Genomic DNA, 131,366 nt, shown 5'->3' on the forward strand with positions numbered 1-131,366 from the left:
AAGATTGGACCACTGTTGATCACGAAGAAGATCAACGACAATGCGTACACTGTCGCACTCCCGGCTGATTGCAACACTTCGCCGACTTTTAACGTGTCGGATATTTGGCCGTATGTTCCTCCGGATGACGGCCTTCTCCAGTTCAGCTCGTCGGAGTCGAGCTCTTCTGAAACCGGGGAGGACTGATGCAACGGATTGCAAGGGAGCACCTGCGGTTCAGCTTATCTCCACTCCTAACGGCCTGATACGTTCCCTGACCTTATTTGCTTATTTAGTTAAATAGTACAGCACTACTTTTCCTACTGTTCTCCAATATATTAAAATCATCATCCCCTCCCCGTGGACGTAGACATCTTCGCCGAACCACGTAAATCACCATCTTCTATATGATTATTTTTTTGTGATTTCTTATTTTTTTTATTTCCATTGTGATTGTTTGCACAACACCACCTCCCTCCCTACAGCCTCCGTGGGCTATTTAGCTGCAGTCCACCGTCAAGTTCAATAAGCCCAACAATATTTCTGTTGTCTTACCGCCAAACTGCTGCCTGTCAATTACTTCAGCCGCCAGCAATAGTAGCAAGGCGTTTCTGCTGCAATCCAGCAACCAAACAGGTGTCATCCAGTGTTTCTGTCGCTGGCAACAACTCCATCGCCGTCCCTGCAATCTTGCAATCATCGGAAACAACATTAGCAAGAATTGAATCATCCTTTCAGCTGATTAGAAGAACTATCCAGCTCACTTCTTTGGGTTAGTAGTGGACTTTCTTGGTTCTTTTCTTGCCCTCACATATTCCGGTGTCAATATGTTTGTCATTCAACAAAGAGAGGGATTATATACATGATTGTTGACCAATATTTGTGAGCGTTTTGGATAGAATTAATAAAGATTTTTACTAAATGCAATTGATTATATGATAAAATAGTAATAAAATTAATAGGTATGTCCTAAATATGCTCCCACATGACGTGGCTTCCATCAAAGTCACCAATATTTAATCAAAGAACTTAAAATAGTGACTTTAAAAGAGGCTTTGTGATGATGTTTGCAAGTAAATTATGGTTGGAGACAAGCGAAATTATGAGGTAGTCATCAACAATTTTTAGCTAGCAAAGTGGTAATCAGTTCAGATAAGCTTCATTTTGAAATGGAGCACTGGGTTGGCATAAACATAAATCGCTCTTAGGTTATCACATAGAAAATAGAGAGATTTTGGGAGGTTTACGAAAAATTCAAATTAGAGATTGACCAACTAGCATACTTTAGCTGTGGCTGAGGTCACCACATGATATTCAGCTTTTGTTGGAGATCGAGCAACAGTATGTTGCTTTTTGGAATACCCGGTGATGGGGATTGGATCCAAAAAAAATGATATATGAAGAAATTGAAATGAAATAATCCTAATTGTGAGTCCCATCAGCATCAAAATATGCTCTAATAGGAGCGATGGAGACCAATGAAGTAATGAACCATGTGGGTTGGTATTCTTTAAATGGAATAATAATATTTTAGCAACTCTCCAATACATCTGGGTGGGATGACATGAATTAGGCGAGCTTGTTAATTGTATGGGCAGTGTCTAGGCGTGTAAGCAATAGATATTGTAGGCTATTAATAAGGTTGCCAAATAGTGTGGAATTAGTAGCGGTTGTGTCATCAAGGAGTTGGAGGGTGGAAGATTGGCTTAGAGGTGTAGCAGCATCTTTGATGTCGTCCATGTGAAATCACTTGAGAATGTAACGAGCATATGCATATTGTGTGAGGAAGATGTCATGAGCAATAGGTAGTGTTTCGACTCTGCGAAAAGAGTGAATGTTGTCAAGACCTTTGATAGAGAACCTATGCCGATAGCAATAATTGCATGGAAGACAACTGATGAGGAATCATATGTAATTAGTAGGTCGTCGATGTAAACCAAGAGATAGATAACCATTGATGCATTAGAATAAATAAAATAATGAGGGATCTAAGGTAGTGTGTTATGATAGGAGGGGGTTGGCCGGAATCAAGAAGAAAGTCAAGGAGAGGGTTCGACTAGCCTTATGGGGCCTAGGAGAACTGTCATGCATTATGAAAGGAGGAGAAATAAAGGGAAGCTGTTTAGGAAGGTTGATGAGGACATCAGAAGATCAACGGTTATGATTTAGAGTTTATTTTATTTTATTTTTATTTATTTTATGTCTTATGTACTAGTTATTAATGTTTTTCCCATTTTACCCTTACGAGCGATCAAGTGGTGTTGTAGCCTGAAGGGCATTTTAGCCTTTGCTATTTTCTTTTCATGAGGCCTATTTATAGGCTAGCTTTCTTGTATTGAGGATGATAAATTATTGAATGAAAAAATTTGTGCTTGTTTGATCTCTTAGTGAGTTCATGAGAGGAGAAGCCCAAGGAGGGTGATTTGCAATACCCGTCAATCTTTGGAAGAGTCCAAGGTTCGCGGTTCTTATAATTTCTTTGTGAGTTCGTTAGTTTACTTTTATCTTATTTGTATTTTCTCTTTCATCTACTTTCTCCCCCTCTCCCTCCACCACCCCTTCCTCCCCGCCGCCGGTTGTTTAATTTCCTCCACCAGAGCTCCCCTCCTTTCTCCCCACCCGAAGGCCCATCACCACCTCCCCTCCTTGTGTCAACATCATCACCAAACCACATCTCCACCCGCAGGCCCAAGGCCCCTCCCCTCCACCAGATCCAATTTTCCCCCTTTCCCCTACATGCCACCGGTCCACTCCACAATCCCCATCATTGTGATGATTTCCACCCATCATAAGTGCTTTCCTAAATTAAGCCAAGCAAAGAGGGAAAGGATTCGAAATATTTGAAATTCAAATTTCAAATTTCAAATACTTTACTTGGAATTCCAAGTTAGGAAAGTGAATAAGTCTCAATCTAATTTGAATTACAAATAGATTGGATATGATAATTCATTTCCTAATTTACATAGCTTATTTTGAGAAGCTATTAAATCCCTCCACAAAATCCCCTTCCCTCTCTTAATGCCGCCGGCCCCATGATAGGCTTTCCCCCATTAAATGCTCCTTTAATCCCTCAATCCTAATTGAAATTTGAATTTAATTTCAAACATTTTCCCTCCAAATCTACTTAAGCTGAAATTAATTTCCGTTTTTCAATTCCCCCTCCTCTCTCTCTTGGCCAGACCCATGCCCCTCCTCCCCGCTAAATTTTTCTTCCAAATCCAGGCCTAAATCAAAGGGGAATTAACTCCAGCCCTCCTTCATGGCTGTCCACACAGTTTCCCTCCCTCCCTTTCATGCTCACGTGCACCCCGTAGGAGGAAACGGCTGGAATTTCTCCTCTCCAACGTGCTGTCCAGAATTCTGGACAAGTTCTAAGTGCTGCCATGGGACTCAGAACATAGGAAGCTGCTGTCCAGGAGAACTACAGCAACAGAAACGACAGTTCTGCTATTTCCAAGTCCTCCAGCTTGCTGTCCAGCTTCCTGGATTGGTTCCGTAAGCTATCCCAGGGACAGAAGCCTTGATAACTGCTATCCTGAGCATACAGGTTGCTGTCTATAAATTCAAGATTATGCTAGTTGGCTGTCCTCCACCCAGAAACTGCCAGAATACTGTCCAAAGGCCACTAGTGAGTTAGAGTTGCTGTCCACTATTGCTCACACATTTAAACGATCACACCGGAGCATAGTAACTCCTCTACTTTGGGTAAACTCTACCCCCAACTTTTTTATCTTCTTAGTTACTTCTCCAACGTGGTTGTCAAGCTCTTCACCGCTAAAGCTTAGAGAACTAGAGAGTTAGTGAGGGACTCGTGCATAGTGCCTAATCTCATTGTTAGTTTAGGGATTTACGTTGAAAATCATTCATGTATGCAATGTTCGATTAATTAATTCTTTTACGATCTTAACTTCTATGCATGTAATTTAGCCTAAGCTTGTTTTACCGCTCTTAGTGTTTTCTTTTGTCGTTAGAAAATTCATTGTGAACATATGATTATTGTGGTTTCTAACACTTAAGCGTGCGAACTCTCTAAGTTAATCATCCTTGCATATTCGTTCTACATCAAAGGTTCTCTAATTATGTTTATTGTATTTAGGAAGGTTTTAATTATTTAGGAAGATTTTAAATTATGCTTATGTTGTTTAAGAAGGTTCTAAGTAAAAAAAAAAAAAGTGAAAAGAAAAAAAAAGGTTCTACTTATGTCATTGTGTGCTAGGGCTATTTAAGAGAAGGTTTTGTCTATGGTTAGGGCATGAGATAATTTGTGTTTGCTACAATTTTATTTTAGAGAGCTTCCTAGTGGCATCTAAGCTTCGTGAGAGAGCTGGTTTACCTCTCGAATAGTAAAACAATTGTATCTTTCTATCTTGCTGAAGAGATAATCAAATTTCAGCCATAATCTTTGAATTCCTGCATTTTTCTAATTGCCAAATTGTTGTTTTTACTTTCAAAACATATCAAATTGGTATCAGAGTGAGGTCTTGGGAGAGATAGCAGCAAAGAAGATGGATGCATTGGAATGCGAAGTGAAGCAAATCAAATCCAGTATGGTGGAAAAGCTCTCAACTATCGAAGGAAGATTTCAACCAAGTAAGGTTTTTATCCATGGAAAACCAATTTGGAGGGTCGGAGGAGATGATGAGGAAGCTCTTAGATATGCAATAAAAAACTCCATGGATGGTTCCGATGGCTAACCCAAATTAAGATTTGACTGGATTCCCTTGGAGGAATCGAAGGAAAAGGAGATCGAACGGGAGGAGTTCCATGAAGAGAATTTCTTTCATCAAGCGCCACCTTCTGGGGCTCCAATACAGGGCGGATCAGGGTTTCCGAACGGGGGGACAGCAATGAGAGAATTTTCTGGTGGAGGTGGTAGGGTAGCCGACAACTATGGGAGGCTCTTCGGGCAAGAGGAGTAGGTATTAGAAGAGGGGGTTAAGAGCCACCTCCTAGGTCTCCAATAAGGGGTGGAATAGCGTTTTCGGATGGGAGGCAACAAGAAGAGGGTTTCATGGTGGAAGTGGTGGGGTGGCCGGCCAATATGGGAGGTTTTTTGGGCAAAGAGAGTGGATTACCGGAGGAGGGGGACAAGCCGAGCCATGGGGATTGGGTCATGTGAGATGAGTGGAAGAAAGGTGGGATTCTCACCCTCGATACACAGGGGAAATATTGAGGGATCACGTCGTCACGACAACTGCTACACTAGAGGAGGAAAAAGTTATTATGGCGGTGGCAATGCTAGGGTGAGGAAATTGAAGATGCTGGTATTCAAAGGTGAAGATGCCCATGGGTCGTTATATTGGGTGGAGAGGTATTTTGCGGTGAATGGGGTAGAGAGGATGAGAAGCTTATAACCGCAAGGCTATGTCTGTTAGGGAAAGCCCTTATTGATTCCAATGGAGGGAGGCTAAATATTCGATCCGTTCGTAGGAGTTTAAGGATTGCTTAATTTCTAACATTTCCAAGACATTCAGGAAGGAAACCTACACGAGCAATTCCTTACCTTGACTCATGAGAGGACCGTCATTGAGTACAGGGAGAGATTTGGGTTGCTATCGGGGCGATTAAGGGAGTATCAGAGGCGGTGTTGGAGGAAAATTTCATGAAGAGCCTCAAACCAAACATACGAGCAGACCTCCGATTAATTAGACTAAGGGAGTTGAAGGAGACCATTGAGCTAGCAAGATTGTGGAGGATAGGAGACAGATGGAGAGGATCGCTAAAAAAAAGTAATTGGAGGCTCTTACAAAAGCAACACGACGTCATTGGCACCGAGAAACCAAACTGGTCATTTTAGCAGGAGGCACTGAGAGAGAAGCATGGTGGAGTATGCATTGGGGCTAACTTTAAGCGCCTAATAGAGGCAGAGGTGCAGGGCAAAAGAACGAAGGGCCATACACTCCAAGTCCTTATGATTTGTGATGAGGGGACCGAAACTGAGGATATGGTGGATGAAGCTGAAGCGGGAGGGGAGCACCTACACCTTAATGTGGCAGAAGTAGGGGTGTAAAAGAGCTGAGTTTTGGCACTATCAAGCTCAGCTCGTTAGTCGGAAAGCGAGCTTGAACTCGAGCTCGTCCCACTATAAACAAGCTCGAGCCAGCTCGCGAGCCTCGGCGGATTTTTTAAATATTATTAATTATTTTAAATATTTAATTTTTAAAATTTTTATTAATTATTTTAAACATTTATTTTTTTTAATATTTAAATTTTATAAATAAAATATCATTATTTAAAAAATATTAATAATTATTCGAGTTGGCTCACGAGTCGAGCCTCATCAAACTCAAACTCGAGTTCGTTTACTAAACGAGCTCAAGTTTAAGCTCGAGCTCGACTCGTGAGCTCGATAAGCTCGGCTCGCGAGCCATAAACGAGTTCGAGCCAGCTCGGCTCACTTACACCCCTAGGAAGAAGTGTCCCTTAATATAGTGGTGAAGGTGAAGGCCAATGGTGGTCTTGGTGGACAGCAAGGCTATTCAGAATTCCGTCTCAAACCCGATCGTAAACTAGTTGGGATTGAAGTTAGTGGATATAAGGAGCTTTAGAGTCATGATGGGAACAAGAAAGGTGGAGAGGAGCAAGGGGATTTGCATGAGGCTGGTGCTAATACTCCAGGGCTTACAGATTATAGAGGATTTTCTTCCCTTTGAATTGGAAGTGATGATGTGATCTTAGGGATGAAATGGTTATAGATGATAGGGAAACAATGGTGAAATGAAATCTTTGATGATGGAGATTCAGGTGGAGGAAAAGAAGGCAGTGCTGTGAGGAGATGTCAGCTTGTGCAGAACCATAGTTTCACTTAAAATAATGGTCAAAGCAATAAGGGGGCGGGGCTGGTCTACTTGGTGAACTTGTAGAAAGAGGAGGAGGTTTCAGAGATAGTTCAGACACTCTTACAACAATTCAAAAAAGTGTTCTAGTTGCCTCAAAGCCTACCTCTCCCAAGGGAGCATGAGCATGCCATCAACCTGAAAGAAGGGTCATCTAATATCAGTGTTCGACACTACCGGTAGCCACAGTTTCATAAGGATGAAATTGAGAGGCTAATCAAGGAGATGTTGGAATGTTAATTAAAACCTTAAAGGAGTTGAGGGGGTTTTTGGGACTCACAAAATACTACAGAAAGTTTGCAAAGAGATATAGTTCTATATCATGGTCATTGATAGAACAAGTCAAGAATGATAGTTTCAAATGGGGGAAAGTAGTCATCCTGGCGTTTGAGCAACTAAAGAAAGCCATGCTAAGTGTCCCTCTATTAGCCCTGTGAAGTTTTAGCTAGCCATCTGTAGTGAAGACTGATGCATTAGGCTATGGGTTGGGGGCAATTCTCACGCAGAGTCAAAGGTTCATAGCTTATTTCAGCCAAGTATTAACCGCTAGGACCAAGATGAAGTTGGTGTATAAAAAGGAGATGATAACAATAATGTTGGTAATACAAAAGTGACGTCCTTATCTGTTGGGGTGATACTTCATAGTTAAGACTAACGAGAGGAGTTTGAAGTTACTATTAGAACAAAGGATGGTGACATGAGCATTAGTAGTGGTTTTCCAAGTTATTGGGTTATGACTTCGAGATCCAAGACAAGCCTGACATAGAAAATAAAGCTACATGGGAGCAATAAAAGATGATCAAGAGATAGTTCTCATCCTTCCACCTTGAGGACAAGGTTCACTTTTTGTAATGGAGTATTATTACAGCATAAGGGGGCTGGGCGGAATCAGGAAGGGAGCCAAGGGGAGGGTTCGGCCAGCCTTGTAGGATCCAGGAGAGCTGTCATGCATTATAAAAGGAGGAGAAATCAAGGAAACCAGTTTAGGAAGGTTTCCTAAGTATGTTTATTCTATTTAGAAAGATTTTAATTGTTTAGAAAGGTTTCATAAACTATGGTTATGTTGTATAGGAAGGTTCTATTTGTGTTATTGTATGCTAGGACTATTTAAGAGAAAGTTTTGTCTAATGTTAAGGGCATGAAATAATTTGCATTTGTTGTAGTTTTATTTTAGATAGCTACCTAGCGGCGTCTAGGGTCCGTGGGAGAGCTGATCTACTTCTCGAATAGTGTATCAATTGTATCTTTCTATCGCGTTAAAGAGATAATCAAATTTAAGCCGTAATCTTTGGATTCCTGTATTTAATTTTATGATTGCCTACTTGTTATTTTTACTTTCAAGATGCATCACCGTGTTTATGAAGCTCAGTGAGAGTACAAAGGTTTTGGTTCGAAAAATCATAAAAAAGAAGCTTCAAGCTTGTTTCAATTCATAAAGAGATCAGTGAAGTTTACATATATGTTGTGGTTTGGATTCATCAACAAAATGATTATATCCTCGAATTGATGATCTTAGAGGAAGGCATTGTTGAATGCTATTTTTAGATAGTGATACTAAGAACAATATGGATAGTTGTAGGTTACATAACTAAATTGAAAGTTTCACTGTAATTGATGTTAGGGCATTGGCTAAAGCCCTGGCAACAAACAAGCTTCATGGCATTCAATGCTACCATCAACGCAACATTCGATTCTGAAATCCATTTATAATGCATAAAATTTTGATGAGGTTTTCATGGGATAATATCCCCTGTATTATTTTGATGGAGGGTGTCCATCTCAACATGCATTGATCGCATCTCTCCATTTGGAAACTTTAATGGCTTATTTTGATGAGGAAGGTTTGAGAGAGGTTCGCAAGAGGGATTTTGTGGTAACAAAGAAGAGTTTGGCAGCAGGTTTAAAAATATTATTCTTTGAGCGGGATGTCATGGAAGAGGATTCGGGCAATTCTCGAGCATTAGGCATAGAGATATATTTTGTATTGTAGGAATATATCTTGAGGGAAACTCGATTGAGGACAAAATTGTGTTTATGCATTTTAATTGGGTTGATTGCATCTCTAAAGAGGTCCATCTGAAAGATTTGATGGTTTTGTTGGTGGTATTGTTGAGGAGGATAAGGGTGGAATTGCAATAGTGAGCGAGGTGGTAAGATTGACTAGATCAATTGGTTTTGGAGGGTAGTAGAGCAGATTAATGACATTGGTTGATAATGGAGGAGAAATTGGTGGTGGTTTAGTGAATGAAGGCATAGTAGAGGGTTTAAACATAACTATTGAAGAGAAAATTGTATGAGTAAAAGGCCATCCAAGATCTGAAGAGGCAAAATTGGTAGATGTGAGAGCGAGGATTAATGTAATTGAGGTATAATTTGGGGGAGTAATAGAAAAGGAATTGGAATTTGGGCCAAGGAACTTATTTAATGGGATTGATTTAATTGAGGTGGAATCGAGGGGGTCGCCTATGATGCAAGTGCGCGCGCGCACAGGAGCGTGGAGGGAAATAAAGAGATATGATAAATTGAATTTGATAGTGAGCCAGTGGGATGTGTCAGGAGAGTTATTAGGGGTGGAGAGGTAGATTGGGCGACAAAATTTGGAACTAAGCAATGAGAGCTAACAGTGAGATTTGTGGAGGAATTGAATTTGATAGTGAGCCAATGGGTGTGGCATGGGAGGGGAAATAAAAGAGGAATTGAGGATGGCACGGGAAATTAATAAACTGAACTTGATAGTCAATAGCGTGGGTCATAGGAGTAATTAGGGATGGAGAAGAAGATTGGGGGCGTGGGAATTTGGAGCTAGGCAATAAGAGATAGCAGTGGGATTAGTCGAGGAATTGAAGGGAAGATTTGTATATTTGGTAGATGAGGATTATATGTGAGATGATTATTGATGCTCAATGGAGCATTAAATTGTTGTAAATTTGATTTTTATTTTATTTATTTGTTTTGGGTGTGTGCGTTGGGGAAGGGGAAGGAGGGGAGGCACAAGAAATTGGTAAATTGAATTTGATTGCGAGCCAGTGGGGTGTGGCATGAGAAGGGGAATAAAAGAGGAATTGGGGGTAGCATAGGGAATTGATAAATTGAATTTGATAGCCAGTAGGGTGTGCCATGGGAGTAATTAGGGATGGAGAGGCAGATTAGAGGCGTGGGAATTTGGAGCTAGGCAATGAGAGATAGCAGTGGGAATTTGTGGAGGAATTGGAGAAAAGATCTTTATTTGATAGACTGGGATTATAAGCGGGTTGATTATTGATGCTCAATGGAGCATTCCATTGTTCTAAATTTGAATTTGAATTGGGAGCATCACATATGGAGCCTAATGAATTGCATGGCCTATTTGAATAGAGTGAATTATTTGATTTTGTCATTTTTGTGGAGGGTGGGTAGAGATGAAAAGTGATTCTCTATAAATTGAACATGGCCAGAGATAAAAATTGAATGTGTCATGGGATCGAAACAAATTTAGGGGTTATGAAGATTGCAATATCCTAGAAAAATATATGGTTTAGACCATTGTTCGAATTTATTTTTGGTGTATTGTCTAAGCCATGGCTAGCAGAGGCACCATAATATTTTAATTTTAAATCATTTGGGGTTTTTTGAAGGAGGCAATATGAGTATTTGTTGTTTAATATGGGTGTTAGAAGATGATTAACAAGATAGATGACATGGACCAATGGAGAGAGAGCCATAGGGAAAGTGATAGGGCCACATGATGGAGAGTTTATCATGTGTTCAATGCCTTTGTATTCTTTGCCACCATCAGTGTAGATAATGGTAATTGACGTGTTGAAATAATTTCCAACCATGTATTTGAGTTTGGTAAAAATTGAGTGAGAAACTGATTTATGTGCTATGGAAAAAAGCCAAGAGTACTTTGCAAAGTGATTGAGAAAGATAATATAATATGAAAGACCATTTATGGAATAAATTAGGGATGTATCCCAAATATCGTAGTACAAAAGATTTAATGGATGCTCACTTGACATGCTTAAATTATAAAAAGCTTGTTTTGTGACTATTGCCGGATTGGCATAAGTCATAAAAGGATACATTCGATGATTTTGAGTGAGCAAGGGGTTTATTTGTGGACATGGTGTGATATGGTATTTTCAGGAAGGATGACCAAGATGATCATGCTAGTATTCAAGGGTAGGTTTTTGGCACACATGGGCTTGTTTGAAGTCCAATGGAGTCTCCTTGATGCTTGACCACTCTTACACATTATTTCAGCTCCGCCCTCAAGCTAGAGTCTCCTTCGGAGTGAGATACTTGATAGAAAAAGAGGTAAGGCTAATCTCAGTTGTTCAAGATTAGCAATGCAAAATTGACATAAAGATATTAGATTTTGTTGCATGTTGGGAGCACATATACCATTATCAAGGAGAACAGGGATGGAGACAGTGGATAGATAGGTATTGCCAGCGTGAGTGATTTCAATACCTGCCTTGTCTCCAACACTGACATCATCAGAACCTTCATAAGGCATAAGAGAGTTTGCGTATATCTGATGGGATGTAATGTGAAGCGGAGCTATTAAGAAGCCATGCTGGTTGTGAGCCCCAGTTATTGGTGGTGCATGTTTAGCCTTGGGCGGACTGGGTAGCCCCATCAGATGTTTTACTGTGTAGCATTCTTATGTTGTATGGCAGCATTTTTCACATAACTAATAAAGTACGTTAGAGATCATCGTGAGTTTAGATAGGGGGCTTGTATTTCTAGCATTTGATTTCAATTTTGTTTTTTTTTTAAGAAACCAGGTTTGTTATCATTGAAGTTGTGCTCACAAGAGTTCTTGATAGAAATTGGGAGAAGACTATTATCTTGTGGGATCCGTTTAGGGAAGTTTTCATATTTGGTGACCTCCTTGACTGACGGTAGGAGAAAGTTGTGGCTTTTCACTCAATATGCCAAAAAAATTAAAAATAAACTAGCTGCATTTCTTCCATAAACTGCTAGAAAGTTCAAGCAAAAATATAAAAAACAAAATATCACTGGCATGAACAAGTAGCATGGACCATTAAAGTAGCTGTATGAACGCAGTGACACAGATGCATAACAAAGCTCACCGTTCAAATTTACCCAGCAAACAGATAGAATCAAGCCATTAATCGATTCCCGAGAGAGTGAAAGAGAGAGAGAGAGAGAGAGAGAGAGAGAAAGAGGGCGTAGCAAAAAACGAATCATGACATATATAAACAATCCAACCACAACAACAGTAACAAAGAAATATAGAGCAGCACAATGGACAGGAATAAATCATTAGAGGAAATGTAAATTAGCATGCAGGATCTCGAGAGAGCTCACAGATAACAGAGCGATCGGAGGATTAGATCGGAGCGACCGAGCGGTGCAGGTAGCACTGTAGCAGATAGCCCGAGTAGGACCGAAACTCCTGCGAGGTTTAGCGTTTAAAGTATTCCCCTTCTTATCTCGCCTGATTTGGATCGTCCAATTACAACCTTGAGGCGTGGATGGACACGACCCCAAAATTTGATCAAAAAATTTTAGGATTTTGACTGGTTTATAAAATCGGGTATGTTTCGGATAATCCGGAAACCCAAAATCAATTTGGGTTGACTCATAAACTATGTACGTCGTATTTTCTCGTCGACGTCCAACAGCGTGAGTGCAACAGTGCGTGACCGCATCTGACGTCACGTGAGTACCTGACCGCACCTGACATCTCGTCGCGTGTGAGGCTGAGAGCCAAACGTCGTCTCGTGCCATCGTTCACGCTGGCTGAAAATGTCGCCCCGTGCGGTCGTCCATCGAAGTCGTCTCAAGGCTCTCTTCTGTGTCATTGATGTCGTATGTGCTAGACATACCAGCAAGGCCGCACAGCCACTGTGCCTTTGGTCTTCCCATTAGTTCGTCTGGCTCCTGTTGCGCTCCTAAATGCATGTGATCCTAACCCCCCTGGGTCGACTCGGGTCCCCGCCTCATCATTGCCATCGTTGTCAAGGTTTGACAATCCTGACGACCCGTTTGCGAAATCAGGTCGAGTTAGAATCAACCCGTTTGGACCCGGGTCAACTCGGATTGGACTTGAACCCGACCATTCAACTCATTTTAACACCCCTAATGAATGGGGTGTGAAGGTGTATATTTATATCATAATACTTTTGATGTATTTTATGTTATAATAGGATTATTTTTCCGTATGTACTAAAGGGCTATTGAGCTATTTGGTTGGCTCAAAAAGAAATGCAATTTAAAAATATATTTTTTGTTTAAAATATTTGGTAATTGTTTAGATAAGTGTAAAATAAATACAATTGATTATATTTTTTGTTTAATTTCAAATAAAATTAATGTATTATAAAGTCTAAAGACGGTGTGGTGGTGGTGGTCGGTGACAGACAATAACAAATAATGGCGGACAATGACAGTGGGAACATTAGCAAGCAAAAGGAGGCAGTAATGATAGTGGTAGTGGTAGTGTTAGCAGCCGAGTTTACATTTTATAAAAAATAGACTATAATATTTTATACTACTAAAAGAAATACTTTACACTCATTTTACTACAAAATAAGAGTCTCTAGGTCTTTTTTTTTTTTTTTTTTTTTTTTTTTTTTTTTAAATGAACTTGAATATTTTATACTACAAAAAGAAATACTTTAGATTGCATTTATTTTTCATCCGATCAAATACTAATATTTTTAAAATCCTAATTCTTTACATTCATTTTAGGCTAAACGAAAGAGTCTCCAAGTCATAATAGTTTTTTTTTTTTATTTCTAACGATATTTTATGCATGACATTATTTTTTTAACATAATTTAAATATTAAATAATTTATTTAAATTATTAAAAAAATGCAACTAAGTCATTAAACAACATAACTAAATAATTAGATTTTCACAAATATAATTGATATATCATAAAAAAATTATATTGGTTCGGGACGAATCTTGAGGCAAAACTAGGCTGGAAGTTTCAAAAAGTAAATCTTGGACCATATGAACTTCGATTTTAGCGAACTTATAGTCGAACTAAGCATCTCTGAAATACGAACCCAACGACACCAAATTTGACTCAATCCGAGCCCAAAATAGTTCAAATCAAAGACTAAAAGCACATTCAAAAGGTTCAATTCATAACTTGGATTATCAAACAGTTTTCAAATATGACATGCTTATAGTTAAAATGAGCGGCTCAACGAGAAGAATCAAACGATCCCAAGATTTCAAATTCTGATATCATTAGAGCCTTCAAATACCTGATATAAACGATCTACAATAAAGAGATTCAACATCGGTCGTCCATTCAAACCACTCCCAATTTACCCACGATCTTCCTCCTATTTATTGGCCATGTCATTCTTAAAAATTATAAATAGTCCCTCATTTCTCGTAAAAGCGGACCCAAGCAAGGAGAACAGAAGAAGAGAAGATTGAGAAGAAGAGAAGGAGGGAAGAGATAGAATAAGCTCCTCCTCGATCGACTATCGCCATAGTTCCTCCTGACTTTCAAGTGACGCTAGATTTCCGTCCGACCTCCAAGTGACGCTGGAGTTCCTCTCCGTCTGACCACCAAGTGACGTTGAAGTTCCTCCCGACTTTCAAGTGACGTCAGAGTTCCGCCCGACGTTCAAGTGGCGCCGGAATTCCCCGGACTTCCTAGTAACGTTAGAACTCTGTCCGACAAACAACATACACTAATTTTCTGACACCAGCGTTCTGATATCCGTTTGCAATTGAATTTCAACCCGAGAGTTGATTATTATAATATGATCGTTCTGAATTTTAAGGACGAGTCAGCATCTTGTAACTCAAGCAAACACTAGTGAAATTATTTTAACTTGGGCGTGGCCGTGTTTTTTCTCTTTCCAGGGCTTTCACGTAAAAATCCTTGTGTTGTATTTCTCATTTGTTTGTGTGTTGGATATTCGTACAACGCTGAGATGAAAAATTTTAACTCTATCACTGCGTATATTCTAACCCGCAACAATAATTATTATAGAAAATTAAAAGTATTGTGAATTTTTAATAATTTAATTATATTATTTAATAATCCAATTGTAAATATCTAAAATTTAATTAAATCATCTAATATTTCCGTGTATTAAGTAATATTATTTTAAACATAAAATTATGAATACTTAGACAAAAATAACTCCATCTTGATGTAAAATACATCAAAATACCTGGAGCAAATATCAAAAGATGTAGACAATTGCATTTAATTCTAATAACTTAATTCAATTTTAATCATTAGAATAGAGTTCCTCCAAGTAAACTTATTTTAATTTCAAGATCACTCACGCTTCATTTGGGATGGCTTTCTTACTACTTTAAGAAGCAGTAAGAAAGTCATCCCAAACGAAACTTGAATCTTAGTCATGCTAAGCGTTTGTTTGGGACAAATCCAATTTTTATAAATATAGTTATAAAGCTATTGTGAAGAAAACAGTTTTTGTTTTTATAAAAAACAGTTTCCTAACAAAAAAATTTATTAAAAGCATTGAAAAATATAACTAATTAAATAAAAATTGTGATTGTGATTTCAAAGGCAAAACAGTAATTAAGGAAGATATATGTCTCAAGCAAAACCTAAGTAAAATAAAATCGTGGAATTAGTTTTATCATCATGGAGAATTGATTTTACATTTGGGTGAGCATACAAGTAGGTTAGTTTTTTTCTTGAAGGCATGCAACACAATGAAGCTGTTGTGTTCATCAAAAATTGCATGCATGGAACGTAAATCATATAAAATATTTTAAAGAAGGCATCACATTAAAAAGTGGATTGATTCATAATGATCAACTACTTAAGGTCTATGAGACAAGAAATTATTCATTTATCAAATATGTCTAGACCTCGATTTTGAGGTTGCCAAAAAAAAAAAGATAAATCTTAATGACTTTTTTCCCATTAATTTACAAAGGAACAAATCATATGTTATAAGGAAATATGCATTTATTATCTTGTGAGAATCATAGATTATAGCATTTCAATGTTTAGCTATAAAGTTGTCTTTAGTAATGTTGTCACCTTAATATGCAATAGCGACTACTACTTATGTCTAAGGAAGTTTTGTGTGCTATTGGACTTAGTTGAGGTGAACTGAGCTTCTGTTTTATAGCCCCTCACTCCTGGACTTGAGTAGGTTTTAGCAAACTAATGATCCAAGCAAATAAACAGTTTAATGAGTTTATAAAGTTCTATTTGGGACAATTTTAGATCATAGTTTTTTCTTTGCTTTTAAGATATTTTTGTTCTAAAAACAGTTTTGTAAAACAATAAGAAAGTCATCCTAAACGAAACCTTATGAGTCACCAGTCTTTGATGAGTTGGCAAGTCTTACAAAATGAACTAATTTGTCCTAACGTGATACCTCGAATCCCTTTAGCTAGATTTCAATAGGGCCCTTGGTCATATATGTCTTGGGGTGTACAATAATGATAATATTTTAATCATCATGAATTAGCTTTATGAATAATTTATGCTTATATTATTAATTACCTTTGGTTGTGACTTATTTAGCATTTCCAACAATATAATACACACCAATTATAGGAATATGCTCCCAAAACTTTTTCATTATTTTATGATGTCCAATAACTCAATCTCCATCACATGACTAAACTCAAGTAAAGCAAAAGGGTAAAATTATAAAAAGTCTTTACATGCTATTTTATATTATATCATCCTTATATCAAATCAAACCACTTAGCTCATAGCTTCTTTTATCCAAAAATTTTAACTTAGCTCCAATCATACAGCTTTTCACTTAGCTTAGCCTCATTTATCTTGCACAAATAGACAATAAAAACTTCCTTAAATGATCAAGAATGGATGTAAATATTTGAACATCAAATTATACCAAAAATATTATAAAAAAATAATAATTGACTAAATAAGAATAGATGTAAATACATTAATTTTTTCTAGACTAACATGATCAAACTTGAACTACCTTGGCCTAATTAAAACTCTTAGGAAATTTTTGTAACAGTGCTACAGTATTATGATCAAGGTTGTTGTAAAAAAATAACTTAATTTATTATATATTTCTCGCAAATAAAAAGCTCTTCAACACTAGAATTTTTTTATCAGGATTGAACAGACCGGCTTGCAACGAAAAGAAGATTCTAAACTACAACGTGAAATCCTTGTAACGAAAAATAGATTCTATATACTCTACTATAATATAGTCCGAAACTTGAAACTAGAAACTTGAGATAGTAAAAAATAATAGCTTCATAAAATAATGATTATTCCAAATTTTGAGGCTTCATTTGAGATATTGTTATTGATTTTTATAAAAGTTTTCAAAAACATAAATTTTATAAAATCATTAAAAAATAATAAAAATAAATTACTCCAAATGAAACTTCCATCACAATACTTATATAATACATATATATAATCAATGTACCAACTTTTTTTTTTTTTTTTTTTGAAGTCTGAGGCTGTGCTGCCCCAACCGTTAAAATATCCAAAAATATTCCATTTCGCCACCTTCCTCCATCTGCAGCCACACCAACCAGTCCTGCCACGTACCTTCCTCTCTCACCATATAAGCTCTTAACCTCCGACGTGTACTTCCGTCTCCCACCCATCCTTTCCCCTCTCCTCCTCTTAACAAACCATCCATTTCTTCTCTTTTCGCTCAGACGACACCGATCACCACCATGCTTAGCAACCAAAGCTGCGCAAACTCTGCAAACAAGTCGTCCAAGGAGATTCAGCCTCGGGAGAAGGAGGAGGAAACCGGTCCGGAGCGGCTAAACCGGCTCCGGTCTGAGATGGCTGGCAAGGTTTGGATACCGGAGATATGGGGACAGGAAGGTTTGCTCGAGGAGTGGAGCGATTGTACTGCTTTCGACCGTTCCATGGCGCCCGACAGGTTGCTTCTTTCTGCGAGGCGGGCTTTGGTCGCCGAGTATCTGAGGCCGCCCAACTCCGCCGATCTAAGGATAGAGAACCGCTGTTCTTGAATTTTATTTTTATTTTGTTTTTAAATTATGCTGTTTTAAACACAATATTTCGATAATTATTCGACCTGCTCGCTTCTTTACGGAAGTAAGTACTCATGCGTACTTTCTGTACTTTGTATTGATACATTTACTATAAAATTCCCGTATGGGTTAATATATTATGATTTTGCTTATGCTTTGCATTGAAGTTGATTATGTTAAAGAGATTTGATAGCTTAAGGAATTAAAGGAAGTAGACAAATTGCATTAGGTGTCTCTCTTCTTCCTCATTAGAGACATTAGGTAACAAGGACACCAAGGTTTCATCTGGCCGGAATAGTTTTTCGCCACTATTATTTTGTTGTTTTTAAGAAATTTTTATATTAGAAAACTGACGTAGTAATCAACAAGAAAATTATCTCCAACGAAGCTTTGACTTAGGCTTCATTTGGGATGGTACTGCTTCTTAAAGAAGTTTTTTTAGTATAACTTATGTGTTTAGATTTGTTGGGTGATAGTAAAAAAATATTTGAGAAGCATCTCTCAAAGTGGGAATCATACTTTAGAGTATACATATTATATAGGGCTAGCTATTCATTTAGTTTACCTTTCATAATAAAGAATAGCTCTATAGTCTAAGTGCTTTTATTACTTTTATTACTTAAATTAAAGTTATGGGCAGCTGAAGACACATGTGTTGGAATCATGCATTTCATAATTACATAGGCCAGTTAGGGCCAACAGCTTTAATGAGGCTGAATACTTGTGTGCCAACAATGCAAATAATAAGGCCAAGTTCTTCCACCCAACATATTAAAGGGTGTATAAATGTTGGTCAAAGTCATGCCATGATATAGGAAGCAGCTTGGACACTGAAATTATAACTTGGAGACAAAAATGGTTCGGTGCCACATTCCACCGAGGTCCTTATTAATATGCAACTCTCCATCTTAAATTGCTTGGGAATCTCTTTTGCATAAGCTTTTGTGAGATGAAGATGTCTTCATTATTTTGCTTGACTTATATCCTAGAAAAATTGGGCATATGTCCATTACTGTCATATCAAATTTTTATTTCATGATTTGCTTGAAGTCCTTTAACATAAGTGGATTATTGCTTGTAAAATAAGATCATTTACATACATGCAAACAATCTCTCTCCATATTTATGCATTTTAGTATAGAGGACACTTTCATATGGGCATTGGATATTGTAATTTTGTTAAGTAGTAATCAATCGTTGCATTCAATGCTCTTCTTTCTTGTTTTTGTCCATAAAAATATCATTTTAGTAATTTATAAACCATTGCTTCATGATCATTTTTTATATATCTTAACAATTTTCAGCATATATATTTTTTTTCTTTAATCGATCCATTTAAAAAGGTATTTTCACACATCCATTTGATTAGTAGACTAACCTTTTTTATTCAATATGAAAAAGGATTAAACAAAAAATTTTGTTCAAATAATTATAACAAATGCCCAACATAGTTAATGTCTGCTTTTTTACTTCTATTCTTTTGCTACCATATCTTTATGTTAGCACACATGGAATAAAAAGTCGCAAGCACTCACTTAGCCAGTGTAGATCACCTGCTCTAGCCACCACTCGTTCCATATTCTCTGCTATATCAGACTGCCACCAACGGCTTGCATACATTCCTTCTTCTTCTCACATGTTACATCTATATATATATACAAGACTTATGTAAAGGTAGTCGAGTAATATATGAAATGCTACAATAAATCAATATCCTCTGCATGTTATTTTCTTCTTCTCTGCTTGTCTAACCTATGCAGGTGTTTTTTCATTGTATCAGAGTAGTGAGCTTCAGCGCATATCCTTCCTCAATGGCCGATGAAGCTTCCTCCTCAGCTATCCCTCCAACTTCCTCATTGTCTGCATTGATGGCAAAATTCGCCATCTCATCTCCTTTAAAGTTCCTGATGTCTAATCTCAAGCTCATAGTTAACCTACAGCTCAACAATAAAAACTATGCTATTTAGAGCTTGTAGATATACAAACTATATCTTTGCAGTTATCGAACATCAGTATTGTCCCAGCAAAACTCCCACCCACCCTGACCACCATCTGTGGCATCTCATTGACCAAAACCTTTGTCTTTGCCTTGCTATCCAGGATTTCCCCATCCGTTCTACCTCTCATTCTCCATTGCTCCTCTACTCATGAAATCTGACTCGCATCGGTGAATCATCTTCAAGCGACTAGCAGATCATGGGTGATCCAATTGAAGAACAAACTTCATAACATACATATGAGGGACAACACAATGCACCAATACCTTGCTCAAATCAAAACTCTAGTTGACAATATTGTAGTCGTCGGCTCACATGTTGATTCTGTGGACATCATTCTCTATATCCTAAATTGCTGGCCGTCCACGTACAACTCCTTCAAAACCCCTATTCACACCTCTTTGCAGCTCATCAGTTTAGATGTCATGTATTCACTTCAATGCATCAAAGAAATCAACATTCAGAATGAGTTGCATAAGGAAACTATTCCTTCACAAGACTACCTTGCTCTGTACTCAGGTCCTACAAGACGTACACTTCGGAAGCAAAGATCAACTCCTCCAATCGTGGTCTAGGATCAACCTCTCGTCCACCATTCAACTGAGCTCGTCCTACACCTATCAACACCAACACCCGCCCAACCTGTTAGATATGTGGCAAGATAGGCCATACTGCCCGTACCTGTTGGTGTCGCTGCAACCTCCAATACTCTGCTTCTCCGTCAGGATTGTCCCGAGCAGTGCTCTCTTAACCTCAAACCACCTCCATTATTGAATGGGTAATTGAATTGGGAATTTCATTTAACCTCACTGTCGATCCACACAACCTCCAGCAACCCACACCATACTTCGGGTAGGTGACACGACGCGAAAACTCGACCCAGAAAATCCGGGTTGGACCTCACCCGTTTGAAAAATGGGTCGGGTTCAGGTTTGCAAATTTGATCCATTTGAAAAAAATGGGTTGGGTTCGGGTTGACCCGACAGGTTGCCCGAAAACCTGTTTAAAATGACTGCCCGGATGGCCACCCCTACCCCGCGGCTACCCACGCGCCATCCGAAGCTGCCCGCGCGCCTGCCGTAGCTGCCAGCGCGTGCTCGCAGTCAGCCACCCGCATTGCCCTTGCGGTTGCCCGTGCACCTGTGTGCGCGAGTTTGTGCCCACGTAAGCGTGCTGCAGCACACCCGGCCGCGCACCCTCCTCCCAAGCCAATGGCACACCCGTCGTGTCTCGCGCTCCCGCACACACGCTCACCTGCCTGCGTTCCTCACACCCACCCACGTCCCGCGCACCTGCCACCCCAGCCAGCCCACGTCCCATCGCCGCCAGCGTCCACTCTCGACCGTGACCCGTTCGCGCTAGTCTATTTACTGTGTCAGGTCGAGTCAACCCGGCAACCCGTCAGGTCGGGTCCGGGTTCAAATATTCGACCCGTTTACCTACCCGGGTCAGGTTAGGGTCGACCCGATTGAACCCGGGTCAGTTCCGGGTTCGACCCGAACCCGACCCGTGACCCGAAATTGACACCCCTAACTTCAAGCATGACTCTATTTCTATAGCAAACAACAACTCACTACCCATTCAACACCAAGGCCAAGGTATCCTTCCACTACATAACACACCTCGTAAGCTTCTCCTTCATAATCTTCTCCATGTACCATCTCTCTCTCTCTCTCTCTCTCTCTCTCTCTCTCTCTCTCAACTTACTATCCATTCACAAACTAACTTCTGACAATAACTACTCCATCTCCTTTGATTCTTATGGCTTTATAATTCAGAATATGGTGGACAATCAAATCCTTCTTCACGGTCAAACCCATGATGGTATCTACTCAATCTCTTCCACCAACAGCATCTCAACCACTGCGCTTCACTCCAAGCCTATCTCAACTTCATTGTGGAACGATCGCCTAAGTCATCTTCATCATCGTGTTATGCAACTCCTGGCCAAACTTATCTGATCTATATGTATCTCCTCTAGTTCTTTTCTATGCAAGTCATGTAATATGGCAAAAAGACATAAGTTATATTTCAATTTGAATACAACTAATATTATAATTCCTTTTAGTACTCTAATTCACTCGGACGAGTGGGGCCCCTCCCCCGTTCCTTCAATTAATGGCTACATATATTATGTCACCTTCATCGACACATATTCTTGTTTTTGTTGAATTTATATAATGCATTCTAAAGATCAAACTCTTTCAAAGTTTATGCATTTCACTCAAATGAGTAATACATTCAACACTCAAATCAAAACTCTTTGCTCAAATGGTGGTGGTGAATTCTCTAGTCATAACTTTCAAAAATTCCTTTTAGGCAAAGGAATCACCCACCAATTAAGCTGCCCATACACTCTAGAGCAAAATGGATTAGTTGAACATAAACATTGCCACTTATTAGAAACAATCATAACACTCCTTCATGCAGCTCACATATCCCTACATTTCTAGGCTGAAGACTTACTCACCACCAACTATGTAACCAACCGCCTACCTACCAAAGCTTGCAACTCACAAATCCCCTTCCAACTCATTCATGGTGGTCATCTACCAACCTATGATCACTTGAAGACATTCGATTATTTCTACTTCCCTTGGCTCCGACCTTTAACCTCTCACAAACTTCAACCATACGCCCAAGAATGAATATTCCTTGACTACTCTTCTTCACATAAGGGATACCACTATTACAATCTTAAAACTAAAAGAATAAACATCTCAAGGCATGTCATATCCCATGAACAAACCTTCCCATACCATCCCCAAGCTCCACCACAACAATCTACTCAGCTGTCCATCACTCCATCTCCCCTAATGCTAATTCCCACCTCCACCATTCCTTCTCTCTCTACACCATTACGTGACACTACCCAACACACTTTATTACCTCCAACAAATTTTAACTCCTCCCAAACTGAACCACATGCTATCCAATCCCCTCCACATATCATTACTTCAAACTCAACATCCTCTTTACCCATATCTACCCAACAAGAAATTATTCTGTGCGGAGACCGGACACAGAACGTTATCCTGAGACCAACCAGAATGTGTCACGTCAGCGATACTGAGCGGTACTGAGCAGTACCGAGCCACGTTACCGAGTGCAGGGATGACTTGATGCATTCTAGTTGGTCTCCAGATGGCATTCAACATCCGCACAAAATAATTAATCCTTCACAACACCTTCCCATCCAACCAATACAAACTCACTTTAAAATAGGACATCTTAAATCGATACCCATCTTTGACCTCTTGGCCACCACTCAATCTACTAAGCTATGAAGGTACAACCATGGCACTAAGCCATGTCCAATGAGTTTCTTGCTCTTCAGAAATGGGACACTTGGTCTTTTAATTTATTTTTTAGTTTACTCTACTTTATTGTGGTTTTTTTTTAATATTTATTTTTATTCTCTTAACAAAAGATTCAAATGTTTAACTTCAAGCTAGCAATCAAGAATATTACATGATAATTTCCTCTTCCAATTTAATCTAAAATCTTTACTAAATTTAAATATATGTTTAATTATATTAGCAATTAAAAAATAATTATGAAAATCATATTTATGCCTCATTAAAATAAATTCCTTATTTTATATATATATACATACATATATATATATATATCTATAATGATACATCCAATACATGTCTATGCCCTTAATAATACTCAAAACAGTAATGATTAAAGGAAATATTAAATTATGATGATTAAATAAGAAATTGATGTAAAAGTAAATCAAAGAACTAAAGTGATTTAAGGACTACAAGTTTTTAAAAGAGAAATAAAATTTTTAGTAAAAAAGTGTTGCTAAAAGATATATTAATTACTCAAGTTAGCATGAATTTTAATTTTCAAACAATCAAAACTTGCATGCAAAAATAAACAAATAAGATAAAATATTAGATTTCCGATAAGATTTAGTTTTATAAAATAAATAGTTAGTTAGTTAGTAATAATAATAATAATGATGATAATGATTTTTGGAGTATGAAGGAGTAAATAAAGTGTACGTTAGGCAAATACTTCGTTTGGCAGAGCTTTTTTACAGTTTTCATGAAATTTTTATGTTAGAAAATTATTGTAGAAAGTAGTAGGAAAGTTGTCCCAAATGAAATCAAAGTCATAGAAAAAAAAGCTAAATGAATAGAACAATGATATTTATTACATCATAAAAAAAATATTCTGATCGAGCACGAATCTCTAGGAAAAACCAAGTTGGAAACTTTCAAAATTAAATTTGTGATCATCCGAACTCTGATTTCAGCAAACTTATAGTTGAATTGAATGCCACGAGAATATGAACCCAACAACACCAAATTCGACTCAATATGAGCCCAAAAGAGTCCAAATTAAGGACCTGAAGCGTCGTTGGAAGGTTCAAACAACAAATTGCATTACCAAATGGTTTCCAAACGTGGCATACTTATAGTCGAATCGAGTGGCTCGATGATAAGAATCCAATGATCCCAATATCACAGAATTCTGACATCATTAAGACCATCAAATGCCAAGTGAATGGTCCACGATCAAGGGATTCAACATCGGCTGTCCATCCAAACCACTCTCTATTTACCCTTGATCTTCCTCCTATTTATGCATCATGTCACTCCATGAAATCTATAAATAGATACCTCCTTCCTCTTAAAAGGGGACCCCCAAATAAGAGAGCAAGAGAGAGATCGTGTCACGACCCAACCCGACCGGGGCAGATCCCATCGCGTTGAGTCGCGACGGATAACCTCAGAATTCAGAACACCTGGTGAAATTTTTTTAAAAAAATACTCAAAACATGCAAAGTCATAATCTCTGCAACATACCAAATGTTACGCTGTAAAAGTTTTACCGGTGCAAAGTTATACTCGTTTTTTGCTAATGGTAACAAAATTTTAATCAGAATATTTATCAAAACTCGTATTTCTGAAAATTGAGAAAGGCATAATGTGCCTTACCTCGAGTCGATCAACTTTCCCAACTGCGTCATCGAACAAAAACGGACCGAAGATGCCTAAAACTTGGCTTTTCCTCCTCTTTCCTTCTCTTTCTCTCTCTTCAAAACGAATCCAAACAGTGCTTAAAAAGATATTTACAATCGTATGGATGAAAATTTACATTCGTATCGGGACGATCGGCTCTGTCATGTCCACAGACCACGTTCGTACGGATGATATTTGATTTCCGTTCCAAGATGATGGGCTCTGACAAAAAAAATTGTTCAGTTCGTACAGACGAACTGACGGTTCGTATAGACGAACTGACGGTTTGTACAGACGAACCTGCACCTTGTTCATTTCGTACAAATGGTTCGTACAAACTAACTGCACACAATTTTTTTTTTTTAAAAAAAATAACTTGAAAGTTTAAGGGTTTTACAGATTGAATATCACTCTTGCCCTTTAGCTCCTCCTCAACCACCACCCGGAGTATCGTCGGACTACCACTTGATGTCCAGAGTTCTGCCGGACCACCACCTGATGCCCAAATTTCCACTGGACCACCACCTGATGCCTGAAGTTCTGCAAGACCGCCACCTGATGCCCGGAGTTCCACTGGACGACCACGTGATGCCAGAGTTCTTCCGGACCATCACCCGACACCCAAAGTTCTTATAACAACCCAAGATCCGTGTAGCGAAAGGATTCATCTGATCGTTCTATTGCCTCTTTTTTTTTCTATCGGTTTCCTCATCTATCCATCCATACATATATCCAGAGCCAGAGATAATTACATTACAGAAAAGAAACAGCAGCGGATACTATAATTCACATATAGTACAATCAGAGAACAGACAAAAGAGTCCAAAAGAAATATTTACACTAGCCACACAGGCTATCCATCGTCAAACAACGGTCTTTCTGACTCTTATCTCCTGCCGACTATAGTCCTTCTGACCTCCATCACCAGACTACAATCTTTATGACCACTATCTCCAGCATACTATGGTCCTTTTAACCTCCATCGCCATGCTACGGTCTTTCTAACCCTTGTCTCCTACTGACTATGGTCCTTCCGACTTCCGTCGCCTACTACGGTCCTTTCGACCTTCATCACCAGACAATAGTCTTTCTAACCCATGTATCTTGTCGACTACGGTCCTTCCGACCTCCACCTCTAGACAACGATCTTCCTGACCCTTGTCTACTGTTGAATATGGTCCTTACGACCTCCATCACTAGACTAAAGTCTTTTCTGACCCCTGTCGCCTCCCAACTTCAGTCTTTCTGACCTTTATCGCCCGCTGATTATGATAATGCCTACTAAATGAACATATAAATGCTTATTCTTCCAATTTTACCATGTAATGCATTTCATGTGATGTATATATGTTATATCAAGCCAATGCTTTCCCTCCAATGAATGTCATCATTTGTAATCGTCTGTAAATAATAATGGATTCATCAGAACTTGGCCATGCCCTGTGATTTTTCCCCCTTTCAGGGGTTTCCATATAAAAACTCTGGTCTTTATGAACACTTCCTCCTCTCTTTTATCTGATTGTGTGCTAGATCTTCGTACAAAACTAAAACATTGAATTTTATATTTCTCTACCACCGCAAATATTCTAGGACACAATAATACTAAAGTCTCCTTGCACATCGAGTCGGTCAATCTCTGACTAGGGTAGTCAATCAGGTTTGAATTTTTTATTTTTTATTTTTTTGAAATTCCGCCACAAATAATTTTGATACCGTCGATAAATTGGCCACAAATATTTTTTGGTGGAATTTGTCAGGTGCAATTTTTTTTTGTCAGATTATATTCCGCCGCAAATCTAATTTTGCGATGAATTTTTCATATTTTGCGGTGGATTTTTCTGCCACCAAAAGGTAACTTTCATGTAGTTAGTCCTCATTTTAAGGGAATCTCATCGACCCACTATCATATGCAAGGTACTAATATTTTAGAGTCAACCTATATGAATTATAGTGTTGACAACTAGTCTTCATTACACACACACACACACTCACACACACAAACCACACACACACACACACACACACACATATATGTCATATTTATCTTATAACAATCATATCTTTTTTATATATCATATATATATAAGTCAATATCATGTATGAAATGCAGAAAAATCTACTCACTATATATTTACTTCAGAAAGTTATAATTATCAATCTACTTGATGGAATTCAATAGTATTACAATCCAAATGCTCATAAAGATTATATCTATCATATTCAAAAAGTTACACTATGAAAGTATGATAAATTAGGAAAAATATATTTTTTTATCAATTTTGAGGAGATAAAATTATAGAAATCAAAACTATCGAAAACAAGAATAAGAGTATATTCACTTAAACCAACTAGAACAAAATTCATAATAGAATGAACAAATAAAAAAGCCAAAAATATCTCTCTCTCTCACTTCCCTTCTTCCTCACCTTTATTTCCTTTCCGGCAAACCAAGTGAAGTGAGGGGAGGAGTGGTGCGTGGTAGGGATATTTAAAGTAAAATTATGAAAAAAAAAAACTTTTTTTAGTGCTCGGCACTATGATAGGCACCATACAATATCGTAGCGTTGTATGTCACCTGCAGAGTTACTATAAAATAGAGAGCTTAGCATCGTGGCGGCGCATTCACAGTGCCACTGTGCTCTAAGCGTCATTGTGCTTGCCAACCCAGCATTGCTTGTTGAATCATATTTTCATATTCTTCAAACAAATTCATGTTGAACTTTTGGATTATTGCAAACCGTTATATTTTTATGTATGAAATGACATATAGATTGACATAAAGTAGTAAACATATTGTGTTGTACTTGACATGAATATATGAATAATAGAACACATTGATATCATATATATATATATATATATAATGATTTGAATTGAATGATTACAAATATATTATTTCTTTTAAATTGCATTGATTTTAGTTATAAGTTTTTATAACATATTAAGTTGTTAGGTCACTTAGTAGTTTTTATGTATTTTCTTAGGAAATGATGTGGAGGGAGACAGATCAAAAGTCAGGTTTAGCTTTATTTTTTATATTTTGGAGTTTATTGTTTGGTATTGTGAGAGCTCGTTTCTTTGTTTTTCTCTTTTCTGGATCTGATTTTTCCTCCCAGGATCGTCCAGGCTGATTTGGGATCGTCCTGGGACGATCAGCGCATGGCAAAATCCCGAGAGCAAGACGATGTGGCGATCGGCCGGGCCGATCAGAATGATGTTATAAGGAAATCAGCTCGATTTGAGGAGAGAGAAATTTCATTTTATAAAATCAAAATATCTGAGGAGAGAGAAAGAGAAGAAAAGCAAAGGAAAAGCCGGATTTCGGAGGCCGCAGAGCGCTTTTCGTCCGTCGCCGCTGTTGAGCAATTTGTTTATCTCGTGGTAAGGACTCCGAATCCTATTTCTGTTTTCGAAGATGTTGAGTTTTGGTCGTTTTGTGCACAGATTTGTGTTTTCGTTACCGATAAACGCGCCGCATTTTGTATTGACGAAACTTTCACCGCACAACTTTTGATATATTATTGATATGATTATTCTACACATTTTGAGTATTTTTTGTAACAATTCTACAGGTTATTTTGGGTTCTGTGCGATTTTGATCGAATAGATAAATATCATGATGTTGATTGATGTTGTTTCAGTAGAATAGAAGTCTTATATTATTGTTGTGAACGTTCTGTGGAAATTTGGTAAAATTGTGATTTTTAGGAATTTTTGTGTAAATTCCGTATACTGCCGTTATGCCGCTGGATTTTCGTACTATTTCCGATTTTCTGAAATTGAGAATTTGAATGCATACAAATGTGACTATCTAATTACTGAATACTGAAAGACAAGTGAAGACTGGTTGAACCGTTGGTTGGAGATCGACTTGACCTGTATAGGATGGTGGGCCGACGGGCTTTCCTTTAAAAAGGGTTTGGTGTTATCATCTATTGATCATGGATATAACGATTGGGAGTCATAAGGAGATTACTATGCCGACGGGCACAGAGTGACGACTCTTATTGAACCAACAGATATATATCTACAACAGCACTATGGATTATCGACTTGAAAAACGCCTTGATAGCCAGTGATTGTACTTGTTCAGTAAGACTATTGAATTGAATTGCATACGGTATTGATCTATTGATTTCATTATGGATTTTATTGACATTAACTAGTATGGATTTCCTGATATGAATTGATCTTATTGATTTCTGATTGATTTATTGATTACCCTACGCATGATTGATATCGACGGATTTATTGTATTGAATCGATTTATTATTGAATGGATTTACTGACGGATTTACGGGTTTACTATTATTGTACGATTTCATTGATATTTATATTCTGTCATTGTGCATTTCTATTGTTATAGATACTGTATATATATGGATATTGTATTGATTCATGAATACATATACCGATACTATTGATTCATCGATATTATTTCAATTGTATTTGCCGATTATATTGATTTCATTTCAACTGCTCTTATGATGTATTGATTTGATTGTTTTATGGGACTCTATGCCGATTGATATTATTGACTGGAAGTAATTGCTTTACTGATTTGATTGATGTGATTTCACTGTTGTAGCATCATTCGTTGTCGTCATTGGATTGTTCTCGTTGTGGATATGGATACATACGCTGCCGTACTGACAGGGAGTAAGTGATATTGAACAACTGATCGATTTGCAAGTGTGTTTTCTAATACGATTCTATTCTATTGATTTGAGTGATGTTATAGACTGATACTAGAGATAAGATGGCTAGACGACTATATTGATGTAACTGATGTTATTGACTGCTATGATAGATACTGTAGAGATTTGATATACGCATTGATTTCTTGAGCTTTATGGATTTCCTACTGTTCACTGATTTTACTGATTTATGTTATGTATTAATTTCTGTATCTGCATTGACTTAATTGATCATGTGCGATTGATTGATTTGACTTGATTTGATTGACCTGCATATTACTTCTATCGTGCTTTGATTTCAGTTGTAGGCTTTGGTGACCTGCTGGGCTATTTAAGCTCATTATATGTGGTTAATAATTTCAGGTGCAGAGCCTCCCGCTTGAAGTTTCTTCGGTCACTAGTATTGTTTTGTTTTTTTTTTTTATTTTTGGTAGCCTTTGGCAGGCATTTGTTTTGTAGCCGTATGGCTATTGTGTATATTCTTTTGGACGCTCCTTTTGACTGTATATATGTTGAAATGTGAATCATAGTAGTTGCTGTATTTCTTTTCTTTAATGCAATTATCTCTGGATGTCTGTATTGATCTGAATGAAAAGAAAGAGAAAAAAAAAATGTCAGATGAATCCTTTCACTATTGATATCTAGGTTGTCACAGGTATCTAGGAACAAAGAATGATAGATTGATATTATAAAATAAATTCTTAATTATTTTATGTTAATTTTGAGAAATGAACCATATTGCAAATTAATGAAAAAGACTATGAATTGATTCTGTTAATTTTTAGTTAATAAGTGATATTAGTAGCTCTAATAGATTAATCAAGAGATAAAATAGATAATTCTTTCAAATTTAAATTTCGAGACATCAAAATTTTTTATAATATTCTAACAAGGTGACATGAGAAATGCTTCTAGTCATAATATTATCATAATATTCTAACACAATAATATCTATCTATTAATAAAACATGAATATTAAAAAAAAAATATAATTCCAATACGCCTAACTAGTTATATCATATGAGAAATGCTTGTTAAGTCGTGCTGTTCCACTTAACTTTTTGTCCATGCCAATAATGCGCAGCAATATTTGATTTCATTATGTTTTTGATAGAAGAATACTAGATTATTTTTAATGTTACTTAACAACAGGGGCGAAATCGGCTTGTCTTTTAAGAGTGTTCATAAAAATATATTAAGATTTTAAAAAATAAAATAAAAAATAAATAATTTAAAGTAAAATCTTGTATTTCATTATGATATGCTTATACACTTATCAACCTATTTTGCTTCTTGTGATAATGTAAAATCAAGTAAATCATAATAGTTATTGAAGCCAAATTCATAAAGCGTTGTTTGTTGAATCCTCATGATAGGATTTGCTTTATCCTTAAAGCTTCGAGAGGGATATGAGAGGAGGCATTCTTTAATGTTGATTAAAATTTGTTGTATGTTTTCACTTTTTTAAATTTAATTGCATTAATTATGAAAGGCTCCCCTTGCTAATTCTAAAATAACCTTAAAAAATGAGAATAATGATATTGTCATGATAGCTATTCTAAAATCTTAAGATAAATTAACTAATGACAAAGGGAAATAGTTAGACGACAAAAGAAATTAAGATAAATAACTTCCACAAAAATCATATCATCAAGCTAAAGGATCTAAATGTTGTAGTTGTCAGTGTCATGCAAGGAAGAGGCATCCTTGTCGTGCAAGGAGGAGGCGACAATGTTGTGACTTATGTGACTAGCGACTACGACGTGCGAGTTGCAAGCAACGTGAAGGAGAAAAATAAAATATATTGAAGAATTGTGGAGATAATGGCATATAAGAGCAAAAAGAAATTTTAAGGGGGCTAGGGGCAATTGTTCACCCTGACCATAAGATGGATCCGCCCATGCTTAAGGAAACAAATACTATTTGAGTAAATAGGAGTCTTAAACTTTTTATACTACAACAGCAACAACATTAAGCCTTTGTCCTACTACGTGGAGTCGGCTACATAAATCCTTTTTCGATACTGTGCCTTGTTAAAAGTCTAATTCTCATTCAAATCTAATACATAAAGATCATTTCTAATATTTTCTAAAAAAGTCTTTTTAGGTCTACCTCTATCTTTCTTAATATAAGTCAAATCTATTACCTCAACTTTTCTATTCGGGTCATCGGAAGGCCTCCGTTTAATATGACCAAACCATGTAAGACGACTCTCTCTAATCTTATCTTCAACTGGAGCTACTCCAACCTTTTTACATATATGTTCATTTCATATCCTATCTCTAAGAATAAATTCACTCATCCACCTAAGCATACTGATCTCTGCAACATTTAAAACTTAGTATTATGCTTCTCTTTTAATGGCCAACATTTGGCACCATAAAGCATTGCAGGTCTCACCACCATCTTATGGAAATTTCTCTTAAGTTTGAGGGAAACTTTTCTATCACACAGCAAGCCCGATGCATTCCTCCACTTCAACCATCCAATTTGAATTCTGCTGATAATATTCCCATCTATATCATCATCACTCTGAACAATCGATCCAAGATATATAAAACATATACTCTTATTAATGACTTGATCGCCCAAAGTCACAATCCCCTCAATAGATCTATTGCTACTAAATTATACTCTATATATTCAGTTTTAGATCGACTAAACCGAAAACCTTTAAACTCTAAAGTTGACCTCCATAATTCAAGTTTACCTTCAACTCCCTCTCTAGTCTTATAAACAAGAAGAATATCATTAGCAAAAAGCATACACCAAGGTACATCCTCTTGCAAATGTCCATTGAGAACATCCATGACTAAAGCAAAAAGATATGTACTTAAAGTTGATCCTTGATGTAATCCAACGGAAATAGGAAAATACTTGGTCAAACCACCTTGTGTTTGAATACAAATAATAGCTCATGTATACATATCTTTAATGATTTGAATATAAGCTTTATTAACTACTTTCTATGTTAAATAAATAAATATGAGTGAATTAAGTGCTTTGCATGTAAAATTAAAAAATATATATATTTAAAATAGAGAAAAAGTCATACATAATAACATAACACTCAAATACTAATTATTTATCGGGTTTACTTCTATTTACTAAATTATCATCTAAATAATAAAATTTTAACACATATATTTTTTATTGTTTCAATTAATTTTTTTTAATATTTTAATCTTGATATGCTCAAATATAAGTGTTTGGTAGTTTATAATTTTGAATGCCATATTTGCAAATCCTCTTGAAAATATTGGGCCAACATCTGGATTCCCAAATGCAATCTCCATCTTAGCTCTAATTTTTTTTAGACCTCTGGATTGAGTCAAAACTCCGGACTACCAGGTCAAAATAAGCTGCCTCTATACGGTAACTCAAATCCATTACAAATTCCCCCAAATCTCAAACAAAAAAGCTTTGTTCCAAGCTGCTAATGGTGAATCTTCTGTTATGCTGAAAGAGCTCGCCATCTTAGCCCAACTGATCCAATCCTACGCCCTAACCGGCAAGCTTCAGAAGGGCAAGCAGCTCCATGCACACCTCCTCACATCCACTGGCATCTCTTCCACCTTCATCGCCAACCACCTTCTTAACATGTACGCCAAGTGCGGCGACCTCACGCACGCCCTCTCCATGTTCGACCATATGCCAAAAAGAAATCTCATCACTTGGACAGCCATGATAACGGGCTTCTCCCACAACGCCAGGTTCCTCGACTCCGTCCTGACTTTCTCCAACATGTGCGCCGCCGGTATTCAACCGACCCAGTTCGCCTTCTCCAGCGCCGTCCAAGCTACTACCTCTCTCAGATCGCTTGCATTCGGGAGGCAACTGCACTCTCTTAGCCTGAAGCTAGGCTACCACGCAGAGTTGTTCGTCGGCAGCAATCTCGCTGACATGTACTCTAAATGCGGCTCTTTGGACGTCGCTTGCAGGATTTTTGAGGAGATTCCGGAAAAAGACGAGGTTTCCTGGACGGCCATGATCGATGGGTATGCAAAGAACGGCGATTTCCATGAAGCTTTGATGGCATTTCGCAAAATCCTTGATAATGAAAACCTCGTCGCCGATCAGCATGTTTTTTGCAGCGCTCTCAGCGCTTGTGCTGGGCTGAAAGCTGGTAAACTAGGCCAATCAATCCATGCCAGTGTAGTGAAATCAGGCTCTTCGGCAGAGAGCGCTGTCAGCAATTCACTCACAGACATGTATTCCAAGGCTGGAGACATGGAGAGCGCCGTAACTGTTGTTAACACCTTTCCAAATGGCTGGAATGTTGTGTCGTGTAGCTCGTTGATCGACGGCTATGTCGAGATGGATCACATGGAAGAAGCGATTAACACATACGCTGAATCAAAAAGGCGAGGACTTTACCCGAACGAGTTCACCTTCTCGAGCTTGATCAAGGCTTGCGCTAACGATGCCGCTCTGGATCAAGGTACCCAACTCCATGCTCAGGTGATCAAAACAAGCTTCATTCTTGACTCCTTCGTCTGCGCCGTTCTCGTCGACATGTACGGCAAATGTGGCCTTCTCTTCTCTTCAAGTCAAATATTTGAAGAAATTGAAAACCCGACCGACATCACCTGGAATTCCAAAATAAACGTCTTGGCACAGCACGGCTGCGGGAAGGAGGCTATTGAAGCATTTGATCAAATGGTTGCATGGCACATTAAACCGAACCATGTAACCTTTGTCAGCCTTCTAATGGCCTGCAGCCATTCCGGACTAGTAGAGCAGGGGCTTCAATTCTTTGGTTCGATGAACGAAGCCTTCGGCGTCGAGCCGAGAGATGAACACTACTCCTGCGTAATCGACATGCTCGGGCGAGCTGGGAGGCTCGAGGAAGCTGAGATATTCATCGGTAAGATGCCTTCCGAGCCGAACGCCTACGCTTGGTGCTCTCTTCTCGGTGCCTGCCGGACGCACGGGCGGAAAGAGCTTGGCGAGCTGGCGGCGGAGAAGTTGATGAGATTAGAACCGGAGAACAGCGGAACCCACGTTCTTCTCTCGACCATCTACGCCGGTGTGGGGCAGTGGGAAGACGTGAAGGCGGTGAGGAGGCTGATGAAGGATAGCGGGAGGAAGAAGCTCCCGGGGCTGAGCTGGATTGAGGTGGAGAAGAAAACACATGTGTTCGGCGCTGAGGATTGGTCGCATCCGAGGAAGGACGAGATCTACAAGAAAATGGAGGAACTGTTGATGCGGATCAGAGGAGAAGGGTATGTACCTTACACGGCGGCGGTTGTGAGCAAGGTCGAGGAAAGCGAAAAGGAGAGGCTTTTGAGGCATCACAGTGAAAGAATCGCGGTGGCGTTCGCACTTATAAGCTCGCCGGCGGGAAAACCGATTATTGTGAAGAAGAATCTGAGGGTTTGTGTGGATTGCCATTCGGCCATGAAGCTTATTGCGAAGGTGGAGAGGAGGTTGATTATTGTAAGGGATAGTGCTCGGTTTCACCATTTTCAGGATGGCAACTGCTCTTGCAGGGATTATTGGTGAAACAATATAAATTGTTTAGATTTTTATTAAATTAAATGATTTAAATTCTATAATTATTTATTCAATTATATTTTTTTATTATCAGAATTTTGTCCAGTAATTCTGGAACTCTAATTCTGATCGTTAAAGGCTTGGGTTGATAATATATTTTGTGAACACGAAGACGACGCTATATTGCTCTGTTTAGGAGGAATTTTTATTAGGTCCGGATATCTGACGTAGCTCTACATCCGGACGTCAATAAAACGTCGTCACGTGCTCTTACTCGTTAGCTCTATATCCGGAACTCAATATTGCTATGTATTAGCTGATTTATACAGACCAGGTATTGCTAAGTTTTGCTCGATATTGCTCGGTAACGAGAAATACCATTATGTCGAGATCAATACCTAGCAATACTGAGCAATACCCCGGTTTTGCTAGGTATTGCTCTGTATTGGTCTTGATAGAGCGGTATTTCTCGTTATTGCCAAGCAATACCGAGCAATACACGAACATAGCAATGCCGGGTTTCCGTTCCGGGTAGGGTTGTCGGGCCGCACGGTAAAGAGTAAGAACACGTGACGACATTTTATTGGCGTCCGAATGTAGAGCTAGGTCAGGTGTCCGGACCTAATAAAAATTCGTTTACGAGGCAATTCAACTATGTGTATTATGAAATAATCATTTTACAGAACTATTAGTCAAAGGTCAATCTCCAACCAAACTACATTCTACCGTTTGCAACTCCCACGAGCAGCGACAAATATAAACATGTTTTTAAGTTTTATCTCGACTACGACGCCAACAATATTGACATTGCATTATTCAAAAACCAATCTTTTAAATTCTACGTCTAGAATAAGATCAAACTAGTTATGAGAAAGAATATATAAAGAATATTCTTTTTTAATGTTATAATTAGAGTTTAGTTGAACATGAATTATTGTTGGATGCGATTCTTACTGTATTTTGAAGTAAAAATAAGTGTTTTAGTTGGAGATGCCCTATCACATCAATTTTAGCATTGTGGCATGAAGTGATTAAATCCATTTAAAGTCTAAATAAAATATAAGCAAGAAAACTTTAAACAAAATTGAATTGATTAAATTTGAACAACTTTGATCGGATCATATAAGACAACTTTAAACAAAGGAGATAACAATTATAATATGTAATTAAAAATTATTTTAAAAAAAGTATCAAAATGGCCTTTGAGAGAGGAATTTTTATTTGGTCAGGTGAACTGACGTAGCTCTACATTCGGACGCCAGTAAAATAGGGCAACGTGTTCTTACTTTTTACCACGCGGCCCGACAACCCGACCTGGAATGGACCCGGGATTGCTATTCTCGTATTGCTAGGTATTTGTTGATTTTGCTCGGCAATAACGAAAAATACCATTATGTGAAGACCAATGCCGAGCAATACCGAGTTTTTCTAGGTATTGTTCGGTATTACTCGGTATTGCTCTTCACAAAATGGTATTTCTCATTATTGCCAAGCAATACCTAGCAATACGCGAACATAGCAATCCCGGGTTCCGGTCCGGGTCGGGTCGTCGGGCCGCACAGTAAAGAGTAATAGCACATGACGACATATTATTGGCGTCCGAACGTAGAGCTACATCAGGTCACCTGACTTAATAATTGTTCTTGAGAGAGAGAGAGAGAGAGAGAGAGAGAGAGAGAGAGAGAGAGAGAGCATGTGCACTTAAAGAATGGAAGAATAGATAAAGTACTGTATTGAACTCAGATCATATTAACCTGATCGTTGGGAGCTTGAACTATCAATTAATAGATCTTGAATTTGAAGCCTGTAAATATGACGTGTGTATAAATTTGTCTTTAATTTGCTCAAAAGTTCAAAATATGTACTATATTGATATAGTCTACATTGAGAAACAAAGAGAAAAATTACCAAAAAAAAAAGAAACAAGACCTCGTAATGGTTCATCCACTGTAGACCTACATTCATTACTACGATGAACAATAGGAAATGTTCATTATATCAACAACAAAAATTGCCATCTAAATACTTTGTAGTACTTTGAGAGCACTAAAAAAAGAGTCAATAGAACTGAAGTCGTAGATGATGTATAGTTGTATACTAATATATGTATATGTAACTCCTAGGTAACTAAATAAGTTTTTGTTGAGGGGACAAGCGATCACAACAATGCTTGTTTGAAGGTAATATTTTATCTTTTTTTTATAATATTATGATAGGGGTTAAAAGGGAGCTCAAGAGTCTAAGACAGACACATAGAGCCGTCCAATTTTATGTATGTCAATAGTAAAAATGTTGTGTTTTTACTGTTTATTCACAAAGATAAAACTGAACAGATCTCTATATCTGATCTCCGCATGTAATAGTCTCATTCCTCCTAATATGGAGCCTTTTAATGCTTTGATATTATTTTCTATTTTAGATTTTGGCCATTTTTCTAAAATTTACTAAATCTTGATTTTCTTGTTGCGACATAGCTCAAATACTGTCTGACACTTTTTTTTTTTTTTGGACATTTAGGTCATTTAAGACAAACTCACATACACAACGCATACACATGGACTCGAACCTTAGACCTCTTGGTTGGAAGCCTAAGATTTCAACCAATAGACGAAGGAGAGTTGTGTGTCTGACACTTTCTTAGTCTTAGTATTATTTTTTCCTTAGAAAGGGGGTTCCGGGAAAGAAAGCTCCTGGGCGCCGAGCACGTAGTGTTCATCGGAATTTGGTGCTGTAGCGTCGTTGTGTGGTGCTCAACCAGCTCATACTCATCCCCACACAACTCGTTTCAATCTTCTTCGCTCCTATTATCATTTTCTCCGTAGCTCACTCTCTCTTTTCTCTCTCTCTCTCTCTATCTTCATTCGAGAACCGGGAGCAAGATTGAGATTGTTCGTTATCGTTGAGGTATTGAGGTGTCCAGCAACTTCTTATTAGTATGGTTTAGACTATTTTCTGGTAGATTTGTTTTGATTTTTGGATCAAATTTTCAAAATTTTGCTTGTTTTTTGGTAAAATATATGGGTTGAAAATAAACTGTTTGTTGCTATTTTTTGGTTTTGATGCAGTGTTGATAGTTATTCAGGATTTCTAGGGCCAGCAATTTTTATTTTTTTTTTATTTTTAATTTCCTTAAGATAATTGGATGAAGTTAGCTTGTAGAAGAGGGCGATCTCCTTTAATTTTGCCGATCTCTTTGTCCCGTCCGTAACGGCATGACCTGCAAATTATGCGGAAATTGGTGAATAGGGTTTGTTATCATCGTTTATTTGGTTGCCAATTATATTCCTAAGTCTTTTTCAGTGAAAATATCAATCTTTATTTTACCTGATTTGTTAGTTAAATTTTGTTACATGCCAGAATACTTATAGAGATAGAGAGATAAAAAACTTAACGTCTTAGCTTCGAATGAAGATTGAACACACATAAATAGAAGGAGGTGTGCAACAGTCATAAGAGACATCATAACTTTTACATGAAAAATCCCCAAAAAGGGAAAAAATCACAGAGTCTCACTTAGTTGAAATGTTTCCGCTAATGTTTGTCTTTGCGCAGGGAATTGGATTCCAGCTTGGGTGAGAGGGAGGAATAAACTTCCTTTAACAATTGCGCAATACACTCCATCCCATATAAGACAACTTTAAACAAATGAAATAATAATTATAATATGTAAAGTTAAAAATATTAAAAAAGTATCAAAATGGCCTTAGAGAGAGTAGAGAGAGAGCATGTGCGCAGAAACGTCATTTTACTCCCAAATCATCGTTCGTTTATTTCGCGCCTTTCTCGGACGAGTTCGGTAGAGAGAGAAACGGCGCAAGTGAACAGTGCGACGCCAATATTGGCCTAAGAGATGACGGAAGAAATGGAGTTCGGTTGCGACGTTTGAGAGCCTCCATTGTTTGCCGAACGGTTGGAGATGGTCTAAGAGAATTGAAGTAGATGATGTATACTAATAGATTTATATGTAAGTAACTCATAGATAACTAAATAGGTTTTTGTTAAGGAGCTCGGCCTCAGGGGACAAGCGCTCACAACAATGCTTGTTTGAATGTTATATTTTATCGATTTTTTTATTATAATATTATGATGGGGTTAAAAGAGAAATATTATTACATTCAGAGTCCAGACACAAAGAACCGTTCAGTTTGTAATCATGAGCAGTAAAAGCTCATGGGTGAACAGTAAAAGCTCATGGGTGAAGAGTAACTATATTTTTTTACTGCCACCAAATCTTTAATGAGAGATTGTGTGGACACCGGACACAGCTTACCATTCAGAGACGAATCAGATGCTACCACGTTATTCAGTACCAAACAGGAACAAGTGATTGTACCGAGTAAGAGATGATGCGGGCATTTTTAATACGATCTAGACGGCCTTCCTCATCCTCATGGAATAATTCATCGGGCTTGGGCATTCTCAAGAGTCTAAGGTAGAACCTTTTAATGCTTTGATATTTTTTTTTCCATTTTAGATTTCGGCCATTTTCTAAAATTTACTAAATCTTGATTTTCTGGTTGCGAAATAGCTCAAAGACTGTCTGACGCTCTCTTAGTAATAATTTTTCCTTAGAAAGGGGGTTCAGGGAAAGAAAGCTCCAGGGCGCCGAGCTCGTCGTGTTCATCGGAATTTGCTGCTGTAGCGTCGTTGTGTGGTGCTCAACCTGCTCATAATCTTTCCCACAAAACTCGTTTCAATCTTCTTCGCTCCTATTATCATTTCTCCGTAGCTCACTCTCTATTTTCTCTCTCTATCTTCATTCGAGAACCGGCAAGATTGAGATTGTTCGTTATTCTTTGAGGTATTGAGGTGTCCAGCAACTTCTCATTAGTATGGCTAAGACTATTTTCTCATCAAATTTTCAAATCTTTTGCTTGTTTTTGGCAAAATATATGGGTTGAAAATAAACTATTTGAGTATTTGTTGCTATTTTTTGGTTTTGATGCAGTGTTGATAGTTATTCAGGATTTCTAGGGCCAGCAATTTTTATTTTTTTATTTTTAATTTCCTTAAGATAATTGAATGAAGTTAGCTTGTAGAAGAGGGCGATCTCCTTTAATTTTGCCGATCTCTTTGTCCCGTCCATAATGGCATGACCTGCAAATTATGCGGAAAATGCTGAATAGGGTTCGTTATCATCGTTTATTTGGGTGCCAATTATATTCCTAAGTCTTTTTCAGTGAAAATATCAATCTTTATTTTACCTGATTTGTTAGTTAAATTTTGTTACATTGCGGAATACTTATAGAGATAGAGAGATAAAAAACTTAACGTCTTAGCTTCGAATGAAAATCAAACACACATAAATAGAAAGAGGTGTGCAACAGTCATAAGAGACATCATAAATTTTACATGAAAAATCCTGAAAAAGGGGAAAAATCACAGAGTCTCGCTTAGTTGAAATGTTTCCGCTAATGTTTCTCGTTGATTACAAATGATGACCTTCCTTGGGGAAGGCGTTGGCAAAATTTAACAATTATATATCATATAGAGAACATTACATGGGTGAACTTGGAAGAATTTAATGACCCGAGAGTTGTTCTCAAAATTACGTTGGTCAGTTCGTTTTGTCGATAGGACTGTAGTCGGGCGACGGTAGTCATATGACGATGGTCGGAGGGAGTTTAGTTGGACAACAGTGGTAGAAAGGATCGTAGTCGACGGGCGATAGAATTCAGAAGGATCTTAGTAGGATGACGAAGGTCGGAAGGACCGTAGTTGACCTCCATCGACGAGATACTGAGGTCTAAAGGACCGTAGTTGAGTGACAGTGGGCTTCACCTGCTTAGGTTCGAGTGCTTCGCATTCGAAATTTTTTTCCTGTATGATGTCCCGATGTTGTGTACTCGAGTGCCCTGATGTTGTGTACCCGAGCGCCCATAGCTACAAAGTTTGCTAGGAGAAATGACATAAAGAGAAGCACCACAATGCTCTAGGTTTGGCGCCGCAACGCTGTGGGTTTGAGCACTGCAATGTTCCAAATTGGGGTTGCAGCTTTGCGAGGTGGGCTAGACAGTTTTCTTTCTCATTTTTTCTGAACGGTGGCATCCCTTTGTCTTATTTAATTGACTTTCTCTTGTGTTTTGTGTGTGAGGACGGCGTAAAAGAACAGAAGAAATGAGAGAGCGAGAGAGAAGAGAGATGTACTTATTTCTCCCCATTTTTATAGTGGATTTCTTGGTGTGGTTTGGCTCTGCTGTTTTTCCCAATTTTGAGTTTTTTGGCGTTAAATCCTTGTGTTCTTTTATTTGATGTTGTTTTTTAATTTCTTGTTGTTTCATCACATGATTTACTTCCATCCCCAGCACATAATTGGGCGACAGAGGTTAGTGGGACCACTGCTGGTGAGGATCGTATTCAGGTGACGGTGGTCTGAGGATTCATAGTCGGGCGATGGAGGTCGTAGGGATCGTAGTCGGCGAGCGATTGAGGTCGGAAGGATCATACTCTAATTATGGTGGTTTGAGGATCGTAATCAGATAATGGAGGTCACTGGGATCGTAGTCGGGTGACGATGGTCGAAGGGACCGTAGTTGTATGACTGTAGTCAAAGGTATTGTACTCAGGCGATAATGTTCGGAGGGATTGTAGTCGCTATCGATGGTGGTCGAACAGATCATAGTCGAGCAACGATGGTTAGGGATCGTAGTTGAGCGACTGAGGTCGAAGGGATCATAGTCGTTGAGCGACGAAGGCCAAAAGGACCATAGTTGGCTGGTGACAGAGGTCGAAGGGGCTGTAGTCGGCCAGTCGGGTGATAGAGGTTGGAGGGATCTTTATCGAGCAACAAACATCGGAGAGATAGTAGTCTATGGGTGACAGAGGTCGGAGGGATCATTGTCGTGTGACGGTGGTTGAAGGGAATGCAGTTAGCGACGATTGTGATTAGAGGAACTGTAGTCGGACGATAGAGGTCAGAGGGACCGTATTCTAACAACTAAGGTCAAAGAGATCATTGTCGGGTGATAGAGGTCAGAGGGACCGTAATCGACAGGCGATGAAGGTCAGAGGGATCATAGTCAGGCAATGAAGGTTAGAGGGATTGTATTTGGGCGACTGGGGTCGGAGGAACAGTAGTCGGCAGGCAATGGAGGTCGGAAGGATTGTGGTCGAGCAGTGGTGGTCCGAGGATCATACTTAGCTTGCAATTGAGGTCGAATGGATTGTAATCGGCGATGGTAGTTTGATAGATCGTACTCGAGGGCGGTGGTATGAGGACCGTAGTCGGCAGACAATGGTGGTTTTGGGAACAATAGTTGGTAGAAGATTGAGGTTGGAAAGATCATAGTCAGGTGACTGCGGTCTAGGTCATTTTCGGCGGACAACTAAGGTCAGATGGATCATAATTAGACGACGATAGTCGGGCGTCGGTGGTACGAGGATAGTAGTCAGTGGGCGATGGAGGTCGGAAGGATCGTAGTTGAGTGACGGTGGTTTGAGAGCTATAGTTGGGCAATGGTAGACCGAGGTCCATAGTCGGTGGGTGATGTTAGTCGGATGGCGGCGACCGAGTGAAGAGCAAACGATGGTAGCCGGATGGAGTTCCGATGCAATGTTTGTGTGGTGATCCGACTGAGGTGGCGTGGTGGAAGTTCGACGACACTTGACCGGTGAAATTCATGCGGCGAGGGTTCGTTGACGATGGTACTTGGGTGGAGCTCGTGGATTCTTCAACCTTTAAATCTCCCTTAAATTTCTAGCCCAAGATCTGAGCCTCCAAATATCCCCTTTATGTAGGGAGAAGGGATCTGTTTATAGATTTTTGGTAGTGGCATACCCTATAAATATGGAATATGTCCGTAGCAATTTTGGAGTGCTACATCAAACGTCTCATATTGATTTCCTCAATCACGGAGTATTCGTTCAGCATTTAAGTGCCTTAATGATACCAGAATTAAGCAATCTTGGGATCATTGGATTTGTCTCGTTGAGCTGCTCAAATTGACATAACATAAGCATGCCATATTTATAGATCATTTGATCATCCAATTAGTGCATTGAAGCTTTCAAATATGCTTCAGGCCATTGATTTGGGTCCATCTGTGCTCAGATTTGACTTATTTTAGTGTTGTTGGGTTTATCTTGTCGAAATCTTTAGTTTGGCTACAAGTTTGCTAAAATTGGAATTCGGATGATCCCAAAATTTAATCTTGGAAGTTACCAACTTGAATATCTCTCGAGATTCGAGTTCGATCAAGAAAAGTTTTGGTGACGTATCATGTTTGAAGGAATCCTTTTTTTTTTTTTTGCTGAAGGGTATCTCTCTGATCTTGCTATGCACCTTCAGGAGCTGTTTGGGTGTACTTAATAAGTCCAATTTTACCAAATTTGGCAAATTATGTATGTTCGAATTTATTAAATTTGCTCCCAAAGGGCAAGGTTAGGTCATAACACTTGGTACACATCATATGCATCATTACTAAGGGATCGCTTAAGTGAGTGTCTTGCCCTATGACGATGCCACATAGTGAGGCAACCTTGCCTTCATGGGAAGATTTGTGCTTTCATTCTTAATGTCGAAGTTGAGTTAGTTTCTTTTGAAGAAAATTTTACATTAGTTGATGTTAAAAGACTAAGGAACAAGCTAGGTTAAATGTAGCTGCAAGATCTTTAAATTCATGAGTAAATCTTTAGGAAGAAGAAGATGAGTCCATTGAGATGGAAGTAGAAATCAAGGGCTACAAATTCATTGGTAAAGAAGAGCACATGGATATTATGAAGAAAGGACATAATAATGGAGGTTGGACTACCCTAAGCTATATCCATGCTACAAATATAGATTGACTTTTTAAGTTATTTAAACATATTTTGTGCACTTTGTTCAATGTAACTTAAAATATTTTAGATCTTGTAATGCAATGAAAATCAAATAGTTACTATATTTTACTGAAATTGGTTAATATGATGATTATGATTTACTTAAAATTATTCTTCATGGTTAAAATAAATTTATTGAATGAATTTATTTGTTTTTTGTCTGTATTCACATGGGCCCCTTATTCTTTCGAAAATACCAATTTAAGTTAATGGAATGTAATAAGTTAGGAGTCATCATCTTATAAAATTAGTCAATAAGCAATGCAAATTGGAAATTTAAAGTTGAGGGAACTTGATAAAATAAATTTATTTCAAATCAATAGCTTAAAAAATAAATGTTTTTTAAAACAAATTTGTATATTAATAGTAATGTTATCTTAATCATGTAATGTATTTTCAAATATTGTTGAAGCTGAAGATTTAAACTAAAGCCAAAACTTCTGAAAACTTTGAAAATAAAGCTCCATCTATTTAGTCTGAAATCAAAACCAATTTCAGGTTTGTATGTAAACAGCCTTGGTGGTGGAGTAGAGATTTCAAAATATTAATGAGGCAAATAAAGAAATTGCAAAAGACGCTATTACTAGGACATGAAGTATAAGGAAACTAGAAGTTCTACAAATGGGATAAATAAAGTTGAAGTTACAACTTTTGATGATATATTGTTGGCTAGGTATTAATGAAAAAGATCAATGATATAGATAAAATATCTACGGCTATAGAAAGAGGATCCAAATATTTTTATCAAGCTGATGATAATTTGATATAGTTAAAAATGAATAGAGGTATGCCAAAAATAGCATGAGTATAAGTTGTCTAAAATGATTTGTGCATAATACAGCCAGCAACTCATGCGGCAATCTAGCATTAATGGAGATTAATGAAATCAACTCCTATTATCTGGGTAAGGCTAATAATGATGGTGGAATTAAATTAATGCACTTTTCATCAAACCAAGCTTATAATTGGCTTATGAAGCTCTGATCCATGCCTTTACCAAGCACTTTTTGCAAAACATCTTCAGTAAAAACTTGTACTGCATTTTTGGATTTGGATTTCCTGAATTTGGGCCTCATTTGGATTTCCTGAACAGGGGTAACTTTCATCAATTTCTGTTCTGACAGGTAATAGCTGAAAAGCAAGCGAAACTTTTGTTAGACTTATCATGGGAATATCTAAAGCGGTTGGAGTTGTGGGATTAGCTTTCTTCTTCGCTGCTGTTTACCTCAAAGATTTAAGCATGAAGCTAATTCCTTTATCACTTCTTTATGACTCATTCATTGCCAGCCTAGTTTCAGTCGCTTCTCACCCAGCCATTAATTTTCCTTTGATATTTGGAAAGGACTCCAATGGGAAATTTCCACTATGGTCGAAGATTCTGTTCTTTCCATTCTTATTTCTTGTTCGAGTATATGCTTTCTTTAAGAGGTTGAAGAGCAGGGAACCTATTTATAATGAAATTTCAGAAGGTTTGTATGTTGGAGGGTGGCCTTCTTCTAAGAAGCATTTACCTCCTGGCGATCCTGCAGTTATTGATTGTACTTGTGAACTGCCTAGAAGTTCTGTCGTCTCAGAGGATGCATATCTATGTCTGCCAACTTGGGATACCAGAGCACCACAACCATCGCAGATTGAAACTGCGGTTCGCTGGGCAACCAAGATGTGGGCTCAAAAGAAGCCAATTTATGTCCATTGTGCATTTGGTAAGCTCACCTTTCTTTCAATGACAAATACAGTAGCCAAAACTCACAAAAGAAAATTGATTAGTAAAAAATTGAGAATGTGTGAGGCTAAGAGGTCATAGGTATCGAACTGACTACTGCCAAACTTATTAAAAAGGTGCTACATCCACCGTAATCCTTTCATCATATTAGTGACAATAACATCCTTGCTCTGTAGTTTTTATGCATATTCTGTAACTAGTTTTTTCTACATCTCTCTTTTTTTGACGTGGACATAAATTTTGAGTTTTAGTTATTCGAGTTGTTACTATATGCCTTTTAAATTTTGTTATTTTTAAGTGTTATTTTAATGCATGTCATTTCATTTATTAGTAATTTATTTGTAGTTTGTTATTTATTTTATCCATTATTTTATAACTTTTGAGTCATGTAAGGTACAACTTGTGCTATTAATAATGTTCTTGTTGTTGTTGTAGCCATTCTTCTTCTTCTTCTGTCTTCTTTATCTCTTTCGGGCTTTCAATATTTGATTAAGTGCAAGAATTGAAAAACTCCAAGACATGTTATCTTCTCGCACAAACACGAGGCTTGTTATCTTATTGCTTTTCATGATCCTTTAACATTTTACTTCTCTACTAATTATTTATTATGAAGATTGTTCGCGTCAAATTGATATCAGAGCTATCATTTAGATTTTATGTAGGACTGCTTTGATATCAATGTGTGTTATGCTTTTTCTATTTTGCTCAAAAGTGCAATATCCTCCTCCCTCCAATTGTTCATGGAATAGTGAACTCACTATCATCCACCATAAAACTCCGTATCTCCAGAGATCTCATTCTTGGTGAGGACATTCTATGTCATGAGAAAGGTGAAGATATATTATCTTCTACTTTAAGTGTTTACAATGGGAGTAGGCCAGAGAATAAGGGCAACAATTGAGGTAGAGATGGATTCAAGTTTCAACCAAAGAGCCAATAAAAGGGTTATAATAAGGCATGCTAGTGATGTAGCATGATTGACCACATGAAATGGGTCTGCCTGCAAGCCAACGGTTGATAGAGTTCAAAATAAATGAAGAACTTTGCAAATGTTGAGTTGGACGATATCCATAATGCACTGGTCTTAGTGTGTATGGTTTGAAGGAGTCTTGGATCTTAGACTCAAGATTGTTAGTTCACTCTACTTGACGTAAATAATTTATAACTAATATTTTGCAAAAGATTATAGGAAGGTTTATATTAATAATAGTGAACTCTTGGATTTTTTGGAAGTTGGTGATGTGCTGGTAAAGACAAACAATGTGGAAGCTTTGAAATGTAAGGGTTGTTCGTTTCTTGAAGTTGAGGTGTAATCTCCACATTAGTCATGCAAGAAGATACAGTAGTCCCTGCAAGCAAATATGTTGCAAGAATGTTAGATCCTTTGTGAATATGAACACACAAAACATTACCTATGAACAAAGCCGACGTATCTATAATATATATAAGGCACCCACGAACTATTGTGGCAAGAGGCAATGAATAGCGCAACACCATCCAGTCAAGAACCATCTAGTGGAAGTCAAATACATCGATTCTCTGCAAGCAAAGGAAGATGACAATGAAATGTTTACAATACATATAGTAGTCCCGCCCACAAGCAATGACAGTAAATGTATTACAAGCTACAAGCCACTACCTGCAAGTTGGGTAGATGATTCTTGCATATCCACTAGTAACCCATATGACATTCAACAAAGTTGGTAGTGCACAAAAGATTGCATGCAAGAAATCACAGATGACTAGTAGCGCAGCGCCATGACCCACCTATGAGCTATGTTGGAAAATTCATACTAGATATAACTTATCTGTATGCAATAGCTAGTGGATCATGAATATCGCGTGCCGAAGCACGAGCAATGTTAACAAAGCTCTCATTGCATTTTAGTATACCCGCATAAAGCAGCTGACAACTTGTAGCGTGCTACTAAGCAACGCCACCATATCCATAGCACTCGTACAAGCGAACAAAAGGCATTTACAAGCCCTTAAATATAGAACTTGTGCATTTTCCAGATGATCATCACCTGCAAAACTAGATATAGTTGAATATTGTATAAGCCCCCTCTTGCATTAAAATATGATTACTCGCACGAGATCCAATGAGCATGATGCATGCACACTCGTGATGCCTGAGGATGCTGCGCGGGTTAACAAAATAAATCTAAGTTCAAACCCGATCCTCCTATGCGAGTATATAGGAGTCGACACGGCTCAAACTATCAAACAAATATACTTTTGCGGCGTCGATTGAAATATTTATTTATACATGGTTGTAACATCAACTAAGATATTTATTTTATATATTCATATTAGGACTTCAATACCTATAATAAAGAAAATTCACTAATAAAGGTATAAAGCTGACGAAGAACTCGATCCTTTGTCGGCAAGTAGATAGAGTTGACAAGGTTCAACTGGTGAAGTAAAATTGCCCATAAATACCTCGATAATGACCGTATTGAATGTAAATCTCAACCCGGGGGACCCCAAATACTTCAAATTGCACTCAAATTTCCATAAAAAATTCAAAACTAAAAAAAAAAACAAAAGCCTAAGATATTTAAAATTGAAATAAAACATAAAACAATTAAAGCAGAATATATCCACCCTCGATAACAAATTTTCCACGTAGAGAAATTTAAAAATTACTTCAGCTCACAAAGAGCCAATGTATGGTGGAGAATATCACTTGGATTCATTCTCAATTCGTCTCTTTCCAGTAAGGACGTAGCACGTGTCCTCTAACCGGTAGTTTCGTTGCCAAATGACACTACAGGTAAACAGTTATGACTGGGACCCTCTAAACCAGATGGTTTTGCCGCCGAATGGCACCACTAAATTACATTATAGTCAGAGCTCATATGCTCCCCAATGGCTTCAAATCCTTGAGTTATAAATCAATATGATATAATCGATAGGGCACAAAACCCTCTGTTAGTTAAGGTGGATTCATATTTGTTCCCTCAGACGAATTTTTATCCCTGGTCTACAAGGTACTTTTAACGAAGCAACCATGATTGCAGACAAAGATCCTTCGGAGGTTGGGTCGACTACCTCCTCTGACTAAGTAGACCAGGGATCATGATGGCTTGCGACGATATAACCATGAGATCTTGATCGAGTCTATCATCACTCCCCCTATCATCCGCTTTTAAGTGCAAGGTGGTAAATTTCCAATTTTAAATATTAAATTTTCAAATACCAAACCATGCTGCTACTATACACCAGATACTATGTATCTATTTGACGACTAGCCTTAATTGAAATTTCTCTCTCACTATCGGGAGGGGTTATTAACTATAAGGGCTTGCGCCTATTGGAAACTTGAACTCAGATCATAAAGTCCTTGCAAAGTGAGGGCGAAATCTCTGGGTAAAGTCTTAATTCAAAACCCAATTTGTCTTTTGAAAATTTTCCTCGGAACTTAATTGTTAAAACTCTCCTCAACGATCTGGAATAAAAGAAATAAAGAAGTCCGCGGAGATGCCGGGGCGCAAGGAGAGTTTTAACAAATAAGTTTTCGGAGCCCAAGGGCTAATGATGAGCTACCAAGGTTGGAAGGGTGGTGGCTAGTAGTGAGGATTGAAATCTTGCTAGTGAACTTGATTGCTCATCGAGGAGGATTGACAAATTAGGTGTGGAGGTTTGACAATTGAGGTTGGTGGTCAATGACTAGCAGGATACACTGATATAGAGAGGTGGTCGGCAACTTAACAGTTGTTGGAGATTGGAGAACGAGAGGGTTGACGAATGATAGGATGCTAAGAGATGCTTGACCTTTGGTGGGATATTAAGATGTGGTCTTCAACCTTGGTTTTGGACTCTAAAAGGTCCTACCTCTATTTTAGCTTAGCAACAAGTCTTTTGAGAGGAGCTTGAGGTGAGATTTAGTAAGGGATATCAGTACCCCATAACAGGAGATAGCAACTAACGACACATCTTTTGATCAATATTAAAGATGAACATTTGGAGTTCTCAACTTGGAGGTTTTCTGTAGTAACAAATTTGTAAGGTTGTATTACAAAGAGAAACCTCTAAAGGTAGAAAAAATATGCAAATGTTATATAATATAATAATATTAAATATTAATATATTGAAGATTTCCTTTCTTTCTTTTATTGGGTTTGCTATTTTGTGAGATAAGATTAAGAGGAAAACAAATCAGAAGTGAATAAATATTTGGGTTTGCATATATTGTAATATTGCACACGTCTCTAGACTTAAAGAAAGTTTTTTTCTTTTTTGCTATGGACATGAGTGGATCTCACCGAATCTCATACATTCCTATGTTTTTTCTTAGTTCTCCTTTGTAGGCTTCTTTATTCCCTTGGTTTGATCACGTTTTATTTGCTCAAGCACACACTTTTCCCAACATAGACACTGTGTTTATGTTGTTTAATCTGCCCTAGTGCTAGGTCTTATCGTTGTAGCATTTAATAAGACTAGACAACAAATAGATTTGGAGGTATGAAATTTTTTTGGTTGTTGCACTTATATTATTGTTGGTTCTAACTTTGTGCACAACACATATGTTGAAGAGGTATTTCTCAGTGTTTGATTCAGGCATCATCTGGGTTGGATGATAGTTTTCAATGTTAAGCTCTTCGTGGCTTTAGAAGGTTTCAGTGCCCGACTTGAAAAAGAGGACTCACAGAGAAGATCCAAGTTATATCCACAAAATTGTGTCAATGGAGAAAATTATTGAAATTGATGTAATATATTTCATGTTTTGATGCAACACCTATTGCACAAGATCTGAAGAAGCATTGCATATAATCTAATATGCCTAAATATTATTAGTATACATACATCAAATGATTGGAATTCTTCATTGGAATACTCATTAATTCATGTGAAGGGTATGGACTATGGACGCTTTAGTTATTGTGTTAGGGCATTTATCAAGACGTCTCAGCAATTATGAGGTCGTCTTGGGATGCAGGAGTGCATTTCACTCCTCGGCAGGCTTGCAAGGAGTGTTGAAGGCTATAAGAGTTGATCTCTCATTTAGGTCTTGTTAGCTTGGATGCATCCACGACATATCCTATTATTAAGGCTTTCATGAGTAAGGCATGCCCTCTGTGATAGGAAATACTTGAGTTTGCAAGCAAATCTAACAATAATCGGTAAAATAGCGAAAATACATAAGAAAATATGATGGAAAAACAATCAAACTATAGATAGTTTTATAGAAAGCAAAGCAAAACAAGAACGAAACAAAGATACAATTGATCCTCAATTCGAGAGGAGGATTGTTCTCTCCCAATCTATACAATTGATCCTCAATTTGAGAACAATTTTTTTTTTTTTCTTATTTTTCATGCTATCTAGAAGAAATTTGAGAACACTTCCTCTCAGTTTGTCCACTTCAATAAGTAAACAAGCATGCATATTCATTAATGTTAACATGAACGACTACCTGCTCATGAAACAGGCCATGGAAGGAGTGTCTGTGTGATTTGTGCCGTTCTGGTTACTTTGGGGGTGACAGAAGATTGGAAAGCTGCCGAAAAGCTCGTCCGAGAAAAACGACCGAAGATTAGTATGAATGCGCTCCACCGTAAACATTTGGAGGAGTGGTCGAAAATCACGCATTTGTCGAACAGATAACATAATGATCCCATTGCAACCACATCTACTGCTTCCGTGCAACAATGAGCTATAAACAGTAAAGCCAGGTCCCCTTAGGTTGTTCTGTTTTGACTTTAAGAGGATCTTCATCATTTGATAGTTTTAAGATTTCAATCAAGAAGAAGTATTTGCTTGTGGCGAAAGTATGGGCCTTCTTACAAACACATAAGATCATCTACTTCCCTTGATAAACATATCTCATCAGGTGGACAAGCAATGGAGCTTGTTTTTGCTCTTTATTGTCTGAGGATTGGAAAACTTCTTCCTGAACGGGCATCTGAATTTGAGATCTTCATATCCAGGTCAAATTTCTACATTTTTTGCTATTTTTCGTTCACTTATTTTTAAGTTTTTAGATGTAAACAAGCTTGTTATATTTCTTCAAAGGCCAGGAGGCCAGACACTTCAACTCTTTGCTTTGTATTCTCTTAAAGTAATTAGAAGTAAATGAGCTGAAGCTTTCAGGTGCTTATCAATTGCTAAAAATGCATGATAGTGAGTTATATATTTTCCTTCACGCTCCTTGTTTTCTTCAAATGTCTTTTCATGCTTGTACTTGGTTCTAAGGCTTTGTTTGGGCGGCTTTTTTTATTATAAAAATTTTTAATTCAAAAAAAATTTGTACTAAAAAGTTGTTTTAGATTCATTTGAGATGGCATTCTTACTGTTTTTTAAAATAATTTTTTATTACAAAATTTTCTTAAACAAAAAAATTTTGTACTAAAAAGCTGTTTCATAAAGTAATAAGAAAGCCATTCCAAATGAAGTCTTTGGTTTCGTTTGGGACGGCTTTCTTTCTGCTTCCTAAAGCAACTTCTTAGTACAAAAATTAAAATTTTTATACTATGAAGCTGCTTTAAGAAGTAATAAGAAAGCCGTCTCAAACAAAGCCTTAATCTTTGCTTTGACTGTTTCATATATATGACCGGACTCAATTTCTTCTTCAATTTAAGGGAAATCATATTGAGCACATTTGTAGAGCCTAATGAATGTCTTATTTTTTTCATTGTATTTTGTGGTGGACCATTATGTGATACATTTAAGAGATTACAATTGTAAATTAGTTCATAAAATTGCAAAAATCTATAGTAGTGGCAATAGAACTTGATTTTCAATTGAACGAATCTGTATAGCATTGCTAGTGTATTTGGTGTATTTATCTTATTTTTGAGAGTAATAAAATTAGATGAAAATATCCTAATTAAAGTTTGAGATGTGGACCGATGATTCTTTGACCTCTGATTGCTCTTAGACTCGTTATAGAAAAATCCGTCGTTACCGGTGGCTCTTTTTTTTTTTTTTTTTTTTATATTTTTTTTTTTTTTTGTCGTTATAATCCGCATAGGAAATTAAAACTGGCGGTTTATTTCCGGTGGCAAATATTTCTAGCGGTTTTTCAACGGCCATATACATTGGAAATTAAAAAAAAAAAAGTATTAAAAAATACGAAGCCACCCGGTTGCCTTGCCCCTGTGCTAGCTGCCTCCCCCGCATGTTATGGGATTCGAAGTTAGTATGCTTCAAAGCCCCATTTAACTTGCTGGAAGGCAAAAGTTTTAGAAGTGCCACATTTTTTATTCAAAACATAATAAGAAAAGGCCGTTGGACGGCCCTTGGACAACCATCGAAAAATCTGAAAATAAAAAAAAAAAAGTTGGACATATTTTGTCGTGAACAATCGGAAGGCTTCCGTAAAGCTGCCGGAAAAAATCTGTCGGTAATGTATGATTTTTTTACAGTGACTACTTATGTAGACTTCTTGTTCGGCCATTTAGGTCAATTAAGATAAATTTATACACACATACTGGAATTCAAAATCTCTTAATTAGTAGTCAAAGCTCCCAACCAACAATCAAGAGCTGGCTCAAATAAGTTCACATCACAAGCATATATTATCTATTAAAATGTTATTATATTGTTCGTTGCAATTCTATTTGTTACACTTTTTTAAAAAAAAATATCTTAATGAATAGAATGGCACTATTAGGGTTTTATGCTTAATTATCAAGGTCGTTTTCTTAGCTCTAATGAGACGACGACCGGCCTTATTTTTTACTGAAAAAAAAAAAAAAATTGTAATGGTGGGTTCTGATTGATTGGTGCTTAAGTTAAAACAATTAAATGCTAGTTATTGGATTGGTGACAAAATTTGCAAAATCTTTTAGTTGATTTTAGGGTTAAATTCAAGATCTTAGCTATTCATGAACTTTCATTAGTGCAGAAACATTCGCTAATATGATGTTCGAGTATACTAATTATGATTAGGAGTTTAATTATAATTACTTTTACTTTTACAAAATAAAATAAAATAAACAGCATCTCTTAAAAAAAACATCTCAATAAATATGAGTTAATGCTCTGACAAACACATTTGAAAAATAAAGAATTTTATATTAATTCTACTATGCATGATATTTTTTATATTTATAAATGAAAAAATTACGAGAAAATTTGTATGATGTTTTATTTTATTTATATTTAATCTTTTACTGTAGAAATTAAACATTTTTATATGTTGGTTATTACATTTGTTTGGCATTGAACTACATAAAATTATCTTGAGTAAATCTTATTTCTTAGTTTATTTACTCTTATGTTAACATTGCCTATCATGTACACATCTCATAAATCTAACACTTATATGTTTGCATGGGTTTAATTTGATTATTTGTTTACTTGTATGTTTGAATTGGGAAGAATTTTACATGAAATTTTAAAATGTATTTGCACTCATAATTCAACCATTTGATTTTTTCTTTAGGCGTGCTTAAACTCTTCAATTGTAGGGTCTCGAGTTGTTCATCTATAGGAGATGTGATCGACATTTATGAGTTCAATCTAAGTGCTCTAAAGCATTGGATAATTACAAATACATTAAGTTATATCTGGTGAGTTGATTTCGGAGAAATTGAGCTTAGTTTGACTTTAATTGGCTTGGATCCAAAGGGTGGAGTTGGGTTAGGTCAAACTTAGAGTTTGACTAGGTTATCCAAGTCGAAATGAGTCCCATAGGTTTTAAGCTTAAGATTAAGTTTAGTTTCCTTGGATTACATGTAAGCCTAAGATTAAGTTTTATTTAATTTGACTTTGATTTAAATTAAAGCTTGATTTAACACTCGAATGTTGACTTGGATGAATCTTAAAATAATTTAGGGTAGGGTTAACCTTGGTTCTAGCTCAACTAGTATTGGGTCTAGTCAAGCTAAAGCTTCAAGTGAGAACTTTATATAAGTTATGGTCTAAATTAATGTTTGGCTAAATCTATATTCTCAAATGAGATGGTTGAGTCTTAGGATTGCTTCTAAATGTGAGTTAGTGTTAGGTTTTGATTTCGATTAAGTTTAGTTTATTCCAATAGTAAAAAAATAAGCTTGGGATTGTGTTTAAATTATTATGTTTTAGGGTTTGATGTTTGTGTTGATTAAGTCTTAAAGTTTGATGGATTTGATGTGATGATTTTACTCGATCAAAAGGAGGGTCAATAGATTGCTTAATAGCTTCCCTCAATTCCTTTGACAAGCTATAACATTTTCATTTGGGATAATGATGAACTATACGATATATTTAGTCAAAGTTATCAATATTTCATTATATTGCATCACAATTATCTTTATGTTAAATTTGATAAATGTATCATACTTTCACTGCCTAACTAAAAGATAAACTTATCAATCTTTAAAAAAAATCCTTCAAATTCAAACTACAAAAATATATTTCTCAATCGATCTCTCTTTGAACCTCTTGGTTGTTTTATTAACCATATTTTTAAGCTTTTTATTCAAATATGACTACATATTTTTCTTGTTTTCAAGATCAATATAGTCAGAATCCTTAATAATCATTCCTCTATTATCTTAAGTTTTACTATACTAGCACTCATTTTTTTCTATAAATATTCCATCATGCTATCATATTCTTCATATATATTATAACATCTAATAGCATTATTCTCAAGGTGCATTATTAAAATATTATATATAGTTTTAGCTCAATAAATCACTGCTTCCTTCATAAATCTATAATTTTAATCATTAGTATGGTTAACTATGATTGCACCTACAATTTAATATTCTTAAAAACTCATGCATACACTCACATACATGCATGCTATTATTAAAATCAAATAATGCAATACTTAGTTGACCTCCTATTGTGCACATTTCACTAATACAAAAGATTAGCTTGTGCTTTGTGACAAATCAAATTGAAGTTTCGTTTGGAACGACTTTTTTAAGGTTTCATAAAGTAGCTTTCTAGTAAAAAAATTTTATTTTTTGTACAAAAAAAACTGCTTTAAGAAGCAATAAGAAAGCCGTCCCAAACAAAGCCTTAATCTTCTCCCATCAATCTAAGGCTTCATTTGTGACGACTTTTTTACTGCTTTCTAAAACAATTTTTTAGTATAAATATTTCTTAAACTAAAGAATTTTGTACTAAAAATTTGTTTTAGAAAGCATTAAGAAAGTCATCCTAAAAGAAATCTAAACCATACTCTAATATCAAATTCTATTCCATCCTAATCAGCATGATATATATATATACCATATAAAAGTTATCAAATTTATCAAATATTTTAATATCATATTATAATGAATGGTGAGACAAACCATCCTACCAAATATCCATTTCTACATGCTAAAATTGACCCGTTTAAAAATTCCAATTGGTTTATGTGATGGATGTCTCCAGGTCAGTTGAGAATTGATTAGTCACACCGTCAAATGCCTAACAAGCTGAGATGAAAACGGGTGAAGACCCCGTTCCCAGGTCAGTCGGCTTCATGAATCCTTTTTCACCATTGTGTCCGGCTAAAAGTCAAATTCTCATCTAAATCTAATAAAGAAAGATCATTTCTAATATTTTCTAACCAAGTCTTTTTAGATCTACCTCTACCTTTCTTAACAAAAGCCAAATCTAATACCTCAACTTTCCTAACCGGATCATCAGAATACCCCGTTCCCAAAAAAATAAAAAAATTCCAACTGAATTATGAAGCATGAATGAGCATCCATTTATAAACCCACCCAACTACATAAATTTATTCAATAAATGAATCGAGACTTCAGCTTCACAAATGGACAAGAGTGGCAGAGCAAAGGCCTTTCGGAAGCATCAATGGTTTGAAAAGGGCCTGCCTTCCATTGTCTCTTCCTTAATGGATCTCTTGTCTCTTTGCCCAACAGATGCCCTTCTTTGTGCCATGGTGGAACCAAACACCAGCAGGTATAATAAATATATCTTGTCCTGAAGCTCCATTTACACTTGTGAAGTAGTAAGAGATGGTTGTAACAAATCCTTTGCATTGTTAAAATTATAACCTCTTAATTGGTTTGTCCTTTCCATGCGAAGTATTCTGATTAAGATGTGCAGCATACTTTTAATCAAGTTGTATTTAAAATAAAATTACCTTTTAGTTTTGCTATAAATATAATTAATGTGTTGTTGTTTTAACTAATCATATTATATTTATATCATACGATATGATCAAAAAATATATATAATTTTCAGGGAATTAGCCTCTTTATAGTTTTTTTGGGACATTTATGTCAATTATGGCTTAGTTTTGGACAGCTTTCTTATTTCTTTCTAAAGCAGCTTTATAATACAAAAAATTTTTAGAACTAGAAGTTTTTGTTGTCCCAAATGAAGCTTAAGACAAACTCATACATATCATATACACAAGACCTCTTGGTTGGTAGCTAGCCAAAGCTCACAACTAATAGACGAAGATGAGTTGCGTATATTTATACTTATCGTATTGTATGATAGGTTCATTGTACTATATGATATGCTCTTATTTTCAAAGCACCATACTGTAAGATTTAATTTTTGGATATTTGATATATATACTTCTTTATAACCTCTAAAGTATGAGTGAGCTAAAAAAATATGAGAGAAATGAGGTGGGTCTTGCTTTAAGATAGTTCTTTTTTTATTATTATTTGAAAATACTAAAAGGTAATATCTCATTTGTGAGAGAAATTATTTTGTGCGGAGGCTCGATGTAGCTCTATGTCTAAAGTTAAATCAGGTGCAGCCACGCTAGCGGTACTGAGCCGCAGTACCGAGCAATATCGAGCTGCGGTACATAGTGAAGGGATCTATCATCCGGATGACATAGCGCATTCTGGTTGATCTTGGAAATGGTGTTCGGCTTCCGCACAGAATAATTAATCCATTTGTGAGGGTATGGTGGTGAGTTTGTTTTTATCTTCTGTTTCATCCTAATGCACCAGTTAAGTTATTATGAAGTTTTGAAAGCCTATTATAGTAAAGATCATGCGGGACTTATGTTGGGACAAATGGAAACACACAGAACTACCCTATTTTTTAAGGTAAACAAAATATGATTGAGAAATATTAATTTTATGTATGAAATTGAAAAAAATAATTTTTTTTTGGAATTTTAGGTAACTGTATTTATTAAAGATGAACAAAATAGTTAAAATATTTATTCTTCTACGAAAAAAATGCATGAGGGGTAACTGCCCACCTTGAATTCTTCTTGGTTTCACCCCTCGACTTATGAGATCTCAAAGATTGCTTTGGTTTATTTATTGGATTGCCAATGGGTTAGAGTACGTAGTAGACTTTTCGTTTGAAGAAGAAGATAGAATATGATTTCTCCATTATTTATCAAGAGGAGAGATTTCTCAGCCTAATGGTGACTAAAAAGAGAGTAATGGTGGCTTTTGGGTTGTAGGGCTCATGGCGTTGATGTACGCGTTAGTGCCTAATAAGTTTTGATTGAAGGAAAAATTAGTTTACACCCCAATTTTCTCTTAGACATTATCTTACTATATTTTACTTGTGATTTTCATTACTTGTGGTCAATGGATGAACTTAAGAGATGGACAATATCGGCCATCCATCCAAACCACTCCTTGGAGTTCCGTCCGACTTTCAAGTGACGCCGCAGGCGCCCGAATGGTGCTAGCTAGGTGGGCATAATCGGGTCCACTGTCTCCTAGCGAGGTTGGGCTGCAGTGAATTAGTTTGGGCGGGCTGTTCGAGTTAGCTAGAGGTGGGCGGGCTGAGGAGTGGGGCGCGTGGGCTGGCTTGGGGGACTTGCTCGGGTTAGCTAAAGTGGGGTGCGCTGCTCAAGTTGACAAAAATAATCCACCGAAAAAATGTGAAAAAATGTTTCCAACGAATTTTTTCCCCGGAAATCCGTCAGAAATATTTCCGACGAAATATTTAACGCTGGAAGGGCTTTTTCGACGCGCAATTTACTATCGGAAATGGTAATTTCTGACGGATTTTAGCTATTTTTCCGACGAAAATGACTACCAGAAAATGACGTTTTTCCTATAGTGGAGTTTCATCCGACTTCCAAGTGACGCCGGTGTTCCGCCAAACTTCCAAGTGACGCCAGAATTTTGCCTGATCTACAAGTGACTATGAGATTCAGCTCGAATACACGACATCATCAAATCTCAAATTCTTGTAATCTAATCGTCCTAAATTTCAAGGACGAGTCAGCCGGCCTCTTGTACATCAAGTAAACACTAGTGGAATTCTCTCAACTGGGCGTGGCCCCGTGGTTTTTCCCTTTCCAGGGTTTCCACATAAAAATATTTGTGTTTTATATCATCTCTGTTTGCGTGTTGGATCTTCGTACAACGCTAAGATGTTAAACTTTATATTTCTCTACCGCCGCGAATACTCCAGGACGCAACAATATTGTAAGATCTAGTTAAACAAAGTTGCTAATTACTTATCATTAAAATTATCTTGTTGTTTACATATATTAGATTTTATTTATTATTTTATGCTGATTTAATGAAAGACAAAAAAAAAATTCTTTCTCCTTGATTTTGAATTTTTATATTTTATATCTCACATGTTTAATTAGTTAAAATAAAAATAAAAATAAAAATAATATCAATTCACACACACACTCTCTCTCTCTCTCTCTCATTTTCATTCACTTCACTTGTCAATCATCCTCATGTGTTCCCAAATCCGTCTAACTCGCTTGCTTCAAGCTACCTAGTACTTTCTATCTTTAGGAGAATGATTGTTTCGCATCTGCTTTTGTTGGCCTTCTCTTGGTTGTTTCCTTGAATTTTGTTTGGTTTGCTCAGTCGGCTAGGGTTCCTGTACGTTTGTTTTCTTTCCTGTTGGGTGTTGTTCTTTTGCTTGGATGTGTTTTAGGTGTAAGGATCGTCTGTGATGGTTGTTGGTTGTGCTGTTTGGGTTTGGGTTTGGTTAGGGTGTGATGTGAGTTATCCAGGTCCCACGGAACATCACATCTGACCGCTAACTACCTACGACCTCCACTTCCCCAAATTATCTTTAGTACTAAGAATATTCTCTGTTTCTTTTCTGCTATATGCCAGTCTAGTGGCCAGCTCAGCATTTTCTTTTCATAGTTATTTCTCTAATAGAAGAGGAGGATATATGTAGTAGAAAGGAGGAGTATTCGGGTAGAAAATGATATACGGAAAGCTGAAGCTATTTCTCCTACCTCCAACCTTCTTCTTCCCCTGTTCTTCCTTTCTCTATTTCTCTATTTCTTTTCTCTGTTTTCTGTGTTCTTGCAGGTCACGAAGGTTCTCACACCAGCTATCCCCCTCATATATGCTACATGATAGTGCCTAAATAGGAAGAAGAATATGAATAGTTTAACCACAAGATTCAAACTATCCATATTAGAATTATAATATTCTATACCGCTTTATCTAGCACGAGCAGATTGCCAGATTAATTTGACGAAACTGAATGGAGAGCAATTTTGTGATTAGGGCAAGGGAAACAAAAGGTTTCACAAGTGATAAAGTGATTAGGGTAAATCGCCCGTGGCTAGTTTACTTTTTTTGGGCTGTTTAAGCAGTTAATTAAAATTTAAATAAGGTTTAGTTTAAAAAAAAAAAACTAAATAATTGATTGAAGGAAAAATTAGTTTACACCCCAATTTTCTCTTAGACATTATCTTACTATATTTTACTTGTTTTTGCTTGTGATTTTCATTACTTGTGGTCAATGGATGAACTTAAGAGATGGACAATATCGGCCGTCCATCCAAATCACTCCTCGGAGTTCTGCCCGACTTTCAAGTGACGCCGCAGGCGCCCGCATGGCGCTAGCTAGGTGGGCATAATCGGGTCCACTGTCTCCTAGCGAGGTTGGGCCGCAGTGAAGTAGTTTGGGTGGGCTGTTCGAGTTAGCTAGTGGTGGGCGGGCTGAGGAGTGGGGCGCGTGGGCTGGCTTGGGGGACTTGCTCGGGTTAGCTAAAGTGGGGTGCGCTGCTCAAGTTGACAAAAATAATCAGCCGGAAATATGTTTCCAACGAATTTTTTCCCGGAAATTCGTCAAAAATATTTCCGACGAAATATTTAAGGCTGGAAGGTCTTTTTCGACGCGCATTTTACTATCGGAAATGGTAATTTCTGACGGATTTTAGCTATTTTTCTGACGAAAATGGCTACCAAAAAATGATGTTTTTCCTATAGTGGGAGTTTCATCCGAATTCCAAGTGACGCCGTTGTTCCGCCAAACTTCCAAGTGACGCCAGAATTCTGTCTGATCTACAAGTGACTATGAGATTCAGCTCGAATACACGACATCATCAAATCTCAAATTCCTGTTTGTAACTAGATTTCAATCTAGGAGTGGATCATTGTAATCTAATCGTCCTAAATTTCAAGGACGAGTCAACCGGCCTCTTGTACATCAAGTAAACACTAGTGGAATTCTCTCAACTGGATGTGGCCCCGTGGTTTTTCCCTTTCCAGGGTTTCCACGTAAAAATATTTGTGTTTTATATCATATCTGTTTGCGTGTTGGATCTTCATACAACGCTAAGACGTTAAACTTTATATTTTTCTACCGCCGCGAATACTCCTGGACGCAACAATATTGTAAGATCTAGTTAAACAAAGTTGCTAATTACTTATCATTAAAATTATCTTGTTGTTTACATATATTAGATTTTATTTATTATTTTATGCTGATTTAATGAAAGACAAAAAAAAATTCTTTCTCCTTGATTTTGAATTTTTATATTTTATATCTCACATGTTTAATTAGTTAAAATAAAAATAAAAATAATATCAATTCACACACTCTCTCTCTCTCTCTCTCTCTCTCTCTCTCTCTCTCTCTCTCTCTCTCATTTTCATTCACTTCACTTGTCAATCATCCGCAGGTGTTCCCAAATCCGTCTAACTCGCTTGCTTCAAGCTACCTAGTACTTTCTATCTTTAGGAGAAAGATTGTTTTGCATCTGCTTTTGTTGGCCTTCTCTTGGTTGTTTCCTTGAATTTTGGTTGGTGTGCTCAGTCGGCTAGGGGTTCTTGTACGTTTGTTTTCTTTCCTGTTGGGTGTTGTTCTTTTGCTTGGATGTGTTTTAGGTGTAAGGATCGGCTGTGATGGTTGTCGGTTGTGCTGTTTGGGTTTGGGTTTGGCTAGGGTGTTAAGTTGGGGGTCGGATGTTGGAGTTCTCTCTCTATGCTTGCTCAATTGGTGTAGTTTCTGTTGTTTGATTCCTGTTTATTTTGTTTCCTTCAATATAACGTTGTTGCAACTTGGAGCTCGTGTGTTCTTGTTCTCTGGGGCTTCTGGTTGGTTGGTCCTTATTGGTTGTAAGTTTTTTTTTTTTTGCCTTGTTTAGTTTGGTCTCTCTTTTTGTAGCTTTTTTAATGCTTCTGTTGGTTGGTCTGTTGTTGTCTTTTCTGGGGTGCCTTGCTTGGGTTGCCTGCTTTGCTTCGAGTCATCGTTGGCTTTACAGTCATCTAGAGGACCTGTTCGTTGTTCGATCTTCTTTTCATTGCTTGGTTATTGTATAGATTGAATCAAAGGCTCATAGGTTTTATTTCAATTACTCTATTTTAGAGGGCTAGTGATTATATAAGGACTTGTAATCTCTTTTATATCAATGCATAAGCCCATATATGTAAATTTTATCCAAAAAAAAAAAAAAAAAAGATGATTGTCTCGACAACATCCAATCGCTCTCTTAGTTTAAGTTATTATATTCTAACTCCTTCAAATAAAAGGGCTGATCAATCGCCTGTTGTTACTTGCCACTCAAGTCATTCACTCTCTTCCCTCCATCAAAGTAAGGGAACATTTCAATCCATGTGTATTAATGTCAACCTTCACTACTATTGCAAGCTAGGGATATTTAACACAATTATACAAATTTCATGAAAGTCAAACTATTTTAACCAGGTTTAAGTAAAATAAAAAATGAAAAATCTTCATAGGAAAATAATTAATTTTCTTAAGTTACGAAAATAAAATCATGATTTCTATGAAACTATGAAGCTTTAAAATTAATTTTAATTTGTAATTGCTTCAAAATGTCGAAATCCAACAACTAATTAAATGAGCCGTTGAGTTCATTAATTGGAAATGAAGAAAGCCCCTTGCAATTACTCATCCAAAATAGAATACACATCTTCCTTAGCTAAGTCTCCACACCTAATGAGAAAATGCCTCTTCCCCTACTCTTCCAAATTATCATAAATCCCTTCCAATGTTCTCTCTTTCTAGCTAAGTATAATCAAGGAAGAATTTATGATCCTCTCTCTCTCTCTCTGACCCTCTTTCTCTCTCATATTCTCTCTCTCTCTCTTTCTCTCTCATATTCTCTCTCTCCTTCTCTCTCTATGTACCTCTAGGCATTTTCACAGTGTAAGATTTGAAGTCAGAAGACTGAAAAATGAGCATCAACTGGTTGTTGAAGGATTTGAAGGCTTGTAGCTGGAGCGAAAGAGTTCTCAGTGGCTATCGAGTTCCTGCACAGATATTAAGGTTAGCTAATTATTATTTACGAAGGAGAAATGGAAATTTATATTATTATAGTAATGACTGAATAAATGAAATGAATATTATTACTTATTTTATTTTAATATAAAATGGGCTAATTATAAATAATTTTATTTATTTTTTAAATGAAACAACTAAATTTTATGAAATCTTATTTTTGGTAGGCTACTTATAAAATACACAATAAATTTTTTAAAATTTTATCTTTCCAATCATAATTTCTTAAATTTTGCCCAAACACACACAACTTTTCAAAAATTTATTTCTTGTATTAAAGAAAACAGAAAACACATTGCATTTATATTTTTCTATGTAGAAAAGATCAAATGATCAAAATAATCAGACTATTAAACTATCAACTTTGTCTCTTAATTCTTTAAATAGTAATCAAATTAATCATTTTCTAAAATCATATATTTTTCTATGCAAAAAAATTAATGGACTAAGGGTTCGTTTGGGACAGCTTTGATACTGCTTTTTAAAATGGATTTCTTCTGTTTTAAAAAGTTGAAGAAAGTCATCCTAAACGAAGTCAAAAATAAAACTTTTAAATAATTAAAAACCATTTGGATCCTTCGTAAAGAATCAAAGAGATCATTATCTCTTTTTCTATCTTAATGGCTTGGTGTGATCCACCTAAGTGGGTATCTAAGAGTTCATAGGTGCAATTAATTAATTAGTATATTATATTTATCTTAAAATAAATGTAAACTAATCATAATAAAAAACTTAAATTAACTATAATCCAATAGTAATTATCAAATTTAGATTTCGTTTGGGACGACTTTCTTATTGATTTTTAAAACAACTTTTTAGTATAAAATTTTAATTTTTAAATAAAAAAACTATTTTAAGAATCGATAAAAAAGCCGTCCCAAATGAATCCTTAGATTTCATTTGAGACGGCTTTCTTGCTGCTTTTTAAAACAAATTTTTAATTCAAAAACTTTCGAACTAAAAAAATGTTTTAAAAATAATAAAAAAATCATCTCAAATAAAATCTTAAAGAGAAATTATATATATGAAAGCTTACTCTCGAGGCCGCGAAGACCAAAGCGAGCTGAGCGCACGCAATCGGCTATTGTACTCTCCAATTGCCAGAAAACACCTTGCAGCTTGTCGAATTGTCAAAATACGCCTCAGTTGGTGAAGCGTCTGCTGTCTTAGATTATCAGCCTGACACAAGCCCAAAACAATTAATAAATTACAAGAATATTTTCAATAAAATATTTATTTTTTTATAAAACGTGAAAGGATAATATTCTTTTTTAATTTTATTAATTATTATTAAAAAATATTTACACTAGGGCCCCTCATAGCCATGCCTGTGAGGACTCTTTCTTGTTTTTTCCATTATTTTTGCAGTTGTCACCTTAATTCTTCTCTAAATTGCATAAATTTTTGCTTTCTTAATTTCATAAACGATGATTTCGTTTATTTTTTTTTGCAAATTGGCAAACAAATAGTGACAAATTAATTACATAATTAATTAATTAATTATAGGAGGATCTATTATTAAAGTGTGGGAGATTGGCCTTACGCAAGGTTTAGGTGGTTAGGTTGTGATGTCATTGTCTAGCATCTATAGAAGGAGAGCAACTTCGCCAACTTTTTAAGAGGGGAAAATATTGAAAACGTGAAGGTTATAATGATGGGGTTGTGCTAGTGAACAAAATAGGGGTTTTTAAAGAATTCAAGTGATTTCGACTTACTTTGCGATGGCTTTTTTCTGCTTATTAAAGCAGCTTGTTAGCACAAAAATTTTAATTTTCGTATTAAAAAATTGCTTTAAGAAGCAGGATGAAAGCAGTTCCAAACGAAGACTTAAAAAAGATATTAGATAGAACTATATTAGAAGGGCTCGAACAAATGAAGGTGTTTGTACTCAACCTAATTAAACATGAGTAAAAATTTGCTTAGTAGACTTAGGGTTTCATTTGAGACAATTTTTCTTACTGCTTTTTAAAGCTGCTTTCTAGTTAAAATTTTTTATGTTTAAAAGTTTTTTTACTAGAAAGCTGATTCAGTAAGAAAGTTGACGCATGCTTCATTTGTGATAATTTTTTTACTGCTATGTTTTTAGTTCATAACGATAATTTTCATTTGGCTACTATTTTTTCGCTGCTTAAAAAAAATTGCACAAAGAAGCTGCTTTCTATAGCAGCTTTAAAAATTTACATTCACTAAAACAACTTTACATGGGAGTAAAAAAAATGTTCGAAATGAAATCTTAACTAAATGCATTGTAGGTCTTAATGTCATTTGAGATTTCTAGTCAATTGGTAATAGAGGCTATGAGTGATATTAATTTTATGAGTATTTTTTCATTTCAGAAGCAAGATCATCTTTCCCTAATTTTATACTATGATTATTGACGTTTGGCAATGCTATTAAGATTTTTCTCTTGAAACAATGATATTACTACTAAGACTTATCAACATAATCAATAATAATGCCATTACATATGTATCTTTAAAAATTTCACTTGATCCACATAAATCTTGATACATTATTTTATATTAAAATTTTCTAGAATTAACTTCGAAATGATCTAAACTTTAATTTCAATAAACTTTTAGTCTAATTAAACGATAAGATGAATTTAACATACATTACCCGATACTACCTGAGTCAAAATGAAAACTTTAGAATATTAATTGAAGGACCAAACGGTTTTTAATTTTGTGTGTTTATAGTCAAATAGAATGAATCAACAAGATGAACCCAAGAGCCGAAGATACCCATAAATGATTTATGATCAAAGTGATCAATATCGACTATTTAGTTAAGTATTTTTTATTATGGCCAAATTTGTCAAAATTTATGTTTCAAAAATCTATAAATAGAAACCCCATTAATTTCTACATAGATGAGATTTAATGGTTGAGATATATGAACTCTATTTCACTGTTAAATAATTGGTTTCAACGATCACCATTAACAACCACCACTCTACCTGCTTACTAACATATAATCTCATTAATTAACTTCAACTGTCCAACTATGAATACTCAACCTCTGTCACATTACTCTTGATCAATTAGCATTGTATAATTTTCTCGGCAATAAACAACTTCAATCATCCCTATAGTATGAATCAGACAATTGTTCTCAATTATATAATCCCGTCATCTTTGTTCGGTAGAATGAACTCTTACATCTTTAATTATATAGTGAACTATTAAAACTAGGTCAAGGTCTATGACTTTTCCTCTTTTTTATTTTTTCACATAAAAAAAATTTGATCGTTTCTAGCAAATTTTATTTGGGTGTGCTGGATCTTTGTATAAAACTAAGATATTAAAAATATTCACTTGATCACTTGAAATTTCTTAACAATTAAGAATAATAAACTAGTATTAATATGATGTTTTAATATTAGGATTAGTTGTCCTTATTTGCATGTAAATAATTAGTTCTAATTTGTAATATTTTCTAACTAATTGTCTTTCTCTTTTTGTTTTTTCAAAGAGATACTTTGATTATTTATCAAGAATATATAAGATGTGTTTAGGTTAATCTTGGTGGATTTTATCCTTAGATACTTTGTTCTTGGCCTGAAGGAACCGCCAAAATGACTCCTTATCGTAGACTACTAGTAAACTATCAGAATATTTAACCTTTTTCATATCATTAACCATTCTTTTCTTTTTTAATAAAAAAGAAATATCATTACTAAAAAAAAAGATTAAAAAAAAAACATGGAGGAATTGTGTAGCAGGGCAAATTATTCTATGCAGAAGCCGAACGTTGTTCGCTCGTCCAGAGACCAACAAAAATGTGCCACATCACTCAAGCTCGATACTTCAGCTTGGTACCGTGCTCGGTACTGTTGATGTGGCACATTCTGGTTGATTTCCGGACGGTGTACTACGTTCGGCGTTCGCACAAAATAATTTCTCATGTAGCAGCGAGCCAGCGAATGGAAGCTTACTTATTTCATTGTCAATATATTTGATCCTTTAACTACGCTCAACCCAGGCTATGTTCTAGGTTTACTCAGGCAAGGACTTTTCAATTAAAAACATCCATATGCATGAAAGAAATTAAAAGTGGATTAGTGGGAACCCTTTATTCAATAAACCACTAGACCGGCCATGATAGGGAAGTGCATTAGTGTTAAGAAGGCAGTTAGTGACAATGATTTGTTTATTAATTAACTTTCAGGAGGTTGTCGTTTCTAGCTAGCCAATAATTTTTTTATTATTGGTAGTAGTAGCAGCAGCTGCTATAGCTAGCTGATTGATTGTCATGATGAAGAAGAAGAAGAAAATGATGATGATTATGATAAGAAAGAACCTGCCGAACAAATCCTTCGAGGTTGCCTATCTTTCCCAAAGCCATTGCCATCTGTCCCATATAATTCCCGACCTTTGGATCTTCACTTAGCGAGCCACTCGCCACTGTATCAGCTAATGATTGCTGGAGCTGCTCCAGTCCCTGTGAAAGAGCCTCCTCCGCTTGCTGTGAAGATTGTTGAAGGTTGCATAATCCCACTAACTGTTGCTCCGTTAATGGATCCAAATGAGGCATAAGAATCTATACGTGAAAGTAAAACGATCAATCTGTTAGATAAATTTTCTCTCTTCCGAATAAAGACAAAAACTTTAGAGTTTGTTTAATTAAGATGGCTACTTTGAGCAGATCAGAGGGACGAAAACCGCCCATCCAAAGGAAGCAACGCTCGGCCGGAGTAGTCCACATTCCGGTGATGAGGTGGAAGACGTCGGATTTTGCTGCGATAGTTTTTAATCTGAAGATCTCATCGTAGTGTTTGAGGCAGTCGTCGACGATGACTCGAAGGTTGCCGTCAGGAAGATGGGCCTGTAAGCCTCCTTGCAGCTCTGCCATGTGCTTATAGTTCTCATCCAGCCACTGTGCATATTCCATGTCAAAGATTTCTGCACCTGCATTAATGTCTTTGTTCTTAGCGATTTTCTGTACGATAGTTGGATTTAACTTATAAATAAATTAATTAAATTTGAGCTAAGGTAAGTTTTGTAATTAGTTACCAGAGCTTATACCTCCATTTGTGCTTGCTCCTGGTATTAAGAGACCCTAAACACACTCAGTTATAATAAAATTCATTAGTATTGTGGTTCCTAAGTATAAGAGGATCAATTTTGAAAATTATTGCTTTACATTAAATGCTATTTTAGTTTGTTTGATTTGATTATTGAACCTGTGATCGTGCTCTCTGAAGGTCTTGCTCTAGCTGTGCAAGCTTCATTCTACTGCTTTCTAGTTGCTGCACGTATGCCTGTAGAGATAATTAAAAATAAAAAAAAATTATTATTTTTTTCATTAATATATTACAAGGATTTGTCCTACTTTGAATTTGATTAATAATAATAAAAAATCCGACCTTCTTTCTTAGCCGACTCTTTCTAGCTGCTTCTCTATTTTGAGCCAGTCTTCTCAATGTCTGCAATTAATATAAACAAGTATATATATACATACATGTAGAGAGCGAGAGAGAGAGATGGGCATGATCAGTAATTCGTCATGCATGCATGGATTAACACGAAAATGAAAATGCATGTGAGCTTTCCAACATTTATGTGGAATCATATATGTATGTATCATGAGCATTAGTGCATTTCATGCACATCATAGGCGCGTGCCTGCTCATTGATAAACTCATCATGTTTCTATGCATATTTATTTATAATTTTTCAGGTCCTACGAGAGAGAGAGAGAGAGAGAGAGAGAGAGAGAGAGAGAGAGGAGGGGGAGTTTGCATGACCTTTGCATCCAGGTTCCTTCCATCTTTTTCTGTAGTCAGCCTCCTCTAAAGCAAATAAAGTGCATAAAGAATTAGTATTTTTAAGTCCATATAGTACATGAAGAAAGGAAAATTACTGTTTCTTTAAGCAATTTTTTACTACAAAGATTTTACTTAGTATTTTTAGTTTTTTACTCTTTCAATTAATGTTGCAATCCCCAAGAAAACAGAAAGAGAAAAGAATATAAAATTTACTGAAAATGTGGTTTGTTATGTTATATTTCCATGAAAACTGTACAAGAAAAAAGAGCTCGGCTGGTTTGACGCATTTGGCTTTCCAGCTTCTATTGTGGTCCTGTGCTCGGTTTCTTTGACAATCTTTTTATGCTTGTTGTTTATTATTTGGTGGAGGTCTTGCTTTATGTCTCATAGGCTTTGAAATGATTTTGTAGGTCGGGTTCTTTGACAATCCTTTTCTTTGTAAAGTTCAGTGAAAATTCACAAATATATGACTTCGAACGTATGCTCTTCTAAGGAGCAATTATTAGGATACCGGGCGGTTCTCCTATCAGGGTTCATGCTCGGTATCGAATGCGGTACATTTTTGAGACGACGTGAAGCATTTTTATTGATCACCGGAAGAAACAGAACGCCCAAGTAATAATTTTGAGGAGGCCAAGTCCAACTAGAACAAGCCGCTAGCCTCACAAAAAAAAGACTTCTTGGAATTCACACATTCTTTTAGACTTTTAGTTGGTAAATTGAGCTCTGCCTCTCAATTTTTTCCAGTATAAGTAAAAGGAAGAGAGGTAATAGAAGGAAAAGATTGAGAAGGAAAGAAGGGAAAATTGCAAGGTTAGCAGCAGTTGCAATTTTGGACGCTAGCTATCAGAGAACATATTACAGAGCTGTCTATAGAAATCCATGAACAGTGGCTTCTTTTGGGCTTGGTGGGATTCAAAGGTCTGTGTATAAGTCGGAAAAGCTTAAAAGAAGTTGTCCTCCATTGGGACCTGTGTTGACAAAAAACTGTATGTAAAAGGGTAACATTACAAGTATAGGATTTTAGTCAAATATATCCAAACAAAGGAGTAGATGCAGATTAATTTCTTGATATCTGAGCTGTTGGCTTTCCAGTAATGGGGTTTTGGGAATCTGAACCAGCTAATGATAGAGACTAAGATAAGAATAGTTTGAAAATAGTACCTTGTCTTGATCTCTGGATTGATGATTTCCTGCTGTTCCTATTTCAGTTTTAGAGCCATCACTGGGAATCATCTGCTGCTGTTGCTGTTGCTGCTGCTGCTCTGTAAATAGCTCAGAGTAATCGTCCTTTCTGCTAACTGGAGATTCTGATTCCAGCTGAGATATTGTGTTCTGTGCTGATCCTGAATCACTGCTCTCTGCTGATTGTGAATTCCCCTATAGAATATAATGACAAGAAATGCCATCGAAAGTTCAAAACACATAGTATCCCTCTCATGGAAATTTTATTTTCATGAGGAATTTCTTATAGGAGGGTTGCTTCTTCAGTGATCAAAATTAAATTTTTATCAGTAAATTTTACTGCTGTAAAAGAAATATTGAAACTATGAAGTTCTATGTTTACCGAGCAGTAAAAAATGAGTGAGAAAAAGTAAAGACATAAGCGTACCACAGTGTTATGGTGAAATCTCATAGGCCACGATGGGAAAATCTCAAGAGTGGGGGGCCTAGTTGTGAGATAGGCTGCAAGAAGAGGGGAGATGCAGAGGGATCAAATAAAGCTGAGGCATTTATTAGAGATAAATGAAAGCTCAGTTGTCAGTGTTCTCCTAAAGGAACTTATTCCTTTTCCCTAAAATAGTGCAGAGAGTTAGTAGAGCTAGGAGTGAGGAGTGAGTGATCGATCACACCACATGTGATCCCTGCGTGAAAGACCATTTCAAACCTCTGTCATCTCCTTTTTCAGAACATGAAATGGTTGTGATTTTTGGAACTATTCATGGCTATAGAGAGAGAAAGATAGAAAGCTATAGAGATCGAGAGAGAGAGAGAGAGAGAGAGATTACTCTTTGTGTCTCCGTCGCTTCTAATTCCAACAACTCCTTGCATGAGTGCCTCCTCCAGCTCCTCAAAATAAGCAGCTCCTTCCTGATCACTGAACAAGCGAACAAGGTTGATCATTTGGTTTACAAGGTGGAATTGGAGGGGAGATAACCATGGAAGACTTAACAAAAAACAAAAAATAAAAAACAGAGAAACTAAATGAAAGTGTCAAATAAATTATACTATTAAAAACAGTGACTTTAGGAAAGGAGGAAATATCCTCATATGGATAAGATTGAAGACTTTGGTAGTGCGAAGAAGTTTATGCCATTATTGACGGTGAATCGATAGAAAAGTTGGCTTTTAGTAAAAAAAACAAATTATTAGGGGGAAGAGAGAAAGAGAGAAAGAGAGAAAGAGAGAGAGAGAAGGGAGCATAAAAGTGCAAAAACAAACAGGAAGAAGTTTTGCAAAGATCGTTTGAATCTTGCATGCAAACAATCACCTTGATCATGTAAATAGCAAACAATCTTAAAAGCTTGATATAAAAAAGAGAACTTGAGGTCAGATATGAAGTGAAGGAAGAATACAAGAAGAAACAATAAGAAAGCTAAGGATTATTACAAGAAATTGGTGCCCGCAGGGGAGAATCCATGAAGTCCATAAGTTAGTGGCTGGTTTGAAGGTCCTGAATCCGAAAGACCAGTTTCACCAACTCTATGATCAGACATCCGGTCCATCTTGTTCAACACTTGCTGTGTTTGTTGATTCTACTCTCAGCTCTCATCAAGCCCAATTCTTCCTTAGCTGAAAGAGGAAAAAAAAAAACAAATTAAAGAATGAAGAAGACACAAATACAAGTTCAGTTCCCTGAATGAAAGGATCGCGTTGAAGAAGTTGACTCCATAAAACCTCAAGTGAACAGTCTCAGAGAACAGGGAAGTCCTCTCAATCGACTGAACCTCCAACCATGCTAGCTAGAAACTGCTTGCTTTCAAATATAGTCAGGGAATAGAGGCACCTTTTAAATCACTGAATCATTTGATTTGGACCCTGACCATTCATGGCTCCCTCTCTCTCTCTCCTTCCCTCCCTCCCCTTTCGCTCTCTCTCTCTCTCTCTGTAGTTGAAGTCACCTCAGTAATAATTCAAGCCAGGAATTCATATCGGATACATAAAGTTCCTTCCCTTGAGTCACTGTCTCAAAAGTGGACTAGAGGGACAGAGAAAGAGAAGTCTAAGAGAGGAAATAAGGAAAGTTAGAGTTTTTTTACAGGAACCTCTAGAATCACTGACTCCAACTCCACTCCCTTCACTTTTTAGCACTTGATTATCCTTTTCATTACAGCTTTATAAGTCCTAATCAAAACTACCACTAAGTAAGAGGAGTATTTCGGCTTATATTCACAAATTCTGATTAATTTTTTAAATTTTCTGATCTCCTCATATTAATGAGAATCTATACTCCCCAATTTGATTTTATTTTATATAAATTGGTAAGTGGAACAGGTCTCTCATTTCATCAAAACAGTAAATTTATATGACTCCATCGGTGTCACATACGACTTTTTTTCTGCATATTTAAAAAATACAAGGCATATTGTAAGCGCCTATTTATAATTGACCAATATTTATCATTACTTATTTGACCAATATTCTTTACTATCTAGAAAGATAGAGACCTAAACAATTTTCAAAATTTTAATTCGTATATATATTCTATACTAATTTCTCAAGTCACCTCCAATAAATGAGCCATTTCGCTTTCCTAAGAGTAAGAAAGAGACCATCATATCTCTACTCTGAGCTTGCTGCCGCAGGAAGTAGTTCATCTTCACTGTCATTTTGTTCAGAAGGCTAAAGAGGGGTTCTTTGTCACCCTCACTGTTGCATGAAGGAAATTTGTGCAAACAGATGTGTGAATTTAGTTATTCATAGAGTGAGGTTTCGTTTGATACGGTTTTCTTTCTGCTTCTTAAAGCAATTTTAAATTAAAACTTTGTACTTTAAAACTATTTTAAGAAGCAGAAAGAAAGCCGTATCAAACGAACCCTGATAAAGATTAACAGAATCTGCTTAATCAAAATCCCAAAGCAATTAGTGTTGAGCTTGATCTAGTTATTACAAATAGATGTATTTGAATCCATTTCTTCATGAGTATAATCTGATTTCTAACTGTCATCATACATGTTCTGAATTTCTCCTTTAAAAAAGGAAAGATGGAGTAGAAAAAAGAAAGCAGAGAATAAATATGGAGTCCAGAAACAAGATAAAAGCAATAATAAGCTATTGGAGTAAAAAAAAAAAATAGAATAGGCTACTTAAGATCGAATATGACCTGCCACCTGAAAATAAGATGATTAGTGAAGACATAGTGTTTGCTTAAATTCCTAAATCTTTGGTGAAATAGCTTAATTATATGTAAATTTTTTTACTAAAGCTTCTTTTGAGATGATTTTTTTACTATTTTTTCAAATGACTTTTAAGTATAAAATCTTTTTATTTTTATATTAAAACATTGCTTCAAAAAACAGTAAAAAAATCGTTTCAAACGAAGTCTAAATGTATCTGTTGAAAGTGAGAAACCTTTGTTGTTGCGAATGTATTGACCTGGAATTGAAAAACACAGAGAACTGTTGGATTAATAAAGAAAAGAGAAGTGAGATACCAAAATAGAACAGCAGAAAATAAAATTTTGTTGGGACTCTTTTGTACTTTCTTGAGATATTCAAAGCTATAAATATATTTGAAATTATGTGGCAATTCCTTAAACATATTAGAATATATTCTCTTGAGAAACTTTTAAATGGATAATTTATGTAATTATTATTATTATTGTTTATTATCTCTTAATAATTAGTATAATCTTTAGAGGTGAGAATTTCTCTTTTTTTTTTTTTCAAGATTGATTATATTTGGACTTAAGGAAATTATTTTTGCTTCAATTTTATTTGTACAGTCATGTATTTTTTTATACCGACTTGATTCCGCTTTCACATAAACTTATAATTTTGGCCAAATTACCTAATTCTTTGTTTTTTCTTCTGATATTTGGCATCTTTGTTATTATTTTATTTATTCATTATATAAAACTATTTTAAAATTTTTTTTGAGCAATAATTAAGCTGATGAGGTCTTATCAAGCTTCTTTTTAATGCTTGAAAGTGTCAATTTATATTAACAACATGCCTTCCCTTTTATAAGCTATGTAAACACTGCATATTTATCTAATCTTTTAATCTCCTCTTTCTAAACTAAAACTCTAACAATAATGACCCCCACTTGTCTTTTTATTTCTTAATCCCTCCATTCAAAAGGTTTGGTTGGGTATTCTGCCCTTGTTGGAGGGTCAACATCCATTACTTGTCAAATACCTAAAACCCCAAGATTCCTTTCCACACATAATTAATTAATTAGCTATCCTTAGGGCCTTAAGAGCAAATTATTTGCCTTTCTTCCTCATTTATCTTTGTTATTAGGCTATCCTTATGAGGCTAATCCTCCTCCTATATATGCTTGGGATTCATTTTTTTATGTTCAGAAACAATAAACATCAATTTTGGACCACAAAAATATTCTGAAATGAAGGAGTCTTTATCAAGAAATAGTAGACTAGTTATTAATTTATGTTCCACATATCTACTACCTTTGTAGGTGATGTTCCTCCACCAATTATTCTTTCTGCAACTAATGATGATGAGGCTAAAAAAGTTTTTGTGTACCATATAGAAATATAATTATGTTAGGTGATCAATTAATTAGCTTTCTTGTTTCTTGCAATTAAAGAGGAGGGATGATATATATTGATGATGAATTTATTGAAAAATATTTGTTAAAAGACAATGGGGTAGCCATGTCTCTTTGTTTTGAGGCCATTTAAGAAAAGTTCCATATTTCCAGTTATTTAAATATTTGTAATAGCTCTTTATATATGGATATGGAAGAACTCAGTGAAGGAGATCATCTACTTGTTAAAACAATACCAATATCTAAGAGCATCTTCAATCGAACATCAAACATGCATATGATGTCATTCGGTCGCTCCAACCGAACTCCAAATCTTCCGCTATTTGCTTGCGGGTGAATCGTGCGACGCCAATATTGGCGTTGCACTATTCACCAAAGTTATTTTTCTGTCTCAACTGGATTTGCTGAAGAAACATACCAAAGAGGATAAAGACCGTTACCTTCGTAGAAGCCAGCAAAATGGAGTTCGATTGGAGATGAATCGTGACTTTTTTGAGTTTCACTGCATTTTGAAGTGAAAAAATGTGATTTTCGGTTGGAGATGCCCTAAGCTCCTCCAGAATTTAAGTCCTCTTCTTACAATATCCTCTTATATATTTTAATGGAGTTTGCCTTCTTCCTCATTTGAAAAGTACAACTGGTTTTGGATGTTCATAGTGCTTTCTAATTAGGTTTTGATTTTAAGTCAAACTGGATATAAAAACTAAGTTGTTGGAAAAAGAGATGACATAAAATTAGCAGAAAGCTTGAAGAAGAAAAAGTTTGGTGGCTGAACACTGCAAAATGTGCTGCATGGGCAGGTTGTTAGCTGAGAACTGACAAAGGTCTTGAAAGTTCTTAGTGAAAATCTTAAAGAAATATTTTTATAATATTTTAGGATGCATTCTATTGTTTGTTAGTGTGGTGGGTTCATAAAATAATGTATCTGAATTTTTATTAGAGTGAGAAATGGACCTTTAAGCATCTACAAGAGAGTACTGAATCATAGTCTCATTAGTTAATTAGTTTGGTTGGATTGGTGAACAAATATTCTCTGATTTGCTCAACCAACCTCTAGACTAGTTTGGTGAGTTGCAAGGAGATTGGATGCTTAGAGTTGGGAGATCAGTTTTAGTTTGGTTTTAGTTGATAATGGAATTGGAACAAATAGAATCGGTTTGGGCTAGATCAGCTCCAAATGCCAATCTACTTCAAGTCCACCAAGTGTCAATTGGATACATTGTGGTAAAATATGGTGCTTCGATTATTAAGATGTTGAGAATTAGTGATCTGATAAGATGAGTAGGATGGTAAGGAGCGCACTGATAGCCTCGAACATTGCTTCATAATCTTTAATTCCAAGGATAAATCTCCGGCCATGTGTTGGTAGTCGGACGACTGTAGTTGAGCGACGGTGGTTTGAGAATCGTAGTCGGTATGCAGTTGATGGAGGTTTGAAGACCGTAGTAGATTGATGGTGGTTAGAAGGATCATAAACACGCTATGGTGGTTGGAGAGTTGTAGTTAGGCAATGGGGTCAGAAGACTATAGTCTACGTGTGATGAAGGTTGGGTGGGTTATAGTTGGGCAAGAGTGGTACGAAGGACCATAATATGACGATGGTGATTGGAAGACCATGGTTGGGTGACTTTCCTCTGATGAACTTTCATCAAAGGATTGTAATCGAAGGGTGATAGAGGTCAGAAAGACCATAATTGGGCACTGGTGGTTCGAAGATTGTAGTCGAGTAATGGTAGTCTAATAACTGTTGTTGAGCAACGGTGGTTTGAATACCATAGTTGGGTGATGGTGGTATGAGGATCATAATCCGACAATGGTGGCTGGAAGGACATGTGACAATGTTCGAAAGGCTATGGTCATGTGACGATTGTAAAAGGATTGTAGTTAGCGAGTGACAGAGGTCAAATGATATTGTTCGATAGGTGATGGAGGTCGAAAGAATTGTAGTCGGGCAACATTGGTCAAAAGACCATGTTCGGATGGCGCTCGTTGAAGGTTTGTGGAGGGCTAGAGACATATATCAAAGAACTATGGTCGGTGGGCGAAGGAGATTTGAAGGACCATAGCCAAGTGACGGTCGTTAGAGTACTATAATCAGGCAATGATGGTTAGAGGATTGTAGTCGGGTGAACATGGTCAAATGACAGTAGTCGGGAGATTGTGGTCTAATGATCATAGTCGACTGATGATGGTCAAAAATTCGTAGTCGGCAATGATGGTCCGAGGAAAATAGTCAGGTAACAGTGGTTGGAGGGCCATAGTGGTCGGTTGGTGAAGGATCAATGACAATAGTCAAATGTTGGCTCGACAATGGTGCTTGGGTGGGGCTCCTTGACCCTTAAATCCTCACAAGTCTCTTGAATCTAAAGTCAAAATTTAGGTTCTAGCTCCAAACTTCCAGTCCAAACTCCTCCCCATCTCATTATTCCCTTTCATGTAGAGCGCGAGGCTCTATTTATAAATTTTTGAGAGTGGCATGACAATAGTCCATAGATATAGAGAAAATTTGAAACTCTCTATTGGACGAATTAAGTGATCTTACTCTCGTTGGATTCATCTCATCAAAACACTCAATATGAGTTTAAGCATACCAAATTTGTATATCACGTGGTGATACAATTAGTGCTCTGAAGATTCTATTTAAACTTCAGGTGATTAATTTGGGCTCATTTAGAATTGCATTATACTATATTTTATATCGTTAAGTTTGTCTTGTCGAGACATTCATTTTAACTATATGTTTGTTGAAATCGGAGTTCAAATGATCCCAAATTTAATTTTGAAAGATTTTTATTCAAATATGCATCAAGATTTGTGCTCGACCATGGTGATTTTTGGTAACATATCACATGTAAAGATCTTCATATAAATAACATCTTCTATTAGCATATTTAATTAAGCTATCGATTAAATATTTTTTTTGATATTTTCATTTATTGTACTGTAGCGAATGGTTCAGTAGCATTTGAACAAATTTCACTTATTTGTGCATACAACTGATGTTTGGAAATTAAATGGCTGAGATGTTTCTTCATATAATAATATTGAGGGATCTTTCGAGAAGACTTTCTTATTGCTTCTTAAAGCAATTTTTTAGTACAAAAATTAAAATTTTTATATTAGAAAGTTGATTTAAGAAGCAAGTAAGTAGTTGTCCCAAACGAAGCCTAAGTACATGCATAAAAGGAGAAGAAGAAGAGAAAGAAGGGAAGAGAAGAGGAAGCCTTCGGTTTGGTGAGCAAAATCCAATTTTTCACAATCCATTCGCCAACCTAAATTCATATTAGGTTCATAGAATTGACAGTGCATATTGATCATTTACATGTAAATTCTTAATTGTCATGTAATATCTTAGATATACTATGTAACATATAGATTTTAATATGTGCTTAAAATGCTAAATAATATTAAATACCTATAAAATGAGATTAATAGTTAAGTTAATGAAATGTTACGGCATATGTGATGTATTGACATATTGTGATGATCTTTACAAAAATAGATAAAAGTTCTGATGTGATGATTCTCAACAGAAAAAATAAAAAGAATTCTCAACTCTCGATTCTAAAAGTTGGAATGGGCTAACTTTGAATATAGTGACTATTAGTAACTGCACCCAAAATTTATTAACGATTATTCTGGCCACGAGTTAGGTGACTACTTTTGTGTCATATTATAATTGTGTCTTCCAAGTAAGGAGAGACTATTTTTGTATCATATCATAGCCTTTTTGGGTGCATAAATTTGGGATATATTAGAGAAGAAAATGTACATAATGAGGATTCAAAATATTTTGGTATATATTAATTTAAATTTAAAGTTTATCTAGAAGCTCTATATTCGATTTGATGATTTTAATTATGGATGTTTATATATCAATGCTTAGAATGGACTTATTCAATGATTAAAAAGTGTAATGTATATTTTGTGACGATTGAATCGGATTAAGTTTCACTCATTGGATCATGATTAATAAAGTCATGATGGGTGTTGGTAAAAAAGTATATCTGAGAACAACAAGCTCAGTTTTGCTTGACCAAATACAAGCTAAATAATGAAATATTCATTATGAAAATCATTGATAATAAGTAATTATTGATAAAAATTTCAGCATAAAATCTACCAATATGTGTTTTAGCTTATGAGAATTAGCATGCCTTCTATTGTTTTAGGAATCAATCAATAATATAAATGTGATTAAATAAGTATTTGAAGAAGAAATCAACCAAATTACCAAAAGCAAAAAAAATTGTTTGTTTTCTCTTTTTTTTTTTGTGTGTTTAATAAGGACAAGCTATCAACTAGGAAATGAAATAACAAATAATCTAATAAATTCTCTTTTTTTATTTAAAATAAAGATGTGATTCAACACTAAATGTAAGATAAACTAATTAAAAAAATTAACATAATATATATATATAGGATAAAAAAGTCAAGAGAAGTGGCAAGAAAAATCTTTTCCTTCCAAAAGCTCTTAGGTAACAACCTCAATATATTTTAGAGTTAATAGAAATGTATTATGTTAACAAACTCGCTTAATTGCAGGGAATCTAAAGATCAAGAGGAGCTGAAAATCTCTCAGCCTCAATATATGTTAGGGCCTTTTATGCTTTGTGTTTGACTCCTTGGGAAGACATATTAGCACTGGATTTAGAAGATTCGTAAATGATTTCAAATAACCAAAAGAACCATATGTATTGTGTACAACTCATTTCATGAAGACACTAACATATTGGATTGGGGGATCTTCATGAAAAAAGTTTATATGAATTTTATATTAAAATTTGACTAAATTATATTAATATTATATTATTATTTTATTATAAAATCTTAACCCATTATCTTAATCCATTAAAATCCCCTTTTATTATAGTTAGGGGGGAATTTCAATTTGTTATAAAGAAAGATAGCTTGGCAGCTATTTTATGGGATCACTGGTGCATGAGTGAGGTTTTTTCTTCCACATTCCCTTATTTCCCCCTTGCTGACTTCAGCTCTCAATATGATAAGTTGAATATTTGGATTGTTAACGATTCTTTGTTGATTCTGGAGTTTATTCCGCAGAATATTTAGAGTTTTATTGAGAAAATTCCTATTCTCATGAAAAAAATTCTCAAATCATGTGGGATATGAAGGATTATGGGGCCTTTAAGGATTATTATGCTGAATTTTTTGCTAAAGAACCAGATTTTATCTGTTCTCCAATGATATGGCACAGGAGACATTCTCTTAGATATTCAATTTTTTCATTGTTGACTCTTAAAGGTGGTCTTAAAACGGTGGAAGAACTCATAAAAAGAAATATTATGATACAAGATATACTATGCTCTTTTTGTCATAGTTGCAGAGAATCTCTTACTCACTTGTATTTTGAATATAAATACTCTTTTGCTATGCTGCTTAAATTACTATCGAGTTGCCAGAATTTCCTACTTAGGTCGAACGTCTCGTAGACATTTATGTTTATTGGGGGTTTTCTAGATGAGAAAATTTAAAAAAAAGGGATTTTGCTTACACTTAATGCTATCATATATCACATTTGTAGTGAAAGAAATAATAGAAAATTTGGTAATATTGTTGTATGCGCCATTACGTATCCTTGCCAAAATCATCACAAAGCCAGTAAGGTTTAAACTTTCGAAATGGAAAGGAGGGGGAGTTGGTGAAGCTGAAACAACACTTATAGTTTCTAAAGTGATTCTGTTTTGGCTATGTTTATCTGCTATGTTTTTATGATTTAATGATCATCATTGGGATGAAATTATACTAAGAAATTATGATGGATTGCTCGAATCTAAAATGTTCAGATTTCTTTTGCTACAATATTTCTTGGAGCTTTATCATGAATATTGATGGCCTAATTCGAGTTAGACAACTGCATAAAATGCGATTTTTTTGGGAATTGGACAATGATGATCATCTGTCATATCAATCCCCTTGGAAGGTCTTAGGGCAACCAGGGCAACATCTGCCTTGTCTCGTTGACAGATTCTACTAAGTTCAAGTAAGGAAGAAAATAAGCTAGCTAGCAAGCAAGATAAGTTGATCTCTTATTTAAATATAGATTTTGTCTCTTTTATGATGATTTTTATCCCTCATGTAAATGTCCATTACTCCAATTTTGTTTTTCTCGGGTATTGGAGATATCTTTATTGGTCTTAGCTTTCTTTCTACAAGTTTTCTTATGTTTTTTTCTTTTGGTGCAACTGCTTTTGATTTTATAATACAGGCAAATGCAAAAATTTTCCCCGAAAAAAAAAAACCCTTTTATTCCCTTTATTCTGCTAACAGAGACTCTTAATCAAAATTAGAGAAAAAAGATATAGGGAGAAAAAGAAATTTTAGGCTTTGGAAGCTGTAAAGTGATTTTAGTCAATCGATCTTGTTGGGAGATTTGCTCATTTCAATGTAAGGAATAATTATCCTATTTATGATTTCAATAAATTGTTATTTTTAAAATTTTTTGGATCAAATTTGAATTTCCGTTACAAAAAAATAAAGATAATTTTGTATTGTTAAAATTTTCATGGCGTAACTTTTTATATTTTATAGAGATTGAGATTATGATTATTTTGAATATTTATTTAAACTTTTTGCTATTTTATTTTTATCAATTCAAATTTTTATTTTAAAATATGTTGCGCTATAGATATATATATATACCTCAAGACTTAGCTCTTCCATTGATGGAGTAAACAGCTTGAAGGCTCACCCACTCCTCCTCTCTATTCTTACATTAATATTAAGGTGAGATTTGATCTATGATGCACAAGCACGGATACGACGCGCTACTCGGATATGACACGGACACGGATACGGGACACGTCATTTATTGAAAATATAGGACACGGACATGGGTTTGTCATGGTATTATAGTTTTAATATTTAAAAAATAGTGTGTAAAAATTAAATAAGTATAATTTTAAAAATAATTTGAAAATAATAAGTCATTTAACTAGAATTATGCTTAAAATGATTAGTATTAGGATGTCGAGAGTCTGGCGTCGATGTCGTTTATCAGTCACCGAGAGAGGAGATGAAAATACCTTCACTGTAAAAAAAAAATGAAAATGAGAATATTCGATGATTGTGTATTAAGTGCGGATATTGATTTGGTGTTGTGGATAGGAAATAAGAAATTTAGTTTAAATCCAGTCAAATACAAGCAATTATATTTAAAATTTTCATAAAATATTTAAGATACGCGTGTCGGACACTTGTGTCCAATTTGTATTTAATATTTTTTTAATCGGACACGTTTCGGCGTGTCTGACACGTATCGGAGCAGTGTCGGACGAGTGTCATGTCGGATACGGTGTCATACACTGCACGCCTCTTTGAGGAGAAATGTCGGTGCATTATAGGCTTTGATTGTATCTCCATTTCCCCTTCACAATATAATTTTCTCCACTTCCCACAAAGGTAATAAAATTTATCATAAAAATTTTTATGAGGAATTATTTATAAAAATTATTCTTCTTGATGTTACAATCTTTTATTAATTATCTCACTGACAATATTATATGATATTTTCTTAATATTTAGATTTCGTTTGAGACGGCTTTTTTACTGCTTTCTAAAACGGAGTTTTAATACAAAAATAAAAAAAATTGTATTAAAACTTCATTTTAGAAAACAATAAAAAAAGCCGTCCCAAACGAAGCCTTAGATGTTGATAAACTCTCTAATACTCTTTTCTCCGTTTAATGAATTTTTAGATATTTAGCTAAGACCATGCCATTTTATCCTTAAAAAAATTAAATTTAAAAATCATATTTTCTAATAATGCTTACGCCCAAAAATTTAGATTTAAAACGATCTCCCTTAATTCCTAAACTTTCAATAAAATATAACTTTTCGGGCATATAAATGCTACAAATTATGATGATCATATTTCTTTGAATCTTGGGCTTTATTTGAGACAGATTTTTTATTGCTTCTTAAAATAAATTTTTAGTACATAAATTTTATATTTTATACTTAAAAATTGCTTTAAAAAATGGCAAGAAAACTGTTTCTTTGACTTTTTTATTATTTTTTAAAACAGAGTTTTAATAAAAAAAATTTAATTTTAAATTTTTACTAAAACTCCTTCAGCAATAAAAAGACCGTCCAAACAAATCAACAACTTGAGGTTTGATCATTCATCAGGTAATCCTAACAGGTCATTCTAAACTTTAGCAATCGGGTATTATGGGTTAACCGAACGAAATGAGATCTGACACCGACCCAAAACCGACCCGAAACCAGCGCAGGATTGTGACCGCTTGATGCCGATCGGTCGGTAGTGTTGACTTGAAACAAAAGACTCGTCTCACACTTCCCACGGAACCTCTGTCCTTCCCCTCGTCTCTTTCTTGTCCGCTATATTATAAATAAATAAAAATAAGCGGTAAATGAGACTGCCGGGAGTGGGGTTTTAGGGATCAGCCAATCGCCTGAACCTTGGATGATAAGGCTTTGGATCTCCAGCAGCTCTGATTTCTATGTTTCTCTTTCGCATTCGCTGTTCTTCTTCTTCTTCTTCCTGTTCTCTCACTCGCTAGATGTGGACGGACTGATGCATCAGTGAACTCTTGAATTCTCTGTGGTGTGCTCATTGTCCTTGATTTCTTTGGGGTTCTGCTTTCTCTTTTGTAGCGCTATCGGGAGTGCACTTTTTCACCTGCCATTACTTTTTTATACGTTGATATTTCTAGATGATTGAACTGAGGTAGTTTTGTGTCATCTACGAATAATGTAGGGTTTAGGCGTTGCATATTTGTTTATTTTGGTTGATTTTTGTTCTAAGCATTTTGTCAGTGTTTATTTGTATTTGCTAGTGTTGCTTCTTTGGCAGGAGCTCACCTGTCCTCTTTTATCAGGTATTTGGAGGTAGACGTATAGCCAAGCCCATGTATTTTGGTTTCTTGGGAATTATTGTACCGTAAGAATTTATTGGAACTTGGTGCCTGTTATATGGCGACGTGCATACCATTTATAACATCATTTGATGCTCGTTCTTCAGTTCAAATTTCTGTTTTTCCTGGAGGAGGAATAGCATTGGACAGTGGAATTGGCAGAAATTGCTCACTCAGGTTCTGTCATGGCTGTAAAATCCCTTTTGTATTAGGGCAGAGGACAAACTTCACTACCACCTGCAATGCTAGAGTTAGATGCTGTTCAAATTCTCACATTATGAAATATCAGAAAAAAGATCCTTTTTTGAATATGCATCCTGAGGTTTCAATGCTTCGAGGAGAGGAGAATAGCACATTTCTTAATCCAAGGAAGGAGAATTCACCTGAAGTTTTCTATGAGGAAAAAAAGGGCTCATCTAATAAGAAAGATGATAATGCAGCCACAATAAAAGTTGTTGGAGTTGGTGGTGGAGGTTCTAATGCTGTCAATAGAATGATTGAGAGTTCCATGGATAGTGTGGAGTTCTGGATTGTGAATACAGATGTTCAAGCCATGAGGATGTCTCCGGTTAATCCTGGGAATCGCTTGCCAATTGGACAGGAGTTAACTAAAGGTCTTGGTGCTGGTGGGAACCCAGATATTGGCATGAATGCTGCCAAGGAAAGCAAAGAGCTAATAGAGGAGGCTGTTTATGGTTCTGATATGGTTTTTGTAACGGTAAGTTAATCATGATTTTGAAGTTATATTTGGCATCATAAAATCTGCAAATTGTGCAATGAAGGCATTGAAGATTTTTGTATTTAATCTTTGTTGCTTCAATTCTTCCAGGTTTGCTTTCATTAACACGTCAGTTATATCATTCTTCTTAATCTTATGCTCATAAGTTGTGCGATTATAGATAGATAGTTCCTTTTTTTATTTTTTGCTCTTCCTGGCTTTTTTCCTTGGACACTTCTTCTGTGGCATTGGTGAAAGGGATCCTTCTTAAAGCACTAACTTTGAACTTGGTCACAATTTAAATATAGTCACTACATGGATTTTGATTGTTGCATGGTATCTTCATAGGTTACGACGTGATATTAATGTTTCTCAAATTCAGTTTGTATTCATGCCAGTAGTTCTACTATGGAAGCTATACATCTGCTGAGATTTGATGGAGAAATATAGAAAGAGTAAGGAGGATCTAAATAAGATATTTATTGATTTATGGAAAGTATATAATAAAGTTTTAGGAGAAGTGATATGAGAAGTTCTAGAAAAAAAAGAGTAATAAATGCTTATGTTCAAGTCATTAAGGATGTGTACATGAGCTGTTATTGTGTTCAAACACAAGGTGGTTTGACCAAGTATTTTTTTGTTTCAATCGGATTACATCAAGGATTAGCTTTAAGCCCGTATCTTTTTATTTTAGTCATGGATGTTCTTACTAGACATTTGCAGGAGAATGTATCTTGATTTATGTTTTTTTATTGTTGATATTCTTCTTGTTGATAAGACTAGAGAGGGAGTTGATGAAAAACTTAAACTATGAAGGGCAACCTTAGAATATGAAGGTTTTCATTTGAGTAGATCTAAAATAGAATACATGGAGTGTAATTTTTATAGTAATAGATTTAGTAGTGGGATTGTGACATTAGGTGATCAAGTCATTAAAAAGAATGTACATTTTAGATATTTTGGGTCTATTGTTCAAAGTGATGGTGAAATAGATGAGGATATTATAAATTCAATTCAAGTTGGATGGTTAAAGTAGAGGAATGCATTGGACCTATTGTGGGATAGAAAAGTACCCCTCGAACTTGAGGAAAAAAATTATAAAATGGTGGTGAGATTTGCAATGCTTTATTGTGTAGAATGTTGGCTATTAAAAGAGAAGCATAAAATTAAGTTAAGTGTTGCAGAGATGAAGATATACTCAGGTGAATGAGTGGCTTTACAATTAGACACAAAATGCAAAACGAGTATATAGGTGAAAAATTTGGAGTAGCTCCAGTGGCATATAAGATTAGAGAGAGTCACATTAGATGATTTGATCATGTAAAACGTCGGCCTTCTAATGCCCTATTAGGAGAGTAGATGTATTAAATCCAGCCTATGTTAAGAAAGGTAGAGGTAGACCTAGAAAGACTTTGTTAGAAAGTATTAAAAATAATTTTTTTTATTAGATTTACATGAGAATCTAACTCTTAATAAGACACATTGGAGAAAACAGATTCATGTAGTTGACCCCACGTAGTAGGATAAATGCTTGTTGTTGTTGTTGTTGTACCTTTTCTCTAGCCATCTTTAGCCTCTTTATTTTTTTTTTTACTTTTATTTATTTCTCCAGCCATGATTGTTCCTTAGCATGTTATCTTATACACTTCAATTGGGACATCTGTTTTAAATTGTTTTTGTTATTTTGTAACTTAGCATGCAACTTCATGTTCAGGCTGGGATGGGTGGGGGAACTGGGACTGGTGGTGCTCCTGTGGTTGCTGGAATCGCAAAGTCAATGGGTATACTAACAGTCGGTATAGTTACGACTCCTTTTTCATTTGAGGGAAGAAAACGAGCAGTTCAGGCACAGGAAGGAATTGCAGCTCTTAGGGAAAACGTTGATACTCTTATTATCATCCCAAATGATAAGCTTTTGACTGCTGTTTCTCCAACTACACCTGTGACTGAAGCATTTAACCTGGCAGATGATATACTAAGACAATGTGTTCGTGGCATCTCTGACATAATTACGGTATTGTTTTTTACCTCTTTATATGGTGGAATTCTTCCTTAAATTTTTTTATTTGCCTTGACACTTTAAAATGTATACGTTAGTGAAGGAGTTAATTTTACTCATTTGTGTTCGACTCTACCAAACGTAATGCAACAATCTCATAAGCTATTGCACGTGCAAATCTTACTGACAGTCGGTCAGTTTATCATCCTCATATGAACTTTTTTGAATCTAAATTGCATAATTTCACTTCATTCGCTAACTGTATATGCTGTTTATTCTTTTACACCTTTTTCTGCTTCATTCATATAAACTGCTTATATCTAATATTTATCAACAATTTGACTTTTTCTGCAAAGTCTTTTCCTATTACAAACTTAACTAAGTTTAAAGTAAAATTAACACGGAAATGACATTTGCTTTATCTCTTATTTCTAATCTGTTCTGAGATGATCCTTTCTATTGTAAAATAGGTCTAAACAATACTATTTCTCATAACTGACATTTTAAGAGCTTAGATTAATTCAAATTTAATGTTTTTTCCAGTTTAAGGTTTAATTCGTTGAAAAAAAAGCATATAAACATTTAATTGGTATGGATCACATAATTTAATGATTTTTTTTTTTAAATCCATTCATCAAGTTGGAATGAACCTAGTTGTTGGTCTCATCTTCACTAAAATAGTTTGTAACCAAATCGGTAACTGCCAGATGCTGAATTTGCATACAATTGAATGAAGCTAATGCTTTATCCTTTATAGTAATTCTCCAGATTTCTTTTCTTTTGTCATAGCTATTACCTCCTTTTCTTCTTTTTTAATATCTAGCTAGTTATATGGATTATGAAGAGTAGGAGTGTCAAATATAATATCCAAGATTTAAAGCTTATTTGACTAAACTCTCTGAACACGGTGTGGACTTTGGCTAGTTCATATTTATGCTGGTCTTAGATGAGCTTCTTACTAAGGCTCATTTAGGGCCATTTAAAATAGCAAATATCTCCCCTAAAATTTAGATAAATTGTATGTCGATTTACTATATCAATTTGGTCATTTCAGCAATGGACATCAGGTCATAGGTAGGGCCGATTTGAATACTAAAAACTCTAGACTCAATTTTTAAGTTGAATCTCTTCACAAAATTTTTTTAGTTGAGTTTTGAGCCAATTTTTTTGACTCAGAACTCATTTCCAGTCAATTTTGGTTTTATGATAGCTTGATCAAATGTGCTTAAAATCAGCGTGGAATTAATATTTACTCATATGTATTTGATACATTGTGTAAAGAAAAGACTTGTTGGCTTATTGGTATTTTTTTTTCACATTTATAAGGGGTTGTGGTTCAATATCGCCCTTTAAAATTATTTTCATTTTAAATTTGAGCTAGCTCAGAATCAATTGAAGTCAAGTTTAGACAGGTTGACTCAAATTAATTTGATTTTGAGTCATTTAATGATAACTAACTAGTGGTATTGATGGGCATACAATCTTTGTGGTGGACAACTACATTGTTGGTGGCTATTGAGGGTGGTTGCTGGTTGTGGCACGACATGGTGATAAAGGGTGATATTCGGTGAGTTGTTTGTGAGCCGAACTAGCAACTAGTGACAGTGGGTGGAAGTTGCAATTTAGTGTGGGCAATGGCAGATGATGATGGGTGTTTAATTGATAAACAAGTTTGTGGATTGACCTTAAACTCATTAATATCGGTTATGTTTATACCCATACCTATTAGGGCCAACACCTTGAGCTTTAAAAAGGTGAGGCTTACAAACTTATATTATAGCCCAACCCCCTTGAACCTAATTAAGAGTCAACCTTTTTCTTTATTTCTACTTGCTAAAAACTCTAACTTACAACTGCTGCTATTTTTTATCATTATTTAAAAGCATATTTAATCTTTGATAATGTTTTGTACCTCCCCATTCCTCTAATAAATCTTTGTATGCATGCATGAGCTTTTTTTAGACTCTTTTAGAAGTTCTACATGATCTGCCATTTCTTAATATTTTTTATCTTAAACAGTCTATTTAGGATGATCAATAAATTATCACCTTTCAAGTTTTCCATTCCTAACCCTTAATAATTGTGGCAATGTGGCATGCCAAAATATTCGTGGGGGTAGAGTCATTGAGTTTAATATTTTAGCATTGTTTAAAGATTCAATATACGCACAAATAAAATAGGAGTTGTAAGAGACGGTAGAGTTTTATTTGTTAAATCTAGAAAACAGAAAACTCACAGAGCTTTCTAAATTAAAATGATTCAACTAGTGTTTGTCATTAGTTACGAATTATGTGCTTCATCGGTAAATGGTTTGATACAATAATAAATATGCAATATATAAAACGTATTATGCAGTGGAAGTTGAAAAAGTCCTGTGACATAGGAGTTGTTTTCAAGAGATCTTTTATTGTTTATTTGACCATTTTCTTTTGAGGAGGGGAGATTGTAGACCAAAAAGTTCAACATAAATTTTGGTGCTAATGCTAGTACCTCGTGCTTGTCAATGACGAATGGTGCACCATAGCATAAAATTCCATGTGGAGCCATGGTGAATAGAGCACGGCACGACGTGCACCATTTTAAACATAGCGCACAATATAAAATAATTAAAATGTATATTTATTTATATTAAATACCATTAAATAACAAACAATAGATTGATTAGATCAAAATTTAAGTATAAATATCTTGTCAAACATAAAAAATGTCAATTTTAAATCCCATAGAAACTTACATCAATTGATTTGAGCAGGATTAGCCTAAATCCCACCAAATAGCAAAAATGATAGTTTTAATTCCTAAAAAAGTTATTTTTTAAAATATTTTATTAATTTGATGTTTAATTAATTAATAATTAATTGTTATATTAATGTATAAACATTTAAAATTTTAATTATAAGTTATAATTTGAAACTTATAACATGTCAACAAAATAAAGTGCGCCATTTGCGCCTTGGCTCATTGGCAAATTGCACATGCTTGACTCAAATAGCGCTCGCTATTTTGATGCGCCTCGCCGCGCTACGCACCAGGGCGCACGCCATTTTGCATAGATTATTAGCAATGACAAATAATGAAGTCAACAAGCAACAATGTTGCCAACTTATATTGATCAGGGAGTCATAGTCAAGTGATGGTGATCAGAGGACTGTGGTCGGATAACTGTGTTCGAATGACTATGGTCGGGCAATGGTGGTTGAAAGATTGTGGTCGTACGAAATGGATGGAGGACCATAATCTGGCGATCATGGTTAGAGAACCATAGTCGGATGACGGTGTTCTGTGATCGTAGTAGGGTGACTGTGTTCAAAGAATTGTAGTTGTGCAATTATAATCGGAGAATTGTAATCAGGAAAACGGTGGGTGGAGGGCCATAATCGAGCGACAATGGTCGAAGACTGTAAACAAGCAACGATAGTCATGAGACTTTAGTTTGGTGGTGGTGTTGGTTTAGTTGGTCGAGAGATCTTAGTCAAACGATAATGGTCGGGAGATTGTAATCAAGCGACAGTGGTCGGAGGATCATAGTTGGGTGATGGTGGTTTGGTTGAGGTGGTCTGTTTGTAGCGATTAGGCGGTGGTTCTCGGATGGAGCGTTGTAATTCTTTAAGCCTTAATTCTAGGTCTAAGCCCTAAGAGTGGCATGCCCCGTAAATATGATCAAAATTATGCACACTTCATCGAAAAATATATATTAATTTCCTTGATTATTGATCGTTTTTTCAACATTTAAGTGTCTTAATAATATCAAAATTAAGAGAGTTTAGATTTATTGGATTTATCTCATCGAGATGCTCTATTTGACTATAAGCATGTGAAAATTGAAGATTATTTGGTTCTTCAATTAATCTTCTTAAGTTTTATATTGCACTTCAACTGCTCGATTTGAGCTCATTTGGACTCGAATTGGATCACTTTCGACGTTGATGAGTTCGTCTTATCAAAATGTTTAGTTTGGTCATACGTTTGCTAAAATCAGGGTTTGGATGGTCTTGAACTAAATTTCAGAATTTTTCTATTCAAATATTTATAAAGATTCATGCCCAATCAAGGCGATTTTTTCCTAACATGTTAATAATTAGTTATTTTCTTTAACTTTTAATAATTCTTAAGAAATACATCCATAGCTTGTGTTTCCTCAATGAAATAATATGTATCTGTGAGATGTTTTTAATTTTGAAAGTAACCAAGAGCTCTTCTTACTTTTTGAAAGTATGCATCGACTATTTTAGGATAACGCTCAACCACAAAATAAAGTGCATGTTTTATTATTACATTTCCATTTCCTAATTCATGTCTATCATGAATCTTCCAATTGCTCTTCCTTCTAGAACTTGCATGTCAACTAAAGCGCTACTGATGTAACAATCCAAACATTTCTTTCTAAAATTGATTTTTCAGATAATCTTCTAATCCAATTTAACTATCATAAGCCACCAAAACTTATCGATGATATCTTCACAAAAAAAAACTTAAGCATTCACTCTAACTCCATTCATCTAAATAATTTCATCTTTTGCTTATCTCATCAATCTTCTAATCTAATTTAAAGATCATAAATACTAACCTTATAAATAATATCCTCATCAATAATGAACTTAATAGCAAGCACGCAATCACAAACTCTATTCATCTAAATAGTTCCATCTTTCAATTCTCTATCCATAGCAATCCTTATTTCATTTGTATTGTTGATTTTATCAACATATAAAGAATTTGCGATCTTCCCCAATATCTTTGAATTTTTTTCTGTCCATTTAGTTTCTTGCAAACATGCTATATCAATTCTTCTTCTAAACATTAAAAAAAAAAAAAAAAAAAATCTTCTTCTAAACATTGTGTCCACTAAGTCTTTAGCCTTCCCACTCAATAGCCCAATTTTATTTAATCCTTCTAATCCTTTTTAGACTCAGTCAAATCTTATCCATTTTCAGGTTGAGGCATCTTAGCCAATGGAATATCATACCACACATTTGTTAATGCTAGCTAGTTTAGTTGGTGAAAACTTTTGAAAGTTGTTTGAAAGGTCTTGGTCGCCTAGACCAATTATATATATACACCCATACACTTTGTAAGAATGAAGTGTCTATTTACTAAAACCTCTTATATGCAAATCCTTTTATGATGCTCATTCTTATTATCTAAACTTGGTTTAGTCCATTGTAAAGCCTAACATTGGTGTAAACGAGTCGAGTCTAGCTAGAGTCACACCTAACTCAAGCTTGGCTCATTCAATCAGGGTAAGCTTGAACTAGAGCTTGAGGCGAGCTTGTGTATTGAGCTCAAGCTTGACTTGCTAAACTAATTGTAAGCTCGAGCTCGACTCAATAGCTTCTCAGAGAAGGCACAACCTAAGCTTGCTGAGGAAGCATCAATGAAGTGATGGCTCGCTAGAAAAGGCATCTAGTCTCTAGAGAAACCATTGCAATAGCAGCTCAGTGGAGAAGATGTCGAAGGCAAAGAGCTCAGTGGAGAAGGTGTCCATAGCATCTTTTTATTTATTTATTTATTTAAATGATAGCAGTATAACAATAGATTTAATGGCAACAACGAAGAGCATTATCTTTATTTTCTTGAGAAATTATAATAGCTTTATTTATTTTTTTATTTTTAAAAGATTGAAGTATAACAACTTTAAATCTATTTTAATATAAAATTGAAAGACACGAGACAGCTCGCGAGCCAACTAGTCGAGTCCAGCCTATCTTGAAACTGGACTTGTATATCATACGAACTGTAATGTGAGCTCATACTTGAGCTAATGACTCAAAAACTCAACTCACGAGCTTGTTAACGAGTTGAGTTAAAGTTGGCTCGTGTGCCGGCTTAACTCACTTACTCCCCTATGCCTAATAGCCCCCTAACACTTACTAGGGTATGCTTATACTCTTGGAAGATAATAGACCAATGAAATCAAACTAAATTCAAGTAGTCTATTAAATTACTGGAATCTACTTGCTGCATGCAATCTAATTTATAAATAAGATCCAGAAAATCTATCATTTTGAGTGAGCAATAATAAACAAAATGTGATGCACAAAAACAAACTCAAGATATTGACATGAAAATACGCTTCACTATTTTGCTGATTTGACACATCTTGGAAATATAGTATAGTATATTCCTAGGATATGGGATTACACTTTATTTGTAATTGCATTTAAAAACTCTTAACTTGTATTATGTACATAAAACAAACAATTAGCAATTCATATTGCCCATGACAAAACTTAGCAACACATCAGGTGAGCTAGATGTAATAAGAAAGACAGAAATGGAGAATAGTAGTAAGAGAAATTGAAATCCGAGTAATATGGGTTTGTAGTAAAAGTTTTGAGTAACATAGTTCGTGTTAACTTTTTGTCCATGATACGTGCATAATAGCTTGTATTATATGCATAAAATATAAAATTGCTAGTCCACATTTCCTACTGTAAAACATTAGCAACACATCAAGCGTCAAAGCTGTAATAAGAATGTGATAGAAATAAAATATAAGTAAGATAATTTAAAATTTGTGAGGGTTTGAATATAAGTTGTGTTCAATTTGTGTCTTCCGGGCATTCATATTATGTCTAGTGGGTAATATCTAACGAGCGTTAAAAACTCTTCTTGGAACGTAGAGTTTGAGATGCCATATGACATATATGATAGTGTGTTATTCTGTGTTTAAATGTCTAACGGCAACATTGCATGTTTCCATATAAGAATGCCCAATCTATGGCTATCAAAATACGTACGCCTAGTACAGCCAAAAGAATATGGTAACCGGGGTTCTTTGTTCCCAGATACCTTTTTGTACTAAAATGTAATGTGTGCTAGAAATGCATAGAAGCGTCAATGTTTCCAAATGTTTATTATATTCAGTAGCATTCTCTTACCCAGTTGTTGACTAATAACTGTAAACCTATGTGCTTAAACATTATAATTATGGGGGCAACTGAAGTATCCAAAGAGCATAAATATGTTATATGTGATTTTCACTACAGAAAACATGACAGCTGTACAGTTGTGCTTGTTCTTTTCTTTGACTACTAAACCAATATGAGTTTAATCATTCTATTTATTTACTTCTTGGCCTTAATTATAGGTTCCTGGTCTGGTTAATGTTGATTTTGCTGATGTGCGGGCCATAATGGCAAATGCTGGTTCATCTTTAATGGGCATTGGAACAGCAACGGGTAATGCAGATAGCTATTTTTATGAGAAGTTACGATTTTGTCTGCTGAATCTAATGCTTTGATAAATTTTATATGCAAAATGATTACAGTTGGATGCATCCTTTTTAGCACTTGCTAGTGTAATTCACATTAAATATTTGACTCGTCAACAATGTAATTCTCTTAAATGATATTTTTTGGAACTGAATTGGCTGAAACCAATCCGAGAGAGGAAACCCTGATTGGTTTTGGTGCACTTTTAATAGCAATCTCTCACCGATGTAGGTTCATACATGATCTGATGCATTCCTCCTCTAATTTTTCCGGTTAACCTTTTCTTTCCGGTTCTATTGATATCTTTTAGAAGAGTTATGATAACTTTTCTTTCATGGTTTAACAAACTAAATTTTGTTATAAATTTGTTACTAACTCCTTCAATTCTTCAACTGAATATTGAATAGTGCATTTTAACATCTTTTGCATCTCTTATTAACATTATATCTTTCGAAGGTCTACTCTTTTACTGAATTTGATATCAATCTGATCATTTTTTTTCCATCTAATCGATGAGGCTATGTTTTAGGAAAAACTAGGGCAAGAGATGCTGCGTTAAATGCCATTCATTCACCATTGCTAGACATGGGCATTGAAAGGGCTACTGGTATTGTATGGAATATCACCGGAGGATGTGATTTGACGTTGTATGAGGTAAGGAAAGTTCAGCAAGTTATTTCTCCTTTTTTTTTGTGAAGCATTTGAATTATTTTTTTGTCACCCTAAACGCAATACCATCCTGATATGTGCATAAGCAGACTTCGTAAAACTTCTAAAAATGAAGAATTGGTAAGAAGAAATAATAGAAGATGAAGTGTTCGAGTAATTGATATAATTCATTAATTTTGAAGTCCTTATGGATATAGATGATGACGTGAGGTGAAAAATAATTTGATACTAAGAAAAAAAATGAAAATAGTACGAAGATAGATCAGAAGAAATATTGCAAATGTTTAAGAACCGCTGATTGCAATTCTTGAGTTGAGCAAGTATGTGACATCTTAAAAGAATTTTCAAGCCACATCTCATCCATGACAAAGCAAAATTTTCTACATTCTGATAGGAATTACTTGGTTCACAAGTAATTCTAACCCAAACCAATAAATTTACAGCAGCAAACTGCTGTCCACAGCAGAGAAAACAGCAGGAAAACTGGGAAATCTGAGAGAAAACGCAAGAAACAGCTTGTATTTCACTAGCAATGAAAGCAAAACAAAGAAAGATACAACGTTCTTCGATTCGAGAGGAAGAATAACTCTCCACAAGTCTCTAGCAAACCCTAGAGCCCAAGAACACCAAGAGATCTCAAACTTCTCATTCAAATTCAAGATGATCCCTAATTCCCCCCCAATCTCCTAATTAAACAAAAATAATCATAAAGGACAATAATGGATTTCCTAAAACAGCCCCCTTCATTCAAATTTCTCCCTCCCAAATCAGAATTAATCCCACGTGGGGTCCACGGGGAGTTCCGCCCCTTGCTGCCGTTTTTGCCCAGCCCGTCTCACGTAGCAGTGGACCGGTCCCTGTTGGACCGGGCCAACCGGCCCATCCTGGGCCGGTCTAACACATTCACGGTTAACCATGAAGGCGGACTATTACTTTTCTATCATCACTGATAGTTGGCCTTGATGGTTGTCCTACTTTCTTTTCCTTTTGATTCAATTGTTGCGTATAAGGTTGTCCTACTTTCAAGTCTCATATACTTGCAATATTTTTTATGATTAAAGTACCTATTAGCAGTTGAAATTTAATTCAAGTTTTTAGTGTGCATGCTATCTGTAGCTTAGAAAAGTAGTTCGTTCTAAGTTCTTATTAACTGTCTCCATATGGTGAACTTAATTGTTAGTCCATAATTAAATCTTAAATATTCCCTTTTGTTACTCTGAAAAGTTTAAAATGTAGTACTCCATTTCAGCATTTCTTGCTCTTGATCCTAGTTCAGCAAAACTCGGATTATTGTTATTCCTCGTGGAACAGATTCTGGAATTTTGGAATGTTTATCTTCTTAGTTTTCTTGTTTCATTTCTCATGTCCTCCTGTTTCCTGCTTTTGTCTGGATTCTAACTGATTTTCGACATTGAAATGGGAAGTTGTTTTTCGAAAGATTAATATGATCTTGGCAGTTGGAAACCTTTATTGTTTCAACAGATTGATAGTTTTTGCACTATCATTTGAACCCAACAGCTCATGTTTCTATTATGTTTGGCCATGACTGGAATACTTCTTTTTAGGTAAATGCTGCAGCAGAAGTAATTTATGATCTTGTTGATCCAAGTGCCAATTTGATATTTGGAGCGGTTATAGACCCTTCAATTAGTGGTCACGTAAGTTTATCTTCTTTTTCTTGGTTGCCTCTTGTCATGACTTGCTGTTTGGACGTCTTCGCTTAATTCAGATTATTTTGCATTTTTCATGAATAAATTATAGTAATATGGGAGCAATCTTTCATTGTTTCAAGAGTATAGTAGAAGCTATTCTTTAGTACAAGTAGATTGGCCGCATCAAATAGAAGATCCGAAACTTAAAGAAGGAGACCAATCTACTTAAAAAACAAAATCAAGAGTACGGATTACCTGATAATCTAACCATCGCTGCTGCTCAACTCCATGGAAGAGAAGCAAGTTCTCCCCTAATGAATGATAATAAACCATGCAAGAGGGCCTTCTCAAGATGGTGCCGTAAGTTCTTTGCCTACATCTGAGCTATGGCAAACATGTGGGTGGTAGAGCTCTCGCCTCTTAGATTTTTAGTCAAGGATTTTACTCTCCCACTACAAAACAATAGTTAATCTAGTTTGTATAGAAGTGCATAATTTGTCAGATTCATTCAAATATGGCTCATTTCTCATCTATAGAACTATCCTCCGTACAGATTCCCTGACCTGTTGTTCAAGGGGAATTAACTTTTATTGATTCTTTTAATCTTGGAGACTAGAAAATATTTTAATAATAACCTTAAGAGGACTGATTGGAAAATATGAATTAAAATGAGATATTGATTGCAAAGTTTTGCTTTTAAAATTCAAAGGAGTGACAGACTAGGAGAGAGGAGAGAGAAATTTAGCTGGAGAAAATCAATGAAACTAATCTAAATTCCCTCCACAAAATTCTCCTCTTCATCCTAGGGCTGACCATATTTTAAGGAGGAAATCTAGTAGTGAATTATCTATTTTAAAGGATTGTTCCTACCTTCTAGTTTCTTTTGAATTTTAATAGATTTCTAGATTTTTTTGGACACCCATAAAATAGAGATAAAATTTATAATTTGAGTTAATTTTTTTAGTGGAATCGTAATTACCACTTTCAAAACTTTCTCTAAATACCCATCTCTTTCTTCTCCTTTCAATTTTAGTGGTATAGTCACTGTAATAGTTATAACTCATACAAGTGTCAACCTTCACCCCTTTTACTCTCAGGTTTATCCAACACCAATCCAACTACTGAGAACATGCTCAAACAAATGTATGGCTATTGTTTGCTCCCTATTTTGTGAAGAACAGCAAAATTATTCATTGTTTAGATAAAAAAAACAGTGAGAAAATTATTATCCGTCAAATTATTCCATAGAAGATCAATTTCCTTGTCTATATACTTCCTACCCATTTCATAAGCATTTTGCATAGCCAATTCCAGATTATAATTTTGTATTAGTTTATTAGTTTCAACACTTTGGAAAAATTTTCATGGTTTAATGACAGACTGAGAAAGATACTCTTTGTTATTCTATGTAGCCTAAGATCTACGGCTATAAGTATATATTGCAGATAATTGAAGGTGGGCTTTTCAATATGAAAGAATAAATGGTAAGCATGATGATAGGAAATACTTGAGTTCTCAAGTAACCTAACCAAAATCGGTGAGCAAACAGCGACTGAACTGCTGTCCACAGCAGGAAAACACAGCAAAACTGCTGTTTACAGCAGTTTAACAGCAGAATTTCAGAAGAAATCTGAAAGAAAACTCAAAGCAATACTTGTATTTCACTAGTAGATGAATAAAATAGCAAGATACAATTGATCCTCAATTCGAGAGGAGGATCGATCTCTCCCAAATCTCTAGACGCCGCTAGAGCCCAAAGAAAACCTAACTCTAAGATACCTCAAATTTCAGCCAAATTCAAGATACTCAAACCCTAGGAAAATCCACTATTTAATGCATAAAAATCAAAAGGAATTCGCTAAACAGTCCCTACATTCAATTTCCCTCCTAAAACCCATTCAAAAATCTTCCTAAATGAGCTCCCGTGGAACATGCGTGCGTGCGGCTGACGGAAGAGGCGGAGATGTTCCACCGGTTCTCCGCCTGGGCCGGTCCCGCGTGGACCGGCTGGACGGTCCATTGGACCGGTCTAACACATGACTGATCAAATAACCACAATGAATGAACAAATGTCCATAATGAAGTTGCAAATGGCTACACTGATGATTTTCTTGGAAGCTCTTATTGCTAAGGTAATATAATCATCTTATGTTCCAACACCTGTCAATACAGAAAAGCGGCATCTAATAGAAGATAACAATCTATAAATGAGAGTCATCAAGGAGTAAAGCTAAGAAGAATATATAAAAGAGTGAAGAACCAGAAGATCTTCCTTGTAAGGTGGAGGCAAAGTATGATTGCTTTAATACAATATAATAGTTAAATTTATGGTAATGAACAACTAGTTAGAGCTTCTAGAAACATATTTCAACGTTTACAATTACCATAATAGAAAAAAAAATATTTTCCTGTTTGAAGTTGTCCTTGAATATTTTAGTTTGGTGGAATTCACAATCTAAAATTAGGAGGTATCAATCTTGACATGGTTAGAGTTTAAAATATTGTTAAAAGTTCAATTTTATCGCATTGGACATGAAGAAGAAGAGTGAATCTGATAGCAAATTTGAAGCAGATCAATAAGAAAAAATTGTAAAAATATTGTATAAAATTTTGAAGGCAAACAACTACTTTAGAAGGTTCATTAAATGAGAATTTTGTATTCATGAAATATGTAGTAGGGCTTCATAGAAGCCCTTTGTAAAAAAGTTGTTATACTTTAGAAAAGAAATAAGTCTCTTTCCGTTGAATAGAAATACCAACGTGTAATTGTAAAGTAGAAGACCGAAGTTTTAACCACATGTGAGAAACACACTAGACTATTATATCACTGCTACAAGAAGCTAAGGCATGAGCTCAAGAATTGCTAGAGTTTACATTCCAAAAAAATTAGGCCAAAGTGAGAGGACAAAAAGAAAAGAAAAAAATCCTATTTGCTACTTAAAAGAAGTACTTGAAGTAGGGTTGATCTTGAACTGTCCTTGATGTTGCATGCACTTGCTATTAGGAAAGCTAAGGAGTAATATTTTCACCTCAAGCTTCTATTAAAATCTACCCTCTTGGATGTTATTTTGGATCCATAAAATGGAAAGAAGTAAGAACTTTATCTCCACAACTTTAGTTGATTGACTTAATTGCTCAGAATTCAAAATCATATTTTCAAAGCTGGTTTCGAATTGGCAATTTTTGTCGGGCCATTAGGCAATGTACTTTTAAGTTTGCTTTATTTAAAGATTTCATTTATGTGATGGTTTGTAAAGTATATACTACTGGATGTATGTCATGTAATTTTGCATAGTTCATATATGTGAGATAATATTGTTATATTCTTTATAAGACTAGCACAAATTTGGTCGTGTAAAGAGAGAAAATGTATAGAGTCAATCAATCCATTGTATCACTATTAGAGGAGATGGAGAAGGCCTTAGAAAGCTTGTCAAGACGATGCTTACCACATAACAAACCCAAGTCATATCCATTAGACAAAAAAATACCAGTCACTCGGGTACATAGTTAGCAACTGCTTGCTAACAGTTGTGTGAAAACTACCATCCAACTGTGTGGTGCTTGGCTACACTACACTCCATCTCTGGTGAGCACATGCACAAGCTCTACGCAAATGCAGGTCCTATCATTAACATCCACTAAATTAGGCTTTTCCCCAGAAAAATAGGTTAGAAATAGGATTGAATCATGCCTTGCTCACTGCTTGAGCCACAAAACATGAACCAGAAAATGGGCCTGATGTTTCAAGCCTAAGACCTAGCCCATCCAAGTTCATACAATTGGACTTTGGAGCATCCGTACCACTTAATCAATTGAGCCTAGCCAATATTTGACCCATGAATGAATAGGCCCAATGGGCCTGTCAAAATCTCAGTCATCCCTTGGCATTTGATCCCACGGTCAGGATGAGAATCCGTGGGAGGCTCACTTGGATCACGCCAATATCTTTCTATATTTGGGTAGCTGAATTAGGAAGGATTATATTGAGGCAATTATGTATCAATTAGAAGTTATTTATTTCTTTATTAAGACATCTTGTATAGATCTATAAATAGGGATAATTTTGTATAATAAGTAGAAGGTATTTTTACCCTTCTCAAATTCTATGAATTCTAACAGGGCCAAGTTTAAAGCCCGACCAGCAGGATTTATGAAAAAATGTAAGGCTGTTAGTAGTTCAACATTAGAACAAATTTTCCACCAGCAAGAACAAGTTAAAATGACATTCAAAGTTTCATTTGCATCAGTTTCATATCCACAGAGTCAACTCATGATATCTTAATTCACCACTTTGAGAGGACATCCACATTGATATCCTAGGAATGGCTGTAGATTGAGAAAATCAAAACTAAACTCCTTGCTCAATAGGATTCTTTATATAATTGATTCTTATTGTTATCTCTGACCGTCCTTTGTGATCCTATCCTCTATGCTCTCACGTAATTGCACTTGGTTTATATCCAGCCCCCAAGTTGGGATTCACAATACCAATTTTTTATTTCGCTATTTGGGAGGCTATTCACGTGTTAGCATCATTCTATTTTTTATTTTCTTCAGTCTTCCACAGTCATAATTGTTCTTGCTCCACATAGAACCACATCATTGCATGTTATGTTAGTGCTACTTTTATGTCATTTAGATAAATAAACATAAAGATAAGTGTTAGATATATAAATAAAAAGGAATTTTAGGGTATGCATGAAAATCCCTTATATTAATATCTTATATTCTATGGAACCAATAAAATGTATTTAACCAACTGTGTACACAAGTCATGCATAAAAAAGTAGGATTTCTTATGATTGTGTTTGTTGTCTAGTAAGGATTGAGCACTTGTATATATATATATATATATTAAGTAGGATTTCTTATAAGGCAAATAAGTTTTTTTAAATCCATCATCTGATTAGATATAATTAGACTCCAAACATTTATTTTAAGAGTGATTTACATACATACCACTAAATTTCTAGGTATTTACATATCTAATATCTAATCTTATATTTACTTATATAACACTATCTTTAAATCACACATCATACCAATCACTACTATAATTTATCTAAAGTGAAACATATATTTTTATGCATATGTTTTGATGTAATTTTGATATTAGGATGTTATCTAAATAATATTTAGATTTTAGATATATAACACATAAGAATTCTGTGGTATGCCTATAAATCTATTTATATTCTACAAACATTTTCAGAAACTCTCACAAATGATATTTTTTCCTTACTTTCAAAATCAGTAGAAATATCATCATTATTTTCTATAAAGTTTCTATTTACAAACAACCAAATAAGCTTTTAAAAATATATGCAAGCTTTGTTACCAATTACCATATCAAATACCGAGCTGAAGGATGACCCACCATTCTATTCAGGTGAGCATCACCTTGATTGCAACAGGTTCAAACGCCAGGAAGAAATTGATAGCCGCATATCCCGGTACTCCTCTGCACTCTTATTCCACTTAGCCCCCACTTCTGCTTCATTGTTGACCCATACTATCTTGCAATGCAATCTGTAGGGAGCACAGCTGGGTGGTCCTGACAACCTCGGCGCCGGTAGACGCACCAGCCTCTTCTCTCGCCGAAGAACCACATTCGAGATTCCAGAGTTTCTAAAAAGAAAGGGAGATTACGCTATCCAAGAGCTTGATAAATTTCGATCAGTAGCTACCATTCAGTTTTATTTCTTTATGTTTTTATACGTCACCAGCTGGTCTGTGCAATATTCATTATTCGTTGTTCTGTTCTTTCCTCCTTTTTTCTATTTGGATTTGAAACTAGTAAAACTGGAAAGCTCTGGGTAATGATGCTTGTGTTTGACTTCCATATTGTTTAGTTTGATTGGACAAAGGAACCAATTGTAAAAAATAGATTTGTTTTTTTCATTTTTGCTGAAATGACTAGTTAGCTTACATGTTTGATGTGGTTTGAAAAGTCTCAGAGTTTTGCCCACTATCTAGAGATTTGTCTTTTTTAATATATATATATATATATATATATTACTATATATAATATATATATATAATATATATATATATAGGGAAACGAGGTATCTATCTGCCGCCAACCTTCTAACGAGGTTCTTAGCGGCGTAACTAATCCCTCGGTTGACCTAGAAGAGGCATCCACCCCTATAACCTCTTGGGCTGCACTTATTTGGGCACCATTTAAAGAGGCATTGCCACTCGAGGGGATTCGAACACGGGTTAGGAGGTTTCCAACCGTATTTTTAGTTTGATGTTTTTCATCTCTCAATATCTAGGGAGAATTATCGATTAATAATAGTCATGAGTTTTATATTAATTTTCCATTTGTGATGATTTTTCATAATGCCTTAACTTTTGTTTTTGTATTATTAATTTTGTGAGCCTTAAATTGTTATCTTTGTATATTATTAATTTTTCGTTAGTGATGGTTTCTCATAATGGCTGGACTTTCTATCTTTGTGTTTTATATTGACTGTCTCTCTTATGTTTAGGAGTGGGGATTTTTTTAGGAAAGATCATCAAATATTCTTATGTTTAGGAGGAGAGATTATTCGGTTCGGACATCGGACACAGCTTACTGTTCAGTACTTCAGAATATCGAGTAATACTTAACTTGGTACTGTGAAGTATTGAGTTTGGTACTTCACAGTACCGAGCAGTATTGAGCTGGGTACTGAGCAGTACCGAACTCAGTACTGCTCTATATTGTAAAGTATTGAGCTTAGTACCGAGTAGGGGGTGATGTGGCGCATTTTCATTGGGCTCCGGACGTTGTCTGGTGTCTGAATTCAATAATTTCCCGTTTAGGAGTGGGGATTTGATGAAGTACTTTCAATATTTTAGGGTTCCCTCATACATTTTGTATCATTGTATAGTATGATTGTTGACTCAATAAATAGTTGAAGGATGTTGATATTTTAAATTTTTTATATGAGAATCCTTAAAATTGTCTGGTTAAAGGATTCTGATAAATTAGAGATGAAAACCTTGTTTAGGAGGTTTATTTAGGCTTGGTTTGGTAAAATTTTTAATGTTATTTTTTGTTGCTCTGAATAAATTTTTATATTAAAAATATAATTTAAAAAGTAGTAAGAAAATTGCCTTAAACAATAGGAAATTTTGTATGACAAAAGGTTTCATATACTAATCAAATGCATCAAATAACTCTTAACTTTGGGGTTATTGGAGACAGGGTAGGCTTTGAATTTAATATGATTAAGGTTTTATGTGGGATAGTTTTTTTCCTGTTTTATAAAGATATTATAGGTAAAATAATTATTTAAAATTGTTATAGAAAGTAATTTTTAAAATAATTAAAAAATAATAGTCAAATAGAAAATATGATGACAGTTTAAAAAGCAAGAAAGTTGTTTCAAATGAAGCTTAAATTATTCATTAATATGTTCATAATCATCCAACTTGAAGATATTTGTTAGGTCATTATTGATGTCTCCTACAGTTGTAGGATAATATATTATTATTATTATATTTGATAGCTGCGAACATAATCTGTATTGTGAAGGCCTCATTGCATTGATCATTATTGTAATTGTAATTTTATTGATGCGAATCACTCTTATTTTGATATATGATTCATCATAGAGAAGCCTGAGGCTTTCAATCATTCTTATAAGCCAAAAATATATTTGGACTATGTAATTTTAAAATCACCTATACTAAATGCTAACTGAAATTAAATGGATATTACAATAAAACTAATCAACATGCATATGCAAGTTAATTATGTATTTCAATAAAACTTTAGTTCAGTATTTTAAAACTTAGAGCCTTTTAGAATTTCAAGTGAATCCTTCATAGATCAGTAAATAATTGTGTTAATATAAATAATTAAATAAGACAAAGGTTATTCTAAAGCAAGTGGATGAATAATAAATACTAATATCAATATATCTCTTGCATATTACAAGCACAAACAATTAACCATCTTAACTAATCTAAGTCATTTAAATAGTAAAATCAAATTTTTATATAAGATTAAATGATGGTAGAAGTGAGAGCATACAAATTGAGTACAAGTATATGACAAATAGAATTACAGCTTGTAAAGAATTTCTAAGCGATATTATCAATATAAAAATGCAAAACATCAAACCAAATGAGTAACGAAGAAGCTAAATGATTCTAATAAAAAAATAAAAATAAAAATAAAAAAGAAGCTAAATGATTCTATTTATAAGGAAATGGATGAAATGAAATGTATGTGGGTCAACATCTAATAATCAATATATACGCCTAAATAACCTCTCTCCTCTCATAGACTAATTATTCTATGCGGATACCGGACGAAAAAATTGTACGGATTTGATGCACTTTTACTGTCCTTTTATTGCGTTTTTGTAAAATGACAGAAAAAAAACAGCAAATATTTAATAAATAATTGAATATTTGTTGTGCTTTTGCAAAAGAGCAGTAAAATTACAATAAAAATACATTCATAATTAAATATTTACTGTCCTTTTACAAAAGCGCAACAAAAGGACAGCAAAAAAGCATCAAATCTGAATGTAGATGACGGTTCTCTCCATTCGGTGTCCGCACAAAATAATTTCTCCCTCTTCATAAGCCAATGAAAAAAACTTACAGAAACTATAAAGCTGATCACATAAGAATTTGAGTAGAAATAATTTCAATGGGATAAATGTTTGACAAAGATTACAAGTTGATACAACGATAAAAAAATTCACATAAAAAGAAGAAAAAAGAACATGCCAAAACTTTGCCTTGGGGGTAAGAGAAAGGAAGGAGGGAAGCTTGGTTACAAATTCTAATCTGCTTCACGGTGTAAAATATTTTGGATGTTAATTGAACCATAAGGAAGGCTCTAAATCCTGTTCTAGATTCTGGAGTATACACAAGAGGCTGGAGATTGCTCGCTTCAGAAATTCAATTTCAAATCTGAAAGATCATCCATTGGAATTTCCAAGCCCACTAAATCATGGTCTTGCAGTGCATCTTCATCAACATTCAACCAAGAACCAATATCTTGGCCTTGTACATCTAATTCATCAATGTTCATTCCATTTAGCGGCAAGTTGGTAAAAATGGAATCTTCTAAATCTTTAGGTAAATCTGAAGTAACAACATTGGAAGGCTTGGATTCATTTCTGTTCATATTAAAGCCTCCATTATTAGAAGAAGAAAGCCGCCCTGACGTCGATAAGCCTGGTTCAGAAGGCCTGCCAAGACCATTTCCGGAGGTTGATAATTGAGCAATCTTTTGCTTTGGTTTTGTCTTTGTTTTGCGTTCACCTCTGCTGCCACTTAATGAGGGACGCCCAGCTTTAGCACCTGGGTTTTTTACTAGTGTATCCCTACTATGATCCTTATCTTTATCACTCTTCTTCCATTTTGATCCAACAGGAATCGTGTTATAAGGACTTGAAGCAGCTCTTGAAGCGGCACTTGTAACGACATCATCAAGTAAAACCTCTTTCTTCTTCCCTCTATTAGAAAACGGGTCATTTTTACCAAATGGTTGATCTGGTATGTTAGAGGGGCCTTGAAATGGAACGAATTGACCCCTGTCAGACTTGTGTCCATGTCTCTCAGCGTTATTTGATGTTAAACCTGAATAGAGAACATAAGAAGCAGTAATTGAGGAGAGATTTTGACATGTAATCCGTATACTAACCAGAGAAAGATTAGTCCCAAATATTTTATACAACAACAATAACATCAAGCCTTTATCCCACTATGTGGGATCGGCTACATGAATCCTTTTTCTTCATTGTGTCCTATTAAACGTCAAATTCTCGTTTAAATCTAATAAAGAAATGTCATTTATAATATTTTCTAACCAAGTCTTTTTAGGTTTGTCTCTAACTTTCTTAACATAAGTCAAATCTAATACCTCTACTAACCGGGCCATCGGAAGGGCATCGTTTTATGTGACGAAAACATCTAAGGCGACTCTCTAATCTTATCTTTTACTGGAGCTTCTCCAACCTTTTCACGTATATGCTCATTTCGTATCCTATCTCTAAGGGTAAAACCACTCTTCCACCTGAGCATCCTCATCTCTGCCACACTTAACTTAGTATTATGCTTCTCTTTTAATGGCCAACATTCGGTACCATAAAGCATTGCAGTCCTAAGTATTTTATATTAAACAAAAAAAAAAAGAGATTATAAAATCAAGACTATATTATGATCTTATTTGGAAGTCTTAAGTTAAAGGTAATCATAGGATTACAACAAGCTTATTAGAAACAATTTTACAATAAAAATTTTAATAAACAAGCTCATACCATCCAAATATCTTGTCTCTATGCCGTGCTGCAACACTGAGAACAGCATATCTCGCATTGGAGGTTCACTGAAGCAGCTCTGACCAGTTTCCTCAAACTTCTGACATCTGATTAAAGTCCGTTTTGCAAAGTCCATGGCAAGCTGCTTTGAAATCTTGCTGACACCACTTTTATGGCTTGAGCCATGGCTTCCTCGACCACCCTAACACATAGGTTAACTCAAAGAATTAAATGCCCATAATAGATTAGTTTTTCAATAGAAAGCCAAACATTCTGAAAACGAAGTGCATTATGCAGATATTAAAAAGAATCCTTTCCAGTAGCATAATTTAAAGGGAAATCAGCTCCCAACTAGTTCATGGAATTATGCAGTGTAAAGAGAGAAAACACTTGGACCATGTCATAAAATTGCACAAAAAAATTTGCAGAAAATTGGAGACCTCAAGAAATTTCCAGAAAGCGCCATTTCAGTACAGATGCATTTTGGACAAACACTTGGACCTGACAATACACTGAAGCACTGCATTTGGCATGTCAACGCACAACGCTCATCCAAAACAAAGATTAAAATTAGACATGTTCAGGATATTCTTAATGCCACTAAAAACACAAATAACCCACATTTACTGTGTTGAATTGTAAACTATATATTGCTAAAAAAATTTCATTCCTGCAATTATATAAGTTTTTTTTGCTGAGTAAGGTACTATCTTCTATAAAAAAGGTAATCTCATGCAATTTTTCAAAGATTTATCATTTTTCATACCCATATATTTTATCCCAGCCCCTTTTACAAGTCCCCGATAAGCAGCAAACATCATAAGAATCAGATAATGTACTACACTTGAGTGACATATCCATTAAACATAAAAATTACATAATCTGATAAAACATAAGTAACCTCTTTAGAAAGAAGAAAGGGGATGATTACCGTCAGTTTTTTATAAGCCATTTCAACAAGTTTATGCATAGCAAGCTGCTCAATCTTCCTGTAAACAGAAGTACAGAGAATTTCATTCCAATATTTTATAGCTGAAGAACAGAATTTAGAAGACAGATACATATATGTATACCTCTCTTGAACTTCCTTCACTCCATGAAGAGCCTTTTCTAAATTATACAGCTGGCTTTTTATCTTCCTCACCTACAAGAGAAATGAATGCCAGCACATCAAATTTAGCACTTGAGAATACCAACAATAAAATACATGAGATTTAGACCACTGCCACCAACAAGAACATATACAAGATTTCTTCATCAAGTGGTTATCAGCAAACATGACACCTAGAAAGCCAGCCCCAAAAAGTTTGTGATAATGATGATGATGATGATGGTGTGGGGACAGCGGATAACAAAAGAGGGTTTACTTTATATATGTATAAAATTCATTTAACATTGTATAATAGAAAAAGTAAGATGCCTTTTGATTCAATCATGTTGTAATAGCCAAATGAACCTTTATTAATTACAAAAATTGAGTACAAATAACAACATATTGAAGAGAAATACATTAGCAAGCACAAGAGATTCAGATAGTATTTTGAACTACAATAAAAAGTGAATGACAAGTAAAAATGCAAGCATTTCATAAATATAATAAATTACACAAAGCAACAGAATTAAAATATGTAGCACCTGTTGAAAGAACCTCATTTTGAGATCAGATATAACTTTATCAATTTCTTCATCTTCACCCTCAGCTAGACCAGGCTGTAAAAACCAAGAAATACATAACTTAAAATAACAAATACTAAAAAGCTAGAACCAGGAAAATGCTTACAAGTGCACAAAGTAAATGACAAGTTTTATACAACCAAAATATATTAAATTCAACGCCAAACCACTTCAAAGAAGCGTGCATACCGTGGAGAACAATGTGTAATATAATGCTTAAAATATGGATCTACCTTCTCATCAAATGTGCACATGAAAATGCAAGCATATAATGGCTCTAGCCATTTAAATTTGTCATAAACTTGCTGATATTATCCAAAATGGAAGAAAGTAAACATAGATAGACACTGGGAATACGTAGCTTATCAACATTATAAAAGATACAAAAGATGCAAAACAAAAAATAGCAAAAGCAATATCATAGACCGGTCTAAGATGGCAAGGGTTAGGGTTATGTGATGTTTTGCTATTTTTGAATTTTCTCTTAGGTGTTTTGGGCTCTATCCGCCGGCTAGAGATTGGGAGAACCGGATCTTCCTCTCGAATTGAAGATCCATTGTATCTTGCTTGTTTTCTTCTATTTTTCATCTATTATGAAATTTTCCTAATGTTTTGCCAAGGGATTTATCTCAAAATCTGCTTGAATCTTGCTAAATTCTAAATTTCATTCAAGGCTTCTCGATTCCTGCACTTGTTTCCTATCAAATTAATATCATAGCACTTTCTCGGACGGAAAAATAAGTTTTTGTCGTTGCTTCTGTAATTGGAACCTAGATCCAATTAATGGCAGCAAAGAAGATGTCTGCATAGGAAGGCGAGATGAAATAACTCAAGGCCGAAGTATAAGAAAAATATTTTGGGGTGGAGGAAAGACTCTTGGCCATCGAGAACCGCTTCGAGAACTTTGAAGAGATGATGACAAAGAGGCTTGAGATGCAATCAAAAGCATCACCGGCGATGCCTAGGGTAGAATCACGAGGAAAGGAGATCCAGGAGGATGGCAATGAATTAAAAAGTGTTTTCCATCGAGGACCGTCACATGGAGCCCCGTTGGTGGGTGGATCGGGTTATTTCGATGAGAGGAGAGCAAGGAGGAAGGATGCCGACCCTTTTGGGAGATTATCTGGGCATGGGGAGAGGTTGAATGGAGAAGGGCATGGTTGGGGAAGATACCAATTGAGTATGGATGCGAGGGCAAGGAAGCTAAAGATGCCGGTCATTGAAGGGGAGGGTGCTCATGGTTCAGAGTAGCGGATGGAATGTTACTTTGCCATCTATGGGCTGACAAAAGGGGAAAAATTCATGGTAGCAAGTCTATGTTTGGAAGGAAAAGCTCGAGCATAGTTTCAAACTTTCAATGGAGGAAGGCTAGGTATCCGATGTACTCATGGGGAGAATTTAAGGAGTACTTGTTGGAACATTTTCTAACTATCCAAGAAGAAAACCTCCACGAGCAGTTTTATGCCCTAACTCAAGAAGGGACTATTATGAAATTTTGGGAGAAGTTTGAGTGTTGTCAAGGAGATTGAGGTGAATCTCTAAGGATGGACTGGAGGGGAATTCCATGAAGGGGCTTAGGGAGGACATCTGGGCAAAGTTAGGGTATTGAGGCCTAGGGTGCTCAGAGAGACAATGGAGCTTTCTCAGAGGGTGGAGGAAAAATATAGGAGGGAAAAGGCCAAAAGAAGCAACATTATGGGAGGGGCCTACCGAAGTACCTCTACTACTTTAGCACCTAGATCCCAGACAATATCCTCCTAAAGAGAAGCTCCTAGGGAGAAGAGCGGTGGAATTCGCACGGGGGGCAACTTCAAGCGACTCACAGAGGTCGAGGAGTAGGATAAGCGGGCAAAAGGGTTATGTTTCAAATGCGATGAGAAGTACACACTGGGGCATAGGTGTAAGGACCGAACTCTTCAGGTTCTCACCATCTATGATGATGAGGAAGCTAAGGAGGGAGGTGGGAGGGAGGTATCGACAGAGGAGGACAAGCAATATTTGAGTATGGTTGAGGTCTCCTTGAACTCAGTAGTAAGATTCACCTCGAATCACACTATGAAATTGAAAGGATAAATAATTGACAAGGAAGTAGTAGTGCTGGTAGATAGTAGGGCCACCCACAATTTCATCTCCAACCAGGTCGTAGATCAATGGGATTAAAACTAGTAGACACGGGATGCTATGGGGTCATGATGGGGATGGGGAAGATGGAGATAGGTAGAGGGTTGTATAGGGGAGTAGTCTTGACCATACTAGGGATCCAGGTGAGGGAGGATTTTCTTCCCTTGGAGCTGGGGAGCATTGATGTCATCCTGGAAATGATCTGGCTGCAAACATTGGGTAATTATAAGGTGAATTAGGGGATGCTGACAATGGAGCTGATGGTGGAAGAGAGAAGGATGTTGATTAAAAGAGATGCAGGACTCTCTAAAGCCATGGTGTCGCTAAAAAGCATAGCAAGAACCATACAGGAGGTGGGAGGAGGATTTCTAGTGGAGCTACATAGCTTGGAGGGGATCATAGGAGAGGAAGGAGGGGACATCCCTCTTTTCGTGCAGCTAGTTCTACAACAATTCGGGGATATTTTCTAGCCACCTCAGGGATTGCCACCATAGAGGGGACAGAAGCATGCCATCATATTGAGGGAGGGGGTCTCACCGATTAATGTTAGACCTTACCGCTACCCACAGATCCAGAATGATGAGATTGAGAAGTTGATCCGAAAGATGTTGGATGCAAGATCATCAAGTTGAGTGTTAGCACTTTCTCTAGTCCAGCTCTACTAGTTAAAAAGAAATGATGGAAATAGGAGATTTTGCGTGGACTACTGGGCTCTGAATATGGAGACAATGCCAAACAAGTTTCCTATTCCAATGATAGATGAGTTGCTAGATGAGCTTTGTGGAGCGGCAGTATTCATGAAGGTAGACCTGAAGTCCGAATACCACTAGATCCGAATGAGAGAGGAGGACATTTCGAAGATAGCATACAAGACACACTAGAGACACTATGAACTCTTGGTGATGCCATTTGGTCTCACCAATGCCCTTGGTACTTTTCAGTCCCTTAAAAATAAGGTGCTCCGACCTTGCCTCAGGATGTTTGTTCTAATTTTTTTTATGACATCTTGGTGTATAGCAAGTTCGGTGAGGAGCAGTTGGAGCATCTTAGAGGTGTTGTGAAAGCACCAGTTGAGGGCTAATATGAAGAAATGCTATTTTTCTCAGGCAAGTGTGTAGTATTTGGGGCACGTGGTATCCCAGGAATGAGTGGCCGCTAACCAAGCCAAAATTGAGGCAATGCTGAAATGACCTCTGCATAAAAACATGATGGAGCTAAGGGGCTTCCTAGGATTGACAAGGTACTACATGAGTTTTGTGAAGGGATACATCACCATTGTTTGACCTCTGACAAAGCAGCTAAATAAGGACAGTTTCTTGTGGGGAGAGGCAGCCATTCAAGCCTTTGAGAGATTGAAGATCTCCATGACCACGGTTCTGATTCCTAGCACTACTTAATTTCAGCCAAATGTTTGTGGTGGAAACTGATGGCTCTGGATATGGGTTGGAGGTAGTGCTCATGCAAAATCACAGACCCATAGCCTACTTCAACCCAATGTTTAAAATTGCGTATTCGGATATTGAGGCGTTTTTCATTCGTGAGGCGAGGCGTAAGCCTCAAGGCGTTTTGAGGCGTAAGCCTCAAAATCAAAAGATTGCGTAAACATAAAATGATAAATTTTTTATATACTAATGAGTGAATATATAAAACATAAAAAAACATAAGATATTAAGTGAAATCAAAATATCCCAATAATAAGACAACATGAAATATAGTTCAACTCAAAATTCTATCTTTCCCAAATCTCAGTATTCTTTTCATTAACATATAATTCTAATTTCTAAAAATAAATAGCAATGACATATCACATAAGAACTCATAAGTCATCAACGCTGTCATCACTAAGGGGTTCTTCATTTGAATCATCATTATGATGAACTGCTCTCTCCCCTTCCTCCTCTCCTATAGAATCCAATGTCGGGCATTTACTTCAAGATTTATGTAAGTTTTAATATATCTAGTGTGAGGCGTAAGCCTCATGCCAGTGAGGCGAGGCGGGCCTTAAGCCGGGCCTCAACCAAGTTGAGGCGCAAGCCTTATAACAAAAACTCGAGGCGTAAGCATCGAGGCATTTTTTACTGGAATTGCGCAAAGGCGGGCCTCAAGGCGAGCCTCATATTGCGCAATTTTAAACCATGCTTCAACCATGTGTTGACAGCCAGAGCTAGAATAAAGATAGTCTATGAGAGGGAATTGATGGCCATTGTATTAGCTATTCAAAAGTGGGAGCCATACTTGTTGGGCCGCATTTCATCGTCAGGACTGACCAGTGGAGTTTGAAGTACTTACTAAAGCAAAGGACGGTGGCCAAGGAGCATCAGAGAGGGCTGTCAAAGTTGTTATGCTATGATTTTGAGATCTAATATAGGCCAGGACTGGAGAATAAAGCGGCTGATGCCTTATCGAGATGTATGGAGGAGCTCCAAGATATAGTTATTTCGATACCGCTGATGTTGGGTTGGAGGGCTATTAAGAAAGAAAGTGTGCAAAACAAGGTGTTAAAAAAGATCAGAGAGAATCTGCTGAAAGAATAAGAGTAGCTATCCTGGCTATTCAGTAGATGGGGAGAGATTTCTATACCAAAGGAGGTTTTTGTTGCCACAAACCTCAATTCATATTTCGCACTTATTACAGGAGTTTCACGGGAGCGTAGTTGGGGGTCACTCTAGTGTACAAAAGACATATAGGAAACTAGCTGCTGAATTATATTAGAAGGGGATGCACAAGGATACAAGGGAGATGGTGACCAATTGTGAGGTTTTTCATAGGAATAAATATATGACTATGGCTCCTAGGGGGCTAAAATAGCCTTTGGCGCTTTCAGATAGAGAGGGGGAAGAGGCCTTTATGAATTTCATAGACGGACTACCCCAATCGAAGAGGTTTATAATTATCCTGCGGGTGGTTGACAAACTAAGCAAATATGCTCATTTCATTACTCTATGACATCCGTATATGACAGTAATAGTGGCATCGACTTTCATTAGAGACGTGGTCAAATTACACTGGATATTAGAGTCTCTAGTGTCCGATCGAGACAATGTGTTCATCGGTCACTTTTGGAGAGAGTTGTTCAGGTTGCAGGGGACCGTGCTAAAAAAGAGCACCTCTTACCACCCTCAAACTGATGGGCAGACGTAGGTGGTCAACAAGAACTTGGAGACATATCTATCATGCTTCTCTACAAAGACACCTCAGCTGTGGGCTAAGTGGCTAACATGGGCAGAATACTAGTGCAACACTTCATACCATTCGACGCCCTAAATGACTCCTTTCAAAGTGTTGTATGGCAAGGGATCCATCTCACTTGGTGCACTTTGGGCAGAGTAGCATATCAGTCTTTTCAGTGGAGCGGTACTTGGAAGAGAGGGATAGGATACTAGAGGAATTGAAAAAAATATCTTTTGAGAGCCCAGCATATTATGAAAAGGCAGGCTGATGGGCATAAAAAAAGACATTCAGTTTGAGGCAAGGGTAGGGTGTATTTGAAGCTTCGTCCCTACAAGTAGTGGATAGTGGTGAGTAAGAGGAATGAGAAGCTGGCTCCACGGTACTTTGAACCTTTTGAGATAAAGAAGAGGATCAGAGCAGTGGTGTATCGATTGAAGCTACCTCCAACCGCGACCATACATCAGATATTTCACGTGTCATAGCTAAGGAGAGCTATAGGAGATCACACCGCCATTGTAGAGTTACCAGAGACGTTGAAAGAGAACTTGGAGGTGGCCTTGGAACCCCTGGAGTTGGTAGGAGTACGACAGTACGACAGGGGGAGGCAGGAAGTAAAGAAGTGCTGATTAAGGGGAAAAACCAGCCTAAGTACGAGGCTACCTGGGAGTCGTGTAAGCAAATGAAACATCAATTTTTGTCCTTCCACCTTAAGGACAACATGATTCTTTGACGGGGGGTATTGATAGACCAGTCAAAGATAGACTGGTCAAGCCGGCCCAAAACCAGGGTCGGCTCATGGTTTATTCTAGGAGGACTACAAGAGCCATCGGCATCCTTGTAGGGCCCATGCCTTGATGGTAATTTTAAATTGGAGGGGGCAGTTTAGGAGGGAAATTAGTCTGAAAAGGGTTGTTTAGTAATTATGCTTTTATTTATATTCTTTAAATAAGAGGACAAGGTTTAGGGTTAAGGTTATGTGATGTTTTGCAATTTTTGAGTTTTCTCTTAGGTGTTTTGGGCGGGCTCTAGCTGCCGGCTAGAGATTGGGAGAGTCGGATCTTCCTCTCGAATTGAAGATCTATTATATTTTGATTGTTTTCTTCTACTTTTCATCTATTATCAAGTTTCCCTAGTATTTTCCCAAGAGATTTATCTCAAAATCTGCTTAAATCTTGCTGAAATTCTAAATTTCAGCCAAGGCTTTCTCAATTCCTGCACTTGTTTCCTATCACAATAGTACAATAGAAAAAAAAAATACAAGGGAAAGGGAAGAAAGCTAAAATTAAAAGCATTGGCGTCATTTCAACTGAAAGTGATTCTTGAAATAAAAGTCTATCACAAATGAAAGAACAATTTAAAACTCACCGTAATTTCAGTTCATACTACATGGATATCAGCATGCCTTTGCAATGAATATCATATACAATTCATACGATGCAACACTCCTATATATTCTTTAATAAAAAGGGCCTCCGAACAGTCAACGAATGATAAAGAAATAGGGATATATCAATTATCATAAGACCGATTAAAGGTGACGCAACAAAACTGAAATAATGCAGAAGGACCCAAAAAGTAAAGCATCTGCAGACCACATACCACTAAATCTGGATATATGCCAATACTGTGCAGCTCCATCAAGATTCTATCATTCAAAGGCATATGTTCGAACAGGCCATACTCAGAAAGAGCCCCAACATCTAAATGTTCTGAAACACCATTCTCCTGAAACAGAGGACCGCCGGATATTGAGGTTTGGATAACCGATGTTCCGCGGTTGCTGTGGGCTGCAAAGCCATTGCAAGATTTAACATCTGCTGCACAATTCTTCTGATTTTTGTAATCTAAATCCAACTCAAAGTCAGATTTGACGGCACCTAACTCCAACTCATTTTCAAGATAGCAATTTGCACCATATGTCGAACAATCACTTGCAAGTTGTAAGAGCAACCCTTCTTGTTCAATACAGCAGTTAGAACCATCAGTTCCATCTTCCATAATTAAAGCAGACAGAAGTCTTTGAGAAAGCGGAATAATCCTATCAAACCAATTTTCTGTTTCTGTCTTTCTAGACGCCTCTTTAGGTTGCATTTGATCATCCACTGAGCAAAAAGTCTCAGTAAAGCTATTCGTCCCAAGAATGTTTGCTTCGGTTGAATGAATTGATGAAGCTGCTCCACAAAATACGTTTCCCTAAACATATAGAAACAATGTTACTTCAAAGAAGAAGCATAGAAAAAAAGAAGCAAAAATCAAAGAAGTTCCATTAAACTTGTAATACCAAAGAAGATGATTTTTAAGGGTTCTCCCAAACAAGATTATTATAAAAGAAAATGCATTTTTTTCTACCTTTACATTGTGCTCAGTATCTAGCATACTGGATAAACTTCCATCCAGTTCTTCTGCAAATTTAATCTACACGGTTTCAAACAAGCAAAAGTTACTAACCGTCAACATTTCCATACTACCGAAACAAAGTATACAAAAATACTTACCTGATGTTTCACAAATGTTAAATCCTCTGAGCTAATATAAGAAAATACTGTTTCCATTGACTTCCAAAATGAACTAGAACAACTGTTATCTGCAGATTAGGATGAATTCAATAGTGTAAAATATTTTTAAGTTGAACACTATGATGTAAAACACCAGAGGATACACACAGCTAGAGTTCCGAGTAGCATTTACAGCTGTTAACAATTCTTCACGGTCATCATCTGGTTCACCTATAGAAACATTATTCAAGCAAACAGAAGATTCATGTTTTAATGATTAGCAGAGAATGCTAATATACAATGATTGGAAGGAAAATAGGGAATAAAGGCAGTATCACCTATCAAATCTGATGGACCACAGTGTATACTTGGCATAGGACGACCATAAGCCTTTCTATCAGAAACCTTCTTCGATGGAGGACGGCCAACCCTACTGCAGGAAAATTCAGCATGTTTAAACAGCAAAAAATAAAAACTGTGATCAAGGAATTCGGTTTAAAAATGCAAAATGTTCAGAACCTTTCACTCCTATCAGGAGCAGGCCTGCCATTTTTGAGTGGCTTAATGGCGTCTGCATTCTCTTGCTTTTCTTTTGTTAATGACAAGGATGCCTTTGACAGAGTTGACCCTCTACCACTTCTGCCCTGCCTCCGTACACCATCTCCAATTTCTTCTTTTGTACGAATCTTGTTCTTTTTCATAGGTAAACTGAAATCCGACACTTTAAGAGGCACATTTGGATGCCCATCCTCTACCTCACAATTATCTCCTCCTTTCTCTCTTTTATTCTCAATAACACCTGATTCCTCACTTTCTGATAATCCAGCAGGAGAAGGAACATTTTCGAGCCTAATTTTCAACTGATGACTGCCATTAGCAGCCACCCTTGAATTTAAGGAGCTGCCAGAATCCACAGATGATAGCCTAGCTCCAACATCAGGAGCAACAAAACCTTCAGAAAAAGCTTGAACATCATCAAAATTTGACACAGGAGAAACCACATTTGCCCTTCTTGTGCGGGATATCTTTTGGGGCCGTTGACCCACCCATTGAGTAACAGGTGGTGATGATGATCCTGTAGGCAATGGGCGTTTCCGATTGACAGGGCTGCTCAAAGGTTGCACTTTGTTCAAACACGCGGAATGCTCCCATCCTTCAATACCTCCAGATAAACGGGGATAATTCGGTGCACCGACTGAAGTGCCAGAACCAGTTCGTGGTGCCCTAGAGGCTTTGCCTTTTGCTAGAGGACTTTGACTTTCTGGTTGAGCATCCTCACGGTTATTTAACCTGAAATTCAAGTAAAGCATTCATGCTGAGAAATAAAATAGATAAGGCATAATAAAGAAATCCAATCTACACAAATCAATGCAAGCTGAGACCTTTCACATTTTTTCTGCCATTTGGTTTTATGGGGCTACTGTACTTTTTAAATTTCTAACATTTAACAATCAGATTTGAAGGGTGAACGAATTCTATTAACTAGCATTAGCACCTAATCCTTCTTACACGAAGAAACAAACCTCAGCTAGCCAGACTACAAGATATACTACTTTTATTTCATGCCAACTTAAAAAGATAAAACTTTGATTGACTTTAAAGAAGACATAAAATCCACCATAATTTGTTCTAAACAGATGACTACTTATTACTTAAAGTCTAATAAACAAAAATATGCGAAGAGTCAACACTTTGGCAAATTATGTTAACATAAACCGGTAAATAGAATGGGAAGTATGCTCACAATACATAACTATTTACAAACTGAAAAATGAAAAATGAGATTCATGCTTAGGAGAACTAAGAAAAAGATGCACAGAGCATCTCGTTGTCTTCTAGAAAGGCGGTGCATGCTAAAATGTATCCCACCAACTAAAAATCTTACAAGTACAACATCATTAACCTAGATAATTTAGCTTTCACAAGACAATACAGTAGGGGATAGAAATGCTGAAAGCACATATGAAAAATAATGAAACAAATAAATTAAACAATGCTTACTTGTTGCTTCCCTTAGCCATGATCCTCTCCTTGTCAAGTCCAATAATGCGATCCCTTCGATCAGTTGGAAGAGATCCATTCTCCAGTTCAGTCCTGGTCATTCCGCGAGAGCTATTACCAGATAGCTGAGAATTGTTGTCAATCTTGCTACTTCCAACAACTCCGTTAGCCGATCCACTCCTGCATGATTGGTTAAATAATGTAATCAGAACTATCTCAAACTATATTGACTAGCGCTTTAATGTAGTTCAAAGTTAGATCTGCCATTCAAACAAGAGATTGCCAACACTGCACTCTCTGACACCATGTCAAAGACACTTTAAGGTGTGACAAATTTCTTCACTAAAATAATTTAACATTTATTCAACGCCACTTCAACATAGACAAACTTGTTGGAATGAATTAGAATTTCAACCTAATAAATGTGCTACTACATTTAAGGTTTGATTGATCTGCAAACAAATTCTTCACAGTATTAAACAAGCTCATAATTCCCAATATCAGATAGCAGATTAAAGCACAAGATTCTCCATGAGCCATAGCGCATAGCTCAGCATGCGTTATTTAAAAAATAATGCAAATAAAAGAAAACATAAATAATTATTAATAATCTGACAAATTAAGAGAAATAAATATCCTAGACAAAAAAAAACAAACATACACGGTCAATGCGCTATAATAGGACATAAAATTGTTTTAACATATATGCAATTTAACAATAGACAATCAGATAGAAATATCAACCATCATGACAAACAGAGAAATTAAATTTGCAAACTATGATGGTTGTAGCAATGCATGATATTTGGACAAAATACTAAAATTTGGTGCATGAGTCCAAAAAATAGAAGCATGTTGTTTATAAATCCTACCTCCATCATTTTCATCTCCTAAATCATAATCTTCTTATCAGCATCATAATTATTATGTCATCCACAAATATGCCTGCCTAGATGAAGAATTAATTTATTTTCCTCTAGATCGGTCTTGAATGCTATAGATACTTCAATACACAACACTAGCTTCTGCAAAGAACTCTAGTCAAAACAATTAAACAGAAGCAAGTACCAAACTGAAAAAATAGCACACTATGTAGGATACATAAATAGACATATCATGCTATTTTCTCCCCACACGTCTTGCTATACCAAAAGCATAGGAGATGCAACTCACTAAGCTATGAGCTATGGTATGCACTATTGATAACTATGCCCCTATAGTTTTGAGAAGAAATTGAACAAAAAAATGAGTCGAGTAAAAGCACTTTTATAGTAAATCAGATACATAAAAAATAAAATTATAGGAACAAAGTTTACTTTAACCACACTTTGCAACAAAATAAATAGTAATTTTATTATTATTATTATTATTTCTTGAGGTCAATGTTCCTTAGCCGAATAAATTCAAAACAAAAGTTCCTGTTCCTCCACAAAGGACAGCATCTTTATATATATATATATATATCCACATTCCTGCTCAAATTAGTTTACTCTTTTAATACATTGTGAGATTTTTTCTAATATACTCGATTCAGTTTACTCTGTTGATCCGTTGTGAGCATTTTCCTAATATGCTCAATCAAATATTAAGTTTTGAATCATAATAAATAAAGCGATCGGTGTTCACTGTAACCAAATAACACAATGAAATATTAAAAAAAATGAGACTGGAGTAATGCTTTTCATAAGAGAATCATGCGCTATGTTTGTTGGCCATGCAAGCAAAAACTAAATTTCAAACCCAGTCAACTAGTCAGAAGAAACTATTTGCTTTGTCAAATAAAATTACATATCGAGAATATCTTAATATGAAATGCAACAAATGTGATGACAAAGCATTGAAATTACCTAAATCCATTGCCATCAGGGGGGCGAGAACGGGGCTCGGTATTAGGCCTTGATTGAATTGTATGTTTAAACTCTCTCTCCCCATCTGGAATCCTAGTGCCCATTGTACCGACAGAACGCTTTCGTTTGAGTTTCTTCTCCCATCCATCCCCTCCAGTAGGTAGTCCACGTATCCTGTCTTCACTGGACATTGGTCCCCCATTGCACACCCTAAGCATAGATTTTTCCTTTTCAAAAAGCATGTTTTTATCCTTATCCATGGCTGCACCCTGTCTTGCCGGAATAGAACTCCGACCATCAGACTGAAACAATTAACATAGAAAATTTTAAAACAATGATGATGCCTAAATCTCATTTCATCGCTCAGATGACAAACGAACAAAAAAAAAAGCTCAGAGAAAGAATCTTGAAAAGAAAATGAACAATCTGTGCTTTTAGTTTTAAGAAATACCACCATAACTTAGAGCTCAGTCAACATAAAGCTCAAGAAAAATTATAAAGTGAATAAAGATATCAAAATCGCTGGTAGTACACGAGCAACTTTGAATACTAGAGACATCCCAGAGAAGTCCAAAGGCCTCAAACTTTAGAGCAAGCAAAACATGAAGCCTAATATTTAAAAAAAAATACAAACCCGTACTTCCGCCATAGAAGAGCGAACACGTCTATTTGGAATGGCAAGCTTTGTCCTTTCCTCCTGCCTCACATTGGCAATATCTGAATTGCTCTGATGAATTTGGCTTCCCATCTTCAACAAATTTGAACTACCAGGCTTTTCACTTGTTTGAGCCTCATTGCGAGACCGTCTTTTTGTAACAATGTTACGATATTTATCCAATTTCAAAATGGATTCTTGCAACAACTTTGCTCTGTCCCTGATGACCACAACGATAAACTAGATTTACACATGGAGAAACTGTTTTTTGTAATGAAGAATGATTTTCTACCAAGAAAAAGAGTTTTTTTTTTTCCACAAGCACATAACGACACAGGCAATCTAACAAGGATATCGGATTGAAATTTTGCAATGACTTGGAAAAAATTGAATGATTTCATATAAATGATTTCTAACAGGATAAAAAGAATCTAGTAGAGAATTACCTGGCTCTATTGGACGTCTCTAGCACACTAGCTTTGAAACGCTTCAAGTCCTCCGATGCTATCTGTGGAAGGGTCTTAGACTGCAAGGAACCAAACGAATGTTCCTCAACTGAGACACCAAGGGCCCTTCTTAGCTCCCCTTGGCGGCTGTACTTGAGATTTAGCTCGCTTGTTGAGAAAGGCTCCAGTGGCAAATATTGTGATAATGAAGGGATGTCCAATGATGCAGACGCATTCCTGGATGTACCTGAAGCTGACGCCATCAAGCGATTCTCAAGGCTCTCTCGAAAGCTACCTGACCGCTCCAAACTAGGACTGCTGTAAGAGCCCCTCGGCCCACTTGGATAACCAGAAGCAAAGGCCGGTCCATCCAGACTGCTGGAAGCCAATTCGGCTCTTGTGCTGCCCACCATTTCACACTCCAGCAATCATAACAAATGATGTCCAAATCGAATATCCGTACTCACACTTTCCCAATGAAAGTAATCAAGCGGAGATGGAATATATACAATTGACCGAAATCCTACAACACAACAAATTGAAACTAATGATATACCTAAAACACGCTGACAAGCCCAGTAGACAGACAATAATGGCGGCAATTCAATAAACTGATATTGAATTACACCGTTAAATGATGACAAAACTTGCAGCCAAAAGAGATAGTACAGGCTTCAAAATGGATAGCAGCGGGTAAAAGACGGGGCAAGAGTAAGCTCGGGAGAAAGACAGAGGAATTAAAGACGGTAAAAACCCAAAAGCAGCTCAGTTAACCAAATTGTAAATTTGGCACCAAACGAGCTGTACACCCGATGGCAAATGGGCCAAAAGATCTTGAACTCCCGAGTCAACCCAAGAAGAGAAACAAGATGCAACAATCAGAACACTGAAAACAACAAGAAGATATAGACTAACCAGACAATGCCACAGCCCAAATAAAACGAGTTCCAAGCCCTCACGCCGACCCCGCGACCATAACACACGGTTGCGGAACGCAAAGAATATGCAAAAACGAACTTTTTGAAGAGAAGAAGAGATTGAAGATGGAGATTTAAGGAAGAAAGGGAACCCTAATTAAGGACAGAGCCTAAGAACGGAGCGCGAAAACCTAGCTCGCCCGCACACCTGGGCTATTCCTTAGATTTGCACCATCAACCAGCATTCTCCGGAGAACGGGCTCGGATCAGATCCGAATTCGCCGGCTGAACAGCTAATTTCATGGAAGCGTACGCGTTTGCGAAAGAACAAATGGACTCTCCGAGCCTTCATCGGAGCAGCCCGAATATTAGTGGTGCCTTAAACTCCTAACAGGCTAATAATAACGATAATACTAATAATAGTAATATCATTACTGTTATAACAAAAAATTACGTGCACTATTTATTTAAAAAAATTATAACAAAAAATGAGTTAGAATAATAAATTTAATATTTAAAGTTCTAAAGAAGATAATTTAAATTTATATAAAAGTTATAATTGCAATTAGCAACTTAAACTTTAGAGCAAATGATCATATTGATTGAATATTCAGCTCTTTAGATTTTGATGAGTTACAAGGCATTAGCTTTGTTGCGTCCTAGAGTATTCTCAACGTTAGAAAAACATAAAATTTAACGTCTTAGAATTATAAGAATATTCAACACACAATCAGATAAGAGAGAGTGTCTAACATTCACTAGAGACATAAAAAATTTTACGTGAAAAACTCCTAAAAAGGAGAAAAACCCACGAGGTCTAGCCCAGATTGAATGAATCCACTATTATTTGCAGTCGATTACAAATGAGGCCCTTCTTTGGGGGAAGGCCTGAATTTGATGTACATCTTATAGAGTATGTTACATGATGAGAATACAAAGAGTCACTGCTGATGTGTTTGTTTGGTCTGAAGGATAGTAGTCGACGGGCGACGTAAGTCGGAAGGATCGTAGTCGGCGGGCGACGGAAGTCGAAAGGACTGTAGTCAGTGGAGGATGTAGGTCAGAAGAACCGTAGTCGGCGGGCGACGAAGGTCGGAAGGACTATAGTCGGTGGGCGACGTAAGTTAGAAGGACCGTAGTCGGGGGGCGACGGAGGTCAAAAAGACATTAGTCAGCAGACGACGGAGGCCAGAAGGACTATGTCAAGTAGAAGTCCAGCAATTGATAGAAATCCACCAACGGATAAATGTTCGGCGAAAAACTAATGACAAACAGAAGTCCGACGTCGGATAGAAATATGGCGACGAGCGGAGGTTCGGCGTCGGGTAGAAATCCGACGTCAGTCGGCGGCCGGGGAGAACTCTGGCGTTAGATGGTATTCGGGAAAAACTCTAGAGTCACTTAGAGATCGGGCGGAATTCTGGCATCAGTTGGAAGTTGGGCGGAATTCCGGCGTCACTTGGAAGTCAGGTGGAATTCTGGCGTCCCATGAAAGTCAGGCAGAATTATGGCGGCGGTGTTCGAGGAGTTTCTTCCCTCATAATCTTCTCTTCTCTTCTTATTTGGGCCCCCTCTCGAGAGAAATGAGGGGTCTATTTATAGATTTTTGAAGTAGCATGGGTTGTAAATAGGTGAGAGATCAAGGGCAAATGTGGAGTGGTTCAGATGGACGGCCAATATTGAATACTTTGATCGTGGATCGTTCATCAGACATTTGAAGGTCTTAATGATGTCGGAATTTGGCGATCTTGAGCTCGTTGGATTTGTCTCGTCGAGCTACTCGATTCGACTATAAGAACTTTATGTTTAGAAACTGTTTGGTAACTCAAATTTTGGTTTGAACTTTCCAACAATGCTTCGGGTCCTTGATTTGGACTCATTTGGACTCGGATTGAGTTGAATTTGGTGTTTTTGGGTTCGTATTTTCAAGACGCTCAGTTTGATTACAAGTTTACTGAAATCGTAGTTCAGGTGATCCCGAATTAAATTTTTTAATTTTTCAGCTTGATTTTACCTCGAGATTCGTTCCTAATCAAGATAATTTTATGATAACATATCAGTTACCCCCTATTTTTTGACATTGAAGCACCAGAAGTCCGAAAATATGTGTGTCAACATTTCACATTAGCCGAATCGTAAAAAATTGCGTTCCAAAAATTGAAATCTTGCTCAAACTTGATCACAGAGGCCCGAAAAATTGCGTTAAGTTCCGGAAGTGTCAAAATTTAGTCCATAACGTCAAAAAATGTTTTCGAGAACCCCAAAAAACCTCAAATTTGGACCGTCCGGTCCGAAAATTGGGCTCGGACTCGTGTAGGAGGCCAAACCAACCGGCTGGCCAGACGGCCGCCGCCAGCACACCTGCAGCGCGCCAACAGGCACGTCCCGCGCGGGTACCGCGCTATTAGGAATGTTAGGTATTTTTTTTTTTAGTGAGGCTCGCGTGACTTTTTTATATTAAAAAAATTTTGAAAAAAATTTAGAAAATTTGAGAAAATTCTTTAAAATTATGGAATATTCTTTTCTTCTCAAAAAAGGTTATAAATACCCCCCTAGAGCTAGAGGGAACTTGCACCTTCTTCTTTTCTCCCTCTGACTTTCTTACAGTTGACGCATTTTGCTATTTTATGTAGGTGACTTTCCCTACTCAATTCAGCGTCCCTCATCTTGTACAAAAGTTGAAATTTTCTCTTCTTTTCTCCAATTTTTCTTCTTGCTCTGGAGGTCTTCCAATGTTTTTCGTAGGTGACTTTCTCTACTTATATTCAATGCTTCTCTTTAGTACAGAAGAAAATTTTTTCTCCTTTAACTATCTTCATCTTTGGCTATTTTCGTACAGTCGGGACATTTCGTTGCTTTTCATAGGTGATTTTTCCTACTTAAATCGGCGTCCCTCTTCTTGTACAGAAGTTAGAAATTTCTTGGCCTTGTTTCTTTTCTTTCTCCTCCCGCGTTCTAACTTTCTTACAGTTGAGGTATTCCCCTATTTTTTGTGTGTGTGACTTTTTCTACGCAAAATTCAAGGCCCCTCTCCTGGTGTAGAAGTTAGAATTTTTGTAACCTTTTCTTTTCTTTTCTTTTCTTTTCTTCTAGTCTTCTTCTTACATTAGAGGCATTCCACTGTCGAAGATAGGTGACATTCCCCTATCAAGCTTCAGTGCCCCTCTACTGTGTAGAAGGAGATTTTTTTGAGGTCTTCCATTGTCGGAGATAGGCGGCATTCCCCTATCAAACTTCAGTGTCCCTTTCTTGTGTAGAAGAAGTCCCGATGAGAGACTATCTTTTAAATAGATAACCCATGACAAAAGGAGATCAATTGCTTCTTCTATGTGAGGATGATTTGAGAAAATCTAACGGTAATAGTGTCCGGGAGGAGAACCAGAAGACTTTCAATGCTATTTGAGAATAAGTTCGTCGGCGATGGACGATTGAGTGGAAGTCAATTGGCAGTCAACAACCGAGTGGAGAGATGAATGAGAGAGTTGGATGGTGTGCTACTATCAGTAGTTTGAGCAAGAAGCTGATGATGGCTGATATGAAGTAAAGGATCGAAGGCAAACATCGGGCAAAGGGTCGATGATGACGGTTGTCTAGTTGCATTCTGCTAAGGCAATATGTATTCATATTGATATGTGCAGACATCATATATTCCTTTCTTTAAAGAAGAAATTGTAGGAGATGCTTGTGTGAAGTAGAGAAGGAGTCTCTTAAATCCACCAAGGATATTTGATTATGGTAAAGTTTCTTGTTGCTTGATGATAGTAGCTTGTACAAATGATGTCACTATTTTTTTTTTATTTCAAATTCTTGCAAAAATAAATTTGATGTACACTTTTTGCAATGTAATTCCAATGATATTGTATATAGAGTTAAGAACTTGTCCTTCGGAGCAAGCTGAATTGTTTATGCATCTTTGAGTCATATTTTTGAAATATTGCACCTCATATTTTTGGAAGCACCGTTAGACTGTTAAGGTCTTTATATGAGTAATAAATTTATCAATCTTACTTTCGTGGAATCTTTATAGAGAGAATTTTATTCACTCAGAGCGTTGCTCGATGATGCTTACCTCTATATAAGAGGTCACGAGAATCCACTAAGGATGTATGACATATTTGAGGTTGTATGTCAGAGCCCTGCTCGATGACGTTAACCTATATGGAAGAGATCAAGAGAATCATGTAAGAATGTGATACCTATTCGACGTTGTATGTCATAGCCTAACTCGATGACATTAACCTATATGGAAGAGGTCGAAAGAATTCAGAAATGATTTGAGACCTATCCAAAGTTGTATGTCAGAGCCTTGCTCGACAACATTTACCTATATGGAAGAGGTCGAGAGAATCCACTAAGGATGTAAGACCTATCCGAGGTTGTATGTCGGAGCCTTTGCTCGATGACATTAACCTGTATGGAAAATGTCAAGAGAATCCACCAAGGATGTAAGACCTATCCAAGGTTGTATGTCAGAGCCTTTGCTCGACGACGTTAACCTATGTGGAAGAGGTCGAGAGAATCCACCAAGGATATAAGACCTATCCGAGGTTATATGTTAGAGTCCTTTCTCGATGACGTTACCTGTGTGGAAGAGGTCGAGAGAATCCACCAAGGATGTAAGACCTATCCGAGGTTGTATGTCAGAACCTTGCTCGATGACGTTAACATGTATGGAAGAGGTCAAATTAAATCCTTGTGGGATCGATTTTGCCTTAATTAGGAGGGGGAGAACGCCATGTGTATCCCAAATCAAAAGTGAAGAATGATCTATCTTTACATCATTACTACATTTTTGAGGTCGAGATTAAGATATTGCCCAAGGAGTAGAAGTCCAGTATGGGACTATATGTGGCTTGAAATTTATCAGAAGCATTCTTGCATTTGCCGGGAGTTTCCTTATATACCGTCTTGGTTTTGAAAATCTTTGAGAGATCTTCTTGACTAAAATTATAGTCAAAGTTGCCCCCAGTCCGGATCTGATTCCCATAAAATTGATGCATCAATAGCAGTTGAATAACATTTTGAGGTTGGAGCCAAAACCTCCCAGCAGGGAACCACGTTCTCACAGACGGCACCAAACTGTTGCGTATTGGAGTATTCATTGCGGTAGAGAAACATAAAATTTAACATCTTAGCATTGTAAGAAAATCCGGCATGCAATCAGATAAGAGAGATGGTCTAACATTCACTAGAGACACCAAGATTTTTACGTGAAAAACCCCTTAAAAGAGGGGAAAACCACGGGATCTAGCCCAGTTTGAATGAATCCATTATTATTTGCAGTCGATTACAAATGAAACCCTTCTTTGGGGGAAGGCCTGAATTTAATGTATATCTTATAGAGTACGTTACATGATCAGAATACAAAGAGTCACTACTGATGTGTTTGTTTGGTCTGAAGGACAGTAGTCGGTGGGCGACGTAAGTCGGAAGAACCGTAGTCGGCGGGTGACGTAGGTCAGAAGGATCGTAGACGGCGGGCGACGTAGGTCAGAAGGATCATAGTCGGCAGGCGACGGAAGTTGGAAGGACTGTAGTTGGTGGGCGACGTCAGTCAAAAGGACCGTAGTCGGCGGACGACAGAGGTTGGAAGGACTATAGTCGGTGGGCGACGTAAGTCAGAAGGACCGTAGTCGGCTGGCGACGGAGGTCGAAAGGACTGTAGTCGGTGGGCGACGGAAGTCGGAAGGACCGTAGTCAGCGGGCGACGGAGGCCGAAAGGACTGTGTCAGGTAGAAGTCCAGCAATGGATAGAAATCTAGCATTGGATAAATGTCCGACAAAAATCTAACGACGGACAAAAGTCTGGCATTGGATAAAAATCTGGCGATGATAGGAAGTTCGACGTCAGGTAGAAGTCTAACGTTAGTTGGCGGCCAGGGAGAACTCCGGTGTTAGATGGTATTCGAGCAAAACTCTAGAGTCACATGGAGATTGGGCGGAATTCTGGTGTTAGTTGGAAGTCGGGCGGAATTTTGGCGTCACTTGGAAGTCGGGCGGAATTCCGGCGTCACTTGGAAGTCAGGCAGAATTCTAGTGTCCCGTGGAAATCGGGCAGAATTCCGACGACGGTTGTCGAGGAGGAGTTTCTTCTCTCCTAATCTTCTCTTCTTCCTTCTTTTCTTCTCTTATTGCTTGGGCTCCCTCTTAAGAGAAATGAGGGGTCTATTTATAGATTTTTTTAGTGACATGGCATGTAAATAGGTGTGATGCCCCAGGCATCCATAGTGAAAGGATTCGTCTGACATTCTGATCGAACTCCATTCCAGTTGCCTTGCTCGGACCTGAAATTGTTAACCACATATAATGAGCTTCAAAAAGCCCAGCAGGTCACCAAAGCCTACATCTAAAATTAAAGCACGGTGCTGGAAACAATATGCATGTCAGTCAATCAAATCCATAACAGTCTATTTCACATGGTCAATGACTCTAGGCCGATACGAAAATCGGAGCTGAGAGATTAACTAGTGGCGTGATGCGAGAGATTATAGTTGTCCTCTAACTAAGACTAATTACAAGAAAATAATCTCATAGTGCTGATTCATTATAAAAGGTAGAGGGATATATCATAATTTATTGATTTGACATGACTTACGAGATGCCATTACGTTTGGATGTCACCATAGTTTGGCACACTCGCGATCTGAAGGCATAGTAACATTTGCATGCCCCAAACCTATGAAGGCTTCATTGCACATATGGAAAGAGAAAGTATATTCTTCAAACTCAATAAAGTATCTATTTGCTTAAAACAAGCCCCTCAATAAAGTTATTAAAAAGTTGATGATTCACATAAGATTGACTTTCACAATATCAGATGTTTTCCCGATCAGTTGAACTATATAAATCGAATACTAGAAAAATAAATGTATTATCTTACTTTTATAATAAATGCTCTGTTTTATTACAAGGGCTCACATCAAAAGAAATCCATGTTTTGAAAAGCTTTTTAAAGAAATTGAATATGATGCCTTTGGGAATCCAAAAATATTTCTTAAAAATGAGAATAGAAATTATGACAAAGTATTATTATATAGTATATATATATATATATATATATATACGATATATATAATTTATATATACATATATCATAATACTATAATTTATTACGATATAATATATAAGGATAATGAAAGCAATATGGTGATTACAAACCTCTTGCAAGCACTTTATTCCAAAAATAGTATCCAAAGACTATAATGCACGGGTTTTGCATTAAAAATCAAATATTTTATAGGGGAGTTATTAGTTTATGTGTCAATCAAGAAAACTATTCACTAAGAGGCTAATTAAATTGATCTAGAGTGTCAAAATATAAGGTCAACGTGTCAGGTTTGGATCCAACCCGAAATTGACCCGTGTCCAAACGGAGTTGACCCTAATTTCGAATATGCTTTTTACAAAATAGATCAAGTTTTTCAACCAGGAACCTATAACCCGTGCCAGGTTATGGGTTGACCCAACCCGCACCTGTGAACCCGTTAATGCTTATAACAGGTGAGTGGTGCGATAAAGCCAATGTGCAGAGCTACGAAGCAGTGCAAGACCACATGTTAACGCGGGTACGATTCAACTAGTAATAATTGCGCGGCGCGGATCGAATGCGATGTGATCTGAGCCCCGTTTTGACGTGGCCGAGAGCAAATCGTCGATCCTGACGATGCGGTTGCGAATATGTGCCTAAGAATCACAATTAACGAGATTATGAGCATGACACCGCCAGGAAAAAAATATCAAAGCTCGGGTGAACGGATGGCAGGTGTGGGGCCTGTGGGCGGGATCGAGCGCAAACAGAGGAATTCATATTTCCATTAAGAAGCACGATATAGATATATGTGATCTTTTATGTGGCCATCACGTTACTTTGGTGAACTAGTTACTATAACAATAATTATTCTATCCAACAAATCAAAGCTAATATACGTGTCTTCATTAAAGACAATAAAAAGAGCTTGTTGTTTTGACTAAAAGCTTCATGAAAAAATTAAAATGATTCAAAACATTACATCACTCTTTTTGAAATATTGATCACTATTTGCAAAAAAAAAAAAAAAATCCTTCTTCTATTTTCTAGACACAATCATACCTATCTCAAGCAATTACTCATATATATTTGTTTCTTTAAGCTTGATATATATATCATAAAGTTATCTTAAATTAGGACGAATCTCGAGGCAAAATCAAGCTGAAACTAAAAATTAAATCTCGAATCACCTGAACTCTGATTTCATAAACTTGCATCAAACTGAGTGTCTTCAAAATACGAACCCAACGATACAAATTCAACTGAGTCCGAGTCAAAATGAGTCCAAATCAAGGACCCGAAGCATTGTTGGAAAGTTCGACCCACAATTTGAGTTACCAATAGGTTTCCAAAACATAAGTTCTTATAGTCGAATCGGCGGCTTGACGAGAAAATCCAACGAGCCTAAGATGCCAAATTCACATCATTAAGCCTTCAATGTCTAGATAACGATCCACGATCAAAGGATTCAGTATCGGCCGTCATCTGAACCACTCCACATTGCCCCTGATCTCTCACCTATTGTGAGAGCTCGTTTCTTTGATTTTTTTCCTTTCTGGGAGTCTGATTTTCTCCCACCGGATCGGCATCCGGGACGAATATTGAGGATACGTTCCAGGGACGATCATGCAGTGAATACAACTGATTTTTCTGGAGTTAGGATCGTCGGGCCGATTTTGGATCATCCTGGGACGATCAGAGCATTGGCAACATATGTCAGAGAGGAAATCGTTAGAGAAAATTAATTATCGGCCTGAAATATCTCGTCCTGGAGATTGAATTTGTTCACATCGTCCCTGAACGATGTGGCGATCGGCCGGGCCGATCAGCTTTGTGGTATAAGGAAAATCAGCTCGATTTGAGGAGCAGAGAAAATTACATTTTTATAAATCAAAATATCTGAGGAGAGAGAAAGGAAGGAAAGCAAAGGAAGAAGCTGGTTTTTCGGAGGCCGCGGAGCGCTTTTCTGTCCGACGCCACTGTTGGGAAAAGTGTTTATCTCGTTGGTAAGGACTCCGAATCCTATTTCTGTATTTCGAAAGATTTGAGTTTTGGTCATTTTGTGCACAGATTTGTGTTTTCGTTACCGAAAAATGCGCCGTATTTTGTATTGACGAAACTTCACCGCACAACTTTTGATATGTTATTGATATGATTTTTCTACACGTTTTGAGTATTTTCTGTAACGATGTCTACCGGTTATTTTGGGTTCTGTGCGATTTTGATCGAATAGATAAATATCAGGATGTTGATTGATGTTGCTTCAGTAGAATAGAAGTCTTATAATATTGTTGTGAACGTTCTGTGGTAATTTGATAAATTGTGATTTTAAGAATTTTTGTGTAAATTCCGTATACTGCCGTTATGCCGCTGGATTTTCGTACGATTTCCGATTTTCTGAAATTGATGATTTGAATGCATACGATGTGGACTATTTGATTATTGTTACTGAAAGACAGTGAAGACTGATTGAACCGTTGGTTGGAGATCGACTGACCTGTACAGGATGGTGGGCCGACGGGCTTTCCTTTAAAAAGGGTTTGGTGTTATCCTCTATTCATCATTGATATAACGATTGGAGTCATAAGGAGATTACTATGCCGACGGGCAGCCGACGGGCAGCCGACGGGCACAGAGTGACGACTCTTATTAAACCAACAGATAGATATCTACAGCAGCACTATGGATTTCTACAACCGCATTATGGATTATCGACTTGAAAAATGCCTTAATAGCCAGTGAATGTACTTGTTCAGTAAGACTATTGTATTGAAATGCATGTGTACGGCATTGACTCGTGATGGATTTATTGCTTTATTGATTTGATTTACTGACGGAGTTACGGATTTACTGTTATCGTACGATTTCATTGATTTTATATTCTGTCACGCGCATTGCTACTGTTATAGATACTGTATGGAATATGGAATTCATTGATATTGATTGATATTATTATTTCTACACTGTATTGAACTGCTGCGTTTGATTCATTGCTAGTATAGACTGGGCTTTATTGTATTGATTTGATGATTTCATACCAATCGACCAGATAGTATTGTTTTGATTGATTTGATTTGATACGATTGATTTGACTGATCGACTGATTTCTACTGTTTATTGATTCTTCTACCGCTGCATTGACTACTGATTTGATTTTCGTATCTGCATAGATTCA

At 36.3% G+C, this 131,366-nt stretch overlaps 7 protein-coding genes across 13 annotated transcripts in view; 4 read left to right on the forward strand and 3 right to left on the reverse strand.

The window, feature by feature from the left end:
- The window catches only part of LOC110096660 (ferredoxin, root R-B2), a 20,653-nt gene extending 8,076 nt beyond the window's left edge, over positions 1 to 12,577 (reverse strand). The window contains exon 1 of one of the 2 annotated variants that reach the window (XM_020822708.2): positions 12,112 to 12,577. In XM_020822708.2, coding sequence (XP_020678367.2) covers positions 12,112 to 12,554 — 443 coding nt within the window. In that variant the 5' untranslated portion in view covers positions 12,555 to 12,577. The remainder of the gene's footprint in view (positions 1 to 12,111) is intronic. The other variant, XM_020822707.2, reaches the window with a different exon arrangement.
- A 4,788-nt stretch (positions 12,578 to 17,365) lies between these two features.
- On the forward strand, positions 17,366 to 17,942 carry LOC110096668 (protein BIC1-like). Its single transcript, XM_020822723.2, has one exon. The coding sequence runs from the start codon at positions 17,464 to 17,466 to the stop codon at positions 17,767 to 17,769; it is 306 nt and encodes a 101-aa protein (XP_020678382.1). The 5' UTR covers positions 17,366 to 17,463; the 3' UTR covers positions 17,770 to 17,942.
- A 14,694-nt stretch (positions 17,943 to 32,636) lies between these two features.
- Positions 32,637 to 35,024, forward strand: LOC110096688 (pentatricopeptide repeat-containing protein At4g13650). The gene has a single exon (XM_020822749.2). The coding sequence runs from the start codon at positions 32,923 to 32,925 to the stop codon at positions 34,969 to 34,971; it is 2,049 nt and encodes a 682-aa protein (XP_020678408.1). The 5' UTR covers positions 32,637 to 32,922; the 3' UTR covers positions 34,972 to 35,024.
- Positions 35,025 to 37,600: 2,576 nt separating this feature from the next.
- LOC110096656 (uncharacterized protein YnbD) lies at positions 37,601 to 51,653 on the forward strand. 2 transcript variants are annotated; one of them, XM_020822694.2, is made up of 3 exons: positions 37,601 to 37,866; positions 44,873 to 45,482; positions 50,940 to 51,653. In XM_020822694.2, the coding sequence occupies exons 2-3, from the start codon at positions 44,945 to 44,947 to the stop codon at positions 51,113 to 51,115; spliced, it is 714 nt and encodes a 237-aa protein (XP_020678353.1). In that variant the 5' UTR covers positions 37,601 to 37,866; positions 44,873 to 44,944; the 3' UTR covers positions 51,116 to 51,653. The 2 variants fall into 2 exon arrangements, with proteins under 2 accessions (XP_020678353.1, XP_020678352.1); XM_020822693.2 differs by having other exon boundaries at positions 37,602 to 37,866; positions 44,904 to 45,482.
- Positions 51,654 to 62,491: 10,838 nt separating this feature from the next.
- Positions 62,492 to 71,915, reverse strand: LOC110096667 (transcription factor TGAL5). Of its 2 annotated transcripts, none has more exons than XM_020822722.2 (13): positions 71,686 to 71,915; positions 71,289 to 71,471; positions 70,688 to 70,776; positions 70,291 to 70,364; positions 69,843 to 70,058; positions 68,658 to 68,702; positions 68,277 to 68,336; positions 68,094 to 68,171; positions 67,924 to 67,969; positions 67,547 to 67,818; positions 67,211 to 67,450; positions 63,945 to 64,087; positions 62,492 to 62,880 (listed from the first exon to the last, which is right to left on the reverse strand). In XM_020822722.2, the coding sequence occupies exons 2-13, from the start codon at positions 71,402 to 71,404 to the stop codon at positions 62,790 to 62,792; spliced, it is 1,470 nt and encodes a 489-aa protein (XP_020678381.1). In that variant the 5' UTR covers positions 71,405 to 71,471; positions 71,686 to 71,915; the 3' UTR covers positions 62,492 to 62,789. The 2 variants fall into 2 exon arrangements, with proteins under 2 accessions (XP_020678381.1, XP_020678380.1); XM_020822721.2 differs by having other exon boundaries at positions 71,577 to 71,915.
- An 11,071-nt stretch (positions 71,916 to 82,986) lies between these two features.
- On the forward strand, positions 82,987 to 101,198 carry LOC110096682 (cell division protein FtsZ homolog 2-1, chloroplastic). Its single transcript, XM_028700466.1, has 8 exons — positions 82,987 to 83,124; positions 83,276 to 84,029; positions 85,744 to 86,043; positions 93,119 to 93,209; positions 93,772 to 93,896; positions 95,477 to 95,569; positions 100,956 to 101,018; positions 101,100 to 101,198. The coding sequence occupies exons 2-8, from the start codon at positions 83,370 to 83,372 to the stop codon at positions 101,196 to 101,198; spliced, it is 1,431 nt and encodes a 476-aa protein (XP_028556299.1). The 5' UTR covers positions 82,987 to 83,124; positions 83,276 to 83,369.
- A 2,995-nt stretch (positions 101,199 to 104,193) lies between these two features.
- Positions 104,194 to 121,543, reverse strand: LOC110096662. Of its 4 annotated transcripts, none has more exons than XM_028700465.1 (16): positions 121,373 to 121,543; positions 120,248 to 120,770; positions 119,781 to 120,021; positions 119,147 to 119,448; positions 117,300 to 117,479; positions 115,818 to 116,588; positions 115,637 to 115,731; positions 115,467 to 115,529; positions 115,299 to 115,387; positions 115,153 to 115,218; positions 114,403 to 114,996; positions 107,473 to 107,547; positions 106,911 to 106,981; positions 106,769 to 106,826; positions 105,838 to 106,039; positions 104,194 to 105,157 (listed from the first exon to the last, which is right to left on the reverse strand). In XM_028700465.1, the coding sequence occupies exons 2-16, from the start codon at positions 120,658 to 120,660 to the stop codon at positions 104,466 to 104,468; spliced, it is 3,912 nt and encodes a 1,303-aa protein (XP_028556298.1). In that variant the 5' UTR covers positions 120,661 to 120,770; positions 121,373 to 121,543; the 3' UTR covers positions 104,194 to 104,465. The 4 variants fall into 4 exon arrangements, with proteins under 4 accessions (XP_028556298.1, XP_020678371.1, XP_020678373.1 ...); XM_020822712.2 differs by having other exon boundaries at positions 121,163 to 121,543; XM_020822714.2 differs by having other exon boundaries at positions 119,787 to 120,021; positions 120,248 to 121,543.
- Positions 121,544 to 131,366: the final 9,823 nt, after the last annotated feature.

Source organism: Dendrobium catenatum, unplaced genomic scaffold (assembly GCF_001605985.2).
Source record: "Dendrobium catenatum unplaced genomic scaffold, ASM160598v2 fragScaff_scaffold_1521, whole genome shotgun sequence".
Taxonomy (NCBI): Eukaryota; Viridiplantae; Streptophyta; class Magnoliopsida; order Asparagales; family Orchidaceae; genus Dendrobium; species Dendrobium catenatum.

Excerpts from the sequence above, each read along its gene's own strand:
- LOC110096668 (XM_020822723.2), top strand. The coding sequence starts at position 17,464 with ATGCTTAGCAACCAAAGCTGCGCAAACTCTGCAAACAAGTCGTCCAAG.
- LOC110096688 (XM_020822749.2), top strand. The coding sequence starts at position 32,923 with ATGCTGAAAGAGCTCGCCATCTTAGCCCAACTGATCCAATCCTACGCC.
- LOC110096656 (XM_020822694.2), top strand. The coding sequence starts at position 44,945 with ATGGGAATATCTAAAGCGGTTGGAGTTGTGGGATTAGCTTTCTTCTTC. Across the intron at positions 45,483-50,939 it reads TTATGTCCATTGTGCATTTG|GCCATGGAAGGAGTGTCTGT; the intron begins GTAAGCTCACCT and ends CTCATGAAACAG.
- LOC110096667 (XM_020822722.2), bottom strand. The coding sequence starts at position 71,404 with ATGGACCGGATGTCTGATCATAGAGTTGGTGAAACTGGTCTTTCGGAT. Across the intron at positions 70,365-70,687 it reads AAGCGACGGAGACACAAAGA|CCTATCTCACAACTAGGCCC; the intron begins GTAATCTCTCTC and ends CTCTTCTTGCAG. Across the intron at positions 67,819-67,923 it reads AAATGGAGGTATAAGCTCTG|GTGCAGAAATCTTTGACATG; the intron begins GTAACTAATTAC and ends ACATTAATGCAG.
- LOC110096682 (XM_028700466.1), top strand. The coding sequence starts at position 83,370 with ATGGCGACGTGCATACCATTTATAACATCATTTGATGCTCGTTCTTCA. Across the intron at positions 84,030-85,743 it reads CTGATATGGTTTTTGTAACG|GCTGGGATGGGTGGGGGAAC; the intron begins GTAAGTTAATCA and ends CTTCATGTTCAG. Across the intron at positions 101,019-101,099 it reads AATTGATAGCCGCATATCCC|AGGGAGCACAGCTGGGTGGT; the intron begins GGTACTCCTCTG and ends AATGCAATCTGT.
- LOC110096662 (XM_028700465.1), bottom strand. The coding sequence starts at position 120,660 with ATGGTGGGCAGCACAAGAGCCGAATTGGCTTCCAGCAGTCTGGATGGA. Across the intron at positions 119,449-119,780 it reads CTTCTATGGCGGAAGTACGG|TCTGATGGTCGGAGTTCTAT; the intron begins GTTTGTATTTTT and ends TAATTGTTTCAG. Across the intron at positions 106,982-107,472 it reads AAATGAGGTTCTTTCAACAG|GTGAGGAAGATAAAAAGCCA; the intron begins GTGCTACATATT and ends TTTCTCTTGTAG.